This window comes from Oratosquilla oratoria, chromosome 26 (genome assembly GCF_046742065.1).
Source record: "Oratosquilla oratoria isolate Oo_2021 chromosome 26, ASM4674206v1, whole genome shotgun sequence".
NCBI classification, from domain to species: Eukaryota; Metazoa; Arthropoda; class Malacostraca; order Stomatopoda; family Squillidae; genus Oratosquilla; species Oratosquilla oratoria.
In genome coordinates, this window is record NC_134802.1 from 653,669 (window position 1) to 797,847 (window position 144,179).

General features: G+C 40.5%; 1 protein-coding gene across 2 annotated transcripts; it reads left to right on the top strand.

The window, feature by feature from the left end:
- The first annotated feature begins 6,447 nt into the window (after nucleotides 1-6,447).
- Nucleotides 6,448-77,807, top strand: mRpS18A (mitochondrial ribosomal protein S18A). Of its 2 annotated transcripts, XR_012967631.1 has the most exons (5): nucleotides 6,448-6,667; nucleotides 40,188-40,330; nucleotides 47,182-47,305; nucleotides 62,307-66,516; nucleotides 77,640-77,807. XR_012967631.1 is itself a non-coding variant. In XM_076209244.1 (4 exons), exons 1-4 carry the CDS (start codon nucleotides 6,511-6,513, stop codon nucleotides 77,744-77,746), a joined length of 531 nt encoding a protein of 176 aa, XP_076065359.1. In that variant the 5' UTR covers nucleotides 6,449-6,510; the 3' UTR covers nucleotides 77,747-77,807. The 2 variants fall into 2 exon arrangements, 1 of the variants encoding a protein (XP_076065359.1); XM_076209244.1 differs by lacking the exon at nucleotides 62,307-66,516 and having other exon boundaries at nucleotides 6,449-6,667.
- Nucleotides 77,808-144,179: the final 66,372 nt, after the last annotated feature.

Genomic DNA, 144,179 nt, shown 5'->3' on the forward strand with positions numbered 1-144,179 from the left:
TCGTCGGTGTCAGTCAGTGTGATCGGTGCCACCGGAGTGAGTGTGCGTGCAAGTGAAATGAGGAAGAAGCAACCGGGACTGTGCTAGAATTTAGCTGTTAGACTAGTTATGATAGAAAGTGATTAAAACGAGCGGTGTGAAACCAAGGGGAGTGAAGATTGACGCAGAAGCAACCGCAGGAACGGGATTTCTACGGAAATCAGGTAGGTAAGTGATCGACAATTTCCCCACAAGCTATCTAGGCGCCAAACATGACCGAGACAACGAGCACCAAGGAGCCATTCAAGATGAACACTAACACCTTAAGGCGATTTGACGGCAATGGGGACGTCGCCGGGTGGCTCAAAAAGGCGAAACTAATCGCCTAATTAACAGGGGTGACGGATGTAGCCAACTATTAATCTAGAGAACGACGTGTTGGCCATCTATCTGGAAATGGCGACTGGTGATTAAGTCGATGCGGGGAAAGTAAAGAAAATATTACAAGAGGGTTTAGGCGAGAGTCCGTTCGAATCGTTTAGTCGGCTGCAAAGAATGCGCTGGGCGGGCGAACAGGTTGATGTTTTCGCCAATGAGATCAGGAGATTAGCTGGTCTATCTACGTTAGCGGGCAAAGGCTTGGAGCAACTGGTGAGGATGTGTTTGTGAATGGCTTTCCAGATCGCATATCTGCTGGACTACAGGAAAAAAAATAGTGTGGTGATGGTGAGTATGGACGAGTTGATAGCTCGCGCTAGGCTTCTCACGAGGACAAAAAAGGATAGGCTTTTGGCGGTCATAGCAAGAGAGCAGCCGCCGCCGGCGCTTGGGTCGAGACGCCAACCCAGCGACGATGGAGAAGAGGAAACGGGAGAGTCCAGAGGTGACTACAGTGGATGGCGGGGGCCGCCTTGGGTCCGTTGTTACGTGTAACGGCGACAAGGTCACCTCGCGAGGGACTGTAAAGAGACGGAGCTCATCTGTTACGAATGCAATCAGGCGGAATATATGGTTCGAAAATGCAATCAGGGAAACGGGCGACGGGCGGCCGCTACGCAAACAACCGCCGAGGAAATGTAAGGACGCCGCCCATCCATATGCCGATTGTGGATGTCTGGCTGAGAGAAGGACGCGCGAGGGCACTAATAGATTCCGGCTGTTCGACCACGATTGTAATGACCGACGTAGTTCAAGAATTCAGACAGGGAGATTTGGCCTTGGTGACAGTCGACGGAAGGGAGACAAAGTGCGAAGATGACCAGGAAATTGAAAGCGCGACAGGCGTCCTACAAGATGACTGCAGGACTACGAAGCAGGAAATGGAGGAGACGAAACAGACGAAGAATAGGTTGATCTCGAGATCAAGAGTGTGTGTGGTGTGAATGTGGTGAATGCAGTACAAACGGGGACCAGCAGTTGGTACTCCTGGGGCGGGGATGCCCACGCGGCATGCCGCTGGCTCGCCGCGTGTCGGTGACGGTCAGTGTGATCGTTGCCACCGGAGTGAGTGTGCGTGCAAGTGAAATGAGGAAGAAGCAACCGGGACTGTGCTAGAATTTAGCTGTTAGGCTAGTTATGATAGAGAGTGATTAAAATGAGCGGTGTGAATCCAAAGGGGAGTGAAAATTGACGCAGAAGCAACCGCAGGAACGGGATTTCTACGGAAATCAGGTAAATGATCGACAATGTCCCACAAGATGTAGCCTGGAGGAAGTAGATAACTTTAGGTGTTTGGGGCTGCATGTGGCAGGAAAGGGAGGAATGGATGTAGAGGTAAATTGTAGATTTAGAGAAGCAAGTAAATGCCTTGGAGGGATTAAAATTTGTTATGAGAAATAACCAACTGGGAATGTATGCAAAAAGATTAAATGAAGGGGTGATTGTGCCCACGGCATTGTATGGGGCAGAGGCTTGGAATTTAAGAGCAGAGAGGAAAAGTTTAAATGTGTTTGAGATGAAATGTATGAGAAGTATGGTAAGAGTTACTAGGTTGGACAGAGTGAGAAACGAGGTGAGGAGGAAAGCAGGAGTGGAAAAGGAGATGGCAGGTAGGGTTGATGAAAGTTCACCGGAATTCTTTGGACACATGGAAAGAACGAGAGATGAAAGATTAGTAAAAGAGGTATGGAAGACAGAGGATGGAGTGAACTTGAGGGAACGACCGAGGGTGAGATGGATGGATGGGGTGAAGGGGGCGTTGAACAACAGGGGAATATCTGTTAAGTAAGGAAGGGAGAAGCCAGGAGATAGGAATAAGTGGAGAATAAATGTGTATGAATGATACTGTTATGCAAAGAAGAGAGGGATGGGGGATGGGTGTTGGGGGTGCTTTTGTGAGAATGATATTTTGACGCACCCCGAAAGCATTTCTCCACGTCTTCTCTTTTTCTACATGTGGTGACGGAGTGGGGTGGGGTTGCCGATTAAGTGAAGCAGCCTTGATGTGAATGTACTGTGTCTTGCTGCATTGCTTCTGACCAGGGCAGTTGGCGGATGCAGGAATGACCCGTCATACATAAGGAGAGGAAATGGGTGGGAATAGGTACGTGTCTCTGACTAAGCTATTTCCTTTATAAGGGGGGCAAGCTCTTGCCACATCGATAGATAGACTCATAATAATCGATACCTCACGATTTGTATCGATACTTTAGATACCAGGGTAGTATCGAAAGTATCGATACACCGACCGGGGGTCCGAGCAGGGATGCCGTTTTGTGGGAATTTCCCACAAATTTGTGGGAGAACTTTGCTCACATGGGATGTTTTGTGGGAGGACTTTAACACCTCAATATCTGTGGGATTTTGTGTGTGGATATTTTGCATTTTTGTTGGAGGTCTCATGGGAATTTTGATTTTTGTGGAATTTCTATGGGATATCAAGTAAATGTTAAAATATTAGTAATAATAATAGTGCAAAAGTACATACACAGCTAAATAAGGCAAGACACCCCGTCAATTTTCAAATATGTATCAGCCAAGTATCAACAGAAACGGTTATAGCTGGCCCGGGCCTGGCGGTGCGGGGGGGGTGGGGGTGGCATTGGTGTTCTCATAAATTCGTATTTCGTAAGCAGTGTTGCCACTCCTTGTGTTTTCCTTCTAGATCTGGTATTTTTTGCTTTGATCTTGGAGTCTTGTAGTTTTTTTTTTCTTTCTGAAAACACCACAAATCTTGTAATTTTTCATTAACCAAGATAAAAATGTGACAAGTGCCCTAAATTTGTAGATAAATTGGCACTGGTAAAGAAATTAAGACTACCGAATACCGATTATATTCTAGCTAAGTCTACCCTAATACGAAAAACATCATATTTAATCTTTATTGCTTAATGTCCAGTTATATGATGTATGTATACGTAGAGAACCTATAGAGGTAAAGAAGGAGAACGTTTTGCACGTTTCACGGGACCGCAAGTGTGATTTCACATAGAACGTGTGAGAGTGGGACCAACGTACAGAACGAATTACGAAATTTGAATTGAGTGCGCAATAAGACTCGGACGTACCAAACGTAGGCCTTAAGTGACAATATACAGTTTGCATAAAGTAGGTGGACAGGAACATTTAATTGTCAGGACAGTCAGTCTACAGTCCACAGGATTGGTTTTCGTCAACATCCCGGACTCGGAGTTTGCTGAACTGCGTGGTTTCACATTGAACGTGTGAGAGCGGACAGGGGAGAGTAGGACCAACGTACAGAACGAATTACGAAATTTGAATTGAGTGCGCAGTAAGACTGCGGGGAAGAAGCATATAGAAAAAATTAAATCATCAGGAACTAAAATACAGGTGTCAATTGAAAAGAGCTTGCAACCTTTAGTAAAAGACCCTACTAAAATAGCAGAGATAAAATGGACAGTTTATGTTAGAGCATCTAATAAATGTGTTGATCATTTAGGTGAAGTGATACCACAGCTTGACAAGAACTCGGGCATTCTCCAGAAAATCAAGCTTCATCGCTCAAAATGCTCTAGGCTACAGAAGCATGTTATAGCACCTTTCTCAAAGAAATTAAGAAATTATATTTCAGATCATCACTTTAGTTTGCTTGTAGACGAAAGCACAAATGAGGCTAATGTATCCTGTTTAGCATTAACTATTCGTTATTTCAGTGAGTCAAAGAAGAGCATGGTGGACACCTTTTACCGTTTAGTACCTCTAAGGGATGCAAAAGCAGACACCATTTATGTAACTGTCAAAAACTGTTTGATGTAAGATGGATTAGATGTTAACAAACTGATAGGTATAGGCACAGATGGGGCAAATTCACTGGTAGGTCGTCATCACTCACTCATAACATTATTGAAGAATGACAACCCTGAAATAACTCCTATTAGATGTGTGTGTCATTCCCTGCATCTAGCTGCAAGTAAGGCATGTGAAAACCTCCCCACTGTTCTGGATTTTTTTAGTTACAGAGACATAAGAACATAAGAACACAAGAATGAAGGAGACTGCACTAGGCAGCTCCGTATCCATCACCACATGTTATCCCCATCCATAAAGTTGTCTAATCGTTTCTTAAAACAACTGATAGTTTCAGCGCTTACTACATGGTTACTAAGTCTATTTCATTCGTCGACCACCCTATTAGTAAACCAATTTTTGCCTATTTCCTTCTTAAATCTAAATTTGTCCAGTTTAAAACCATTACTGCGAGTCCTGCCCTGTTGTTTTAATATGATGACCTCGTTTGCATCACCCTTGTTAAAGCCTTTGATCTATTTGGAAACCTCTATTAGATCACCCCGCACTCTGCACCGAAGAGGTGGAGCAACCGAAATGGTAAAGGAGGAATGAAAGATGGAGGAATAGCAAAAGTTGAAAATAGCCTTTATTCTTTTTTGACTGAAGACTAGTCTCCAGTCATATAAAAAAGTGACTGACCCATAGAGATATCACTAATTCACTAAAATATCGGCTGCATACAACATGCAGTCCTTATCTCATACGGGGCTCATAACGCCTTATCAAGACAAGTTTCCTCCGCCGTTGTTACTAAGTATCATGGGACTCGTCCCCTTATGCGCAGACACACATGGTTCTCTAATAGTCCAAATAGGATCAACAAATATACAGAGTTTTATCAAGTTCTTAAGGACCGTGTACCCAAGAAAGTGCCTGGGTTAGCTAGCACACGTTGGTCGTTCCGTTTGGAGGCAATCGGTGTTATCCTTGATCAATGGGACTCCCTAAAACTGCATTTTGAAATGTGCGAAACAAGTGAGCGTTGCTACACAGCAAAACAACTAATCCAAGCATACAATGATCCTCATAATAAGTTGTACCTTTTATATGTTCGGAAAGTACTTAAGGAGGTGGTGAGAGTCAACACACTTTTCCAAGGGCAAAATGTTGAGGTAGCTAAACTTACTGAAGACCTGGTCGATATGCATCCTAATATTATGCATATGGTGGTAGAATCAGGTCACTTATCAAAATGTGCCAAAGAAGATCTCCCTTCTTTAAAATTTCAGAATTATATTTTGCCGTTGAATGCTATCAATTTTGGTTATGAATTCAACACATTTGCAGACTCTTGTACTACCGATAAACAGTTGATTAACGTCAAAGAGAAATGTGAAGAGTTTGTACTTGAGTTGATTAATCAAGTGCAGCTGTGCCTGCCAGATAATGTTCACACCCTACTTCTTTTATAGAAATTGCATCCTCGTGTAGCCACTTCTCAAATCAAGGGTTCTATTGCAACTATTGCTTCCAGGTACAGATCTATAGTCAGAGATATAGATGAACTAGAAAATGAATGGGGTGTACTTAACCTTGAGCAATGGCCAAAATCATGTTTGGAAAGCTGTGTTGCATTTTGGGCAGAGGTATATGAAAAACTAGATTCTGCAGGTAACCGGAAGTTCCCTAATATTTCTGCCTTCGCCTTGTCATTATTTTCTTTGCCTTTCTCAAATGCAAATGTGGAAAGGGTATTTTCGGTTATGAACATCGTGCACTCAAAAGTAAGGAACAAATTTAGTGTACGATCTGTTGAGGCTATTTTGCAAATTAGGTATGGCTCGTCTCTTCAGGGTTCATCTGTGTTGACTTTATTCCCACTGAAGACATGTTAAAGAACTTTTTTGCTAAGGCTGAAGAAAAAACACGAGAAAATCAAGACATTGTTTATTAGGAAGTAGACATAAAATGAAATTGTATTTTGAAAACCATTTTTTTTTATAATAATTTCAATGCAGTTTTAGAAGAAATCATTAAAACTTAATTTCAATGTAAAAGACAATACTTTGTTTTTATTCTGAATTATATCTTTCATACAAAAATAATCTTTAGGTTACTGTAACTTCCAACCTATCGTTTAAACTGCTTACCATTATTTTTGTGTAGAATTTTATTAAATATATGTTGCAATGAACTTATTTGTGTTTATAATAATTCCTTTTTTTGTGGGAAAAAAAATGTGGGAATTTTGTGGAAAATATCTCACTCATTTGTGGGAACTGGCATAGATCACAGTGGCAACAGTGGGTTCAAGTCCGACCCAGTGAAATCACAACAAACAAAATGATTGCTGGGAAGAGTTTGTCTCGTCTTATTTTTCAGAGAATTTCTCTGGCACTTTATGAAGATAAGGCCAAGAAAAGTGTATTGCAACAAGTCATACCTCTGTCTTTAATAGCAAGAAATTTTAGTGCATCTCCTTGTCTAGCCGTTAAGGAAAGTAAGTAATAGTGCTGGGCAGTATTAGGATAATTAGCTCGGGGAAGAGCGAGGGTTGCATGGTTGTACTATGTACAATTATTAACAATATGGATTGATGTCCCAAAGGTGTTATGTATATCGAAGCTCTTCAGTGACAACATTTGGTATACATTTCAGCCTACTATACATAGCTGTTTCTGTATTATAAGTAATATGTTGATGGGCTATACATAATACAGTCATCTGATCTGGGCTGCCCATATTGTAGGTTTGCCTTTCGGGTGATAATAATAATTCCTAGTTGAGTAAATGTAAAGTTGTTTGCCAGTCTCACAGATGCACAGGGCCCTTACATGGCGGGGGCGGGGTGCATATACTCTGGGGTGGCACATTTAGGGGGCGGCAAAAGGCTGACAAAATTATAATAAAAAGAGGTCAAATGAGCCCTAAATATTTTACCGTAATATACAAATTTTGCATTAGAATCAACAGAATATGAAATAATTTTCCCTTATCCTTTCTGCAATAGGAAAATGAAATACAATTTTTAAAATCCGTTTAATTATTTTGCAAGCCAATAGCTAAAACAGGCTGTAAGGGATAGTGGTGATGGGGGAGCAGGGGCATCACTGAGAATTTTGAACTGGGGCGGCACTTAAGCATGTAAGGGCTCTGCAGATGCATATCTTATCTATATCATTAAATAGCTTAAGTCATTCTTAGTATTTTGAATGCCCATAAATAAATACCACAAATTAAGAGGAATATCAATAGTGATTTGAAAAAAAAGGTAAAATTCCAGTCCCGCAAGCACATATGTTTGAACATGAAATTTACATAGTCCAATAACTCCCAACATAGTATGTCCTTACCTAACCTAGCCTAACATAACCATTCCATAGATTTTTGAATTGCAAAAATAAATACCAATTAGTGATTATTTGGCAGGCACTGTGGTGGAGAATAGCACAACTGTACCTAACTTACCCTAATCTAATCTAACCCAACCTAACCTGATAATTATAAAGATGTTTCACAGGAAAAGAAGAAATTTTTTAGAAGTGCACACCTATGTGGTATAGTATCAGAAAATTAGATATTCATTTTGTAAATTACAATACATCAGTGTAATAAATATGATAAAATTTTAGTTGTGCACACATATGCGATAGAGCAATAGAAAATTAATTATTAAATTTGTAAATTAGATCAACGTAATATGCAGTTTTCTTGGCAGAAATCAATAACAAAAAAAGTTGCTAAAACCTATTTTCTAATGAATGAAGTCATGGTGGTTGAATGATATGCCATGTGTGTTTCTATAAGTGCTGAGGCCAAAGAAATGAAAGGATATATTAGTCTATTCTAACCTAACCTTACTAACCTACATAACCTAACCAATATTTAGTAATTTGGTACCTCAGAATCTAAAGTTTATCTGGGTTGTCGTCGTCACAGATGCTGACGGTCTGATTATTATTATACATGGGCATTTAACAGACGACGACAGAACCCCGTGTTCTCTCATAAAGTCCAATTAAGCCCTATTGTCTTTGTGACATCGCCTATTAATGTCACCCGGAGTCTAATACTATATTGCATAGGTGTGCACAACTAAGATATGCCATAAGTATTTTTCTTGGCAGAAATTGATATCAGGAAACATTGCTAAAACCTATATAGCAATGAATGAAGTCGTTTCAGCTCCTTTAGACACCATCTTTGTTTTGATAGATTTGGAGGTCAGAGATGACTATCCTGATGACCTCTGAAATTAAAGGTACCTCATTACTAAATGCAGGGTAGGGTAGGGTAGGTTAGAATAGACAAATTTATTGTACTTTAATTTCTTCGGCCTCTACATTTACCAAAACAAAGATGACATCTCAAGCAACCAAAGCAGCTACATTTATTGGTTTATAGCTTTTAGCAACCTTTTCTATTATTAATTTCCATCAAGAATAAAGCATATTACATTGGTGTACTATAATTTACAAAATAATTATTTAATTTTCTATTGCTATGTTGTGTAGGTGTGCACTTTTACAAATTTACTGAAAATACCTGTCCCATCACTTTCTGTCTGTCTCTAGCTTCCTCATTCTTCGAAGCATCAAGTGGAAGTACTGAATGTGGCTGACAACATTGGTTACCCAGTGGGGGATAGAGCCATGCCACCTAGGTGAAGGAAGCATGGACAGGTGTTTCCTCTGTGGGCATTGATGAATAAATATCTGGCCAGATATTGAAAGAGTAATTTGCCTCATATCTTGGGCTACTTCATCTTTCCTCAATGTCTCTTTGATGTGCAGGTATGCTACTCTGCACCACAGCCCCCTGCCCCCCACCCATCAAAAAAGAAAAATATTATAAAATATCATGTATTTTAATGCTCGTAGTATTAGGAACAAATTTCAAGAAATACAGGCGTATGTCAAAAGCGAAAATCCCGATATGATAGGAATAACTGAGACATGGTTAAATGGTACAGAGTTCAAAGCTGAATTCAATATTGCGGGATTTAAACACTTTCATCAGGATAGAAACCACAAGAAAGGTGGGGGTGTTCTATTGCACTTTAAAAACAATGTTCATGCTTGTGTTTTAGAGAAAGTGAAACAGGATGCATATGATAGTTTGTGGGTTGAGTTAACCCAAACAAATGGACAAAAAATGAATATAGGTGTAATATATAGGCCAAAAACATTATCATTAGCAGATCACCAACTGTTATTTCAAGAACTGTCTAGTTTCTGCAACCGGGATTTATTGATAATGGGTGATTTCAATTTTACTGACATTGATTGGATGACCCTTGAACATGGCCATATAGATAGTCGCTTGATTGATTTTCTTGGTGACAATTACTTAATTCAGCATGTAAAAGAGCCCACAAGATATGGAAACTTACTCGATTTATTGATCACTAGCCGTGAAAGCATGGTAAGTGATGTAGAAGTCGGTGAATCTGTTGCAAATAGCGATCACAACCTAGTTAGATTCAAACTCCTAAACAATTTTAGAATAGATACTTGTGTTTCTAAAATACCCGATTTCAGTAAAGCTCAGTTCATAGGACTACGTCAGGAGCTTCAGCTTACAGATTGGGAGGCAAAATTAAACGAAAGACCTGTGGATCAGATGTGGGAAATATTTCAAAATACGCTCACTAAGATGATTCAAACTTACATTCCTTTTAAGGACAGACGTCCCCCAAATCAGGCTCGCCCAAAGTGGCTCGACAAAGAAACTGAAAAAAGTATTGCTAAAAAGAGACAGGCTTATAAGAAATATAAGTGCTCGGGTGCATCTAATGACTATGAAAATTATGTATCAATACAGAGAGATTTAAAAAAGACAATAAGAAAAAGAAAACGACAATACGAAATGAAAATCGCTGATAAATCCAAAGAGAATCCCAAAGAATTCTATAGTTACATTAGAGATAAAAAGGTTGTTAGGAATCACATTGGTCCACTATTATCTGCTGACGGTCAACTTGAATATTCAAATGAAGGAATGTGTAATATCTTAAACAATTATTTTAGCTCGGTATTCGTAAACGAAACACCTCAAAGTGAATTCGAAACTGAAACCTGTGAAAAGTCTGGGGTAAACTTACTCACTACGGTAAATATAACAAAAGAAAAAATTAAAAGGTGTATAGACAAACTCAAAGTTAATAAAACACCAGGGCCTGACGGTTGGCATCCAAGAATCTTAAAGGAAATAAAAAATGAGATTGTTGTTCCATTAGAATATATTTTCAAGAAATCCATCATATCCGGAGATGTCCCAAGAGAATGGAAGCTAGCTAACGTTACTCCCATATTAAAAAAAGGTGACAAAAAGAAACCAAATAACTATAGGCCTATAAGTTTGACTTCAATCGTAGGAAAAATAATGGAAACTATCATCAGAGATGCTATCGAACATCATTTAGAAAGTAACCGTTTGATGATAGCCAGCATGGTTTCAGACGGAAACGTTCTTGCGTGACTAACTTACTAGAATTCTACAACACAGTTATCTCGAATTATGACAAAAGAAACAATATAGATTTAATATATCTAGACTTTACAAAAGCTTTTGATACCGTCCCACACGAAAGACTACTTACTAAATTAGCTTTGCATGGAATAAGTGGTAGCCTATTAGGTTGGACTAGTAATTGGTTGAATGGTCGAAAACAGAGAGTTGTTTTAAATGGAAATACTTCTGGATGGAAAAGTGTTGCAAGTGGAGTTCCTCTGGGTTCCGTTCTTGGGCCACTTCTATTCATAGTATATATAAATGATATAGACCATGGACTAAAATCTACTGTTTCCAAATTTGCTGATGATACAAAACTGTGCGGAGTGGCAAATGATCACTCAAACCAATTAGATATTCAAGAAGATTTAGATCAATTACAGCAATGGTCTGAAAAGTGGCTAATGAAATTTAACACAAGTAAATGCAAGGTAATGCACATAGGTAAAAATAACAGTAAGTACGATTACAAGTTATTTGGTAATTCATTAACAAAAGTGGATAGTGAAAAAGATCTCGGCGTAATTATCAGTAACGACCTCAAATCATCCAAGCAGTGTATTTCAGCCTCTGAGAAAGCAAATAAGATTCTGGGACTGATTGCGCGATCTTTTGATTTCAAAAGTCCATCACTCATTAACAAGCTATATAAATCGTTAGTTCGTCCACATTTGGAATATGCTGTTTCTGTATGGTCACCGAATCTCATTAAAGACATTGACAGACTGGAAAAAGTACAACGGCGAGCCACAAAACTGATTCCAAATATAAAAAATAAATCATACGAAAATCGACTAAAACACATGAATCTGTTTTCCCTAAAAAAGCGTAGACTCAGAGGTGACTTGATACAGGTCTTTAAGATTTTAAAGGGAATTGACAACATCAAAAGTGACAAAATTTTCACATTGAATGAGAATCAGACAAGAAAAAATGGTCTCAAACTATCCGGAAATAGATTCAATTTGGAAATAGGTAGAAACAACTTTGCCAACCGTGTAGTAAATGAATGGAATAAACTTCCTGCACAGGTAGTGCAATGTAGTTCAGTTCGAAGCTTTAAGAATCATTTAGATAAATACCTAAGTAAGATGCTGTAATGATTATAATTTATCTTATATTATTTGCTTTTGTTTTGTCATCATTTGTCTGTCTGATTTTCATTTATTATTAGTTATATGTCAATTTATTATTATTTACTATTTACCTGTTTGTTTATTATTTAACTATACCTATGCATTTATTTGTTATTTACATTATTATAGTTTTTATTTATTGTTTTATTATTAATATGATTTTTTTTTCGCATCCGACCTAGATATGGATCAAAAGGTCTCCTGTCGGCATGCTCCGCCTTTGTAATCCTTTGTAAATTGCCACCTGAGATTTGCAGTATTTATTCAAGGGGTTCAAAATACTGGGAATGGTTAATAATAATAATAATAATATTAATAAGTTTATTTGGCAAAGAATCAATATACATGAAGTGCTGATAATGACAAGAATGCATAGTTCGAAATAATAATTGCAATTGCCGAGGATAACACAAAAAAGTATATAAGCTTATTTCCATTGTGGTCCTCATTAGATTGTTTTTCTACACTAAGTTACACAGACAACATACGTAGGGGGTTAAGGGGACCAGAGATGTCATGAGTAATACCAATCAGTACACATATGACACAAACATTATTATAGTTTTGCTAATATTACTAAAATGTTTGAAGCATGTAGGATATTGAGACCAAAACTTGAGCACCATCACAATAAGGAACATTGCATTATGCAAAGGAACAGTAGGAGTGAGTACCATATCAGAGTAATACCATTAATGATATACTACATTATTCTACAGCCGTATCAACATGGTGTTTTAGTGAATGCTACATTGCAGCTATGGTCACCTATTAACTAATTCTAAATTTTACCTGTACCTCAGGACAGAGTGGGCAATTAGTATGAGCACTAGGAAGTAGTACATTATAACCTGAAGCACCAGAAGTAGGGTACAGGGGACCAGTACTCGTATGAGTAAAACTACAAGGAAATAGAGGGAAAGTCCAATTACCTTGTTGCCTGGTGCCCTGATTCACCAGGCTTGTATTATGCTCAGATCATAACTCTCTTACCAGCTGTCTTACCAGCTCCACCTCAGCACTATTGCTGTTGAGGTAGTCTACCTAGGATTGGGACAGTATGCCTTTGCTGGCTTATGTGGTGTGTCCCCCCCCCCCCAATTTGCCATATTAATGGATCAGTTTTGGCCTTAAATCCATTCTCTGTTTTTTCCGCAACTGCCTGTCTTGGCAGATTTTCCACTTGTTAACAATTCTATTTAAGAAGTACTTCCTTATGTCAAGTCGTGGTCATTGTTTAAAGATTTTCAGTGGATGACCTCTATTTGTTCCCTGATCCATGATGAAAAAGTTCTCAACCCTCAAACCCTCCAGTACCTTCATTATTTTAAATATTTCAATAAGGTCGCCTCTTTATTCATTTCTAGTGCAACAAGCCTGGTTTTCTTCAATCACTCTTTGTAGGGATCAATCTTAATACTGTGCACCATTCTTATCATCTTTCCACCTTTTCAATGTTGTCAATATCACTTTGCATGTAAGGTCTCCATGCTTGATGACATTACTCTAAATGGGGTCTTAGCCTACTAGGGATTTATACAAATTTACTATGTTGATATATATATATATATATATATATATATATATATATATATATATATATATATATATATATATATTCTCTCTCTCTCTCTCTCTCTCTCTCTCTCTCTCTTTCCCATATATATATATATATTTCTCTCTCTCTCTCTCTCTCTCTCTCTCTCTTTCCCTCTCTCCCTCTCTCCCTCCATAAGACTCCCTTTTTTCTGAGGGCCTATTGTTGCTATTGTTTGGTGGGTTTATGTAAGGATTGTTTTAAGTACAATCCATTACTTCTTATTCTCCCTCTATGGTTGCCTCTGTGTCAGAGTTTCAGTGGATTTTGCAATTCCACCTCATTATATTCCTATGGATTTTTTACTATTGTAGTCTTCAAAGTGTGGTGATCTTCATCTTTTCATACCAATGGTTCTAAATCCAATAAAGGAGTGGGTTAGTCAGTTTTTATATCTGATTTGAATTTAACATTATGTTGGGATACTGCCAATGAACATACAGTGTTTGCATCTGAATTATGTGCCATGTATAGTACTTTAAAATGGATATTGAGTGACTACTTGTAATTGATTTAGATGGGTGCATAAAGGGATTAGGGAGAAATGTCAATGTGGTGGTATTGGGAGACCTTAATGCAAGGGTAGGGAATTAACCAATAGACAGAGTGGTTGGGAAGTGTGGAGTTCCAGGAAAGAATCATAGGGGAGAGTTGATGGTGGAGATGTGTCTAGAAAGACTGTTGATGAGAGCAAATACAGTGTTTAGGAAGAAAGTCAAGCATAAGTACACATGGGAGAGGGTGGTGGATGGAAGGGTGGTAGATAGGGCATTAATGGACTATGTAGTGGTAAATAGGAATATAGTAGGAAGAGTTAAGGATGTACATGTTCTAAGGAGAGGGTGGGGGGATATCAGATCATTTTCTGGTGGAAGGTCAGTTGAGAGTGGAGGATAGATGGAGAAAGAGGAAAAGGACAAATGGTGGGGAAGTTCTTAGAGTGAACTGTTTAAATGAGAAAGAGCACAAGAAGAAGCTGAGAGAGGAGTGAGAGGGAGTGAAGGATAAAGTAGAACTAGGAGTGGAGGAGGAATGGGGATGGTTCAAGGAGTGAGTCAAAGTGTGCAAAGATGGTGTGTGGAACAAGGAGGATGAGAGGAAATAGAAGGAAAGGTAGTGAGTGGTGGGATGAGGAAGCAAACAAGGTTGTAGAAGAGAAGCAAGCTTTCACAGATTGGTTATAAAATAGGATGAGGGAATCACATGAGAAGTACAAAGTAAAGAGAAGAGAAGTAAAGCATAAGATAAAGGAGGCAAAGAGGAGATCAGATGTGAAATAGGGTAAGATTATGATAGAAAATTTTGAAAGTAATAAAAAGATGTTTTGGAAAGAAATTAAGAGCGAAAGAGGAGGCGAATCAGGTAGAAAAGAAAAGGTAAAAGGTGCAGATGGAGAGATGATAATGGAAAAGAAGGCAGTGAAAGGAAGGAGGGCAGAGTATTTCTAGTTGCTAGATGTGAAGGAGGATAGGGAGGGAAAGGTAGTTGTAGTGGGAAATGCTAAGGAAATGACCGTGATGAGTGAGGAAAATGGAGGAGAAATAAGGAAAGATGAAGTGAAGGCAGTTGTTAAGATGATGAGAGTAGGTAAGGCACCTGGTCTGGATGGATGTCATGTAGAATGTCTGAAAAAAAGGAGGTACAGTGATGGTGAACTGGCTGGTAAGGTTATTTAATGTTTGCTGGAGAGAGGGTAGAGTGCCGGAGGACTGGAGGAGTGCCTGTATAGTTCCACTCTACAAGGGAAAAGGGGACAAGTGTGAGTGTAGTAGTTTCAGAGGGATTAGCTTGTAAAGTGTAGTTGGGAAGGCTTATGGGAGGGTCTTGATTGAAAGGGTTAGGAGAGGAAGAGAGGGAATAATTGGCGATGAACAGTGTGGGTTTAGGATGGGTAGGGGTTGTGTAGATCAGATTTTTGTGGTAAGATAGATATGTGAGAAAGCTATAGGAATATGTAAGGATGTTTTTTTGGCTTTTATGGATCTGGAAAAGGCTCATGACAGGTTAGACAGGAAGGCACTGTGGGAGGTATTGCAGATATATGGGATAGGAAGAAAGTTTTTAGGAGCTGTCAAGAGTTTTTACAAGAGTAGTAGAGCATATGTCAGGATTGGAAATGGAGAGAGTGAATGGTTTGAAGTAAAGGTGGGACTTTGTCAGGAATATGTTATGTCATCTTGGCTGTTCAATTTATACATGGATGGGGTGGTGCGAGAGGTAAATGCAAGGGTAGTGGGTCAGGGATTGGAGATGGTTAAAGAAAATGGAGAAAAGTGGGAGGTAAACCAGTTGTTTGTGGATGACACTGCGCTTGTAGCAGGATCAGAAGAGGGATTGAGGAAGTTAATGACAGAGGTTGGGAAAGTGTGTGAGAGAAGGAAGCTGAAGATAAATGTGGGTAAAAGTAAGGCGATGAGATGTACAAGGGGAGAAAGTGGCAGCAGACTGGAAGTGAGTATTAAGGGAGAGCGACTGGAGGAAGTGGATAGTTTTAGATATGTGGGTGTGAATGTGGCAGAAAAAGGTGTAGTGGAGGTAGAGGTAGAAAGTAGATTGAGAGAAGCGAGTAAATGCCTTGGTGTAATGAGAAATATACATTTGGGAATGGGTGCTAAGAGATTGTATTTTACCTATTTACCTAGTTGTATTATACGGGAAGGGAGCTATGCTTGTGGTGACCTGTCTTTGTATCTTTCAGCATCAAGTTTTTTCTTAAAATCTTGAATTGTATTTGCACACACTGTTTCTTTATCTAAATTATTCGAGGTATCCATTACTCTTTGTGGGAAAGTTTTTTTTCCGGATCTCTTCTATAGTTATCCTTTTTGAGTTTCTTTTCTTGTTTTTCCATTGTCCCATTTTAGTAAATCATTCCTATCTAAGATTTACATTCCTTTCATGATTCTATAAATAGTCAGCAGATCTCCTGTTTTTCTTCTTTGTTCCAGTTTGGACAATCTTTGTTAATTTGGAAAGAGTTGGTGCCACCTTTGTCATTGCTCTTTGTATTCTTTCTAATTTCTTTATATTATTTTTAGTACCTTGGTGTCCATAATGTTGCTGCATACTTCAGTTTTGGTCTTATTAGTGTAATTAATATTTTTTTTAATAATTTCTTCATCCAAGCAGTCAAATGCCACTTTCATTGACCTTAATAGGTTGAAAGTTTCTCCGACTATTTTATTGAGATGTTTTTCCGGTGTCATGTCTTTGCTGATTATTACTCCAAGGTCTCTTTCCAGGTTTACTTTTTTGACTTCTTTACCAATTTTATAATTTCTTGATATTCTGTTTTTTCTCCATTTCCTTTAAACATCACCAATCCCTGACCCACCACCCTTGCATTTACTTCTCGCACCACCCCATCCATGTGTAAGTTGAACAGCCAGGGTGACATAACACATACCTGACGAACTCCCACCTTTACTTTGAACCACTCACTCTCTCCATTTCTTATCCTAACACACACTCTACTACTCTCGTAAAAACTCTTGACAGCTCCTAAAAGCTTTCCTCCTATCCTGTATATCTGCAAAACCTCCCACAGTGCCTTCCTGTCTACCCTGTCATAAGCCTTTTCCAGATCCATAAAAGCCCAAAATACATCCTTACCTTTTCCTATAGCTTTCTCGCATATCTGTCTTACCACAAAAATCTGATCTACACAACCTCTACCTGCCCTAATTCCACACTGTTCCTCTCCTAATCCTCTCAATCAAGATCCTCCCATAAGCCTTCCCAACAACACTTAAGGGGGTACGCGACACCTGGAGGTCATTTTCTAAAATATTTAGAGCAAAGAGCTGAAACTTCTCAGGTAAATAGGTATCCATATTGCCTACATTTTAGGTGAAGCAGAATGATGTATGTACACATGTACACATGTACGTATACCAGTAGCGACATTTAAAAGTGCACAGCACCATTATTCGTGGACCAATTTGTTTTATTTTTTGGCTATGATTAGTCAGTAGGCACACCTAGGGCCGGTCATTGAGTAATTGAACAATTTCCTTTATACTTTTGCATACAGGCATTTCAATTTTAATGTCTGGCAAAAATCGTGAAAAATACAATTTTTTTGCTCGTTTCCATTATTACTCCAAACTCTTTCATCCTATTCAAAATATTGGAACGATCGGCCCTAGCAGTTACTAAAAGTAATATTCCCTGTAAGTTTCATCTAAATCTGATGTATATTAGATTTTTTATGATTAAAAAAAAGTAGAAAAATATCGAACGGAGATATGGCAACTTGAAATATGAATATATCTGTAACTTGCTTATAGTTTCACCAATTTGACTGATTTTTTCATGGCTTAATTCTTATTATATAATAAGTAAGTACAGTAAAAATTATCAACATATTTTAATTATAAGTACTTTAAATATTGAAAAACTAAAGTATAAGTATGTCACAGTAGTGACGACGCACAGACGACATCATATAATTTGCTTTTTTCCACCTTTGGCGGTTTCTTCATATGAAACCTCTCTGCTGGGGGTCTTCAGGGTATCTAAATCATTGGAAAGAGGTTTATTTTCCAGTAGTGGGCGCCTTCTCTTTCCTCATCAGATTCCCCTCGCCAATCTATGTTGGTAGGGCACCCCCTCCAGCATCATATGATGTCCCTTCTTTCTTCTTCCTGTATAGCCTTGATCTTTTTCCTCTTGCTTTCTTCTTTGGATTTAATCTTCCTCTTTGAATTGTTTAGTCTAATGTTGTCCTTTACCTCTGTCACCGTCACAGAGGTGCAGGTGAGGGCGGTGGTGGAGTGAGAGGTGGTGAGATCTTTAGTCGTCTTTGACTGCTTGCCATCTTTAACTGCTGTTCTTTTGTTCTTTTTGCTACCCATGATGACTGTACTAAAGAGTAATATGTACTAGCTAAAGTAATAGATTGCAATGAGAGCTCATGAGACATGCGTACTTCCCTTTTCAGAGCTAGCCGGGAACTAACGCTTAGTTTCGCACAAAGTTGGCGAAATATTCTCCCTCCACCTTCCTCCCTTCCCCTCCACAATCGTATTGGCCGTTGATACACTGGGCGAGTGTAAATTCAATCAAATTTCAACGTTATTCGCTGCGCCTGAAGGTCCTAAGTGGCACGCCTCCCTCTAGTGTGGGTTGCGCCTTTAAATCTGTCCTTTTAAACCTCACCCAGGACCTTTAAATTGCGTGCGGCTGGAAAATGATTTGTCGGGATTTATTTCTAAGTGGTATACGAACATTTTGAACACAGTTTTGAAAAATGCCATATCTTGACCAAATTCACCCCCCCAAGCTAATCCCTCTGAAACTACTACACTCACACTTGTCTCCTTTTCCCTTGTAGAGTGGAACTATACAGACACTCCTCCAGTCCTCTGGCACTCTACCCTCTCTCCAGCAAACATTAGATAACCTCACCAGCCAGTCCACCATCACTGTACCTCCTTTTTTTTTCAGACATTCTGCATGGCATCCATCCAGACCAGGTGCCTTACCTGCTCTCATCATCTTAACAACTGCCTTCCTTATTTCTCCTCCATTTTCCTCACTCGTCATGGTTATTTTCTTAACACTTCCCACTGCAACTATCTTTCCCTCCCTATCTTCCTTCACATTTAGCAAGTCCCTAAAATACTCTGCCCATCTTCCCCTTACTGCTCTCTCTGCCATTATCATCTCTCCATCTACACCTTTTACCTTTTCTTCTCTACTTGATTTGCCTCCTCTTCCTCTCTGAATTTCTTTCCAAAACATGTTTTAATTACTTTCAAAATTTTCTGTCATACTCTTCCCCCATTTCACATCTGATCTCCTCTTTGCCTCCTTTACCTTGTGCTTTACTTCTCTTCTCTTTCCTTTGTACCTCTCATATGACTCCCTCGTGCTATTTTGTAACCAATCTGTGAAAGCTCGCTTCTTTTCTTCTACAACCTTGTTTGCTTCCTCATCCCACCACTCACTATCCTTCCTTCTATTTCCTCCCGTCCTTCTTGCTCCATACATCATCCTTGCGCACTTTGTGACTTCCTCAGTGAACCATCCCCATTCCTCCTCCACTCATAGCTCTACTCTATCCTTCACTAGTGATGAAAAAAAAAAAAAAAATTAATTGCAAGTTTATTTATTTATTTATTTTTTTTACACATTCAAATTTGTTCAGATATTAAATATCAAGTATATGAAAACAGGTGTAAGTACTTGATTCACCCCTCCACATATGCGCATCTACCTTATCTAAAGAGGCATCAGACACAGTATAAAAATAAACAAGTAATTGACCTTTTTAGTCAGGACTTAGTTGCTGCAACAAGTGTAGATACTGTATGTGGGCCAATATGGCTACCTTACAAAATTTAGTCTTAGTATAATCTTCAAAGATTAAACACTCCAAATTTCCTTGTCATGAATGGTTAAACATACACGTTAAAATAAGATATACAATAAGGTATGCACAAATTAATCGTGGTCTACGGGCCTGGAAAATATAAAAAAAAATATATATATATATCCATGTTTTTTTTCCAAGTTTTTTTTTTTATAAAAACATGTTTTTTTATTATTTTTTATTATTATTATTATTATTATTATTATTATTATAATTATATATATATATATATATTTTTTTTTTATAGTTGCATCTTTATCCTTCACTTTCTTCCACTCCTCTCTCAGCTTCTTGTACTCCTCCTTTTCATTTAAAGAGTTCACTCTAAACACCTCCCTACCTTTTGTCCTTTTCCTCTTTCTCCATCTATCCTCCACTCTCAACTCACCTTCCACCAAAAAATGATCCGATATCACCCCACTCTCTCTCCTTAGCACATGTACATCCTTAATTCTTCCTATTATACTCCTATCTACCACTAAATAGTCCATTAATGCTCTATCTACCACCCTTCCATCCACCACCCTCTCCCATGTGTACTTATGCTTAACTTTCTTCTGAAACACTGTATTTGCTATCATCAACTCTCTTTCGAAACACATCTCCACCATCAACTCTCCACTACAATTCTTTCCTGGAACTCCACATTTTCCAACCACTCCGTGAATTGGTTCATTTCCTACCCTAGTATTAAGGTCTCCCAATACTACTACATTGATGTTCCTCCCTAATCCCTCTATGCACTTAAAGGAAATGAAAAATGAGATTGTTGTTCCATTAGAAATTATTTTCAAGAAATCCATCATATCCGGAGATGTCCCAAGAGAATGGAAGCTAGCTAATGTTACTCCCATATTCAAAAAAGGTGACAAAAAGAAACCAAATAACTATAGGCCTATAAGTTTAACTTCAATCATAGGAAAAATAATGGAAACTATCATCAGAGATACTATCGAACATCATTTAGAAAGTAACTGTTTGATAAATGATAGCCAGCATGCTTTCAGATGGAAACATTCTTGCGTGACTAACTTACTCGAATTCTACCACACAGTTATCTCGAATTATGACAAAAGAAGCAATATAGATTTAATATATCTAGACTTTGCAAAAGCTTTTGATACCGTCCCACACGAAAGACTACTTACTAAATTAGCTTCGCACGGAATAAGTGGTAGCCTATTAAGTTGGACTAGTAATTGGTTGAATGATCGAAAACAGAGAGTTGTTTTAAATGGAAAAATTTCTACATGGAAAAATGTTACAAGTGGAGTTCCTCTGGGTTCCGTTCTTGGGCCACTTCTATTCATAGTATATATAAATTATATAGACCATGGACTAAAATCTACTGTTTCCAAATTTGCTGATGATACAAAACTGTGTGGAATGGCAAATGATCACTTAAATCAATTAGATATTCAAGAAGATTTAGATAAATTACAGCAATGGTCTGAAAAGTGGCTAATGAAATTTAACACAAGTAAATGCAAGGTAATGCACATAGGTAAAAATAACAGTAAGTACAATTACGAGTTATTTGGCAATTCATTAACAAAAGTGGATAGTGAAAAAGATCTCAACGTAATTATCAGGAACGATCTCGAATCAGCCCAGCAGTATATTTCAGCCTCTGAGAAAGCAAATAAGATTCTAAGACTGATTATGCAATCTTTTGATTTCAAAAGTCCATCACTCATTAACAAGCCATATAAATCGTTAGTTCGTCCACATTTGGAATATGCTGTTTTTGTATGGTCACCAAATCTCATTAAAGACATTGACAGACTGGAAAAAGTACAACGGTGAGCCACAAAACTGATTCCAAATATAAAAAATAAATCATACATTGACTAATACATATGAATCTGTTTTCCCTAAAAAAGCGTAGACTCAGAGGTGACTTGATACAGGTCTTTAAAATTCTAAAGGGAATTGACAACATCAAAAGTGACAAAATTTTCACATTAAATGAGAATCAGACAAGAAACAATGGACTCAAACTATCCGGAAATAGATTCAATTTGGAAGTAGGTAGAAACAACTTTGCCAACTGTGTAGTTAATGAATGGAATAAACTTCCTGCACAGGTAGTGCAATGTAGTTCAGTTCGAAGCTTTAAAAATCATTTAGATAAACACCTAAGCAAGATGCTGTAATGATTATAATTTATTTCATATTTGTTTTTGTTTTGTTATCATTTGTCTGTTTTGATTTCAGTTTATTATTAGTTATATGTCAATTAATTATTATTTACTATTTACGTGTTTTTTTATTATCTAACTATACCTGTGCATTTATTTATGTATTTTATTTGTTATTTACATTATTATAGTTTTTATTTATTATTATGATTTTTTCTGCATCCGACCTAGATATGGACCAAAAGGTCTCCTGTCGGCATGCTCCGCCTTTGTAATCCTTTGTAAAAAGCCTCCCTTTCTTCTACACTCTTCTCACTACCAGGCCCATATGCACTTGCAAAAAACCACATCTCCTTTCCCAGTTTCATCTTCATCCACATTATGCTTGAAGAAACCTCCTACTCCACTACACGTTTACCTATCTCTTCACTTACTAGTATAGCCACCCCTTCTCTCCCTTGCCCTCTCTTCACTCCCAAACTCACACTTGCCCTTCCCTTTCAACTTAGTTTCACTCAATGCCAACACATCCATCTTTCGTCTCACAAACATACTGCCTATCTCTTCCCCTTTACTCTCATCTGTACCACATCCATGCACATTAAAAGACCCAAACCTTAGGGTGCTGGTTGGAAAACTCCTAGACCCTCTTATGCCTTCACTTTTTTTTAGGAATGTCCCCTGTGGGACTACAGGGAGAAGGATGCCTGGTCCCAATCCCCTTCCCGTTTTTCTCGCCTCTTATGATCCAAGTGGGAATACTTGGTGGCAGCATTCTTTTCCCCCAACCACAGGGTAGGCAAAACAAGGAAATGAAATTCAGAGAAATGGTACAGGAGAGCAACAAAGGGTTGTGGGACAGCATAACAGAGGGACAGTAGCAGTACAATAAAAGTTTCATAATTTCTCTGTGAGCAGAGTCCTCTATCACAGACAAAATGATGTGTGGCTCTGGTCCATAGGGGCACCCCATATAGACCCTAAAGTATCAACTGCATGCTACTTTGCCATAGCAACATGCGGCCAATACCCCAGGAGTGGAGAAAAGTGGGAGGTGAGCCAGCTGTTGTTTGTGGATGACACTGCACTTGTAGCAGGATCAGAGGAGGAATTGAGGAAGTTGGTGACAGTTTGGAAGAGTGTGTGAAAGAAGAAAGTTGAAGATAAATGTGGGTTAAAGTAAGGTGATGAGATGCACAAGGGGTGAAAGTGGCAGCAGACTGGAAGTGAGCATTAAGGGAGAGCAACTGGAGGAAGTGGATATTTTTAGATACTTGGGTGCGAATGTGGCAGGAAAGGGTGGAGTGGAGGTGGAGGTAGAATGTAGATTGAGAGAAGTGAGTAAATGCCTTGGTGGATTAAAAAGTGTAATGAGGAATAGACATTTGGGAATGGAGGCCAAGAGGAGATTGTATGAAGGAGTGATTGTGCCAGCAGGACTGTATGGGGCAGAAACATGGAACATAAGAGAGGAAGAGAGAAGGAGTTTGAATGTGTTTGAGATGAGGTGTCTGAGAAGTATGATGGGGGTTACTAGGCTAGATAGAGTGAGAAATGAGGAGGTGAGGAGGAGAACAGGGGTGGTAAGGGAGTTGGGAGATAGGGTGAAGGAAAGAGTATTAGGATGGTTTGGACACATAGAAAGAATGAGTGAAGAAAGACTAGTAAAAGAGGTATGGAAGGCAGATGTGGAGGGAGTGAACATGAGGGGGTGACCTAGGATGAGATGAGATGGATTGGGTGAAAGGGGCTTTGGGGAAGAGGGGAATGTCTGTTGAGGAAGGATGGGAGGGGACAAAAGATAGGGGTGAATGGAGAATGGTTGTATAAGGATGATGTTGTGATGCATGAGGTGGAATGGGTGGGGGGATGGGGGGGAAGAGGTAGTATGTGTGAGAAAAATTTTGACACAGCCCAAAGGGATTTCTCTCCATCTTCTCCCTTTCTGCATGGGGGGATGGAGAGGGTGGGTCGCCGATTTAATGAAGTGGTCTTGCTGTGGATGTGCTGTGTCTTGTGACACTGCTTCTGACCCAGGGCAGTGGATAAGATGCAGGGATGATCTGTCATCCAGGAGGTGCCAAAATAAGAGGGAGGGTAGAGGGTGGAGGGGAGTGGAGTGTATTAGGGATGGAATGAGTGGGAATGGTTTTTATGCCTTTGTTTTTTTGGCTATCTCTCTTTGTAAGGGGGAAAAAGCCTTTGGTATATGTATGTGTGTATGTATTCTGTTTTTACTTTTTCAAAAATCCATTATACTGCATTTCTTGATATTGAAGTTGACGTCCCACTTTTGAGTCATTTCCAGATTTTGTCCAGGTCTAACTGTAATGATTCGCAATCCTCCTCTGTTCTTACTTTCTCTAGTATTTCTTCATTATCTACTCCTTCATATATGTCATTTATATATATGATTGGAGCCAGTACCAAACCTTGCAGGACACCACTTATCATTTGTTCCCAATTTGAGTATTTATTTCTAATTACTACCCTCATTTTTCTCCCAGTCAGGAAGTCTTCCATCCATTCCAATAATTTTTCCTCTAATGCCACCTATTGATTCTAGTTTTCTTATTAGTTTCTTGTGTGGTACCTTATCAAATGCTTTTTGTAGGTGTAGAAAGGCACAGTCTGCCCAACCATCCCACTCTTGTATTATTTCTATTAGTCTCGAATAGAAGCAGATCAGGTTTGTTGTACATGATCTTCCTTGTCTAAATCCAAATTGATTTGGATTCGGTATAGTTTTTTCTTCCAGATGTTTAACCCATTTATTTTTGATAACCTTTTCACATATTTTTACTTTTGTGCTTGTTAGGGAGACCAGTCTGTAGTTAGTTGGATTTTCTGTTTCCTCCCTTGTATATTGGTACAATATTTACATTTTTCCAGTCCTGTGATGCCGTTCCTTCTTTGAATGAGTATTTGATTATATTGTATATTTTGTCTTAACTCCTGTATGCATTCTTTCAGTATCCAATTTGCAATTCCATCCGGACCATGTGATTTTCTGACATCAAGGTTTTTTATTTGGTCATTGATTTCCTTCTGTGTTACAGTTATTTCCTTCATTAGGGGGGAGGGGATTTATCTCTCTCTATTCCCTCACAGTTAGGTAGGTCCTCAATTGTGAATACCGATTTGAAATGATTGCTCATAATTTCTGCCATTTCTAGTTCTTCTGTATATTCATAATTTCCCAGGCACAGCTTTTCTATTTCTTGCTTATTCTTCAGTATGAAGGAGTGATTGTGCTGGAGTGCTCTACAGGGCAGAAATATAGAACATAAGAGAGGAAGAGAAAAGGAGTTTGAATGTGTTTGAGATGAGGTGTCTGAGAAGTATGATAGGGGTTACCAAGCTGGATATGTATGTATATGTATATATATACAGACGCTCCTCTGCTTACGTTCATTCGTTTTACGTTTTTTCGATTTTACGTTTGAACTGACTGTAAAAAAAATACTTTTTTTTTTGAGTGAATTTCTTAGTTTAGCGCGCTCTCCGTAATTCAAACGATACTTACGCATGACGCTGCATCCATTGTTTACATGGCACAAACGTTATAAGTATTTCCATGCATATGTTAAGTTTACAGGTACGAATATTGCAGAGGACATTACATCATAAAACTCTACGGGAATGAAACATACAAAATCGGATTAACCGAACATTTCGGTTAATCGGACATTTCTAATCCTCCTTGGAGTTCGTATAAGTGGAAGTTTACTGTATTTTACAATGTTATGTGTATAATTAATGATTTAGGGGTGTTTTATAAGATACGGTAATAGAATTTACGGATGTATAGTACAGTATGAACGGTCATACATTACTAGAACGTACAGTAACAACTTACGTTCATTTTCAACTTACGTTCAGCCGTTCGGAACGTAACTAAAACATAAGTTGAGGAGCGTCTGTATATATATATATATATATATATACAGACGCTCCTCTACTTACGTTCATTCGTTTTACGTTTTTTCGATTTTACGTTTGAACTGACTGTAAAAAAAAAAATTGTAATTTTTTTTTTTTTAGTGAATTTTTTAGTTTAGCGCGCTCTCCGTAGTTCAAATGATACTTACGCATGACGCTGCGTCCATTGTTTACATTGCACAAACGACAGACTGAAAGTGCCTTGCCTCCTCCTCCTCCTCCACCATCTCAATTTATGTTGCTTGAATTTAATTTATTTGAAATTAATGTTATTGTTTTACAATGTTATGTGTATAATTAATGATTTAGGGGTGTTTTGTAAGATACGGTAATAGAATTTACGGATGTATAGTACAGTAACAACTTACATTCATTTTCAACTTACGTTTGACCGTTCGGAACGTAACTAAAACGTAAGTTGAGGAGCGTCTGTATGGGTGTGTGTATATATACGTATGTGTGTGCATATATGTATACATATGTGTGCATGTGTGTGCATATATATGTATATATATATGTGTGCGTATATATACATATATATGTATGCGTGTGTACGTATGTATATGTGTGTGTATGTGTGTATACAGTATATATATATATATATATATATATATATATATATATATGTGTGTGTGTGTGTGTGTGTGTGTGTGTGTGACTTGATACTGGTCTTTAAGATTTTAAAGGGAATTGACAAAATCAAAAGTGACAAAATTTTCACATTGAATGAGAATCAGACAAGAAACAATGGTCTCAAACTGTCCGGAAATAGATTCAATTTGGAAGTAGGTAGAAACAACTTTGCCAACCGTGTAGTTAATGAATGGAATAAACTTCCTGCACAGGTAGTGCAATGTAGTTTAGTTCGAAGCTTTAAGAATCATTTAGATAAACACCTAAGCAAGATGCTGTAATGATTATAATTTATTTTATATTATTTGTTTTTGTTTTGTTATCATTTGTCTGTCTGATTTTAATTTATTATTAGTTATATGTCAATTTATTATTATTTACTATTTACCTGTTTGTTTATTATTTAACTATACCTACACATTATATTATTATTTAACTATACCTACACATTTATTTATGTATTTTATTTGTTATTTACATTATTATAGTTTTTATTTATTATTTTATTATGATTTTTATTTCGCATCCGACCTAGATATGGACCAAAAGGTCTCCTGTCGGCATGCTCCGCCTTTGTAATAATATTGAAATGAGGAGGAGAACAGGGATGGAAAGGGAATTAGGAGATAGGGTGGATGAAAGAGTATTGGGATGGTTTGGACACATGGAAAGAATGAGTGAAGAGAGACTAGTAAAAGAGGTGTGGAAGGCAGAGGTGGGGGGAATGAATATGAGGGGGTGACCTAGGATGAGATGGATGGATGGGGTAAAAGGGCTTTAGGAAAGAGGGGAATGTCTGTTGAGGTAGGACGGGAGAGGACAGAAGATAGGGGTGAATGGAGAATGATTTTATATGGTTGATGCTGTGATTCATGAGGTGGGATGGGTTGGGGATGAGGGGTTAGGGGATATGGGTGAGAAATAATTTGATGCCGCCTGGAAGGATTTCTCCCTGTCTTCTCCTTTTCTGCATGAGGGGACAGAGGGGGGGTCGCCGATTTAATGAAGCACCCTTGCTGTGGATGTGCTGTGTCTTTTGACATTGCTTTTGACCCAGGGCAATGGGCAAGATGCAAGGATGACCTGTCATCCAGGAGGTGCCAAGATAAGAGGGAGGGAAGTGGAGTGTGATAGGGCTGGAATGGGTGGGAGTGGTTTTTATGCCTGTTTTTTGGCTACCTCCCTTATAAGGGGAGAAAAAAACCTTTGGTATATATATGTACTTGTAATTGCATCATTTATTTATTTTATTTATTTATTTTATATATATATATATATATATATATATATATATATATATATTTTCATCTTTTCATAAGCTCCTCGGATTGTAGGGCAAGGGCATGTATTTTTCCAATGGATACTGGATCACTGGGATTCTAGGAAATGAAGTTGTTGATTTGGCAACTAAAGATGCTGCTTCATTGGAGGAGATTTCATTGTTAAACTTTGAACTAGTGGAAGGCTTATGCTTGGCAAGGCACAGATTCATCTTAATATTGTTAAAAATAATACCTCAATTGGTAGTATCATTTATAACTTTCAATTGTACTAGGATTCCCACTAATGTGAGGAGTTGGAATACTATATTGGCTCAACTCGTAGTGTTCACATTGCCTTAAATTCTTATTTGTATAAGATTAAAAAAATTAGTTCCTGGTTTTTCCACATTTTGCTACAGTGGAGAAGACAGTAGCATGTTTCCTGTTAGTGTGTTTTTTATATCTCTTGTTGGTTGCTTTTACAGAACAACTTGCAGTCTGCCTATGTAATTGATTTTAATTTGGAAGTTCTATTATCAGGTTGTGGTTTCAAACCTCATATTCAGCATTTCATCTTCTGCTATGTTGCCCATTTTATTGACTCAACTGGCTGCTTTTCATAAATCTTCCCCAGATGTTTGTATATATTGGTATTCCATACTGTAGAGGTATCTTGTAACCTATAACACCTAACTTTATAATAGATAATTGTACTGTTTCAATCCTTTCCAAGTTCTCCTTTGTCTTCTGTTTCCTTTCTCATCATGGTCCATGACCTTTCCAAGTTCTCTTTGTCTTGTGTTTCCTTTTTCATCCTAGTCCTTGACCTCTTCCAAAATTCTCACAACTACCATCTATTGTACATGTTCTCTGTTTGAGATTGCTATGCATTGTCCTGGCTCCCATGTTTATATGAGACCCAAAGTCATTGTCTGTCTCCTATCTGACTTTTCAAGCATGGATTCTTCAGAATTAACATTGCTACATCCCTGGATACTTCAAGGTCTTCTATTTGAATCCTCTTTTACTTCAACATTGACCTAAAAACCTGAGCAAGATAATACATATATACATATACCAAGGCTTTTTCCCCCTTACAAGGTAAAGGCATAAAATAATCCACCCATTCCATCCCTGAATACACTCCACACCCCTCCACCCTCCCTCTTATCTTAGCACCTCCTGGATGATGGGTCATCCTTGTACCTTGTCCACTGCCCTGGGTCAGAAGCAGTGTCGCAAGACACAGCACATCTGAAGCAAGGCTGCTTCATTAAATCGGCGACCCCCGCTCTCTGTCTCCCCATGCATAAAGGAGAAGACGGGGAGAAATCCCTTCGGGCTGCGTCAAATTTTGATCACACATACTACCTCACCCCCCATCCCCCCTGCCCATTCCACCTCATGCATCACAACATCTTCCATATACAACCATTCTCCATTCACCCTGTCTTCTGTCCTCTCCCGTCCTTCCTCTACAGACATTCCCCTCTTCCCCTCTTCCCCCTTCACCCCATCCATCCACCTCATCCTAGGACGTCCCTTCATGTTCACTCCCTCCACATCTGCCTTCCATACCTCTTTTACTAGTCTTTCTTCACTCATTCTTTCCATGTGTCCAAACCATCCAAATACTCTTTCATCAACCCTATCTCCCAACCCCCTTTCCACCCCTCTTCTCCTCCTCACCTCCTCATTTCTCACTCTATCTAGCCTAGTAACCCACATCATACTTCTTAGACACCTTATCTCAAACACATTCAAACTCCTTCTCTCTTCCTCTCTCATGTTCCATGTTTCTGCCCCATACAGTGCTGTTGGCACAATCACTCCTTCATATAGTCTCCTCTTAGCATCCATTCCCAAATGTCTATTCCTCATGCAGGAAAGGAGAAGACAGGGAGAAATCCCTTCGGGCTGTGGAAAATAAAATAAATGGCTATTATCTTGCTATTCCTCATGAGGAAATGAGGAATAGCAAGATAATAGCCATTTATCTTATTTTCCACAGCCCTAAGTGATTTCTCCCCGTCTTCTCCTTTCCTGCATGAGGGGACGGAGAGGGGGGGGTCACTAAATTAATGAAGCGGCCTTGCTGTGGATGTGCTGTGTCTTGCGACACTGCTTCTGACACAGGGCAATGGACAGGATGCAGGGATGACCAGTCATCCAGGAGGTGCCAAGATAGGAGGGTGGAGGGGAGTGGAATATATTGGAAATGAAATGGGTGGGAGTGATTTCTATGCCTTTTTCTCTTTTGGCTACCCCCCCATGTAAGGGGGAAAAGCCTTTGGTATATGTATGTACCTTCCCACAAGGACCTAAACTTACTCTTTGTGGAAGGCCTTGTAAATTTATTTATTTTTCTTACTGCCTAAAATTCAGTTTACCTCGCAGTATTTATAGTTGTTTTACAATATTTATAGGGTTTTAGATTTCTAAGAAAGCTGTTTTTAGTCACAAATCAGAAACTATAGTTTTATTTAACAGGTCCTACTTTGCCAAAATTACACATACACATTATTGGGTCCCTTAGTTTTCATTACTGGGTCCCTTATTGTTCATTATTGGGTCCTTTATTATTCGTTATTGGGTCCCTTATTGTTTATTATGGGTCCCTTATTGTTCATTATGGGCCCCTTATTGTTCATTATGTAGATAAGCGACTAGGAGAATGGGATTAATAATAATGTTAGTATGTTTGCAGACGACACTAAAATAGGATGCCTAATTAGGTCAGGAGACAAAGCCGAGATTCTGCAGCATGATCTTAACAAATTGTTCACATAGTGAAATGGCAAACAGATTTCAATATCTCAAAGTGCAGCATGTTAAATGTAGGGCTACACAACCCCAAAAACAGATATTGCTTAGATAAGACATTTTTAGAGAAAACAGAGTGCTAGAGACTTAGTTCTAGTGAATCCTGACCTTAACTCCAGGAAACAGTGATTAGTGCCAAGAATAAAGCTAACAGAGCATTAGGTTTCATTGCTAGGATGGTTATGAATAGAAGTGCAGAGGTAATTATTGTCATATTTTGTCATTTAATTTCGAATCGTTTGTTTGTTTGCGCGTCTGTCTGTCTGGCTACGTCGTTTGTTTTGGTTGCGCATCATACTCGGTAAACTGTAGACGAGGCTGACTAGCTACGTCGTTGCATTCTGTCTGGGACTGGTTAGAGAAACAGTCATGACTCTCCTCGTAAGTTGCTTCCCTCCCTTTACTTTTTCAATTATGTGGTCTACTCATATGATGAGTCCTATATGTTCATTATATATATACAGGTACTCCTCGTTTAACGACGACAATTGGGACCAGCGCTCCGTCGTTAACCGAATTGGTCGTTAAGCGAAAGTGTATACATATACGTACATGTACTGCATGTACAATGTCCAGCAATACATGTATCTTTATTTTCGTGTATTTTCCCTCTTTTATACAGTACATTAAAGCTTTATTTACTGTTTATTTACGGTGGTTAGGTTCCTGAAATTACCGTATATGACCAAATCCGCGTATGCTGTCATTCCATATTGAATACCGGGGTATTTTTTTAGTTTCGACCATGGATGCAATATAGCAATAGAAATTTAATTATTAATTTTGTAAATTAAAATGTATCAACGTAATATGCAATTTTGTGGGCGGAAATGAAAGTAAAAAATACCATGCTACAAGAAAATATGCTAATGAACGAAGTCGGTAGCATAGGATTGGGACGCCATCTTGTCGTCTGCCAATGTCTCTCACGAGGACAAGCCGGATGACATTTAATTTGCAGGTAATGATTTATCAAACACAGGTTAGGTTAGTTTAGTTTAGGTTAGACGGATTTATCATCCTTTCATTTCTTCGACATCGGCATCTATCATAACAAACATGGTGTACCATTCGTCCGACATGACTTCGTTACTTACGAAATTTGTTTTAGCACCTTTTTTTTCCGCTCACAAAATTGCATATTACTTTGATACATTATAATTTACAAAATTAATAATTAATTTTCTATTGCTATATTGCGCCCATGGTCGAAACTAAAAATTTACCACTATTGGTATATACTGTACCCCATGTAGTTTTTTCAGCTTGCAGGATGGTAATGTAGACCTAAGCTTCAGAACACTACCTCACAGGTAATATCCACCGTACAAGTTCATTTATAACATCATACAAATTTGCCTCAGCCAACTTAATTATCGTACACGACGTCGTAACTTCGGGAGATTTACGTTAAACGAATGTCATAAAGCCCGTCGTTACTCCGAGTTGTCGTTAACCGAGTAGGTCGTTAAACGAGGAGTACCTGTATATATTGTGTAAACTATATTTTGTAATGTATTTCCAGGTGTTCTAGTTGATTAAAGCTTGGGAGTAGCTACCAAGTCTTATTATCATGACAATGATAACTAGAAATGCACAAAGATCAAGAATACCAAGATCCAGGAGTGGCAGATGGAACTTGCTGCCTTCAGTTATACCGTACATTATCGCCCTGGTAAAGAGAATGTGGTTCCTGATGCCTTCTCTCGAGCCTTCTGTTGTTCTACTGTCTCTGCGTCTTTTACTCTCACTGAACTACATGAGGGTCTATGTCATCCAGGAGTGACTCTTTTATTGCACTTTGTGAGATCTAAAAACCTTCCCTTTTCCACTGAAGATGTCAGGAAGGTTTGTACTTCTTGCAAGATTTGTGCAGAGGTAAAGCCAAGATTCTATAGACCTCAAGAAGGAACACTCATCAAGGCTACTCAGCCTATGAAGAGGTTAACCACTTCACTACGGGACTTAAATCTCGCGGGCAGCAGCCAATGCCAGCCGTACGACGTGTCGTAATAATACTCGCATCATAAAATATAGTCACCGCTTATATCGATTGTTCTCTCTTTCACCTGTGAATTTTGAAAACCACAAAGAATGGGATTAAGAGCAGATTAGGGAGAATGTAAAAAAACAGGGGCGACTACAATAAATATAATCAAGACGCCGATATGGCAGCGTCGCGAATCCACTTGCTCCTCATGACGCCTACGTGTGCATGGTAGGGGTTAAGCATCGACTTCAAAGGACCTCTCCCAACCGCCTCACGTAATCCCTATATACTTACTGTTGTAGATGAATACTCCCGTTTCCCCTTTGCTTTTCCATGTCCCAATATGAATACGACAACTGTGATCAAATGCCTGGAACAGGTATTTAGCCTATGTGGGATGCCTAATTATATTCATTCTGATCTAGGAACATCGTTTATGTCGAAGGATCTTAAAACCTACCTCTTACAAAAAGGAGTTGCTACGAGTTGAACTACCCCATATCACCCTATCGGCAATGGACAAGTGGAACGGCTCAACGGTATTATATGGAAAGCAATCCAGCTGGCCCTGAAGTTGCGGGACCTACCCGATCAACATTGGGAATTGGTACTTACTGATGTACTACACTCTCTTAGATCCCTTCTATCTACATCTACAAATATCACACCCCACGAACGTTTCTTTGGTTTTCCACGTCGTTCTTCCTCTGGAAGCTCTCTATCTTCGTGGCTAATGACACCAGGTCCAGTATTATTGAGAAGATTCGTTAGGGCAAACAAAAATGAACCTTTGGTTGATCAAGTCGAACTTCTGGATGTTAATCCAACTTATGCTAATATTAGACATCAGGATGGACGGGAGTCAACAGTTTCTGTCCGCGACTTGGCTCCTTATCCCAAAAGACAGGTCAACTACTCTCCTGCTGGAAATCTGGAACCATCTTCTACCTCGTCACCAGAGGCTGTACATACTACTACACTCCCTGACGTTCCAGAGAACACTGAACTTCATCAAGAGGCTGACGTAGAGACGAATGCGTCAACACCTCTAGTACGGAGGTCAACCCGTGTGTCTAAGGCTCCGGACAGATACGGATGGGATTGATACCTATAGAATACTTTGTCTTTTTCTTTTTTTAGGAGGGGAGAGCGTCATATTTTGTCATTTAACTTCGAATCGTTTGTTTGTTTGCGCGTCATACTCTGTCTGTCTGTCTGGCTACGTTGTTTGTTTTGGTTGCGCGTCATACTCGGTAAACTGTAGACGAGGCTGACTAGCTACGTCATAGTATTCTGTCTGGGACCGGTTAGAGAAACAGTCGTGACTCTCCTCGTAAGTTGCTTCCCTCCCTTTACTTTTTCAATTATGTGGTCTACTCATATGATGAGTCCTATATGTTCATTATATATATATATATATTGTGTAAACTATATTTTGTAATGTATTTCCAGGTGTTCTAGTTGATTAAAGCTTAGGAGTAGCTACCAAGTCTTATTATCATGACAGTTATCAAACTCTGTCTAGCATTAGTTAGACCCATCCTTGACTATGTAGTACAGTTTTGGTCTCCGTCTTATAGAATATACATCAGTTCACTAGAATCAGTACAGAAAATTACCAAAATAATACATGGGCTCAGAAATTTACATTACAAAGAGAGGCTTAGGCACCTTAATTTACTCTCTCTGGAAAAATGCAGTGTGGGATGATCTTATAGAGGTGCTCAGGTGGATCAAATACTCTAACAAGGGTGATGCAAACAAGGTCATCATGTTAAAACATCAGGGCAGGACTTACAGTAATGGATTTAAACTGGACAAATATAAATTTAAGAAGGAAATAGGAAAGACTTGGTTTACTAATAGGGTGGTCAATGAATGGAATAGACTTAGTAACCACATAGTGAGCTCTGAAACTATCGGTTGTTTTAAGAAATGGTTAGACAACTTTATGGATGGGGATGACAGGTGGTAATGGACATGGAACTGCCTAGTGTAGGCCTTATGGTCTCTTGCAGTTTCCTTCATTCTTATGTTCTTATGTGCAAATCACAGAGTAAATCTCTAATCTCAGTTGTTTTATTTCCAACAGGCTGAATATTTACTTAAACTTAGAATCTCAGCATCCAGGACTTCACAACACCTACAGTTTACTCTGTATACAATATCTGGTCATTTTTGTCTTAGTTGATACACTTAGTAGAAGCTGAAGAGCAACACCTAGTTTCATGATTTCTTAAGTAGATACTACAAAATCTGTGCTGATCCTTAAACTCGTTACTATGTGTCCACATCTTTGACAATAGAAACAAGTTAACACATGATATCTATTATGCATATGACATCCCTTCCCATAGAATCATAATTTTGTCCCCATTATCACATTCCGAACCACCTTCTTGGTATTGCTCCCTGTCTGGGGTATTGGCTGCATGCAGCTGATACTTTAAGGTCTATATGGGGTGGCCCTACAGACTAGAGCCATGCATCATTTTATCTGTGATAGAGGAATTATCCATTCATAAAGAATTTATGCTGCTTTATTGTACTGTGACTGTCCCTCTCTTATACTGTTACCCCACTCTTAATACTGTCCTGTACCAATTCTCTGAAAATATATTTCCATTATTCACCCACCCCTTTCCCTATGGTGGGGGGAAGAAAGAATACTGTCACCGAGTTTTCACACTTGGGTCTTAAAAGGCAGCTAAAATGGGACGGAGTGATGGGACTTGGTGGCCTGCTCCCTGTAACTCAATTGGGTACATTCCTATGAGAAGTCAAGGCTTAACCATTTCTATACGGTGACGCCTACATAGGCGGCATGAGGAGCAAGTGGGTACTCGATGATGCCGATGTCGGCATCTTGATTATATTTATTGTAGTCGTACCTATGTAATTTCCATTCCCTCTAAACTGGCTTCATCAATTTTCTATGGTTATCAAAATACACAGGTGAAAGAGAACGAATGATTGAGCACTGACTTTATTTTTTATAATGCGATTATTATGACGCAACATTGCACGTCGGGCAGCTAATGCTGCCAGACGTGCGATGTGCCCCGGAGTGAAGAGGTGAAGAGGGTCTGTGTGGTACAGATGAGGGTAAAAGGGAATAGGTAGGCAGTATGTTTGTGAGAAGGAAGGTAGATGTGTTGGCATTAAGTGAAGCTAAGTTGAAAGGGAGGAGTGAGTCTGAATTTGGGAGTGTAGTGGAAAGTGTATCAGTAGTGAGAAGACAAGAGAAGGAAGGGGTGGCTATACTAGTAAGTGAAGAGATAGGTAAGCATGTGGTGGAGTGGAAGGAGGTTTCTTACCCTGTCTGTATTTACCTAGTTGTATTTTGCGGGAAGGGGAGCTACACTCATGGTGTCCCGCCTTTGTATCTCACAGTGCCTAGTTTGCTTTTAAACTCATGAATGGTTTTTGCGCACACTATTTCCTTGTGCAGTTTATTCCAAGTGTCTACCACTCTATGTGGAAAACTGTTTTTCTTTAGATCTCTTCTGTAGCATGTTATTGTGAGGTTAAAAGCTGCTCAGTAGCATGCAGTTGATCCTTTAGGGTCTATATGGGGCACCCCTATGGACCTGAGTCACACATCATTTTGTCTGTAATAGAGGAAATCTCTATTCATAGAGAAATTATGCTACTTTATTATACTGCGACTGTCCCTCCATCATACTGTCCTGTACCACTTCTCTGAATATTCATTTCCTTTTTTGCCAAACCCTGTGGTAGGGGAGAAAGAATACTGCCACTGAGTGTTCTCACTCGAGTCATAAAAGGCGACAATAAAGGGACAGGGATAGGACTAGGCATCCTACTCTCTGTAGCTCCAAAGGGAACATTCCTAAAAAAAAAAAAGCAAAGGCATAAGAGGGTGTGGGAGGAGTTTTCCAACCAGAACCCAAGATTTTGGTCTTTTAACCCCTTCCATACGGTGCCGCATACGTAGGCGGCATGAGGAGCAAGTGGATACGCGAGGCTGCCATATTGGCGTCTTGATTATATTTATTGTAGTTGCCCCTGCGTAATGACATACTCTCTAAACTGTCTTAATCACATTTTCTATGGTTATCAAAATTCACGGGTGAAAGAGAGAACGATTGATATAAGCGGTGACTATATTTTATGATGTGAGTATTATTACAACACATCGTACGTCTGGCAGCTAATGCTGCCCGTGAGATTTTGAACCGTACTGAAGAGGTTAATGTGTGTGGATGTGATACAGATGAGAGTAAAAGGGAAGGGATAGGCAGTATGTTCATGAAAAGAAAGATGGTTATGTTGGCATTAGGTGAAACTAAAATGAAGGGGAGAGGCATGTTTGAGCTTAGTAGTGTAGTTGAGAGGATGGAAGGAATAACAAGCTATACCAACATGTTTACAGATGACACAAAATTTATGAGAAGAATGAAAAACAAGGAGAATGGTAGACTTGCAAAAATATCTAGACACTATTTTTGCGTGGAGCCAAGAATGGGAAATGAAGTTCAATACCAAAAAGTGGCAAAAGACCATCCTTAAAATACTCCTTAGAAAGTGAGCCCATTACAAAAGCAAAAGAGGAGAAGGATTTAGGAGTGTTTATAAAAGGCAGCCTGTCACCTGATATATCAGCAGGATTGTGGGAGAGACATATGGACTACTGCATAAGATTAAAGTGGATGAAGAAATTATGAAAAACAAACCCTGATATGTCCAAAACTGGAATATGTGTCAGTTATGTCTCCACACAGAGTGAAGGATATAAGCAAGATTGAGAAAATACAAGGGGCAGCAACCAAACTGATGCCCAGTTTGGCAGAAAAACTATATGAAGAAAACACTGGGTTTGCCATTTTTGAAAGAGTAAAAAGAAAGAGGAGATATGAGTACAGTATTCAGGTCACTAAAGGGGTAGATTGTATTGACAGAAGAGATCTCCTGATTAAAGATGGGTCATGGGGGTAAATAAAGACTACATGTCTAAAAGATGTGAAGAAATATTGTTTTCCATGTAGATTCTTAAATAAGTGGAATAGCAGAGAAGGTGATATAGCCCAAGATCAAACAATACATGAGTTCAAATACTGTATAGATATGATAATTGGAAATTAAGGATATAGATTAAATTGGAACTCTACATGAATTTGAGGCTAGGTGATGAAGAATTAGAGAATAGGAGACAGGACCCAGAAAGTGTTGCTCCTTTCCTGTATATTACAATTAGGGGAGAATCTGGTGTCAACAATAGGTATATTCCTCAATACTTTGGCTTAACATAGACAAAATTATGTGTGTTTCTAGTCCATAGGGGCACCCCATATAGTCCCTGAAGTATTGACTGCATGCTACTGCACAAATTATACAGCACAAGGGATTTTTCCCCCTTACAAGGGGGGGAAATTGATTAATCAGCAATAATAGAATATGGAACACTATAAAAGTAATAAACTGAAAGCAGTAGAGTGAATTTTTTTTTTTTTTAATAGCATTGGAAAATTCAACTGTTGATAATAAAAGTATATCAATAAAGATGATCATTTGGAGTTATGCACTGTTTAGTAGACTAATATCACTATTTTCTTTTCTAGATTTAGAACACTAGTACACACTGCATTTTTAGATGTTTCTTGTTAGTACTCGCTGCATTTTTAGATGTTTCTTGTCTATTACCAACATAAATGGAAACATTATCAAAGATGACACAATAGCAATAACAGAGAACAGATCAGAGTAAGTGTCCACTGAGTAAGGATTGTGGATTGACTGAGTGAGGGCCAAGGTTCACACAGTCAGTCCACCCCCTCTCTCTTGCAGCACATCAGTCATTCTCAAGCAAAATCTTAAAAGGTTTGATACACATGACCTTCCAGATCTGAAGCCAAACTGACTGCTAGAATGTTCACTTCTTCAAGAAATAAGTCTGTTGATCTTTCACAATCCTTTCACATAATTTCACTATTGTGCTAGTCAGTGATACTGGCCTATAATTTAGTGGTGTCTCCTTGTTTCCACTATTGTGAATTGGCACCACATTTGCCCTTTTTCCAATCAAGTGGTACTATGCCTTCTTTTAATGAATGTACAGTAAGACTGTGAATCTTGTCCACCAGTTGTTCCTTACATGCTTAAAGTATCCAGTTTAACTACTTCCATATGGTGACGCCTACGTAGGCGGCATGAGGAGCAAGTGGGTACGAGATGATGCCGATGTCAGCATCTTGATTATATTTATTGTAGTCGCACCTACGTAACCTTCATTCTCTCTAAACTGGCTTCATCATATTTTCTATGGTTATAAAAATTCATGGGTGAAAGAGAACGAACGATTGAGCACTGACTTTATTTTTTATAATGCGATTATTATGACACAACATCGCACGTCGGGCAGCTAATGCTGCCAGATGTGCGATGTGCCCCAGAGTGAAGAGGTTAAGATTATGTCACAACTAGCAATCCCAAAAGATTGAGCACTTCCCTCACTTCTACATTTATGTCTTCCATACCTAAATATTTGCTCACCTCACTTTACTCTAAAAAGATGGTCTCCTTTGAGAAGACAGAAAAGATTTATTTTTAATGTCTGCCATCGATGAAGCATCCTGAAAAACCTCACCACCCACTAGAAACTTGGTGATTTCTTCCCTGTGCCTCAATCTATCACAGATAAACCTATAAAACAGTTTTGGCTTCATCTTTGCATTTATCTATAACCCCTTTCAAAACTACTTTCCTCTTCTCTGTGGATTCTTATAAAGTTGTTTCTAGTTTGAGGTGAAGTGTTTGAGAAGTATGGTAGATGTTACATGGTTGGATAGAGTGAGAAAGGAGGAGAGTAGGGGTAGACATGGAGCTGGCAAATAGGGCTGATGAAAGACTGTTAGGATGGCTTGGGCATAGGGAAAGAATGAGTGAAGAAAGATTAGCACAAAAGGAGTGGAAACCAGAGGTGGATGAAGTGAACTTGAGGGGACAACCAAGGATTAGATAGAAGGATAGGGTGAAAGAGACTGAGCAAATGAAGGATGTCTGTTGAACAGGAAAAGGAGAAGGCAGGGATAGGGAGAAGTGGAGAATGGTTGTGCAGTCCTAAGGGATTTCTCTCCATCTCTATTTTCTGCATGCTGCATGAAGGAGCAAGGAGATGATGTGGCCCTGCTTTGGATGTGCTCTATATTATATTGTTTTTGACCTAGACAATGTGCAGGAGACAGAGATGACCCTTCATCCACAAGAAGCTAAGGCAAGAAGGAAACAATGGGTGGTGGATGGGAGTGGAATAGGTGGGAGCAGGTGCATGCCTTTGATGGCTACCTCCCTTATAAGGGGGAACAAGCCCTTGATGTATGGATAGATTATGTCAATTGCATTTTTCCTTATGTATGAAGGTGACAAAATTAAAGTATGCCTTGACTCCTTGAAGGAGAAAAATGTAGAAAGGGGATTTCCTGACCCCTCATTCCATTCTATTTAGTTGCCATTTATAACACACGTAGAAAAATGGTGGCAGCTTTCATACCTCCACAGGAGTATAGTTTTTAGTACAGTAATATATTTTGACATGATAATGTTCTATCTTGTCAAGTCCTGATACATTTTTTTCTTATTTTCATCAGTACATGTGACTGAAACAGGAAAACAGACTACAATAGAGGGAGTCTATGTGAAATCCCCTCGGAAGGACCTCGTATTACATATCCCACAGAATGATGAAAACTCATGTCCTCTGTCTGCCCTAAACTTGGACTTGAAGCACACAGTAAGTTTTGCAATAGTAATGCATCTTTGTAATGATCTTTTTCTATGATGGTTAATGTGTTTATGTATGTGTATACATTCAACCCTGATAAAGTATCTTCTTGATGTTTTGTGTTATGATAGATTAAAAGGGCAGTTGTAAATCCTATATACTAAGGGCCTCTTTCCCCTTATAAGAGAGACCCCAGCCAAGGCCAGCACCCACTCCCAGCCATTTCACTCCCTTCCACCACCCATCTATTGTTTCCCTCTCCGCTTAACTCCTTGTGGATGAAAAGTCATCCCTGTCTCCTGCCCATTGTCTGGGTCATAAGCAATGGAGCAAGACACATCATATCCACAGTATGACTGCTTCATTTACATGGCAACTTTCCCTACTTAACCCCTTGTATGAAAAATAGAGAAGTCTGGGAGAAATCTCTTTGGGCTGCATCAAAATATCATCCATACACAAATATTCTCCACTCATGCCTATCTCCTTTCACCCTTCACTCCTTGACAGAAATTCCCCACTTACTCAAAGTGCCTTTCACCCCATCCATCTAACTCATCCTTGGTCTTCCTTTTAAGTTCACTCCATCCACCTGTGCTTTCCATGCTCTTAGCTGATATTTCTTCACTCAGTCTTTCCATGTGCCTAAACCATTCCAATAAGCTTTCATCAGCCCTATCTTCCAGCCCCCTGTCTATCCCCACTCTTGTCCTCTCCTCTTGATTTCTCCCTCTATCCAACCTTGTAATGCCCACCATACTTCTCAGACACTTCTCCAAGACATTTATACTCCTTTCTGTCTCTCTTAAATTCTAAGTTTCTGCTCCATACAGTGTCATGGGCACAATCTTCATATAATCTTCTCTTTGCATCCATTTTAGATGCCTATTTCTCATGACACTTTACAGTCCCCCAAGACATTTACTTGCTTCCCTCACTCCACAGTTTACTTCCAATCCCATTCCTCCATTTCTTGCTACATGTGACCCTAAATACTTAAAACTATCCACTCTTCCAGCCTCTTTCCTCTTAGACCCTCTCCCCTTGTACATCTCATCATCTCACTTTTACTCACATATAATTACAATTTCTTCCTATCATATACCATCCCAAACTAGCTGCCTTACACCTTCTTACCCTGTCACAAGTGCAGTGTCATCTGCAAACAACAACTGGCTCATGTTCTACTTTCCTCCACTATCACCAACCATCTCAATCCCCTGTCCATCACTATCACATTTACCTACTGTACCAACCCATTCATGTACACATTGAACAGCCATGGCAGCATGACACAAGGCCCACCTTCACTGTAAACTACTCACTCTCACCATTCCCAATTCTAACACAGGCACCACTACTTTCATAAAACCTCTTGACTGACCGTAACATCTTTCTTCCAATTCCATGTATCACCTCTCATAATGGCCTCCTGTCTACCCTGTCATAATCCTTCTGTAAGGCCTTACCATTTGCCAAACACTTTTTGCAAATATGCCTCATCACAAAAAACTTATCCATGCACCCACTCCCTTTCCTAAACCCACACTGCTCCTCACTACTCATTACCTCTGTTCCACTCCTAATCCTTTCATTTAAAACCCACCCATGTGCCTTTCCTACTTTGCTCAACAAAGTGATCCCTCTAAAACTACTACATTTACATATGTCCCCTTTTCTTTTGTAAAATGGAAATATATGAAGTCTGTTAAAAAAGGGACCTTTGATCATGAAAAATACCTGTATCCAGATACAACAAATTTAGCCTAATCTCCTTCAAAATAGTCCCCTTGGGCAGCCACACACTTCTCCCAATGCTTCTGCCACTGTCAGAAGCAACGCTGGAACATCTCTTTTGGGATGGCATGCAGCGAGTTTGTCACATTCCTCATGATTTCTTCTCTGGACTGAAATCTGGATCCTTTCAGGGCCATTTTCAGCCCAGAGAAAGCCAGAAGTCACATAGTCAAAAGAATAGAGGGCCTGATGAAGCAAAGATGTTTTGTGTTTGGCCAAGAAACTGTATCAAATGTGAAGTGTGGGCAGGTGCATTATCATGATGAAGCTTCCAATTGCTCATCACCCACAGGTCTAGTCATTTGCATCACTCAGTGTCATGAAGGCGACGTAGAACCTCTTGGTAATTCTCCTTGGTGATGGTTGTTGTTGTTCCTTAGACTGTCTGTCCAAGCAGTCCCGTCTCCCCAAGGAATGCCACAGCTGAAACTGGGTTTTCCCACAAATCCTTTATGGAGTGTATGTTGTGTTGTTTGTGTGCATGATTGTGTATAATGCAGTCTTCCATGATGTGTTGAATGGTATGGGGTGAAGTGTTACATCCTGGGCATTTGTCCACAATGCAGTCATCCAGTCTCATCTGGTAGCTTAGAAGGGCTGGGTGGTGGCTTTATCGCAGTCTGGCCAGGTGGATTCTGTCCTTTTGTGGGAGAGAGGATTCAGAGGGATGGATATCAGAGGGTCTGGCATGCAGCAATGTGTTGTCTTTTAGTGTGTTAATGGAACAGTGAATGATGTGATTATGAATATGTTTCTGGAGGCTGGTATTTGATGGTTTTGGAGGAAGAGAAGAAAGTATTTGTGTGTGAGGCGGGTATTTGGGTGTTTTTTTATGTTTCTTGGTGTGTGTGGGTGATGTGCTATGTAGTATAGTGGGTGTGTTGTGTTTGTGGAGGCTGCAGCAAGTGTTTGTGTGCCTCTCATGTCAAGGTGATCCTTGATTTTGATGGTCTGTAGGTGTTGTATATGTGCAGCCTGTAATTGTTTTTAATACTTTGTTTTGTATGGTCTGAAGGGTGTTGAGGTGTGCCTCACTGAGATTAGATGCCCATGCTGGACTCACATAATTCATCACTGAGCATATGCATTGTTTGTATACAGTGAGACCTCTCATTAACGGACGTTAATTAGCTGCGTTTACGGTGTTTTCGCTGTGTTTTCGGGGTTTAGGAGTGTTTTTTGGGTGGCATAGTGATTGCACACATGAAACAACAGCACCAAAAACACAGAAAGCACTGCAAACACAGCTAATTAACGTCTGTTAATGAGAGGTCTCACTGTATCATAGTATTAGTTTCTTTGTTTTGTCCAAATGTTGTTCCAGTGATTGATTTAAGTGTGTTAAGTCTAGGTGTGCATTTATTTTTTATGTTTGTGATGTGTTGTTTGAATGACATGGATGTATCATATGTTAAGCCAAGAATTTTCAGTGTGTGTGTGTGTGTGGTATTAGAGTGTTGTTGATATAGAGATGAGGTATGTATTTGTGTTCTTTTGTTCAGTTGGTGAGAAGTGTTGCTGTAGATTTGGCTGGGGCTATTTTGAGTCTGTAATGAACCATGTGTTGAGTGTATCAAGGTATGGCTGTATTATTTCTGCAGCTTTGTCTGTGTTACAGTGTGTATGTGTGATTGTTATGTCATCTGCGTAGAAAGGGATTTGTATTTCTGAGGTGTCTGGTGTGGGTATATCATGCATGTATAGATTAGAGAGTGTGGGGGAAAGAACAGAACCCTGTGGTACTCCATTCTTAATGTTTCTGGTGTGTGATGATTGGCCATTATATGACACATGAGCATTCCTGCCTGTCAGATAATTGGCTAGCCATCTTTTACCTAGTTTTATTTACCTAGTTGTATTATACGGAAAGAGAGCTGTGCTCGTGGTGACCCGTCTTTGTATCTCTCAGCATCAAGTTTTTTTTTTTTTTTTTTTAATCTTGAATAGTGTTAGCACACACTGTTTCATTGTTTAATTTGTTCCAAGTATCCATCACTCTGTGTGGGAAGCTATTCCTTTTCACATCTCTTCTGTAACTATCCTTTTTAAGTTTCTTTTCATGTCATCTTGTGCATGTCTGTGTTATATATTTTGTTTATTAGATTGTTGCAGGGAATAGCATCAAAACCTTTACTAATGTCTAATGTTATAAGAAGTCCATGATGGGGCCTATCTGAATTGATGCCATCTAATATTCTTTGCATGAGATTTATTAGAAGAGTGTTTGTGGAGTGTAGTGGCATAGAACTGTGTTGTGATTCAGCAAGGGGAATATGTGGTGTGATGAGTTGAAGTGTGAGGCGTTCAATGACTTTGGAGGGGGTGCAGAGAAGTGTGATTGGACGGTGTGATATTGGGATTGTTGGGTCTTTATTGGGTTTTGAGATTATGATTACTTTTCCATACTTCCAGATGTCAGGTGTAGTGTTTTGTGAATAGCTGTAGTTTGCAATGTTTGTGTGTGCAAATATACCTTGTGGTCCAGTGTGTTTTAAGTGGATGTTACTTATATTGTCTGTGCAAAATGATTTATGAGTGTTTGCTTGTTGTCTATTTGAGGGTAAATTATCTGTTGTGGTTATTGCTATGTGAGAGCGTGTTGTGTTACTGTTGGATAGTGTGATGCTGCTGAGTGTTTTGTACAATTTGCTGGTTTTGTGATCAAGTGTATTGACAAACTTTTGCCAATTTTATGTTTTTTGTTCATGTATTTTATTGGTAATCTCTGTGTTTAGTGTTTGTATTTAGTCTGTTGTGTTTTGAGGGATAGGTGTGGGGGTATTGTGTTTACGTGTATCTCATTGTCTGATGAGGCCTTGGATTTCTGGTGTGAAATTGGGGTTGTGTGATTTTCTGTTGCCTCTAGGGATATATCTCTTGTCTGTGTTTTGTAAAAGTGTGTACAGCATTGTTTATGTTTATGATTGGTGTACTGTTAAATGTCTCAAAATGTTGTTCTGTCTCTTCAGTAAAACCCTCCCAGTTTGCTTTCTTGTAATTGGTGTATGTGTCTCTGTGGCTAACTGGGGAGTGCATCTTGTTGTGGTGGTAATGATGATTGGAAGATGGTCAGATCCCTTAGATCTGACCACTCTCCATGAAGTTGTTGGGGTTAGGCAGGGGGAGCAAAAGGTGATATCAGGAGAGGAGGGGGTGTAGAGGGTTTGGTGTGGGATGTGTGTATGATAATGTGTGTTGTTCATGATGGTCAGTGAGTCAAGTTGAGTCTACATATCAAGCCCTCTCTCTGTGACAGGGTTGTCAACATACCAGGCCGACAACTTGGCATTGAAGTCACCACCCATGATGAGGTTAGGGATTGTGGCTATTTGATTAAGTTGAGGCCTGAAGGTGTCTGGAACTGTGGGAGATGATGGGGGCTGGGGGTGTATGTTAAACTATGGTCAGCGTTGATTTGTTGCCAGTATGGATTAGAATAGATTGGATTTCTGTAGTGTTATCTGTGGTAGGGAGGAGGATTTTGGGTGCTTGTGTCCACAAAACAGATGGATTGGTGGACCAGGATGATGAGTCCACTGCCATCACCGTCAGTCCAGTCTTGTCTAATGGTGGTGAAGTTGTGAAATGATGGTGTTATGTGTGAGTATCTTACTTTTGTTTCTTGTATGATGGCAACATGTATGTTGTGTTGTTTGAGGAAGTGTTCGAGTTTGTGTTTTTTTGTGTTGATGCCATCAATGTGATGTTGTGTGTTCTGTATGTGTTGTATGTTGCCGTCTAGGGTTGGGGTGTTGATGGGGAAGGTATAGGATCTGGGTTAGAGGAAGAGGGAGGTGTGATTGGGGATAAAGGAGGGGAAGGATTGATTGAGGACAAAGGTGGGGGAGACTGGGTGTGGGCAAGGGTGCAGGCTGTGGTTGGGAAGATGGGAGTGAGGTTATTGGAGGGCAGGTAGAACATGTCCAAGTGTTTGTGTATTTGTTTGTGTTTGCAAGTGTTGTACAAGTGAAGTGGGCCCAGTTTTTGCATATGTTGCATTGAACTGAGCCCTTTGTCTGTCTGCTCAAGGTGATGGGTTTGGAGCATGTTGGGCATGTGTATTTTGTGGTGGGCCCAGGATTGCTCTCTACATCTCTGGCTAATAGTAGAAGAAGAGGGGTGAGTGCCGGAAAAACACTCCTCAGTGCAGAAAAAATGTGACAGTGCATGTCATGAAAGGATTGTGGTACTTGCCCAGGCAACTGAAGCCCCACCTGGGGATAGGTGCCACCTGCATAGCACCGTGGCCAGGGATATTTGCTGCAGCTTGGCCCCCAACTCTTGAGGTTGGGGGTGGTCCCACAACGAAGATGCTGCTCTAAAGCCCTCCCATTTTAATTGGGAGATCTCTTCTAATCATAGCACCTCTTACTCTTCAATCTTTCAAAGTTGGCAGACCCAGTACTATTATTCTTCCCTTATGGGTTATCTGCCAGGCTGGGGACCAGTTTGATCGCTGCCCTTTGTATTTTCTTGATTTTGCCTATATCCTTCACTCTGTGTGGGGACTACTGATGCACATTCCAGTCTTGGGTGGATCAGGGTTTTGATGAGTCTGTATACATTGTACCTTTCTTTATTGTTATATTGCTGAGAATTTGTATGGGATAAACAACTAAATAATGAGGTTTTGTTTCTGACTTCTCTGCTGCCTGACCTAGATTTTTTTTATCCTTATCGCTGACAGCGATCTTTCCCATCAAGTTATGGACCCAGGCAGGATATAAAAGAGAGTATATAGAAAATGTGATACACACAAAAGAGAAAATGGAACAATATGATACATAAGGCTTTTGGTGGAGTTTCATTAAGGATGAAGTACTTAAACAGTGAGGGGTTTTCTAAGTTATGAACATGAACAGCTTTGTTGTCATCTTGCAAGACCACCACATCCAGGTGCTCATCATTGATCCCTGTTAGCATTGAAATCAGTCATAGTTTAATGGCTTTATATGTATTTTTATTACTGCACTGGTACATGTATGTTCACAAAAGTTGTATTTTTGGGTGGCAGTGAAATGGGAAAAAAAGGCAGTAATCTGATAAGAAATTTTACCTTCCAGGATGTACTAATTCTGTCACAGTTTCTTCGCAAAGATGGTTGTATGCTGCCCCGGAGAATCACAAGCCTTTCAAAAAAGGAACAAAAAAAAGTTCAACAGTTGGTTGCAATGGCTCAGAAAGCAGGTAAGGAAGGACCACAAGTATTACCTAAAAGAGAAATTATTGGTTTCCATAATTAGAGAAATATGCACAAGTTTTTTACATTTTAACATATGAGTCGGTAGATGTAGTAGTAGGGATGTATGATGTATCAGAGAGAAAATGTTGGAGATGTGTATTAAAAGAGAACTGGTAATAGCAAGTAATGCTTGAGAAGAATGTAAATATATATAGGCCAGTGGTAGATGGGAGGGTACTCCACTTATCATTTCTTCCCAGGTTGAGTTTATATCTAACTACCACCCTCATTTTTCTCCCGTTCAAGAAATCTTCCATCCATTTCAATAAATTCCCTTGTACACCTGTTATTTCAAGTTTTCTTAACTTTTTGTGTGGTACTTTATCAAGTGCATTTTGTAAATCCAGGAAAGCACAATCTGCCCATCTGTCCCTTTCTTGCATTATATATATTAACCTTGAATGAAAACAAATCAAGTTTATGGCACATGATCTTCCTTGTCTAAAGCCAAATTGTTTTGGATTCACTATATTGTTTTCCAGATGTTTAATCCATCTACTTTTGATAACTTTTTCACAAATTTTAGCTATTGTGCTTGTAAGGGACACTGGTCTATAGTTTTTTTTTTTTTTTTTTTATCTCCCCCCTTTATATATGGGTACATGTATCCCATTCGTTGTCTGCATTCCACATTCCCCGGCCACATTTTCACTATTTCATCTTTATTTAATTTAACCTTTTCATATCTGTTTAGTCTCCAGCTCATCACACAACATATGTATGAATACAAAGCAGATGGATTGGTGGACTAGGGTGATGAGTCCTTAGTTGTTGTTGTTGTCGTTCCCTAGACTGTCTGTCCGAGCAGTCCCGTCTCCCCAAGGAATGCCACAGCCGAAACTGGGTTTTCCCACAAATCCTTTATAGAGTGTATGTTGTGTTGTTTGTGTGCATGATTGTGTATAATGCAGTCTTCCATTATGTGTTGTATGGTATGGGGTGAAGTGTTACATCCTGGGCAGCTGTTCACAATGCGGTCATCCAGCCTCTTCTGGTAGCTTAGAAGTGCTGGGTGGTGGCCACACCGCAGTCTGGCCAGGTGGACTCTGTCCTTTCGTGGGAGAGAGGATTCAGAAGGGTGGATATCAGGGGGTCTGGCATGCAGCAATGTGTTGTCTTTCAGTGTGTTAATGGAGCGGTGAGTGATATGATTATGAATATGTTTCCGGAGGCTGGTATTTGGTGGTTGTGGAGGAAGAGAAGAGAGTATCTGTGTGTGATACAGGTCTTTGGGTGTTGTTTTAATGTTTCTTGGTGTGTGTGGGTGTTCTGCTATGTAGTGTAGCGGGTGTGATGTGTTTGTGGTGGCTGCAGCAAGTGTTTGTGTGCCTCTGATGTCGAGGTGGTCCTTGACTTTGAGGACTTTTGTTTCATGGTGTAAATGGTCTGTAGGTGTTGTATTTGTGCAGCCTGTAATTGTTTTTAGGGCTTTGTTTTGTATGATTTGAAGGGTGTTGTGGTGTGTCTCACTGAGATTAGGAGCCCATGCAGGACTCGCATAATTCATCACCGAGCGTATGCATTGTATGTAAATTGTTGTATTAGTTTCTTTGTTTTGTCCAAATGTTGTTCCAGTGATTGACTTTAGTGCATTAAGTCTAGGTGTGCATTTGTTTTTTATGTTTGTGATGTGTTGTTTGAAAGACATGGATGTATCGTATGTTACATCAAGAATTTTCTATGTGTTTGTGTGTGGTATTAGAGTGTTGTTGATGTAGAGATGAGGTATGTATTTATGTTCTTTTGTCCAGTTGGTGAAAAGTGTTGCTGTAGATTTGGTTGGTGCTATTTTGAGTCTGTTTGTGATGAACCATATGTTGAGTGTATCAAGGTATGGCTGTATTATTTCTGCAGCTTTGTCTGTGTTACGATGTGTGCATGTAATTGTTATGTCATCTGCGTAGGAAGAGATTTGTATTTCTGAGGTGTCTGGTGTGGGTTAGTCATGCATGTATAGATTAAAGAGCGTGGGGGATAGAACAGAGCCCTGTGGTACTCCATTCTTAATGTTTCTGATGTGCGATGATTGGCCATTATATGACACATAAGCATTCCTACCTGCCAGATAATTGGCCAGCCATCATTTGGTGTTACTGTGCATGTCTGTGTTATATATTTTATTTGTTAGGTTGTGGCGGGGGATAGCATCAAAAGCTTTACTAATGTCTAATGTTATAAGAAGTGTTCTGTGGTGGGGCCTATCTGAATTGATGCCATCTAAAATTCTTTGAGGTTTATCAGAAGAGTGTTTGTGGAGTGTAGTGGCCTAAAACCATGTTGTGAGTCAGCAAGGGGAATATGTGGTGTGACAAGTTTAAGTATTAGGCGTTCAATGACTTTAGAGGGGGTGCAGAGAAGTGTGATTGGGCGGTGCGATGTTGGGATTGTTGGGTCTTTGTTTGGTTTTGGAATGGTGATTATTTTACCATGCTTCCAGATGTCGGGTATAGTGTTGTGTGAATAGCTGTAGTTTGCAATGTTTGTGAGTGAGTGTATACCTTGTGGTCCAATGTGTTTTAGGTGGATGTTACTTATGTTATCAGGACCACAGGCGGATGAGTGCTTGAGATTATGTATTATGTGTTTTGTCTGACTGTCTATGAAGGGTGTATAGTCCGAGTCTGTGGGAAAGTCTTTCTTACGTTGAATAGTGCGTTGGTTGTCAGGGTGAGAAGTGAGATGGCTTGTCTGTGCAAAATGATTTATGAGTGTTTGCTTGTTGTCTGTTTGAGGGTAGATTGTCTGTTGTTGTGATTATTGCTGCGTGAAAGCGTGTTGTGTTACTGTTGGATAGTGTAATGCTGTTGAGTGTTTTGTACAATTTGCTGGTGTTTGTTTTGTGATCAAGTGTAGTGATAAAGTTTTGCCAATTTTGTGTTTTTTGTTCATGTATTTTATTGGCAATCACAGTGTTTAGTGTTTGTATTTGGTCTGCTATGTTTTGAGCGATAGGTGTGGGGGTATTGTGTTTAAGTGTGTCTCGTTGTCTGATGAGGCCTTGGATTTCTGGTGTGAAGTTGGGGTTGTGTGATTTTCTGTTGCCTCTAGGGATTCTCTTGTCTGCATTTTGTATGATTGTATTAAAAGTGTGCACAGCATTGTTTATGTTTGTGATTGGTGTACTGTTAAGTGTTTCAAAATGTTGTTCTGTCTCTTCAGTAAAAGCTTCCCAGTTAGCTCTCTTGTAATTGGTGTATGCGTGTCTGTGGCCAACTGGGGTGCATCTTGTTTTGGTGGTGATGATGATTAGAAGGTGGTCAGAACCAAGGGTTCCGACCACTCTCCATGATGTTTTTGGGATTAGGCAGGGGGAGCAGAAGGTGATATCAGGAGAGGAGGGGGTGTAGAGGGCTTGGTGTGGGATATGTGTATGATTATGTGTGTTGTGCATGATAGTCAATGAGTCAAACTGAGTCTGTATATCAAGCCCTCTGTCTGTGTCAGGGTTGTCGACATACCAGGCAGACGACTTGGCGTTGAAGTCACCACCCATGATCAGGTTGGGGATTGAGGCTAGTTGGCTAAATTGAGGTCTGAAGGTGTTTGGAACTGTGGGGGATGATTGGGGGGGAATGTACATGTTAACTATTGTCAGTGTTGATTTGTTGCCTTTGCGGATTTGAATGGATTGGATTTCTGTAGTGTTATCTGTGGTAGGGAGGAGAATTTTGGTTGTGGCACTTGTGTCCACAAAACAGATGGAGTGGTGGATCAGGGTGATGAGGCCACCGCCATTGCCGTCGGTCCGGTCTTGTCTGATGGTGGTGTAATTATGAAATGATGGTGTTTTGTGTGAGTGTCTTATTTTTGTTTCTTGTATAATTGCAATGTGTATATTGTGTTGTTTAAGAAAGTGTTCGAGTTCATGTTTTTTCGTGTTAATACCGTAAATGTTGTGATGTAATATGTTGATGTTGTGTGTTCTGTATGTGTTGTATGTTGCCGTTTGGGGTTGAGGTTGGGGTGGTAGTGGGAAAGGTGTAGGATCTGGGTCAGAGGGGGGGAAAGGAGAGATCAGGGACGAAGGAAGGGGAGTAAGAGAAGGTGGAAGGAGTGAATATGAGGGGGCGTCCTAGGATGAGATGGATGGATGGGGTGAAAGGGGCTTTACAAAAGAGAGGAATGTCTGTGGAGGAAGGACAGGAGAGGACAGAAGATAGGGGTGAATGGAGAAGGGTTGTGTATAGATGAGGCTGTGATGCATGAGGGGGAGTGGGTGGGGGATAGGGAGTGAGGAAGTATGTATGAAAAAAAAAATTTGACTCAGCCCGAAGGGATTTCTCCCCATCGTCTCCTTTTCTGCATGAGGGGACGGAGAGGGGGGTTGCCGAATTTATGAAACGGCCTTGCTGTGGATGTGCTGTGTCTTGCGACACTGCTTCTGACCCAGGGCAGTGGACAGGATGCAGGGATGACCCGTCATCCAGGAGGTGCCAAGATAGGAGGGAGGGAGGAGGGTGGAGGGGAGTGGAATATATGGGAAATGAAATGGGTGGGAGTGATTTCTATGCCTTTTTCTTTTTCGCTACCCCACATGTAAGTGGGAAAAAGCCTTTGGTATATGTATGTATGTATGTATTTTATTTTCCTCCAAGTGTTTGGTCCATTTATTTCTGATTACTTTTTCACATATTTTTGCTGCTCTGCTTGTAAGGGATACCTGTCTGAAGTTTGTAGGATCTTCCCTATTTCCTCCTTTATATATTGGTACTATGTTTGCTATGTACTATGTACTATGTTTTTTGGGCCTTTATGGACCTGTAAAAAGCTTACGACAGGGTAGACAGAAAGGCACTGTGGGAAGTTTTGCGGATATACGGGAAAGCTTCTAGGAGCTGTCAAGAGTTTTTATGAGAGTAGTAGAGCTTGTGTCAGGATTAGAAATGAAGAGAGTGAGTGGTTCAAGGTAAAGGTGGGACTTCGTCAAAGATGCATTATGTCGCCCTGGCTGTTCAACTTATACATGGATGGGGTAGTGCGAGAGGTAAATGCAAGGGTAGTGGGTCAGGGATTGGAGATGGTTAAAGAAAATGGAGAAAAGTGGGAGGTGAGCCAGCTGTTGTTTGCGGACGACACTGCACTTGTAGCAGGATCGGAGGAGGGATTGAGGAAGTTGGTGACAGAGTTTGGGAGAGTGTGTGATAGAAGAAAGCTGAAGATAAATGTGGGTAAAAGTAAGGTGATGAGATGTACAAGGGATGAAAGTGGCAGTAGTCTGTAAGTGAGCATTAAGGGAGAGCAACTGGAGGAAGTGGACAGTTTTAGATACTTGGGTGCAAATGTGGCAGGAAAAGGTGGAGTGAAGGTGGAGGTAGAATGTAGATTGAGAGAAGCGAGTAAATGCCTTGGTGAATTAAAAAGTGTAATTAGGAATAGACATTTGGGAATGGATGCTAAGAGGAGCCTATATGAAGGAGTGATTGTGCCAACAGCACTGTATGGAGCAGAAACATGGAACATAAGAGAGGAAGAGAGGAGGAGTTTGAATGTGTTTGAGATGAGGTGTCTGAGAAGTATGATGGGGGCTACTAGGCTAGATAGAGTGAGAAATGAGGAGATGAGGAGGAGAACAGGGGTGGAAAGGGAGCTGGGAGATAGGGTTGATGAAAGTATTAGGATGGTTTGGACACATGGTAAGAATGAGTGAAGAAAGAATAGTAAAAGAGGTATGGAAGGCAGATGTGGAGGGAGTGAACATGAAGGGACGTCCTAGGATGAGATGGATGGATGGGGTGAAGGGGGCTTTGGGGAAGAGAGGAGTGTCTGTTGAGGAAGGACGGGAGAGGACAGAAGACAGGGGTGAATGGAGAATGGTTGTATATGGATGATGTTGTGATGCATGAGGTGGAATGGGCGGATGGGGGTTGAGGTAGTATGTGTGAGCAAAATTTGACGCAGCCCGAAGGGATTTCTCCCCGTCTTCTCCTTTATGCATGGTGGGATGGAGAGGGTGGGTCGCCGATTTAATGAAGCGGCCTTGCTTCAGATGTGCTGTGTCTTGCGACACTGCTTCTGACCCAGGGCAGTGGACAAGGTGCAGGGATGACCCGTCATCCAGGAGGTGCTAAGATGAGAGGGAGGGTGGAGGGGTGTGGAGTGTATTCAGGGATGGAATGGGTGGGAATGATTTTATGGCTTTTCCTTTTTGGCTACCTCCCTTGTAAGGGTAAAAAAGCCTTGGTATACTATGTTTGTATCTTTCCAATCTTGCAGTACCTTTCCTTCTTTGAGTGAGAAGTCTATTATCTTGTATAGTTTGTCTGTCAGTTCATCTATACACTTTCAGTATCCAATTTGCAATTCCATCTGGTCCATGCGATTTTCTGACATTAAGTTTTTTATTTGATCTCTTATTTCTTTTTGTGTTACCTTTATTTCTTTCATTTTGGGTGATCTTTCTTGTTTTCCATCTTCCCAGAATTGTGAACTCTCAATTGTAAAAACAGACCTGAAATGCCTGATCATAACTTCTGCCATTTCTGTGTCATCCATTTATTGTTTATCTCCTTCACGCAATTTCACCATTTTGTGCTTATCCTTTAGTTTTTCATTTATATATCTGTAAAAGAGTTTAGGTTGATCCTTACATTTGTCTATATCTTTTTCATAATCTCTTTTTTCTTTCCTGCATATATTCACATTCATTCCTAATTTTTATATATGTTTGCCATTTGGATGTTTTTTTTCTCCTTTTTCCATTTTTTCCAGGCTTTGTCTCTTCTGTCTCTAGCCTCACTACACCTTTTGTTATACCAACACTTTATATAAATCTCTTTTTGTTTCTTTTTTGGTACATATTTGTCAATTCCTTCCTTGTACTTTTCTTTGAATATGTTCCATTTGTCTTCCATCTTTGTTTCCTCCTTAGAGAATTTATCCCAGTTTGTGTTTTAGAAAAATGTTCTTACATACATATACCAAAGGCTTTTTTCCCCTTACATGGGGGGTAGCCAAAAAGAAAAAGACATAGAAACCACTCCCACCCATTTCATTCCCTACATATTCCACTCCCCTCCACCCTCCTCCCTCCCTCTTATCTTAGCACCTCCTGGATGACGGGTCATCCCTGCATCCTGACCACTGCCCTGGGTCAGAAGCAGTGTCGCAAGACATTAGTCTTCCTTCTCTATGCTTATCATTCCTACCTACATTGTTCTGTTCTTTTAATGCAAACTATTAACCTCTTCAGTACGGGCCTTAAATCTCGTGGGCTGCAGCCGATGCCAGCCGTACGACGTGTCGTAATAATACTCGCATCATAAAATATAGTCACCGCTTATATCTTATCATTCTCTCTTTCACCCGTGAATTTTGATAACCATAGAAAATGTGATTACAGACAGTTTAGAGAGTATGTCATTACAGAGGGGCAACTACAATAAATATAATCAAGACGCCGATATGGCAGCCTCGCGTATCCACTTGCTCCTCATGACGCCTACGTATGCAGCACCGTATGGAAGGGGTTAATACCATCTGGGGTATTGGCTGCTTGTTATTGTGGCAAAGTAGCATGCAGTTGATACTTTAGGGTCTATATGGGACACCCCTACGGACCAGAGCCACACATCATTTTGTCTATGATAGAGGAAAACTCTGTTCATAGAGAAATGATGACACTTTTATACTACGACTGTCCCTCCATTATGCTGTCCCCCAACCCCTTGTTGCTGTCCTGTACCATTTCTCTGAGTATTCTTTTTCTGTGGTGGGGGAAAAGAATACTGCCACCAAGCATTCCCACTTGGATCATAAGAGGCGAGAAGAAAGGGATGGGGATTGGGACTAGGCATCCTTCTCCTTGTAGCCCCACAGTGGATATTCCTAAACGAAAAAGTAAAGGCATAAGAGGGTCTGGGAGTTTTCGGGAGGGTCTTTTAATGTGCGTGGATGTGGTACAGATGAGAGTAAAAGGGAAGAGATAGGTAGTATGTTTGTGAGAAGAAAGATGGATGTGTTGGCTTTGAGTGAAACTAAGTTGAAAGGGAAGGGTGAGTGTAAGTTTGGGAGTGTAAGTGGGAGGGTTATCAGGAGTGAAGAGAGGGCGAGGGAGGGAAGGGGTGGCTATTCTAGTATGTGAAGAGATAGGTAAACGTGTAGTTTGAGTGGAAGGAGGTTTCCTCAAGGATAATGTGGATGAAGGTGAAACTGGGAAAGGAGATGTGGGTCTTTGTAAGTGCATATGGGCCTGGCAGTGAGAAGAGTGTAGAAGAAAGGGAGGCCTTTTGGATAGATTTAAATGAGTGCATAGAGGATTTAGGAAGAAATGTCAATGTAATATTACTGGGAGACCTTAATGCTAGGGTAGGAAATGTTCCAATCGATGGAGTGGTTGGGAAATGTGGAGTTTCAGGAAAGAATCGTAGTGGAGAGTTGATGGTGGAAATGTGTCTAGAAAGAGAGTTGATGATAGCAAATACAGTGTTTTGGAAGAAAGTCAAGCATAAGTACACATGGGAGAGGGTGGTGGATGGAAGGGTGGTAGATAGAGCGTTAATGGATTATGTAGTGGTAAATAGGATTATGATAGGAAGAGTTAAGGATGTACATGTGCTAAGGGGAGAAGGTGGAGGAATATCAGATCATTTTTTGGTGGAAGGTAAGCTGAGAGTGGAGGATAGATGGAGAAAAAGGAAAGGGACAAAAGGTAGGGAGGTGGTTAGAGTGAACTCTTTAAATGAAAAAGAGAAAGAGTACGAAAAGAAGCTGAAGGAGGAGTGGGAGGGAGTGAAGGATAGAGTAGAGCTAGGTGTGGAGGAGGAATGGGGATGGTTCAAGGAGGGAGTCATAAAATGTGCAAGGATGGTGTGTGGAACAAGAAGGACAGGAGGAAATAGAAGGAAGGGTAGTGGATGGTGGGATGAGGAAACAAAGAAGGTTGTAGAAGAGAAGAAGCGAGCTTTCACAGATTGGTTACAAAATAGGACGAGGGAGTCATATGACAGGTACAAAGAAAAGAAAAGAGAAGTAAAAGAAAAGGTAAAGGAGGCAAAGAGGAGAGCAGATGTGAAATGGGGTAAGAGTATGACAGAAAATTTTGAAAGTAATAAAAAGATGTTTTGGAAAGAATTTAAGAGAGGAAGAGGAGGTGAATCAAGTAGAGAAGAAAAGGTAAAAGGTGCAGATGGAGAGATGATAATGGAAGAAAAGACAGTAAGGGGAAGATGGGCAGAATATTTTAGGGAGTTCCTGAATGTGAAGGAGGATAGGGAGGGAAAGATAGCTGCAGTGGGAAATGCTAAGAAAATGAGTGATGAGTGAGGAGAATGGAGGAGAAATAAGGAAGGATGAGGTGAAGGCAGTTGTTAAGAATATGAAAGCAGGTAAGGCACCTGGTCTGGATGGATGCCATGCAGAATGTCTGAAAAAGGGAGGTACAGTGATTGTGGACTGGCTGGTGAGGTTATTTAATGTTTGCTGGAGAGAGGGTAGAGTGCCAGAGGACTGGAGGAGTGCCTGTATAGTTCCTCTTTACAAGGGAAAAGGGGACAAGTGTGAATGTAGTAGTTTCAGAGGAATTAGCTTAAGTGTAGTTGGGAAGGCTTATGGGAGGATCTTGATTGAGATGATTAGGAGAGGAAGAGAGGGAGTAATTGGTGAGGAACAGTGTGGATTTAGGACAGGTAGAGGTTGTGTAGATCAGATCTTTGTGGTAAGACAGATATGTGAGAAAGCTATAGGAAAGGGTAAGGTTGTTTTTTGGGCTTTTATGGATCTGGAAAAGGCTTATGATAGGGTAGACAGAAAGGCACTGTGGGAGGTTATGCAGATATATGGGATAGGAGGAAAGCTTCTGGGAGCTGTCAAGAGTTTTTATGAGAGTAGTACAGCTTGTGTCAGGATTAGAAATGGAGAAAGTGAGTGGTTCGAGGTAAAGGTGGGACTTCGTCAAGGATGCATTATGTCGCTCTGGCTGTTCAACTTATACATGGATGGGGTAGTGCGAGAGGTAAATGCAAGGGTAGTGGGTCAGGGATTGGAGATGGTTAAAGAAAATGGAGAAAAGTGGGAGGATAGCCAGCTGTTGTTTGCGGACGACACTGCGCTTGTAGCAGAATCAGAGGAGGGATTGAGGAAGTTGGTGGCAGAGTTTAGGAGAGTATGTGATAGAAGAAAGCTGAAGATAAATGTCGGTAAAAGTAAGGTGATGAGATGTACAAGGGGTGAAAGTGGCAGTAGACTGGAAGTGAGCATTAAGGGAGAGCGACTGGAGGAAGTGGATAGTTTTAGATACTTGGGTGCAAATGTGGCAGGAAAAGGTGGAGTGAAGGTGGAGGTAGAATGTAGATTGAGAGAAGCGAGTAAATGCCTTGGTGGATTAAAGAGTGTAATGAGGAATAGACATTTGGGAATGGATGCTAAGAGGAGACTGTATGAAGGAGTGATTGTGCCAACAGCACTGTATGGGACAGAAACATGGAACATAAGAGAGGAAGAGAGAAGGAGTTTGAATGTGTTTGAGATGAGGTGTCTGAGAAGTATGATGGGGGTTACTAGGCTGGATAGAGTGAGAAATGAGGAGGTGAGGAGGAGAAGAGGGGTGGAAACGGAGCTGGGAGATAGGGTTGATGAAAGAATATTAGGATGGTTTGGACACATGGAAAGAATGAGTGATGAAAGACTAGTAAAAGAGGTATGGAAGGCAGTTGGCACAATCACTCCTTCATATAACCTCCTCTTAGCATCCATTCCCAGATGTCTATTTCTCATTACACTTTTTAATCCACCAATGCATTTACTCGCTTCTCTCAATCTACATTCTACCTCCACCCCCACTCCTCCCTTTCCTGTCACATTTGCACCCAAGTATCTGAAACTATCCACTTCCTCCAGTTTCTCACCCTTAATGCTCACTTCCAGCCTACTGTCACTCTTTCGCCTTGTACATCTCATCACCTTACTTTTACCCACATTTATCTTCAGCTTCCTTCTTTCACACACCTCAAACTCTGTCACTAACTTCCTCAATCCCTCCTCTGATCCTGCTACAAGCGCAGTGTCGTCAGCAAACAATAGCTGGCTCACCTCCCACTTTTCTCCATTTTCTTTAATCATCTTCAACCCCTGACCCACTACCCTTGCATTCACCTCTCACACCACCCCATCCATGTAAAGATTGAACAGCCAGGGCGACATAACACACCCCTGACGAAGTCCCACCTATACGTCAAACCATTCACTCTCTCCATTTCTAATCCTAACGCAAGCTCTACTACTCTCGTAAAAACTCTTGACGGCTCTTAACAGCTTTCCTCCTATCCCATATATCTGTAGTACCTCCCACAGTGCCTTCCTGTCTACCCTGTCATAAGCCTTTTCCAGATCCATAAAAGCCAAAAAAACATCCTTACCTTTTCATATAGCTTTCTCACATATCTGTCTTACCACAAAAATCTGTTCTACAAATCCCCTACCTGTCCTAAAACCACACTGTTCCTCACCAATTACTCCCTCTCTTCCTCTCCTAATCCTCTCAATCAAGACCCTCCCATAAGCCTTCCCAACTACACTCAACAAGCTGATCCTTCTGTAACTACTACACTCACACTTGTCCCCCTTTCCTTTGTTAAGCAGAACTATACAGGCAGTCCTCCAGCACTCTACCCTCTCTTAAACAAACATTAAATAATCTCACCAGCCAGTCCACCATAACTGTACCTCCTTTCTTCAGACATTCTGCATGGCATCCATCCAACCCTGGTGCCTTACCTGCTCTCATTATTTTAATAGCTGCTTTCACTTCATCCATTCCCTATTTCTCCTCCATTTTCCTCACTCATCAAATAAAAAATTGAAATAAATAGATAAAAAAAATAATGATAAAAAATAGAAAAAAAAAATGGAGGAAATTACAAGGATACTAAGAAGTGAGTCTGGTAGAGAAGAAGATAAAGGGAGCAGATGGATATTTGTTGAAGGAAGAGAAGACTGTGAGAAAATGGATGGAGTATTTCAAGCTGTTAACCTCTTCAGTACGGACCAAAATCTCGCGGGCAGCATTAGCTGCCAGACATACGATGTGTCGTAATAATACTCGCATCATAAAATATAGTCACCGCTTATATCGATCGTTCTCTCTTTCACCCATGAATTTTGATAACCATAGAAAATGTGATGAAGACAGTTTAGAGAGTATGTCATTACAGAGGGGCAACTACAATAAATATAATCAAGACGCCGATATGGCAGCCTCGCGTATCCACTTGCTCCTCATGCCGCCTACGTATGCGGCACCGTATGGAAGGGGTTAAGGACATCAGTATGCTCATAGCAAAATAATTGAATGAGACGGCTATATATATATTTTTTTTATCTCCAATTATCATATTTAGATTTAAACTCGTGTATTGTTTGAACTTGTGCTGTATTACCCAAGCTATTCCACATTACATCTATATGGAAAATTGTATTTCTTCTCATTCAACATGTAGTCTTTCTTAATTTACATCCATGAGCTCTGAAAGCCCTCCAATTTTTAATCAGGAGATCTTCTATTAATTAATTCTATCCCGTTTAATGATTTGAACACTTTATGTCACCTCTTTTCGATCTTTCAAAGTTGGTAGAACCAGTATTTTTAGTCTTTCCTCATATGGTTTATCTGCCAGGCTGGGAACCAGTTTGGTTGCTGCCCTTGGTATTCTCTCAATCTTGCCTGTATTTACTTAGTTGTATTATATGGGAAGGGGAGCTATGCTCATGTTGACCCATTTTTGTATCTCGCAAGATCAAGTTTGTTCTTAAATTCTTGTATTGTGTTTGCACATACTATTTTTTCATCCAGTTTGTTCCATATATCTATCACTCTGTGTGGGAAGCTGTTCTTTTTCAGGTGTCTTCTGTAATTATCCTTTTTGAGTTTCATTGCATGTCCCCTTGTTTTTCCTGTCCCACTTTAATAAGTCCTCTCTATCAAGGCATTCTTTCCTTTCATAATAATGTAGATGGTTAGTAGGTCCTCTCATTCCCTTCTTTGTTCCAGGGTTGACAATTCCAGTTCAGCAAGTCTTTGTTCATATGTCATGTTTGAAAGTGTTGGGGCCATCTTTGTTGTTGCTCTTTGTATTCTTTCTAATTTTCTTGTATTCTTTTTTGTACTGGGTGAACATATCATGACCATGTCCTCCATTCTGTGTGGGGACTATGATACTGACACATACTCCTATCTTGGACGTATCAGTGTTTCAGTAAGTTTTTTCATTATCTTCATCCGTATAATGCAACACTTTAGTCTTCTGCAGTAGTCCATATGTCTCTCCCACAAACCTGCTGATATGTCTGTCAGATGACAGGTTGTCTTTTATCAATACCCCCAAGTCTGTCTCCTCTTTTGCTTTTGTAATGGGTTTGTTTCTCAATTAATAGTTTAAGGATGGCCTTTTGCCACTATTGCCCATTTCTAGTACTTTGCATTTTTTTGTATTGAACTTCATTTCCCATTCTTGGCTCCATGAAAAAATAGTGTCTAGATCTTTTTGTAATATTCTACCATCCTACTCATCTTTCACTCTTATGATTTTTGTATTATCTGCAAACATGTTGGCATAGCTTGTTGTTCCTTCCATCATGTCATTAACATAGACAAGAAACATTATTGTTAGAAGCACTGAACCTTGTGGAAATGTCCATTATTTCTCTCCATCTCTCCATCTTGTCCCGTACTACTGTCCTCATATATCTTTCCTTCAAAAAGTTTTTCATCCATTCTAGTAGTTTGCCTCTCAGTCTCCAACATGCTCCAATTTCCACATAAGCAGACTATGAGGTACTTTATTAAATGCCTTCTCTAGGTCCAGGTACACGCAACACATCAATCACTCTCAAGTAAAAATTAAAAAGTTTTACACATGACCTTCCAGATCTGAAGCCAAAGTGACTTTTGTCAGAATGTTCATCTTTTCAAGATATTTGGTCCACCAATCTTTTACAATCCTTTCACATAATTTCACTATTGTGCTGGTTAGTGATACTGGCCTATGATTTTGTGGTGTTTCTTTGTTTCCACTTTTGTGAATTGGCACTATATTTGCTCTTTTCCAATCAAGTGTCACAATGGCTTCTTTCAATGAACATGTAATAAGACTGTGAATCTTGTCTGTTAGTTGTTCCCTATATTCTTTAAGTATCCAGTTTAAGAGCCTGTCAGGTCCTGAAGTTTTTGTCACATCCAAAGATCCCAGGAGATTGAGCACTTCTCTCACTCATACATTTATACCTGCTAAACCTGGTTTTACAAAGCATTACAAAGGTGGAGCATGCCGACAGGATACCTTTTGGTCCATAACTAGGTCGGATATGAAAGAAAAAGATAATGATAACAAAAATAAAATGAAAATCATAATAATATGAATAATGATAAATAAGATAAATAAATGCATAGGTTTTTTGCTCCCTTCACTTTTCTCCTAAAATTTGCACTCTTTTGTGAAGACCAATTGAAAACCTTCATTTTTTCTGCCTGAGCTGAGGCCTCTTCAAAGACCTCATCATCTACACATGGTGATTTTTTCCATCTCAATTTACCATTTATGACCTGTAAAACAGTTTTGTTTTGTCTTTGCATTTTTCTAATGCACCTCTTTCAAATTTGCTTTCTTCCTCCCTGCGAATTCTGATATAGTCATTCCTAGCTTTTTTTTTTTTTTTTCTTCTCCATTTCTTTCTCCATTTTCCCAACCCATATTCCTGGCCTTTTTTGCAATCTCACACTTTTTATTAAACCAATCCTATTTTTGCTTCTTTCTCTAATCTTTGGCACATGTTTATTCACTCCTAGGTTGTCAATATCAAGAAAGATTTCCCATTTCCACCTTATTCCTGTGGTATTCATGAATTCCTCCATTTGTTTCTCCAAAGAATTTTTTCAACTCTAAGTAATCTGTTTTCCAAAAAGTTAGTCTCCCTTGCCTGTGTGATTAATTCCTTGCCTCTTTCTTTATCCTTCAGGTGAAATTCAACTCTAACATGGTCACTTTTTCCTATTGGGCAAAAGTAGTTCAAGGAGCTGATGAGGTCTGGCTCTTTAGTTAGTAACATCTGATCTTGTGGGAATGTAATATTTTACCTGGGTCACTTCCTTTAACCACTGGGATGTTATGTTCTCCATTGCTATACTCAATAGAATATTTCCCCAAGAATCTGCTCTGCCATTTGCTTTCCATTCCTTCCAATTGACCTCACTTTAATTAAAATATATATCCAGTAAGGACTATGTTACTACTTTTTTTTAAGCTCTTGTCTTGGGGGGAACATATATCACCATCAAGTCTATTATTGTGCCCTCTAGTACTGATCATTAGGTGAATTGCTTCAGCCCTGCCATCACTCAGATTTTTGCCTTTTCCATATTTATGTCTTCCACCTTTATGGAAGAAAGGAAAAGGAGGAGTACAAGAAGAAGCTGAGAGAGAAGTAGAACTAGTTGTTGAGGAGGAATGGGAATGGTTCACAAGGTGTGCAAAGATGGTGTGTGGAACAAGGAGGATGAGAGGAAATAGAAGGAAGGGTAGTGAGTGATGGGATGGGGAAACAAAGAAGGTTGTAGAAGAGAAGAAGTGAGCTTTCACAGGTTAGTTACAAAATAGGATGAGGGAATCATATGAGAGGTACAAAGGAATCGAAAAGTAAAGCATAAAATAAAGGAGGCAAAGAGGAGAGCAGATGTAAAATGGGGTAAGAGTATAATGGAAAATTTTGAAAGTACATACATACATATACCAAGGCTTTTTCGCCCTTACAAGGGAGGTAGCCAAAAAGGAAAAGGCATACAATCACTCCCACCCATTCCATCCCTGAATACACTCCACACCCCTCCACCCTCCCTCTCATCTTAGCACCTCCTGGATGACGGGTCATCCCTGCACCTTGTCCACTGCCCTGGGTCAGAAGCAGTGTCGCAAGACACAGCACATCCACAGCAAGGCAGCTTCATTAAATTGGCGACCCCCCTCTCCGTCCCCCCATGCATAAAGAAGACGGGGAGAAATCCCTTCGGGCTGCGTCAAAAATTGCTCACACATACTACCTCACCCCCCATCCCCCTGCCCATTCCACCTCATGCATCACAACATCATCCATATACAACCATTCTCCATTCACCCCTGTCTTCTGTCCTCTCCTGTCCTTCCTCAACAGACATTCCCCTCTTCCCCAAAGCCCCCTTCACCCCATCCATCCACCTCATCCTAGGACATCCCTTCATGTTCACTCCCTCCACATTTGCTTTCCATGCCTCTTTTACTAGTCTTTCTTCACTCATTCTTTCCATGTGTCCAAACCATCCTAATATTCTTTCATCAACCCTACCTCCCAACCCCCTTTCCACCCCTGTTCTCCTCCTCACCTCCTCATTTCTCACTCTATCCAGCCTAGTAACCCCCATCATACTTCTCAAACACCTCATCTCAAACACATTCAAACTCCTTCTCTCTTCCTCTCTTATGTTCCATGTTTCTGCCCCATACAGTGCTGTTGGCACAATCACTCCTTCATATAGGCTCCTCTTAGCATCCATTCCCAAATGTCTATTCCTCATTACATTTTTTTATCCACCAAGGCATTTACTCACTTCTCTCAATCTACATTCTACCTCCACCTTCACTCCACATCCTGCCACATTTGCACCCAAGTACCGTATTTTCTGGCTTAAAATGCGCATCGGGTTATAATGCGCACCTATACACTTCGTTATCTCAGTACACAGATAGCGCGCACCGACGTATAACGTGCATGCCCGATCGCATTTGTCTATAACGCAGTTTTACCTCGGTATTTATATCATGTGAACGAGGTTACATGGAGAAGTATTTTTCATTGGCTAGAGCCACCACTGGGAAATCTGTTGATTTGTCACTAAATTAACCCCTTCCATACGGTGCCGCACACGTAGGCGTCATGGACTTAGATCTCGGTGGCAGCAGCCAATGCTAGCCGTACGACGTGTCGTAATAATACTCGCATCATAAAATATAGTCACCGCTTATATCGATCGTTCTCTCTTCACCCGTGAATTTTGATAACCATAGAAAATGCGATTACAAAAGAATTAGAAAGAATGTCATTATGGAGGGGCGACTACAATAAATATAATCAAGACGCCGATATGGCAGCCTCGCGAATACACTCGCTCCCCATGATGCCTACGTGTGCGGCACCGTATGGAAGGGGTTAAGTGTCAGTTTAGGCATCAATCAGGACACAACTAAGAAAAAGTCGGAACTACATGTACTGGTATATGACTCATGTTGTGCGTTGGTCCCTTATTACTTTGTAGCTTAAATAGTTTGTAGGAAATATGATCTAAAAAAAAGTTTATTGAAAGTAAAATATACAGAAAAATTTCGGGATTTTTACAGAAAATGTTCATTTTATATCTTGAGGAAATAATTCGTCTTTACCATTTTTTATTTAATACTGAAACAAACTACAGACTGTTTCGTTTTAGCTTTGAACCTGCAATGACAATGGTGAAATAGGACAGTCTCTCATTGAGGTGACGGTTAGTTAATATAACTCCCGAAAGAGGGTGTTGTAGTCAGGTGTTTGACACGAGTTTATGAACGGCCGCAACGGAATTTGTACCATACCTAAAGTGAAGCAACAAAGCCAACATAAAAATTAAAAGTAGGATGCTGTGAACATGGGCAAATATCATGAATATTGATCATGTTTCATGGTGTTTAGGCCTATTTAAACATGAAAAATAAGATTCGATAGATACCTACCTATACCAAATATTTATATACGGTAGCCCATGCTGTCGTATTCTTTCATGTCACCATGGCTGTTCTTCTTGTTCTCACGGAACGTCACGGAGAAGTGTGCCTCCCGACTTTGTGACGGCCAACATCGTCACGTTGTTGTGAAAAAAATTACACACACAGCCGCAGAATTTTTATCGTAGGTCGTAGATAATGCGCACCACCGGATAACGCGCACCCCCCATTTTTAGGCCCTTCCAATGGAAAAAAGTCGCGCACTATACGCCGGAAAATACGGTATCTAAAACTATCCACTTCCTCCAGTTGCTCTCCCTTAATGCTTACTTCCAGTCTACTGCCACTTTCACCCCTTGTATATCTCATCACCTTACTTTTACCCACATTTATCTTCAGCTTTCTTCTATCACACACTCTCCCAAACTCTGTCACCAACTTCCTCAATCCCTCCTCCGATCCTGCCACAAGTGCAGTGTTGTCCGCAAACAACAGCTGACTCACCTCCCATTTTTCTCCATTTTCTTTAACCATCTCCAATCCCTGACCCACTACCCTTGCATTTACCTCTCGCACTACCCCATCCATGTATAAGTTGAACAGCCAGGGCAACATAACGCATCCTTGATGAAGTCCCACCTTTACCTCGAACCACTCACTCTCTCCATTTCTAATCCTGACACAAGCTCTACTACTCTCATAAAAACTCTTGACAGCTCCCAGAAGCTTTCCTCCTATCCTGTATATCTGCAAAACCTCCCACACTGCCTTTCTGTCTACCCAGTCATAAGCCTTTTTCAGGTCCATAAAGGCCCCAAAAAAAATCCTTCCCCTTTCCTATAGCTTTATCACATATGAGGAGCCGCGTGCTGTAGGGGCTCAAGCGCCAAATTAGGAATTCCGAGTAATTAAGCATTAAAGTATGGGTACATATTACGGACATTATTTACGCGTAAAAATCAAACTGTAATATATCATTTGAAAGCTTTCGATCAGATCTTTTTTGCTATGTGTTTTTCATTATTTTTTTGTTGCATATTATTATTGAAATATGCAAATTTATGCACACCTATGTACGATTCCCAATATTCCCAATATGTGTGGCATGTAAATAAACATTCAAAATGGAAGGTAAATACATGTATAAAATATGTAATATAGTATGAATTTCATTATCCATTGTAATTATTTTAATGATTTTTTTAAATTACGTTTTTTTTTTTCTTTTTACTTTTTTTTTTACCAGACAGAGAGAAATCGCAATAAATACATGAAATTCACACAATATTAGTCACACTCACCATTCCAGGGAAGATGTGCCCACGTAACTTGAATAAGGGAGGGGGGATTAGTAATCGAGGATGTCGTCCGGCCCCTCATGCACGTCTACCTCACTCTCCCTTCAGTATGCAACTCTAACCCCTCGATACAGTGGGAATAAGGTAGAGAATCCTATCCCAGTCTATTGCCCCATGATCTAGAAGAGATGGAGCACCCAGAACATGCAAAAACCTGAAATCGCGGGAACTGGCGCTTGAGCCCCTACAGCATGCGGCTCCTCATATCTGTCTTACCACAAAAATCTGATCTACACAACCTCTACCTGTCCTAAATCCACACTGTTCCTCACCAATTACTCCCTCTGTTTCTTTCCTAATCCTCTTAGTCAAGATCCTCCCATAAGCCTTCCCAACTACACTTAACAATCTAATCCCTCTGAAACTACTGCATTCACACTTGTCCCTTTTTCCCTTGTAAAGAGGAACTATACAGGCACTCCTCCAGTCCTCCGGCACTCTACCCTCTCTCCAGCAAACATTAAATAACCTCACCAGCCAGTCCACCATCAATGTACCTCCATTTTTTAGACATTCTGCATGGCATCCATCCAGACCAGGTGCCTTACCTGGTTTCATCATCTTAACCTCCTCAGTACGGGCCTTAAATCTCACGGGCAGCAGCCGATGCCAGCCGTACGATGTGTCGTAATAATACTCGCATCATAAAAAATAGTCACCGCTTATATCGATCGTTCTCTCTTTCACCCGTGATTTTTGAAAACCACAGAGAAATGGGATTAAGAGCAGATTAGGGAGAATGTAAAAACACAGGGGCGACTACAATAAATATAATCAAGACGCCGATATAGTCGCGAATCCACTTGCTCCTCATGACGCCTACATGTGCGGCACCGTATGGAAGGGGTTAACAACTGCCTTCACTTCATCCTTCCTTATTTCTCCTCCATTTTCCTCACTCATCACGGTCATTTTCTTAGCATTTCCCACTGCAGCTATCTTTCCCTCCCTATCCTCCTTCACATTTAGCAACTCCCTAAAATATTCTGCCCATCTTCCCCTTACTGCCTTTTCTTCCATTATCATCTCTCCATCTGCACCTTTTACCTTTTCTTCTCTACTTGATTCGCCTCCTCTTCCTCTCTTAATTTCTTTCCAAAACATCTTTTTGTTACTTTCAAAATTTTCTGTCATACTCTTACCCCATTTCACGTCTGCTCTTCTCTTTGCCTCCTTTACCTTTTGCTTTACTTCTCTCTTCTTTTCTTTGTACCTCTCATATGACTCCCTCGTGCTATTTTGTAACCAATCTGTGAAAGCTCACTTCTCTTCTACAACCTTCTTTGTTTCCTCATCCCACCATTCACTACCCTTCCTTCTATTTCCTCCTGTCCTTCTTGTTCCACACACCATCCTTGCACACTTTGTGACACCCTCCTTGAACTATCCCCATTCCTCCACACCTAGCTCTACTCTATCCTTCACTCCCTCCCACTCCTCCTTCAGCTTCTTCTTGTACTCCTTCTCCTTTTCCTTTTCATTTAAAGAGTTCACTCTAAGCACCTCCCTACCTTTTGTCCCTTTCCTCTTTCTCCATCTATCCTCCACTCTCAACTTACCTTCCACCAAAAAATGATCTGATATTCCTCCACCCTCTCCCCTTAGCACATGTACATCCTTAACTCTTCCTATCATAATCCTCTTTACCACTACATAATCCATTAGCGCTCTATCTACCACCCTTCCCTCCACCCCCCTCTCCCATGTGTACTTATGCTTGACTTTCTTCCAAAACACTGTATTTGCTATCATCAACTCTTTTTCTAAACACATTTCCACCATCAACTCTCCACTACGATTCTTTCCTGGAACTCCACATTTCCCAACCACTCCATCAATTGGACCATTTCCTACCCTAGCATTAAGGTCTCCCAGTGCTATTACATTGACATTTCTCCCTAAATCTTCTATGCACTGATTTAAATCTATCCAAAAGGCCTCCCTTTCTTCTACACTCTTCTCACTGCCAGGCCCATATGCACTTACAAAGACCCACATCTCCTTTCCCAGTTTCACCTTCATCCACATGAGATGTACAAAAGGAAAAAGTGGCAGCAGACTGGAAGTGAGTATCAAAGGAGAGAGACTGGAGGAAGTGGAGAGTTTAGGATACTTGGGTGTGAATATAGCAGGAAAGGGAGGAGTGGAGGTGGAGGTAGAGGTAGAATGTAGATTGAGAGAAGCAAGTAAATGCCTTAATGGATTAAAAAGTGTAATGAGAAATAGACATTTGGGAATGGATGCTAAGAGGAGATTGTATGAAGGAGTGATTGTGCTGACAGCACTGTATGGGGCAGAAACATGGAACATAAGAGAGGAGGAGTTTGAATGTATTTACCTAGTTGTATTTTACGGGACGAGAGCTATGCTCATAGTGACCTGTTTTCATATCTCTCTGCATCCAGTTTATTCTTAAAATCTTGTATAGTTTTGGCACTCACTGTTTCTCCATTTAGTTTGTTCCAGACATCAATCACTCCATGTGGGAAGCTATTCTTTTTCAAATCTCTTCTGTAACTGTCCTTCTTTAGCTTCTTTTCATGTCCTCTTGTTTCTCTTCTGTCCCATTTTAAAAAGTCACCTCTATCAAGAATTTCCATCCCTTTCATAATTCTGTAAATGGTCAACAAATCACCTCTTTCTCTTCTCTGTTCCAGTGTTGATAGATGTAATTTCTCCAATCTTTGTTTGTATGTCAAATTTGATAGTGTAGGTGCCATTTTTGTCACTGCTCTTTGAATTCTTTCTATTTTTTTTTTTTTTTTTTTGGCTAGGTGCCCATAGTGTAGCAGCATATTTTAGTTTACGTCTTATTAGTGCAACCACTATTTTCTTTACCATTTTTTCATCCATGTAATTGAAGGCCACTTTCATTGATCTTTATAAGTTAAAAGTCTCTCCAACTAATTTATTGACATGTTTATCAGTTGTCAAGTCACTTGAGATAATCACTACTAGATCCTTTTCTAAGTCGACTTTTTTGACTTGTTACCAATTTTATATTGACCCAATATTCTATTTTTGCTTTTTCCAAGTTCCATTATACTACATTTCTTGATGTTAAAGCTCATTTCACACCCCTGACTTTATTCCCATATTTTGTCCAGGTCTTCTTGTAGCAATCTGCAATCTTCTTCTGTGCTTACTCTCTTGAGTAATTTGGCATTGTCAGCAAAGAAGTTCATGTAACACTTCACTCCCTCATCCATATCATTTATATATATATATACATACATATACCAAAGGCTTTTTCCCCCTTATATGGGGGGTTAGCCAAAAAGAAAAAGGCATAGAAATCACTCCCATCCACTTCATATCCCATATATTCCACTCCCCTCCACCCTCCCTCCTATCCTGGCACCTCCTGGATGACGGGTCATCCCTGCATCCTGTCCACTGCCCTGGGTCAGAAGCAGTGTCGCAAGACACAGCACATCCACAGCAAGGCCGGTTCATAAATTCGGTGACCCCCCCCTCCGTCCCCTTATGCAGGGAAGGAGAAGACAGGGAGAAATCCCTTCGGGCTGCATCATATTTTTCTCATACATACTTCCTCACCCCCCATCCCCCACCCACTCCGCCTCACACATCACAGCCTCATCTAAACACAACCCTTCTCCATTCACCCCTATCTTCTGTCCTCTCCCATCCTTCCTCTACAGACATTCCTCTCTTTTGTAATGCCCCTTCCACCCCATCCATCCATCTCATCCTAGGACGCCCCCTCATATTCACTCCTTCCACCTCCGCCTTCCACCTTCTCTTACTAATCTTTCTTCACTCATTCTTTCCATGTGTCCAAACCATCCTAATACCCTTTCATCAACCCTATCTCCCAGCTCCTTTTCCACCCCTGTTCTCCTCCTCACCTCCTCATTTCTCACTATCTAGCCTAGTAACCCCTATCATACTTCTCAGACATTTCATCTCAAACACATTTAAACTCCTCTCTTCCTCTCTCATGTTCCATGTTTCTGCCCCGTACATTGCTGTTGGCACAATCACTCCTTCATATAACCTCCTCTTAGCATCCATTCCCAGATGTCTATTTCTCATTACACTTTAATCCACCAAGGCATTTACTTCTCTCAATCTACATTCCACCTCCACCCCCCACTCCTTCCTTTCCTGTCACATTCACACCCAGGTATCTGAAACTATCCACTTCCTCCAGTTTCTCACCATTAATGCTCACTTCCAGCCTACTGTCACTCTCTCCCCTTTTACCCATATTTATCTTCAGTTTCCTTCTTTCACACACCTTCTCAAACTCTGTCACTAACTTCCTCAATCCCTCCTCTGATCCTGCTTCAAGCGCAGTGTCGTCGGCAAACAACAGCTGGCTCACCTCCCACTTCTCTCCATTTTCTTTAATCATCTCCAACCCCTGACCCACTACCCTTGCATTCACCTCTCACACCACCCCATCCATGTAAAGATTGAACAGCCAGGGCGACATAACACATCCCTGACGAAATCCCACCTTTACCTCAAACCATTCACTCTCTCCATTTCTAATCCTAACGCAAGCTCTACTACTCTCATAAAAACTCTTGACTGCTCTTAACAGCTTTCCTCCTATCCCATATATCTGTAGTACCTCCCACAGTGCCTTCCTGTCTACCCTGTCATAAGCCTTTTCCAGATCCATAAAAGCCCCAAAAAATCCTTACCTTTTCCTATAGCTCTCTCACATATCTGTCTTACCACAAAAATCTGATCTACACATCCCCTACCCATCCTAAAACCACACTGTTCCTCACTAATTACTCCCTCTCTTCCTCTCCTAATCCTCTCAGTCAAGACCCTCCCATAAGCCTTCCCAACTACACTCAACAAGCTGATCCCCCTGGAACTACTACACTCACACTTGTCCCCCTTATGGCAAACATTAAAGAAGCCAATACAGAGCCTTGCAGGAGCCACTTATCATATCTTCCCAGTTCGAATTTTTGTCTCTAAGTACCACTCTAATTTTTCTCCCACTTAGGAAATCCTTCATCCATTCCAGTAGCTTACCTTGTATTCCTCCTATTATTTTAATTTTTCTTATTAACTTTTTATGTGGTACTTTGTCAAAAGCCTTCTGCAAGTCCAAGAATGCAGAATCTGCCCAGCCATCTCTTTCTTGTATTATCTCAATTAATCTCGAGTAAAAACATATCAAGTTTGTGGTACATGATCTTCCACTTCTAAAGCCAAATTGTTTAGGGCTTAATATTTTATTCTCTTCAAAGGGTTTGATCCATCTTCGCATATTTTTGCTACTGTGCTTGTAAGGGATACCTGTCTGAAGTTTGTAGGATCTTCTTTGTTTCCTCTTTTATATATTGGTACTATGTTTGCATCTTTCCAATCTTGCGGTACCTTTCCTTCTTTGAGTGAAAATGTATTATCTTGTATAATTTGTCCATCAGTTCGTCTATACACTCTTTCAGTATCCAATTTGCATTTCCATCTGATCCATGCAATTTCCTAACATCTTGGTTTTTTATTTGGTCTCTTATTTCTTTCTGTGTTATCTTTATTTCTTTCATTTTAGGGGGTCTTTCTCGTTGTCCATCTTCCCAAGTTTGTGAGCTCTCAATTGTAAAAACAGACCTGAAATGTCAGATCATAACTTCTGCCATTTCTGTGTCATCTATATATTCTTTATCTCCTTCACACAGTTTTACAATTTTGTGTTTGTGTTTTAATTTATCATTTACATATCTGTAAAAGAGTTTAGGTTGATCCTTACATTTGTCTACAATATCTTTTTCATAGTTTCTTTTTTCTCTCCTTCGTATATTCACATATTCGTTCCTAAGTTTTATACAGACGCTCCTCAACTTACGTTTTAGTTACGTTCTGAACGGCCGAACGTAAGTTGAAAATGAACGTAAGTTGTTACTGTACTATACATCCGTAAATTCTATTACCGTATCTTATAAAACACCCCTAAATAATTAATTATACACATAACATTGTAAAATAATAACATTAATTTCAAATAAATTAAATTCAAGCAACATAAATTGAGATGGTGGAGGAGGAGGGGGAGGAGGAGGCAAGGCACGTTCAGTCTGTCGTTTGTGCCATGTAAACAATGGACGCAGCGTCATGCGTAAGTATCGTTTGAACTACGGAGCGCGCGCTAAACTAAAAAATTCACTTTTTTTTTTTTTTTTTTTTTTTTTTACAGTCAGTTCAAACGTAAAATTAAAAAAACGTAAAACGAATGAACGTAAGTAGAGGAGCGTCTGTATATGTTTGCCATTTGGAGTTTTTTTGTCGCTTTTCCATCTTTTCCAGGCTTTGTCTCATCTGTCTTTATCCTCACTGCACCTTTTGTAATACCAATACTTTATATAAATATCTTTTTGCTTTTTCTTTGGTACATATTTATCAATTCCTTGTACTTTTCTTTGAATATGTTCCATTTGTCTTCCATCTTTGTTTCCTGTTTGGAGAATTTATCCCAATTTGTGTTTTGGAATTTTTTTCTTAGTTTTACTAAATCCATTTTGTTGTACATTAATCTTCCTTCTCTATGTTTATCATTCCTTCCTACATTGTTTTGTTCTTTTAATTCAAACTCTATTAGTATATGCTCACTCTTTCCAATTGGTGTTTTATACTCCATTTTGTTCATGATATCTGGTTCAGAAGTTAATATTAAGTCTAGTTTCAACGGTTCCTCATTGTTTCTATATCTATGAGGTGCCTGAGAAGTATGATAGGGGTTACTAGGCTGGATAGAGTGAGAAATGAGGAGGTGAGGAGGAGAACAGGGGTGGAAAGGTAGTTGGGAGATAGGGTTGATGAAAGAGTATTGGGATGGTTTGGACACATGGAAAGAATGAGTGAAGAAAGACTAGTAAAAGAGATGTGGAAGGCAGAGTGAACATTATGAGTCAACCTAGGATGAGATGGATGGATGGGGTAAAAAGGGGTATAGGGAAAGAGGGGAATGTCTGTTGAGGAAGGACAGGAGAGGGCAGAAGATAGGGGTGAATGGAGAATAGTAATTTATGTATGATGCTGTGATGCATGAGGTGGAGTGGGTAGGGAGTATGAGTGAGAAATAAATTGATGTATCGTGAAGGAATTTCTCTGTCGTTTCCTTTCCTACATGAGGGGAAAGAGTGGAGGAGTGTCGCTGATTTGATGAAGCTGCCTTGCTGTGGATGTACTGTGTCTTGCGACACTACTTCTGACCCAGGGCAGTGGGCAAGATGCAGGGATGACCCGTCATCCAGGAGGTGCCAAGATAAGAGGGAGGGAAGAGGGTGGATGATGGTGGATTATGTTAAGGATGGAATGGATGGGAATGGTTTTTATGCCTTTGTTTTTTGGCCACCTCCCTTGTAAGGAGGAAAAAGCCTTTGGTATGTGTGTCTTGTGACACTGCTTCTGACCCAGGGCAGTGGACAGGATGCAGGGATGACCCATCATCCAGGAGGTGCCGAGATTGGAGGGAGGGATGAGGGTGGAGGGGAGTGGAATGTATGGGAATAGGTGGGAGTGGGTTCTATGCCTTTTTTTTGGGGGGGGCTACCCCCCCGTGTAGGGGGAAAAAGCCTTTGGTATATGTATGTATGTATGTGTGTAAGTTGAGAGTGGAGGATAGATGAAGAAAGAGGAAAAGGACAGAAGGTAGGGAGGTGTTTAGAGTAAACTGCTTAAATGAGAAAGAAAACAAGTACAGTCGAACCTTGAAAGCCCGTACCCCAAATGCCCGGGCCCTCGTATGACCGGTTGAAATGAACAAAGGGCGGACATTTCAAGCAAAGTTCCCTATTTGTCCGGTAGGTGGCAGCGACGGCTGTACACATGTACTCAAACCCAGCCCAGTCAAGCCGCCACCAGGGCTGCCGTTTCGTAGAATTTTGTACCAAAACGTAGTAAATTAGTGGCATGTGGCAACTGCAAAAGGACATGAGGAAATTTTTTCTACATATCAGTGGGCTGTTAAAAACATTCAAAAAATCAAATATTTGTTTAAAAATCATAGAACTAGTTATCAAATAATAAATGGTATATCAAAATATGACTTTTATTGGTAATTGTGTTACTTCTAAAATATTATACCCCAAAAGATACGTTTTTACCGTGTAGAAAAAAATTCTACGCTAAAGTTTCAGCTTTCTATTAGCGATGATAATATAAAAAAATAGTTTTTATATCTTACTGAATATGTTAGGGCATGGGGGCCTTATATACATTCAAGAACAAAAAAACTAGAACCAACATTTTCTCAAAGTTTGACAAGTGTATCTTGCTATGAAAGTCTGCACACGCCTGAGAAAAATGTATGCCCTGGTATGGCAACACTCCCATTCTACACAGCAGTGTAGAAAACACGGCAACCCTGGCCGCCACCACTGTCCCGCGTGCATACCTTCTGATATTTACAGTGTACGTAATAAAAAATACAATACAGTACACTGTATATACAGTACATTTACATGCCTGTATTAGTTATTATTACAGAATTATTAGTATTATAGCATTATTATTACAGTATTGTTATTATTACAGTGTTAGAGTATTATTCTTATGTGTTTCTATGCCATAACATACATTACCTATACGTATACCTCTATGAAAATCTACGGGTGTTAGGGCGATATTTTCGATGATCGGACGTTTGGCATGACCGGACCACCCTTCCCCCCAATTAGTCCGGGCTTTCGAGGTTCGACTGTAGAAGAAGCTGAGAAAGGAGTGGGAGGGAGTGAAGGAAAGTAGATCTAGGAGTGGAGGAGGAATGGGGATGTTTCAAGGAGGGAGTCACAAGGTGTGCAAAAATGTTGTGTGGATCAAGGAGGATGGGGGAAATAGAAGGAAGGGTAGTGAGTGGTGGGATGAGGAAGCAAAAAAGGTTGTTGAAGAGAAAAACCAAACATTCACAGATTGGTTACAAAATAGGAAGAAAGAATCATATGAGAGGTACAAAGAAAAGAGAAGTAAAGCATAAGATAAAGGAGGTAAAGAGGAGAGCAAGTGTGAAATGGGGTAAGAGTATGACAGAAAATTTTGAAAGTAATATAAAGGTAATTTGAAAGGAAATTAAGAGAAGAATGGGAGGTAAATCTAGTAGAGAAGAAAAGACAAATGGTGCAGATACAGAAAGGATAATAGAAGAGACAGCAGTAAGAGGAAGATGGGCACAGTATTTTAGGGAGTTGCTAAATGTGAAGGAGGATAGGGACAGAAAGGTAGTTGCAGTGGGAAGTGCTAAGAAAATGACAGTGATGAATGAGGAGAAGTAAGGAAAGATGAGGTGAAAGCAGTTATTAAAACAATGAGAGTAGGTTAGATGGGTGTCATGCAGTGTCTAAATAAATGGAGGTACAGAGATAGTGGACTGGCTGATGAGATTTAATGTTTCTCTAAAAGAGGGTAGAGCACCGATGGACAGGAGGAAAGTTCCACTTTACAAGGGGAAAGGTACAATTGTGAGTGCAGTAGCTTGTTGAGAGTAGTTGGGAAGGTTTATGGGAGGGTTTTAATTGAGAGGATTAGGAGAAGAACAGAGGTAGTGATTGGTGAAGAACAGTGTTGGTTTAGGACATGTAGGGGTTTTGTGGATCAGATTTTTGTGGTAAGGCAGATATATGAGAAAGCCGTAGGAAAAGGTGAGGATGTTTTTTAGCCTTTATGGATTTGGAAAAGGCTTATAACAGGGTAGACAGGAAGGCACTGTGAGAGGTATTACAGACATATGGGATAGGAGGAAAATTGTTAAGAGCAGGAAAGAGTTTTTTATGAGAGTATTAGAGCTTGTGTTACAAATGGAGAGTGAGTGGTTTGAGGTAAAGGTGGGATTTCACCAGGGATGTGTTATATTCCCTTGGCTGATCAATTTATACGTGGGTGGTGTGAGAGATAAATGCAAGTGTAAAGGGCCAGGGACTGGAGATGGTTAAAGAAAATGGAGAAAAGTGGGAGATAAGCCAGTTGTTTTTTGCTGACAACACTGCACTTGTACCAGGATTAGAGGAGGGATTGAGGAAGTTAGTGACAGTTTGGGAAGGCGTACAAAAGAAGATAAATGTGGGTAAAAGTAAGGTGATGAGATGTACAAGGGGAGAGGATGGCAGCATATTGATTGGAAGCAAGTATTAAGGGAGACTGTAGAAAATGGATAGCTTTAGGTACATGGGGGCAAATGTGGTGGGAAAGGAAGGAGTGGAGGTGGAGGTAAAATGTAGATTGAGAGAAGCAAGTAAATGCCTTGAGGGATTAAAAAGTGTAATGAGAAATAAACATTTGGGAATGGGTGCTAAGAGGAGATTGTATGAATTGGAAATCAAAGGTATAGATTAAGTTGGAACTGTACATGAATTCGAGTCTTGGTATGTTAGAAAATTAGGAAATAGGGGATGGGACCCAGTGAGTATTGTTTCTTTCCTGTATACTACAATTAGGTAAATACACCACAACACCCTACAAATCATACATAACAAATCCCTAAAGACAATTACAGGCTGCACAAATACAAGACTTACTGACTACTCCAAGAAATGAAAGCCCTCAAAGTCAAGAATTACCTTGACATGAGAGGCATACAAACACTTGCCACAGCCCCCACAAACACAGCACACACACTATAATTCATAGTAGAATGCCCACACATGCCAAGAAACTTCAAAACAACACCCAAATACCTATATCACACGCAAGTACTCTTTTCTCTTCCTCGACAACCACCAGACACCAGCCTCCAGTAGCATATCCATAATCATATTGCTTACTACTTTATCAACACATTGGAAGACAATAATTTGCTGCATCCCAGACCCCCTGATATCTCTCTCTCTAAATCCTTCTTCACCTAAAAGAACAGTCCACCATCCAGCCCGTCTAAGCTACCAGAAGAGGCTGGATGACTGCATCATAGATAACTGTCCAAGGTGCAACACTTGACCCCATGCTATACAACACAATATTGCATTGTACACAATCACACACACCAACAACACAATATACACACTGTAAGGGATTTGTGGTAAAACCCCATTTCAGCCATGACATTCCTCAGGGAGTTGGGACTGTTCAGTCAAACAGTCTAGGGAATGACAATGACAACAACTGTATGGTCCTCTATATTTCCTTAAATTCACTTTTGTATTGTATGGGAGGACCAAAAAATAAATGAATAAGATAATTGCCACTAGAATTTGCAGTTAGTCTAATATGATTTAAATTTCCTCTTACAGGTCTAATGTCAAATTTGACACCCGAGAACAGCAAAAAGGATCCAAAGAAACGTCGAGGATCAAAGAAGTTCAACTGTTATTTTGATGAAAATACAATTATTTGTTGAGCTACAGGAAATTGTAGTATGTAAAACATGAATTATTGTACATAAAATATATTTATACATGTTGAAATGTTTTATTTGTAAAAATATACTGCAAAATTACTTGGGACAATTATTTTATAAGGAAAGAAAAATGTATGTGCCAAAGGCAGACTTGGCTTCCTGGAGGCATTTTAACTTCTGCCTCACTACCATGTGTTACCCTCAGCAATTGGCTCCTACCAGGGAAGTCTGCTAAATGTGCTGTAGCAACTGGGACTGATTCTATATTCAGTCACTATCTAAACTTACCCTCAACTATCTAACAATAACTTTATTCTTCCTATTAATTACCCAATTTTTGGGTAATTGTATAGGACAGTGGGGCCAGGAAATGGTGATCTATGGAAACCATAGTCCAGTGGTTCTGGACATAGTCCCTGGTTCATGACCCAAATTTGAGTCACCAAGGATTTGTGGATTTGTTATTCTCCAACTATTCTTTTTAGAAATATTATTATAAGCACTAATACTGTATTAGACTACTTAAATTATTAACATATAAGCACAACTGTTGTCGTAATTAATTGATCACAAAAGCGAACGTTAGAGAACTTACCTGTTTGAGTTCTCTAACAAATCGTTAGAATTGAATACAAGCTTGAGGCTTCGATGGTTGTAGATCCTTGCTGAGGTTTTATTGTCCTGGTGACAGGGTTAAAGCTTGTCACTGATACCAGGGTTGAAGCTAGTCTGGCGTTCAGGGACTAAAACTTAGTCTCGTACGGCTGGAGTTGTAATGAGCCTTCAAAAATGGTTTTGAAGCCATGGGACAACTGATACTTCAAGTACAAAGGATTACAAAGGTGGAGCATGCCGACAGGAGACCTTTTGATCCATATCTAGGTCGGATGAAAAAAAAAAAAAAATCATATTAGTAATACAATAATAAATAAAAACTATAATAATGTAAATACCAAATAAAATACATAAATAAATGTTCCCGATTTGTTAATCAAATTACAACATAGGCTTAAATAAATAATAAAGAAGGAGGGGAGTTTAATAATATATTAATTAAAATTACGATAGTGTGGTATGAAGTTACAGGAAAGATTCCCCAAATTGAAAATTAAACAAGCTTTCGGGAAATTGCTGTAGCTCAAGGTAAACAATGCCATTCCCGTAACAACAATTACCACACTGTAAAGACATAGTCAAATTGTTTCAGAAGCTCAATTATTTTAAAATCTAAATGAAACAAATGTTCATGAGGGTATGGGTTGCCATGGTTGATCTGGACAGGATTTTGAGTCACTGTAAAAAAGGTTAAGAACCACTGCCCTAATCACAACCCATATGGTGAGCAGTGCAGGCTCAATGGCTGCCCTGTATTAGGACCAAGGAGGCAGTACAACACAGGAGCCTTATCCATTCTAAGAGATGAAGTTTTCTTTAGTTGTTGTTGTTGTTGTCGTTCCCTAGACTGTCTGTCCGAGCAGTCCCATCTCCCCAAGGAATGCCATAGCCGAAACTGGGTTTTCCCACAAATCCTTTATAGAGCGTATGTTGTGTTGTTTGCGTGCATGATTGTGTATAATGCAGTCTTCCATTATGTGTTGTATGGTATGGGGTGAAGTGTTACATCCTGGGCAGCTGTTCACAACGCGGTCATCCAGCCTCTTCTGGTAGCTTAGAAGTGCTGGGTGGTGACCGCACCGCAGTCTGGCCAAGTGGACTCTGTCCTTTCGTGGGAGAGAGGATTCAGAAGGGTGGATATCAGGGGGTCTGGCATGCAGCAGTGTGTTAATGGAGCAGTGAGTGATATGATTATGAATATGTTTCCGGAGGCTGGTATTTGGTGGTTGTGGAGGAAGAGAAGAGAGTATCTGTGCGTGATAAAGGTCTTTGGGTGTTGTTTTAATGTTTCTTGGTGTGTGTGGGTGTTCTGCTATGTAGTGTAGTGGGTGTAATGTGTTTGTGGTGCTACCTTGGGGAGTACCACAGTTTTCTTTAGTTGATATAAGTCCTGTTTTGAGATCTTGCCACCCTCTCCATCATGCCCAAAAAGAGATGAGAAAGATCTTAAAGTGGGATTAAGAAGCATGCTGGAGGAAAACTAAGTGTTGTATCACCACCTCTAATGGTGCACTTGGGTTTGACTCTCATCCGGGAGTTGATGCCAAGAGTGAAGCTGTAACTGAGATTGACAGTATGTTGTTGCTGTCAAACATTTCTCCTAACAACAAATTCATTCTTCCAATTAACACCAAAATTTCTCTGGTTATAATGTATAATAGGGAGGACAAGACAAAGTGATCTGTGGAGATTCTAAGTCACAACCCACACAGTTGGTAGTGCAAACTCAGTGATCACTGTAGTGGGATAAGGTCACTACATTTTTGCAGCATCCTGTATGACTGCAAAAACATGAAACATGAGAGAGGAAGAGAGAAGGAGTCTGAATGTGTTTGAGATGAAATGTCTGAGAAGTATGATGGGGGTTACTAGGCTAGTGTGAGAACCTGACTCTCACAATCTCGCCATACCCCTACCTGACCTCACCATGACCTTGCCTAAAAGTTTTATCAGAAAAATAAATGTTTGGGCATCCCATGACGGCCCTTATCGAGGAAGATATATATATCAAGTGAATGAAAAGACCTGGTGTATTCGGCTAGGACAGCCCACTTTGTGTAGTGACTGTAGCTATTGGCCAAAAGTTTGTAAGGGCTACAGCTTAAGCCAATCATAGAAAAATCAAGATGAACTGTACGGCCTTAGAGGGAGGTGCTTAACAGTAACCGAGGTTTCCTTAAATTAGAAAGACAGAAGAAAGTCAGTCGTTAGACAGCTGCTCCGAGTATCAGGTCAAGGCAAGTAGTCTGATTTTCCACTCCCACACATACACACACTCTAGCACTCGAAATAAACACAGAAACTTAGACCACTGGTTTTGTTCTCTCACCTAGCAATTACTCTAGTTCGCTTCTTCCAGTGGACATAGTCCTTGGTCTTCGGAGGAGCGTAACAGTGGTGGCTAGCGGTGGGATGCCTGCCCCTTACGCAAGCACGAATTACCCAGATACATAACACTACACGGGAGAGAACGATATTGTTGATGTTGATAGCATGCACATTCAGTGGTAGATGATAAGAGTTACAAGTGAAGTGATAACATACTGATTCAGTGGTAGAAAATAAGACATTTACAAGTGAAGTAACATACAGGTGATGTGTGAAGAGTGGTGATATTGAAGAAAGTCTAGTTGCGAGAAAAAAAAAATCACAGCTGGTAAACAGCTACAGTGGGTGATAACTCAACTAAAAAAGAGAAAAGAATGGCTGACCTGGGAAACACTGTAGAAAGGGGGGAACAAATCACCCTTGATTCTAATATGGAGCAAATCAGTGATGGAGTGGCTATGCACCTTTCGTTAAACGAGTCACCTGTGCCAGAGGATCATAAAGGATTGGGGCAAATGGAGGGGGATCTAGATATTATCTGCAAAACGTTATCCGAACAGCTGGATAAGCGAGACAAAGATAAAATTGGAAGGGTTGATGATCTTCCGTACTTTATTGCGCCGGGAATGGATCAACATCCAAAATACACTGTCTGCCCAGATGCACATGCGTGGATACGCATGATTGACAATCAGTGCCAATCAGCCGATTGGACCGATGTAGGACGCATAAGGGTCGTTATTTCGAGAACCCTACCTGGGTCAACTACAGCAAAGGCGGTCCATATGTGTAAAAGCAGTTTTCCTAATGATTGGAATGGATTCAAGACTATGTTTTTGAGTTTCTATCCGCAGTCAACCTCAAGTGATGAGCTATTCGGTGAATTGGAAAGCGCAAGGCGATTCAAGGGCGAACTTCTAGAAAATTTCAACATCCGATTACAATCTCTAGTTTCCCAAATCATAGATCGTGACCCCATGAAGGAGGCACCTGCCCGTTATGTGGCCCAAAGGAGGTTCCTTAGCATATTTCCAGCAGGGTTTGCAGAGTCTGCATCCTTAATATCTCCTGAGAACTACACTGAATTGATGACAAGGGCACTTAGTTATGTTACAAGTCACCCAGAACTCAAACTAAGTAGGAGAGAGATTTTGCAAGAAACGTCAGAACAAGAAGTGAACATGATGACAGCTGCTCATACCAGATCTCGACTGGAGGTGCCAGGGAAAAGAAGGTCTGAAAGGAGGTATGATGGAGGAAGCAGGACCAACAGAGCACATGGGTTTGGCTCTGATAAGAGTACGAAGAGAGAATTAGAATATAGTGCCGGTGAGAGGGAACCTAAAAGGAGGCGTTTCATACCACACTGCGAAGTTTGCCGTCGTACAGGCCATTCTAAGGAGAGATGTTGGTTTCGGGATGACGCATACCAAACAGGAATGAGCACCTCTAACACCTCCAGGTGGCAGGGGTAACACCGCCCTGACTCTCAGTGCCTGAAGTGTTGGGGGTGGGGACATGACAGAGTTAACTGCCCTTCGATAGGCCAGGCAGGCAAACGAAACTGGGCGTTGATACAAGGAAGGACAACCCAGAAGTATAATATTTCAAAAAACGAGGGAGGCCACAGGAAGTTCCGAAAGATGGGACGACGAGATTATTAACAAGAAAAATAGAGAAGTCAGTAGCAACAGAGAAAGGACACAGAGGGAGCTCAACCCTGCTGGTGCAAGTTGCACAAACAAAACAAGCAAAAGGGAAAGGCCTGATTATACTAAATGCACGAGTTGATGGTGAGACATGGAAGATTATGTTAGATACAGGTGCGGAAGTGTCCCTAGTACAAGAGGGGGCGGTGGCCCCCAGTAAGAGGAACCACTATGAAAGAAACGGAGTCGAGTTAAGAACAGTGAATGGATCTCCACTACGTCATACAGGATCCGTACTACTCACATTAACCTTTCCATCCTTGGAAGTTGAGCATGACTTTCTTGTTGTGAGTGAAACGAAACTTCCGGTGGACTTAATCCTAGGCATGGATTTTGCGCTAGAGAACCAAGTGAGGCTGAAAATAGCACCACTAGAGATATACATACGAGGCGAAAGGGTCCCGGCGGAACTCATTCCCTCTAGACAGGGAAATATTGAGTGCCTTGCGGATAAGAAGCATGTTTTGATGAACTGGTGTGAGTACGGGCATGCGGGGGCCTCAGACAAGAGATGCAATGAGACAAAATTGCAACATGAGGAATTTAGTGGGAGTACGTCATCAACACCCGGTCTTCACAAGAACAACATCGTTACATCACCTCCTGACCCATGTGAACCAAGCACAAAGGAGAGAGCAGGACCACACAAGTATGCATTCCCTGTCCGTTTTATCGAAGCCCAGAGTTTAGCTGGATTCTCTTGTGGGACGGTCGGTTTGGTAGTTAAAAGCAAAGGTTTAGGAATTATACCTCCAAACGTCAGGGCAGAGTTCGTGCCCCGCGAGAGAGCAGAAAGTAGCCAGATTTTAACCGGCGGAATTGTAGAGCTTCAACAAAACAACAAAGGAGATTTTTGGTTCAAGGCACCGTACCTCCATTTACAACCGGAGGAAATAGAAATAATGCCTGATTCCCCAGTAGGTGAGGTAAATCTACTGGGGGAAGTGCAAATTGACCAAACTCAAGAGGAGAAATGTAAACAAATTGGAAGATTGAATTCAAAGGAACAAGTTATAGGATTGATATCAAGGGATTCACGTATCAGAAAATTGCTTGAAATTGTTAATTCAAAATTTCCAGAACAAAATAGCAAGGAGAACAAGGAGCTAAGGGCGCTAGTGACAAAGTATGAACAAGTGTTCTCACTAGAAGATGAGCCTCTGACAGTTACCCCGTACTTCTTCCATGAGATACGGTGTGCCGGACCACCTGTTTTCAAGCATCCATACCCTATTCCTATGAAACACCAGGAGGAAGTGAAAACTCAGATAAGGGAGATGTGTAGGAAGGGCATCATACAACCATCTAGATCGCCTTACAACAGCCCCCTAGTACCAGTTGTAAAGAGAGACGGATCCTTAAGATTGTGTTTAGACTTTCGAGGATTGAATAAAGTAATTGAAGATGACAGATTCCCGCTGCCCAACATCAATTCACTCTTAAGGAGTTTAGGAAAGAGCACAATATTCTCATGTGTAGATCTTCGACAGGGATATCATCAAATTCCCCTGACACCAGATAGTAGAGAGAAAACAGCCTTTAGTACACCAGACGGGCATTACGAATACCGTACCTTGCCATTTGGATTGAAGGATGCCCCCTCATGTTTTCAGAGAGTGATGAACATGGCATTAACGGGGCTAATTGGCAGAGCAGCGTTTGTTTATATGGACGATGTGGTTGTTTTTGGGTCCTCTTGGGACGGACATCTAAAAAACTTGGAGGATGTGTTGGCAAGGCTAAAATCGGTAAACCTCTCCCTCAAACTGGAAAAGTGTGATTTCTTTAAGGATGAGATTAACTATCTGGGGCACGTGATATCAAAGGAAGGCATACGACCCCAAGCAGAAAAGATCGCAGCCATCAGAGACTTCCCGAGACCAGTTAAGTTAAATGAACTACAACAGTTCATGGGACTCACAAACTATTACAGAAAATTTATTCGAAATTTCGCACATATTGCAAAACCTCTCACGGGTATGATGAAGGGGCCACGTCACAAAAGTAATGCAAAAATCACACTAAGTTGGACACAGGAAGCAGATGAGGCTTTTCAAACACTAAAGAATACCCTCACGCAGGATGTGACCCTTTCATACCCAGATTTCACAAAGGACTTCGTGCTCAACACAGACGCAAGTGATTTTGCGATCGGGGGCGTGCTACAACAGCCTGACGAGAACGGTCATAGACGACCTATCTCGTTTTTCAGTCGCACGATAAATGACAGTGAGAGGAAATACTCAGCGGTGGAGAGGGAGGCACTCGCGGTGTACTATGGATGGACAGTGAACAGACCACTTATATTAGGATTTCCGGTAACGGTAGTAAGCGATCACAGACCACTACAATGGCTTTTCGGATACTCAGGATCGAGTACGCGCGTGTTACGATGGCAGATGGCAGTGGCAGACTTTGATTTGGCAATTCAATACATACCCGGAAGATCGAACCTGGTGGCGGATGCCTTGTCTAGAATAAGGGAGGCAAACCACCCCATTGACTCTTGCATAGTATCGTCAACAACAAAGGACAAGGAGAGAAGTGCGCGAGCTAGGTCAACAACAAAGGAAATAGATAGGAGTGTGCAAGCTCCGGATGAAATTGTCCAATGGGACCCAAATGAGGTTAGAAGTAAACAGGATGAACACCCATTTTGGGGCAAAATAAAACAGTACCTACGCGGAGAAACAGCGGAGCCACCGCCATCAAAACTTCCTTTATCAGATTTTTCTATAATGCCAGATGGCATATTATACCACACCGTCACTAATGTCTATGACAGGAAACAATACAGAGTAGTTGTACCCGACCACTTCATTGAGACCGCGTTACACCTCGCGCATTGTCTTCCCCTTTCCGGTCATGGGGGTCATCGAGTAACATTAGAACGACTACGGAAGTTCGCGTTCTGGTTGAAGATGGATCGCGACGTTAAGGCATTTGTGAAGCGCTGCAGTGTATGTGCAAAGTGCAAGCCCTCAAGGGATGCACCGGCTCCTTTGCAACGGTTTCCCGATGTATTAGAAAAATTTGAAAGGGCTCATTTAGACGTGGTCGGACCATTTCCTACCACGTCTGAAGGTTACAAGTACATACTTACGATTATTGATGTGCTCACAAGGTTTCTCGTCGCGGTGCCAGTGAGGAACAAGGAAGCCAAGGAAATAGCTCAAGCCTTCATCACCCACCTTATCAGTATTCACGGTGCTCCACAACAAATCATCACTGATGGTGGAGGTGAATTTGTGAACGAGGTTTTGGAAGAAGTATGTACACTGCTGAAAGTTGACAAAAGGACGACAACACCGTATCATCCATCAAGTAACGGCCTCGTCGAGCGAGTAAATGGGACAATAGTACAAATACTCAGAAGCCTAAGTATGGAAAGCCCTTTACACTGGGATGTCATGCTCCCTTTGGCAGTCTTTGCTTACAATTCGGCTTACCACCGAACGGTGCGTGATTCACCTCACTTCTTAATGTTCAACAAGGACCCCTCCATCCCATACTTGACATTTTTTAGTGATCAAAGGCCATGGTACAATATTGACAACCTAAACGCGCGAACTTGCCAAATTGCAAACAAGGTTTTTAACCGCTGTCAGTCATTCTTAGAAAAGGGATCCGCGGACCGTGAGAAATATCGCCCTAAGTCAAAGTACAAAGCAATAGCTTTGGGTCAGCGTGTCTACATCCCCGCCGTACCAAAGCAGGGCGTGCGGAGGAAGCTGCAACCTCTTTATGACGGTCCGTACCGCGTGGTGAGAAAAATCAGTGAGGTTGTGTACAGACTTAAAAATATTAAAACAGGCAGAGAGGTTTCTAGCCACACCGATCGGATCAAAGTTGAGGAATGCCTGTCACCACTGGAGAACAGTAATGTGGGACGAGTGTACCCGGTGCATGAACATGATTTAGCAGAACGACATGTTAATGAGGAAACAAAGAGTGATACAGTAAATAAAGACGATGGTCCAACTAGAACTCTTCGTTCGCGGAAGGTGTATAAGTGACTTTTTGACACCCTTTCTGCAAAAGGGATGAACTGGGAAAAAAAAAAAACACGAGTGCTTAAAGTGTATTTTAGAGTAATTCATACCTACCTTACGGTTAATGGACATACAATTTTAAGTTCTTAACATCCCCTTCTACCACTGGATACCTATTCATCATTACTAGCATATCTTTACTTACATAATTTTTATTAACTTTATGGTTAATAAGATTTAGTGCCCTTAATGGCGCCTAGTAACTTGACCTTGTGCTCATTTGAGACAATGGAGTAACTAAGAGGACTAATTGATAGTTTTAGTGCTTTCTGATACTAAATGAGAGTCCTACCTCATAGTCAAAAGAAATAATAGGTGCTAGAGTGTGGGAGGGACAGGCTACAGCGTCGCGGTGACCTGTTGGACGCAAGGAGCAGTCGCCCATTTCCTAGTCCCATGACACATTTCAAGGGACCACCTGCTGTTCTCGAGTCTTATTACAGATCCTTGGCGGGACAACCCTTCGGTGGATTTCGGAGGTGGATGCCACACTATTCCAACCGCCTCTGGGCCCTGGGACCACCTGCTCGGGTACCAACACCTGTTCACCTCGAGATCCTCTATCAGCCGCCGCCGCCGCGGATACGGGCATTATGGCACGTGGCTGGTCTATCCTGCCTCACGGTTGGGCTCGCGGTCATGTCCAGCTGGCGTGGCTGGCCCCGCCCCGCCCTGCGCGTCCGACGCGGGGCTGACGCCGCAGCATAGGCTCTGTGCTGCTCAGGGATACACTACCTCAAATCAGCTCGCTAGAGGCCTCCTTCGCACCCCGCAGCGACAGGACTTTATCATCGGAACTAGTGGGGCTCCGGCCCTTGCTCGGCTATACATTTTTATGTTCTTGTTTATTTTAGGTACCTATTCTTTTCTGTATTTTTGTATGCTGATTCTTTGTTTTTTTTTTTACGCTCTGGGACCATTCGTTCGAGGAGTTGATAGCGGGCCCCTATTAACTTTTTCTCGGCCGGGTCCCCCAGAGTTTTTTCTCCCCCTTTGCTGTGATTGTGTGTTTGTGTTTTGGGAGTTGGTTTATCGCAGGCTACTTTTCGTGTGTACACGATTCTCGGAAAGGGGGGTCTGTGAGAACCTGACTCTCACAATCTCGCCATACCCCTACCTGACCTCACCATGACCTTGCCTAAAAGTTTTATCAGAAAAATAAATGTTTGGGCATCCCATGACGGCCCTTATCGAGGAAGATATATATATCAAGTGAATGAAAAGACCTGGTGTATTCGGCTAGGACAGCCCACTTTGTGTAGTGACTGTAGCTATTGGCCAAAAGTTTGTAAGGGCTACAGCTTAAGCCAATCATAGAAAAATCAAGATGAACTGTACGGCCTTAGAGGGAGGTGCTTAACAGTAACCGAGGTTTCCTTAAATTAGAAAGACAGAAGAAAGTCAGTCGTTAGACAGCTGCTCCGAGTATCAGGTCAAGGCAAGTAGTCTGATTTTCCACTCCCACACATACACACACTCTAGCACTCGAAATAAACACAGAAACTTAGACCACTGGTTTTGTTCTCTCACCTAGCAATTACTCTAGTTCGCTTCTTCCAGTGGACATAGTCCTTGGTCTTCGGAGGAGCGTAACACTAGTAGATAGAGTGAGAAATGAGGAGGTGAGGAGGAGAACAGGGGTAGAAAGGGAACTGGGAGATAGGGTTGTTGAAAGAGTATTAGGATGGTTTGGACACATGGAAAGAATGAGTGAAGAAAGATTAGTAAAAGAAGTGTGGAAGGAGTGAATATGAGGGGGTGTCCTAGGATGAGATGGATGGATGGGGTGAAAGGGTCATTACAAAAGAGAGAAATGTCTGTGGAGGAAGGACGGGAGAGGACAGAAGATAGGGATGAATGGAGAGGGGTTGTGTATAGATGATGCTGTGATGCATGAGGGGGGGTGAAGAAGTATGTATGAGAAAAAAAAAAAAAGAATTGACGCAGCCCGAAGGGATTTCTCCCCGTCTTCTCCTTTTCTGCATAAGGGGACAGAGGGGGGGGGGTTCGCCGAATTTATGAAGCGGCCTTGCTGTGGATGTGCTGTGTCTTGTGACACTGCTTCTGACCCAGGGCAGTGGACAGGATGCAGGGATGACCCGTCATCCAGGAGGTGCCAAGATAAGAGGGAGGGAGGAGGGTGGGGGGGAGTGGAATATATAGGAAATGGAATGGGTAGGAGTGGTTTCTATGCCTTTTTCTTTTTGGCTACCCCCCATGTAGGGGGAAAAAGCCTTTGGTATATGTATGTATGTATGACTGAGCAATCCATTTTAGGATTCACCTTGCTTGCTCCACATAGGGAAGAGGCAAGAAAGGGTGCCTGAATCATGGCCTCTGTACCCCAACCTGGCTTGAGAGCTGCCCCTAGCAAGGTCACCCAAATCCCACTTGAATCAAGAGTAACATAAACAGTAACAGGATGCAGGGATGACCCGTCATCAAGGAGGTGCCAAGATAAGAGGGAGGGAGGAGGGTGGGGGGGAGTGGAATATATAGGAAATGGAATGGGTAGGAGTGGTTTCTATGCCTTTTTCTTTTTGGCTACCCCCCATGTAGGGGGAAAAAGCCTTTGGTATATGTATGTATGTATGACTGAGCAATCCATTTTAGGATTCACCTTGCTTGCTCCACATAGGGTAGAGGCAAGAAAGGGTGCCTGAATCATGGCCTCTGTACCCCAACCTGGCTTGAGAGCTGCCCCTAGCAAGGTCACCCAAATCCCACTTGAATCAAGAGTAACATAAACAGTAACAAACTACGAAATCCCCGTGTCCAGACAAAATTTTCCCAAGGATGCTTAAAGAGTGTAAGTTTGAAATTGTGAGCAATTAATAGAAATATTCAATAAGTTGGTTGATAGTGGATTTATGCCTATGTCTTAGAGCAGGCAAATGTTGCTCTTGTACTTAAAAAGGTTGATCAATATTCTGTGCGCAACTTCAGACCAATCAGTTTGATGTCAGTGATAGGTAAAATGGTAGACTCCTTTATAGCAAATGTTATTAGGGACTATATCAAAAAGCATAATCTGATTCATGACTCACAGCAGATAACAATGATATTTACAATGTTATATACCTTGACTTTAGCAAAGAGCTAGACAAAGTGCCCCACCAGAGACTACTAATCAAAATCAAAGCCCATGGCATAAGAGGAAAAGTGTTTGAATGGATTAGTGACAGAAAACAGCTGGCCAGCATTAATGGTGTAAAATCCAAATGGAGTGATAGTAGTGGACTTCCCCAGGGTTTGGTTTTGGGTCCCTTATTGTTTATTATGTATATAAACTCAAAATAAATAAATGAACAAATAGAAATAAATAAAACCCCAACAAAGTGAAATGTAAGAAACTGGTAGGATTTTTGAGAGGACAAGGGAACAACCAAGGATGAGATGGAGTGAAGGGGGTGTTGAGAAAGAGGAGAATGTTGAGCAAGGAAGGGAGATAGGGATGGGTGGAGAGTGGCTGTGTATAGATTATACTGTTATGCAGGGGATTAAGGGGTAGGGGATACTTATGTGTGCATGATATTTTGATATAGCCCAAAAGGATTTCTCCCCTTCTCTTTTTCTGCATGAGGGGATGGAGAGGGAGGGTTACCAATTAAGGGAAGCAGCCTTGCTGTGGCTGTTTTGTGTCTTGCTGCATTGCTTCTGATCCAGGGCAGTGGGCAGATTACAGGAATGACCCATCATCCATGAGGAGCTAAGGTAAGCTGGAGGAAAGGGTGGTGGAGGGGAGTGGAATGGGTGGAAGTGAGTACATGCCTTGACTTGGCTACCTCCCTTATAAGGGAAAAAAAGCTCTAGGTGTATAGATACACCAAACGCTTTTTCCTCCACACCAGGGAGGTAGCCAAGTCAAAAGCCATATACCCACTCCCAACCACCACCCTTTCTTCTATCTTATCTTAGCTCCTCATGGATGATGTGTCACCCCTGTATCCTGCCTGCCACCCTGGGTCAGAAGCATTGCAATAAGACACTACATCCACAGCAAGGCCACTTCATTTCATCAGTGACCCTCCCTTTTCTCTGTCCCCTTTGGACTGCATCAAAATATCATTCACAAACTACTCCTTACCCCCTCTCCCCTGCACCCTCCCATCCTTTCATCACTGTATCATCTATACACAACCATTCTCCTCTTACCCCTATCTAGTCTGGGCTCTAAAACGTTTCCGGGAACTCATTCTGGATCACAAAATCACAGTCATGACAGAGCACCAACCTTTAACAGAATTTTTCAAAGGAAAAACCTTACAAGGTAAGATAGCAAGATGGCATATAATCATTTTAGAATTCAACCCAAAAATTACCTACATAAAAGGAAAGGCAAACGTCGTAGCAGATGCACTTAGCCAAAACACCCTATTTGCAATAATCCCAACCACCAATTGTATCTCCCCCCCCCAAGAACTCCGAGAAGAACAGAGAAAAGACCCAAACTGATCACAGGTAATCCTCCACCTTGAAACAGGAGCCAACCTACAAACCCCTCCCCCTGTACCCCTCCAAGAATTACATCTAAAGGATGGAATTCTTAAAAGAGGCACCACTACCCCAACCCAAACAGTAATCCCAAACTCACTGATTCCAAGAATCCTCCAAATGGTACCCAATAGCCCCACTGCAGGCCACCAGGGTAAAGAAAAATGCCTTGCAAACACCAGACGGACGTACTAATGGCCCAAGATGGCCACCGACATCAATCGTCCCGTTGAAAACTGCATCACATGTAACCAGCTTGGACCAGACCCAAAACCACTCCAAATTGGAGATGTACCCATTCCATCAGAACCATGGGTTGCTATGGGCATTTTTTTTTTTTTTTTTTTTTTTTTTTTTTTTTTTTAAATACTCCCAAGCCACCAAGGTTCCCAATACATCCTTACCGCAGTAGATTCTTCCCAAAGTATACGATACTTATCCCCCTACCAGACAAATCGGCGGAAACAGTAGCCCAAGCCTTAGTCGACCATGTGTTCTGTGAGTATAACATTCCTTGTCAAATCCTTTCGGATAACGGATCTGAGTTCAAGAAAAAAGTCCTCCAAAACATAGCCAAATTATACCACATCAACATACTATACACCACAGCGTACCACCCACAAGGAAACAGACTAGTAGAGAGAACAAACAGAAAAATACTCAAAGTCCTCCGCCCCCTGCAAGAATGCCTTTGCGACACATGGGAAGATTGGCTCCCACAAGTACAAGCCTGCATAAATGGCTCTATAAACTCAGCAACGAAGAACTCCCCCACTTCGTACTCTTCGGCCAACCTCTCTATATGCCTTATGACATACTCGAAAAAAAAACCTCCCCCCCCTCTACACCATAGAAGATTACACAAAACACGTAGAACTTGCCATGCACTTGATACACAAAAGTCAAAAAGAACCTAGAACAAGAAAAAAAAACATAAATACTCTCGATCCTTGTCTCTCACCCCAGGTGATGTTGTCATGCTTAAACAACACAACAGATCTAACAAACTTAAACCAAAGTTCTTCGGCCCCCTGGTAGTAGCAGAAACGCACCTACGCACTTTTTTGTTGCGACGTGGGGTCGTGCCACCTCGTGGCGGAAACACCCCCAAAATGTGCCAACATGTTGCGACGTGAGTGCGAGGTCTTGCGGCATGGCACGAGGTTGTATTGCGATGTCTTGCGCAGTGCCGCGACGTGGACGCGGTGTTTCCTTGCGAGGTGTCACGGGATGAGGCGAGGCGTTTACGCACCCTTGCGACGTAATTACGCAGTGTTGCGAGGTACCTGCGTAGTGTCACGAAGTGTCACATAAAAAGTGCCCAAGCTACCAGGGGTATATATAGTGCTCGAAGCCTGGGGAAGTCACTCACACTACTGACCACCATAGAGGATGGATCAAGAGTACTACACAAGACGGGAGGCAGCCAGCATGATTGCCAGTATTCTTTTGGTAACTGCTGCCTATATCATCGAGAAGTATTGGACAAGAAGACCCGAAGAACGACAAGAGGAACCACCTGTGGCACCGATGGTACAAGCAGAAGCAAGAAGAAGAAGAAGAGCTAGAAGAACGACGTGGTGCCGGGAATGGCTGACGAGGAGATCCATATATGGAGATTATGACCAGCTGCTACAAGAACTACACCGAGAAGACCATAAGGGGTACAAGAACTTCGTCCGGATCGAACCAGAGATGGTTGACCGCATTTCTCCAATGCTCACCAAGAAACAGACGAGAATGAGAGATCCTCTAACTGTGGGATTGAAATTGGCTGTCACCCTCCGCTTCCTGGCAAGTGGGAACTCCTATACAAGTCTGCAATATAGTTTCCGAGTCTCCGAGAGTACGATTTGCAGATTTTTGCCTAAAGTGTGCAAAGCCATCATCGACACCTACAAACATGAAGTCCTGAAGTGCCCCAAAACTCCCGAGGAGTGGGATACGGTCGCCGAAATATTCGCGAAGAAGTGGAACTACCATAATTGTGGAGGGGCACTTGATGGAAAGCATGTCCCTATAAAGAAGCCCAAGAAAGGAGGATCACTATATTATAACTACAAGAAGTTCCACAGCAGATGTAAAGTATAAGTTCCTGTACGTCGACGTAGGTGCCGAAGGAGGTGCTGATGCTGGTGATGGAGGAGCCTGGATCAAGTGTAGCCTTCATCATGCCATCGAGCAGAACCGAGTGCGATTTCCTGAGGACAGCACTCTGCCGAATGATGACACTCCAATCCCCTTCCACATAATAGCAGATGATGCCTTCGCCCTCAAGACAACGCTGATGAAACCCTACTCCCATACATCTCAGGTTCACCATGAGAAGATCTACAGCTATAGGTTGTCTCGCGCTCGTCGTGTGGTGGAGAATACATTCGGTATCCTGCAAATGAGATTGCGATTCTTCGGCACCACCATACAACAGGAACCTAAAGTAGTGAAGCTGCTCACCATGTGTGGATGTGTCTTGCACAATCTCATACTCGACCACTATCCCTTTGCTCCCACCGACGTTGACCGCGAAGATGCTCAGCACAACATGCTACCTGGAGCTTGGGGGGAGGAACCGAATCTCATGGAACAACTCATGCTTCGAAAGGGATCAAACTACACAAGACAATGAAAGAATGCCCGAGATTACCTGGCCTACTACTACGCTCCAGAAGCAGGGCCAGTACCTTGGCAAGAAAGACTTGTCTATCGCAGAGGACGACCAACACAAGTGTAGATGCCTCAAATGTATATAAAATGAAAATGTATGTCTCACCACAAAACCTGTTCTTTTCATGAATAAAAATGTCTCGAGTCAAAATTTGATATAATTAGACAGACGTAGTGAGAGACAGACAGAGAGAACACCAATGTTGCGAGGTGGCACGAGGTCGTCACCTCGCACCACTCCGCGGCAAAATATAAAACTGTTTTAAAAACCTGGCGACGTCGTGCCATTTTACACGTTTCTTGCGAGGTCATGTCACGAGCTGGCACGATGTGTAGTACGCGTTCTTGCGAGGTGGCACGACTCCACGTCGCAACACGTCGCAACAAAAACGTGCGTAGGTGTCAACTTACCCTAAGCAATAACAACTACCACCTTATTGACCCGTCAGATGACACCCTCATCACAGCACATGGAGAAAAACTAAAACAAATAAAATCAAAACACTACGTAAACTCAATCCTAGACAGACATAGATTCCTACCAAACCAACCTCCACCCACAACCACGAATCATCAACCCCCTGCCTTTCACATGACACTACGCTCCAAGCGCTAACTCACTATACCAATCCAGATTCTCCCCCCTTAGAGGGCAGGACATCATGCTCACCTGAGTGGGAAGTGATCACGATCCCTATCCATCAAACCTTTCCCAAACTATATAGTCTCTCTTCACATCCTTCAGGATCGTGTTCACCTGGCAGAATCATACCCAAATCATACTCATAATGAGAAAAAAAAAAAAAAAAAAAAAAATCGGAGATAAGATACCCAACCCCACTCCCCAACTTCCAGGACACTCCTACCTCTATCCTCGTAGTATGCCTCATCGCAGCCCTTTCCGGCACTAAACAACCGAGGATGATTCCAAGAGCAATAGATTACAAAGGCGGAGCATACCAACAGGAGACCTTTTGGTCCATATCTAGGTCGGAGGAAAAAAAAAAAAAATGATAATAAATGAATAAATAAAAACTATGATAATGTAAATAACAAAATACATAAATAAATGCATAGGTATAATTAAATAATAAAGAAACAGATAAATAGAAAATACTGTAATAATAAATTGACATACAGTATAACTGATAATGAGAATCAAACAGACAAATTATAAAACAAAAACAAATAATATAGAATAAATAATAATCATTACAACATCTTGCTTAGGTGTATGATTCTTAAAGCTTCGAACTGAAATACATTGCACTGCCTCTGCAGGAAGTTTATTCCATTCATTAACTACACGGTTGGCAAAGTTGTTTCTACTCACTTCCAAATTGAATCTATTTCCGGACAGTTTGAGACCATTGTTCCTTGTCGGATTCTCATTCAGTGTGAAAATTTTGTCACTTTTGATATCAATTCCCTTTAGAATTTTAAAGACCTGTATCAAGTTCACCTCTGAGTCTACGCTTTTTTAGGGAAAACAGATTAATATGTTTTAGTCGATTTTCGTATGATTTATTTTTGATATTTGGAATCAGTTTTGTGGCTCGCCGTTGTACTTTTTCCAATCTGTCAATGCCTTTAATGAGGTTCGGTGACCATACGGAAATAGCATATTCCAAATGTCGATGAACTAACGATTTAAATAACTTGTGGGTAAAATTAAGGTGATGAGATGTACAAGGGGTGAAAGTGGCAGTAGACTGGAAGTGAGCATAAAGGGAGGGCGACTGGAGGAAGTGGATAGTTTTAGATACTTGGGTGTAAATGTGGCAGGAAAAGGTGGAGGTAGAATGTAGATTGAAAGAGTCAAGTAAATGCCTTGGTGGATTGAAAAGTGTAATGAGGAATAGAAATTTGGGAATGGATGCTAAGAGGAGACTATATGAAGGAGTGATTGTGCCAACAACACTGTATGGGACAGAAACATGGAACATAAGAGAGGAAGAGAGAAGGAGTTTGAATGTGTTTGAGATGAGGTGTCTGAGAAGTATGATGGGGGTTACTAGGCTAGATAGAGTGAGAAATGAGGAGGAGAACAGGGGTGGAAAGGGAGTTGGGAGATAGGGTTGATGGAAGAGTATTAGGATGGTTTGGACACATGGAAAGAATGAGTGAAGAAAGACTAGTAAAAGAGGTATGGAAGGCAGATGTGGAGGGAGTGAACATGAGGGGACGTCCTAGGATGAGGTGGATGGATGGGGGTGAAGGGGGCTTTGGGGAAGAGGGGAATGTCTGTTGAGGAAGGATGGGAGAGGACAGAAGACGGGTGAATGGAGAATGGTTGTATATGGATGATGTTGTGATGCATGAGGTGGAATGGGCTGGGGGATGAGATAGTATGTGTGAGCAAAATTTGACGCAGCCCGAAGGGATTTCTCCCCGTCTTCTCCTTTTATGCATGGGGGGACGGAGAGGGGAGGGTCGCCTATTTAATGAAGCGGCCTTGCTGTGGATGTGCTGTGCCTTGCGACACTGCTTCTGACCCAGGGCAGTGGACAAGGTGCAGGGGTGACCCGTCATCCAGGAGGTGCTAAGATAAGAGGGAGGGTGGAGGGGGTGTGGAGTGTATTTAGGGATGGAATGGGTGGGAATGATTTTATGCCTTTTCCTTTTTGGCTACCTCCCTTGTAAGGGGGAAAAAGCCTTGGTATATGCATGTATGTTAATGAGTGATGGACTTTTGAAGTCAAAAGATCGCGCAATCAGTCCTAGAATCTTGTTTGCTTTCTTAGAGGCTGAAATACACTGCTTGGATGATTTGAGATCGTTACTGATAATTACGTCGAGATCTTTTTCATTATTCATTTTTGTTAACGAATTTCCAAATAACTTGTAATGGTACTTACTGTTATTTTTACCTATGTGCATTACCTTGCATTTACTTGTGTTAAATTTCATTAACCACTTTTCAGACCATTGCTGTAATTTATCTAAATCTTCTTGAATATCCAATTGGTTTAAGTGATCATTTGCCACTCTGCACAGTTTTGTATCATCAGCAAATTTGGAAACAGTAGATTTTAGTCCATGGTCTATATCATTTATATATACTATGAATAGAAGTGGCCCAAGAACAGAACCCTGAGGAACTCCACTTGTAACATTTTTCCATTTAGAAGTTTTTCCATTTAAAACAACTGTCTGTTTTTGATCATTCAACCAATTACTAGTCCAACTTAATAGGCTACCACTTATTCCGTGTGAAGCTAAATTAGTAAGTAGTCTTTCGTGGGGGACGATATCAAAAGCTTTTGCAAAGTCTAAATATATTAAGTCTATATTGTTTCTTTTGTCATAATTCGCGATAACTGTGTTGTAGAATTTGAGTAAGTCACGCAAGAATGTTTCCGTTTGAAACCATGCTGGCTATCATTTATCAAACGGTTACTGTCTAAATGATGTTTGATAGCATCTCTGATGATAGTTTCCATTATTTTTCCTACGATTGAAGTCAAACTTAGAGGCCTATATTTATTTGGTTTCTTTTTGTCACATTTTTTGAATATGGGAGTAACGTTAGCTAGCTTCCATTCTCTTGGGACAGCTCCAGATATGATGGATTTCTTGAAAATAATTTCTAATGGAACAACAATCTCATTTTTCATTTCCTTTAAGATTCTTGGATGCCATCCGTCAGGCCCTGGTGTTTTATTAACTTTGAGTTTCTCTATACACCTTTTAATTTTTTCCTTTGTTATATTTACCGTAGTAAGGTAAACCTAGACTTTTCACAGGTTTCAGTTTGGAGTTCACTTTGAGGTGTTTCGTTTAAGAATACAGAGCTAAAATAATTGTTTAAAATATTACACATTCCTTCATTTGAATATTCAAGTTGACCGTCAGCAGATAATAATGGACCAATGTGATTCCTAACAACTTTTTTATCTCTAATGTAACTATTGAATTCTTTTGTATTCTCTTTGGATTTATCAGCGATATTCATTTCGTATTGTCGCTTTTTTTTTAATGTATTTTTTAAATCTCTCTGAATTGATACATAACTTTCATAGTCATTAGATGTACCCGAGCACTTATATTTCATATAAGCTCTATTTAGCAATACTTTTTTTCAGTGTCTTTGTTGAGCCTGATTTGGGGGACGTCTGTCCTTAAAAGGAATGTAAGTATGAATCATCTTAGTGAGCGTATTTTGAAATATTTCCCACATCTGATCTACAGGTCTTTCACTTAATTTTGCCTCCCAATCTGTAAGCTGAAGCTCCTGACGTAGTCCTATGAACTGAGCTTTACTGAAATCGGGTATTTTAGAAACACAAGTATCTATTCTAAAAGTTTTTGGGGGTTTGAATTTAAGTTGTGATCGCTATTTGTAACAGATTCACCGACTTCTACATCAGTTACCATGCTTTCGCCCCTGCAGGCCAGGTAATGGTCATCAGAGACACAATCACAGTAAAAATGGAGTTCGACATTGCGAGAACACACTCGGATCTAGAGTCAATACATAAACTTACGAATACAATATAAAATTACCTCCATACTACCTTCAAACACCCCAATCCCAAGACTAACTCCTCAAAATCAAGAGACAACATGTTCTACTTAATCTCCGACAAACTAAACACACTACTGTACCAACTCCACAATTGAACGGAGTGACATGACATCAACTTGTAACTCAGAACTCCACCATGCCTCCTTCAGACATAAAAGAGGACTCATGAACTTCATGGGCTCCCTTTCTAAATCCCTATTTGGCATTGCCACTGAAGAGGACATAACCAATGTTCACTTCACTATAGACAAAATGGCCTCCAAACTAAACGAGATGGGAAAACTTGTTCTACTAAACTCCCCAAACTCACAACACTTAGGGTTGATTCACACTATCGGTCCGGTCGCGCTCCGCTCTCGGTTCTGAGGTATTCAGGGTTGATTCACACTATCGGTCCAGTCGCGCTCCGCTCTCGGTTCTGAGGTATTCACACTATCGGTCCGCTCTCGTTCCCGTCATCCCCCCTCCCTCGACACCAGTAGAAGTATTACCATCAGTTACGAAGGATGTGTGACTTTTCTGACGAAGAGTTGGCAATAATCGCTATTGCACTTGATGAAGAAGAAGAAGGAAAACAAAATAGAAAAAGAAAGAAATTGTGGGTTCATCCTATGTTGCAAGATAGGAAGACTGAAGGAGAATTTCATACTCTGTATCCTCGTCTTATTGAGTATGAGAGTAAATTCCACAGCTATTTCAGAATGAACAAAGGAACATTTGAGAAAATACTATCCAAAATTGAGGATGACCTGAAATGTACAAGAAGATGCTGCACTTCCTGGCACTGATGTACTTGCACCATACGTTATAGTGGGAGATGAGGCTTTCCCGCTGAAGAGAAATTTGATGAGGCCCTACCCAGTTTCACAGACTGAACATAAGGTAGAGAAGAGGATTTTTAATTATAGATTATCTAGAGCCAGGAGGATAGTTGAGTGCACATTTGGTATTCTAGTGCAAACCTTCAGAATATATTTAAGGAAACTTAAAGCTATGCCTTCTAACGCTAATGCAATCATTACAACAACATGCATACTTCACAATCTGATACACCCAAATGCTGTTGCATTACCAGATACTGTTGTCATGCCTCCATCAAACACAGTACGTCCAATGAGAGGAAGAGTGGGAAATGCTACAAAGGAGGCTTTTGGCGTGAAAGAAACACTGAAAGATTATTTCAGCTCCCCAGCTGGTTCAATGCCTTGGCAAAATGATAAAATATAAGTAGACAAACAAACTTGTGTAGGAATATTTGTTGAGTGAGCTAAGGAGATGCATTTCCGCAGTGGATAATAGGTTGTTATTATACATATGGAATTTCTTTCTTCGGTTAATAATGTGTATTTTTTTTCTCTCAGTACCTTGGCAATATGATAAGTATGCAAACATTATTGTATAGGAAAATTGTTTAATGAGGATAGGAAATGCATTTCCACAGTGGACATTAGGCTATTGTATGGAATTTCTTACCTTCACAACCCAGCTGCCTGCTTATTTCAACACAGCTTCTTCTTTTCGCCACGTTATCACTGTAGTGCAGCGAAGTCAGGTCATACAGCTCTGGTTTACCTTTTGACTAATTCTATTAGCATTTCATCTGAATCCACAAAATTAAAGTAAGTTTTGTAGGTTATATTTTATTCAGTTGGTGCTTATGTATATCCTCGCTGTACGCATTGTCATTGTATCAGTGATAAATAAAAAGAAAACGTATTTTTATCATTTTTCTAACTTTCTCATGATCCCATTGTGGTGTTTCCTTTGGATTATCCATGGTTTGGTTAGACAGAAGGTAACACTACTTGCTTATATGAAGGCTGAATCTCGACTGGAGTGGAGCAGGAGGAGCAGGACCGTGGCAACTGAGTTCACACTGGCGCTCAGGGTCCGGTCACGCTCCAGTAAAAATATCTTTTGACGGAACCGTGACCGGAGCGAAACCGGAGCGAGAGCGGAGCGAGAGCGCCAGTGTGAATGCTTCCATTGAAATTAATGAGACAATATTGGACCGGACCGAGAGCGGAGCGGGAGCGGACCGCGACCGGACCGATAGTGTGAATCAAGCCTTAAGCAGGATCCATAAACTTACAACTGGACCATTTTTCCAGACTCCACGAATATTCCCTTAATCAATCCAACCATCTCCATAAACTAGAAATTTTCATATACTACATGGAGCAAATAAACACCTTAAGCGACCACATAGATATAGTCAGACACTACTACCATATACTTATACTCGACATCGTCGACGCAGCCACCAACAAGGCCACTTAAAACCTCCTCCTCAAAGGCAAACTAAAAACTGCACTCTCCATCGCCTTAAGAAACCTCCACTTAAAAAGCATCTTCCCCTCCGAACTACTAGACTTATATCACCCTCTCATCGAAACAATGCTAGGCACAAATGCAATCTACGCACACATCCCCCTTGACCCACAAAAAAGATTCACAGGTTGGAATATAATCCCATTCCCATACACCTACAATAACTCAACTATCACTCTCGATGTAGAACCCACAACAGTTATCAAACCTGAAGACGGCCAATGGTACTCATATACCTCCTCTTCCGACCTCTCTAAATTCCATGTTTGCCCGGCCTACCTTTTCAGTTTCTACCGCACCACAGAATTAACCTGTATGAATCAAATTGTAACATTGAACTCCAGCACCCTAGACAGTTGCACATAAAGAAAAGCCAACCCCAACAAAACCCTTCATGTACACATTGATACAGAATACTTCCTATTCTTCCCAGGAACCACACTCATTTCAGTAATCTGCAAGGAAAACCCCTCATCCTGGCAGAAACAAATCTGTGGACCTGTCTCAATTCCCGACTCATGCGAAATATTCTTTGAAGACACAAGATTTCACCCCAAGCACCACCATAACATCCTTCGATACAACCTCACCTCCGTCCTCAACCCCATCGAACCCCTTCCAATATCCCTAACACCCCCCTAACATTTTTTCATTTCCTTAAACCCACAAGATTATGTAGCCTTGCTAAACGCCACCCAATCAAATATAATAGACACACTGCAATTCTCCACCCCCACACTCCCATCAATCGCTATATCCCTCAGTTCTTTCGCCCTCCTAGTCCTGCTCCTACTCATTTGTAGATTAGTATATGTTTGTGCATTGAAACGTACTGGCTACAAGATTTGAACCCCAAATATACACTGTAGTATCATATCTTAACCATAAAATTATACTCCATATGTAACCTTATGGCAATAACTCACCAAAGGATGTTAGAACCCTTCATACATTTAACCTTATTACCACTCCAACTATCCAACTCTCAGAAACAAGTCATAAACCAGAAAACTATTTGAAAAAAATAACTAAAGGGGAAGAACCCCTTTACACCTTGATGACACCAAAGTGCAACTCACAGAAATGACCCCTTTTTTTCACCAGCGACAATAGACAAAATACAATCACAGAACTGACACAATATAAAAATCTCCCAGAAAAGAGAGAAGTGAAAATAGGTGAAACTGAGTGTGTAATGAATTAAAAACAAAAAACGGGGTTGGTTACCCCAATCTATTAACTAACACTCTTTGATAAGCAATGAGTATGCCATGATACCTATTAAACCACACCCAACAATGACAATTTACCCCCTCAACACCTACTAAGATTCAAAACAGATATTGCGTCATACTATATATATATATATGTATATATATATATATATATATATACATACACACACACGCACACACACACACACACACACACACACACACACACACAACAGAATAACAGGATCATATAATTTGGGAGAAGAAGGAATAAAAAAAGTAGAAAATGAGAAGGACCTGGGAGTCATTGTTATGAATAATATGTCACCTGAGAAACATATAAATAAGATTTTTGGAGAAACTTATAATTTAATAAGAACAATCAAAGTGGCATTTACATACCTGGATGAAGAAATGGTGAGGAAAATCCTAATCACCCTGATAAGACCAAGATTGGAATATGCAGCAACGATATGGTCACCATGTACAAAAAAATGTATAAAAAAACTTGAAAGAATACAAAGAGCAATTACAAAATTGGCACCAACACTCTCAAAACTATCATATGAAGAGAGACTACAAAAACTTAAACTACAGACACAAGAGCAAAGAAGAGAGAGAGGAGATTTGATAGCTATTTACAGAATCATGAAAGGCATAGAAATTACTGATAGAGAGAATCTGATAAAATGGGATGACAGAAATACAAGAGGACACGGAAAGAAAATAAAAAAAAGACAGCTACAGAAGAGATTTGAAAAAGAACAGCTTTCCTCACAGAGTAATAGACAGTTGGAACAAGTTAGATGAGAAAGTGGTGTGTGCAAAAACAATACATGAATTTAAAAATAGTTTAGATAAAATGAGATATGAAGACGGGACCCCACGAGCATAGCTCCCCTTCCCGTAAAATACAACTAGGTAAATACAACTAGGTAAATACACACACACACACACACACACACACACACACACACACACACACACACACACACACACACACACACACACACACACACACACACACATATATATATATATATATATATATATATATATATATACATATATATATATATATATATATATATATATATATATATATATATATATATATATGTATGTATGTATGAGAATTTAACAACCCTCTCGCTACTCTCCATTCCAGGTGACAGGATGGAAAACTACACTGCAACATACATACAAACATACACACACACACACACACACACCTAACCTCTTCTTTCGAGTGACCAAACCGTGAAATACCCCTGATTCCTAGGAACACCTTTTACTCATACACACTATATTATGTAATTTAGATTAATAAACATAATAATTGAATAACCAGAAATAACTATACATTCTTCTAATGACAGTTATTGTAAAATAAAATAATATCCAAAACTTGTATCACCAAAATAAAATGTAAACTATAACCTGCAAACTCCCCAAAATGCCCCTGTCAGCATTTAAGAGGTCTTGTGGTCTTTTGATTTATCCACCTAAGGAGGATACAACACCATGTAACTAGTTCTCCAACAAGGACTGGTTTAATTACACCCAATCTTACGTCTCTATCAAGAACGGCTTTCACTTTATCTTGCCAATGAAGAAAAACCTATATTGGAGTGTGGTATGCTACAGGCTTTACATGGAAACCAACCATCAGGCTTAAGGGTGTGTAGTCCATCTGAGGAAGTAGCTGTATCACCAAAATAAAATGTAAACTATAACCTGCAAACTCCCCAAAATGCCCCTGTCAGCATTTAAGAGGTCTTGTGGTCTTTTGATTTATCCACCTAAGGAGGATACAACACCATGTAACTAGTTCTCCAACAAGGACTGGTTTAATTACACCCAATCTTACGTCTTTATCAAGAACGGCTTTCACTTTATCTTGCCAATGAAGAAAAACCTATATTGGAGTGTGGTATGCTACAGGCTTTACATGGGAATCAACCATCAGGCTTAAGGGTGTGTAGTCCATCTGAGGAAGTAGCTGATGCTCCCAAATGCTGAACGTGCTAGAATTATAGAAATCAAGGAGGTAACACTCGGAATATCCCTGTTGTCTTCTATAGTTTCACATGGTAGCTTCTTTAGAACAGGTGGTGGCATCTGGCGCTTTGGGTAGGCACATTCTTCTAGGATATTAACTATGTATTTACCTAGTTGTATTTTGCGGGAAGGGGAGCTATGCTCGTGAATTCCCGCCATTGTATCTCGCAGTGTCTAGTTTGCTTTTAAACTCGTGAATGGTTTTTGCGCATACTATTTCATTATCCAGTTTGTTCCAAGTGTCCAAAACTCTATGTGGAAAACTGTTTTTCTTCAGTTCTCTTCTATAGCTATGTTTTTTTATTTTCTTTCCATGTCCTCTTGTGTTTCTCTTGTCCCAGTAAAGTAAGTCCTCTCTATCAAGTATCTCTGTGCCTTTCATGATTCTGTAGATGGTCAATAGGTCACCTCTCTCTCTTCTTTGCTCCAGTGTCGGTAGCTCCAGTTTAGCCAATCTCTCCTCGTATGATAGGTTTGCAAGTGCAGATGCCATTTTTGTAGCTGCTCTTTGGATTCTTTCTATTTTCTTTATATTCTTTTTGGTACTGGGGGACCACAATGCCGCCGCATACTCTAGTCTAGGCCTTATCAATGTAACCAATATTTTTTTTATCATGTCTTCGTCCAAGTATGCAAAAGCCACTTTTATTGATCTTAGCAAGTTGTAAGTCTCCCCGACAATTTTGTTAATCTGTTTATCATAGGACAAGTCATTTGTGATAATTACTCCCAAGTCTTTTTCGGATCCTACTTTCTTTACTTCCTTGGTTCCAATTGTATATTTTCCTGATGTTCTGTTTTTGCTTTTTCCAAACTCCATTATGCTACACTTCTTAGTATTAAAGTCCACTTCCCATTTCTGACTCCAGTTCCATACCCCATTCAGGTCTTCTTGCAGTGCTTCACAGTCCTTATCAGTTTCTACTTTCCTTAACAGTTTGGCGTCGTCAGCAAAGAAGCTCATGTAACAGTTCACGTCATCGTCCATGTCATTCATATAGATAGCAAACATTATTGGTGCCAGTACAGATCCTTGCGGTACTCCACTGATCACCTCTTTCCAATCAGAATATTTTTCTCTGAGCACTACTCTTATCTTTCTACCAGTCAGGAAGTCCTCCATCCATTTTAGTAGGTTCCCTTGTATTCCTTCTATGTGTTCCAGTTTTTTTTAGTAATTTTCTGTGTGGTACTTTGTCAAAGGCTTTTTGCAAGTCTAGGAAGGCACAATCAGCCCATCCATTTCTTTCTTGCACTATATCTATTAGCCTTGAGTAGAAGCATATTAAGTTTGTGGTGCATGATCTTCCTTGTCTGAACCCGAATTGTCTTGGGTTTAATATGTTGTTGTCTTCCAGATGTTTTACCCATCTATTCTTGATTATTTTCTCACAAATTTTGGCTATAGTGCTTGTTAGTGATACTGGCCTATAGTTGGTGGGTTCCTCCTTGTTTCCTCCTTTATATATTGGTACAATGTTAGAATTTTTCCAGTCATTAGGTATCTTTCCTTCTTTGAGTGAGCTATTTATTATGATGTGTATTTTGTCTGTTAGTTCTTCTTTGCATTCCTTTAGAATTCAATTTGCAATACCATCCGGGCCATGTGATTTTCTGACGTCCAGTTTTGATAGATGTTCTGATATTTCTTTTTGTGATGTTGTAAACTCACTCATGTGGGGAGATTGCTTGTTATTATCTACGTCCCAATTTTGTATTTTCTCTCTGGTGAAGACAGATTTAAAGTGGTTGTTCATGACTTCGGCCATCTCTAATTCTTCTGTGTATTCTATATTTCCTTGGCGTAGTTTCACCATTTCCTGTTTGGTTTTAAGTTTACCATTCACATACCGATAGAATAGCTTGGGTTGATCTTTGCATTTATCTATAATATCCTTCTCATGGATCCTTTTTTCCTCTCTTCTCACATTAACATACTCATTTCTATAGTTTATATGAATTTGCCATTTGCTTTTTTTTTTTTTTTTGTCTTTTCTCCACTTTTTCCAAGCTTTGTCCCTTCTGTCTTTTGCCTCACTGCATCTTTTGTTGAACCAACATTTAATGTACTCTCTCGCTTTTGTCTTGGTACATGCCTGTTTACCCCTTCATTGTAATTATCCATCAATATATTCCATTTCTCTTCCACTGTTGTCTCTTCCATATTTAATTTTTCCCAGATTGCATTCCTGAAGAATGTCTTTGGTTTTGCAAAGTCTGTTTTGTTGTACATCAATCTTCCTTTCCTATGCTTTTCGTTCCTCTCCATGTCTATTTCTTCCTTTAGTACAGTTTCGATGAGTACATGGTCACTCTTTCCAATTGGTGTCTTGTACTGGACCTTGTCCACTATTTCAGGTTCTGTTGTAGATATTAAATCTAGTTTCGATGGCTCTTCATTGTTTCTGTACCTTGTGTTTTCACTGACTCATTGGGTCATTGTGTACTCCATGGTCATGTCTAGCAGTACGTTGCCCCACAAGTCACCTCCTCCTTTCACTGTCATGTTGTCCCATGTGTGGCTGTAATATTGTAGTTGAATCATGGATGTCTTCCAATCCGTGAGCCTCACTGATAGTTGGAAATTTATCAAAGATAATACCAAGCGCAATACATGTTTCTCTGCTTAGAAAAACCTTGTCAGAGTTATCAGTAACATATACTATCTGACGGGATTCTGAGGTATTACCTGTTTGATCCTTTCCAGAGAAACGGGCAATTATTGCATCAAGAATAGTGATGCCTTTGTTATTCACTGCATGCATTTTTATTGAAACTGTAATGAGGTCATGCCTGCTGAGCTGAAGACAATAGACTGCTCTAATACCTGCAAGACAGCTTTGACAGCCTGTATCTGCCATGCATGATAGAGTAGCTGAATTTGGTGTAGAGGTGAGGAAGGAGCCATACTTGAGACTGTTGTTATTAATATTTGCGTGTAACTTTGACAGTTAAATCTATCATGGACTGCAGAAGGGAGACTCACTTTTTCCAGGTGTCTGAGAGTCCATCATGTAAGTAGTGATCAAGGAAGATTCCATTTTGTTGATGAGATAATGTGACTTCACATAGGTTATCAGAAATGGTACATTCAGATTTCTCTTTATTCTGTTTATATTTCTTGTTATCTCTGCTGGGACAAGCACTTCCGAAATCATTTTGCTTTTAACAGGAAGCAAATGTGTGGCCATAAGCAGTGAATGCTTTCTTCCATACTTTGGGGGGAGGATATTTCCCATGTCCTCTCTTGCCACAGTAGGAACAAGGGTCATTGTTGGGTATCTTGAGGCCTGCTCTCTTAGTCCTACAGTATGCGCTGCCTGTTAAAAGCAAAATGATTTCGAAAGTGCTTGTCCCAGACTACAGGAGAGGTAACAAATTAATGCAAATGTAAGCATAAGCATAAACATAAAGATAAAAGTGTTCATCACTATTCTTATCCTCTAGTATCTATAGGTTGTACTTTTCCTTGGCCAACTTTATAGCCCAAATAATCTACATAAGCTTTCCCAAAATCACATTTCACCAAATTTATTGTAAGGTTTGCTTCGTTCAACTTCTCAAATACTCTCCCCAAAAGTACAAGGTGCTCTTCCCAAGTCTCTATGAACAGCACAATATCATCAATGTATACAGCACAGTTTTGAATATCTTTCAGTACTTCATTAACAAGTCTCTGGAAACACCCACTGCTATTTTTCATCCCAAATGGTAGAACTTTATATTGGATCAATCCATCCATTGTCACAAAGGCAGTGATCTCTTTAGCTCTTTTCGTTAACCCTACTTGCCAGAAATCCTTCAATAAATCAATCTTCTTAAGAAATCTATCATTACCCAAGTGGTCTATACAGTCATCAATCCTAGAATGGGATAAGAATCTCCCTTAATTACTGAATTTATCTCCTATAATCCGTGCAAAATATAAATCCATTTCCGTCTGATTTAGGAACAAACACACAGGGTGATCCATAGGGACTATTGCTCTTTTCTATCAAATTATTCTTTAATATGTATTCCATTTCCCTTTTTATGATATCTCTTCTCTGGGGTTCACTCTATATGGATATTGCTTGATTGGTGGTATATTCTCTACTTCAATATCATAAGTCATTACATTTTCTCTCCTAGGGAAATCAGGACAGTTCCTTGTACTGTACTCAAGAATAATATCAGTTACATTGTTCTTCTGTTTAACATCCAAGTGCATTAGTTTACAATCTAGGTTACACAATACTGTACAGTTGAATTCTGAAGAGTATGTCCATCACAGTTAGGCCCTGATCATCCCCAGCAATTTCATCTTTCACGATACCACCACATACTAATTCTTGTTCATATACATTACTCTCATCATTCCTTTTAAAATATGGTTTAATCAAGTTCACATGACACAGCTGAGTCTCTTTGCGTCTTCCTGAGGTTTCCACCACACAGTTTACATCACCCATCCTCCTTTATATTTTCCATGGACCACTGAATTTAGCTTTCAAAGGGTTTCCTTGCACAGGGAATAGAACTAGAACCTTATCTCCCGGCTTTAGTACCCTTTCTTTGGGTTTTACATCAAACCATTTCTTCATGTCCCTTTGGGACTTCTCCAAATTGTCCTTAGCTATCTCTCTGGCCTTCATTTAACCTCTCCTTGAACTCACTCACATACTTTATAACGTTTGTTGCCTCTTCATTTCCTAACCATTCCTCCTTTAACTTACTCAAATATCCAGGAATATCGAAAGGACTGAACCTCGTTGATTGCTAAACAGCATCTCTCGAGGCAAACAACACAAGAGGTACAGCCTCATCCCAGGCTCTTCCCATCTCTTCACAATACCTTCACAAAGACCTATTTAAAATTTGGTGGAATATTTCTACACAACCCTGTGACTGCTGATGGGATGCTGTAAAGAGCTGCTGTTGAATCCCCGACTCCTTTAATATCTCAATGAACATACCTGAAGTGAAGTTACTTCCTTAGTCAGATTGAACTACTTGAGGCATTCCCACCTAAGACAAATATTTCACTAGTTGCTTGGCAATATTCTTAGTATTTATGCTTTTGAGTGGAATGGCCTCAGGAAACCTGGTTGCTATGCACATAATGGTCAAAAAGTACTGATTACCTCTTTTAGTTGGCAACAATGACCCTACACAGTCGACTACTATCCTTGAGAAAAGCTCAGACACGATTGGTATGGGGTGAAGCTGAGCTGGAGGAACTGTTTGATTTGGCTTCCCCACCAACTGGCAAATATGGCATGTCTTACAATAATGAGCAACATCTTTTCTCATTACTAGCCAATAAAAATGTATAGTCACCCTATTCATGATCTTGTTCACTCCCAGGTACCCTGACCAAATACAATCATGAGCCAATTCCAAGACCTTAGTCCTGTACTTCTTGGAAACTTATTTGCTTCCTAAGCATCCAATGTTCGTATAGAGTACTTTTGGAGGCATCTAGTTTCTCATCAAAAGTTTGTTTTGTATAGTCGTGATCAATGGTTTCCTCTGTCTCTGCTTTTCTCCATATATGTTTCAAATTTGCATACTTTATTTGCTCATTCACCAGCTCTTCCTTATCAATGGGACCTTTCGCAGTGAGCGATTTGATACCAGACACCGCCAGATTTTGTAATTCTTGCCGGAAAATGAATACTTTTTTGGGCAATTTTTATAAGCTTACAGAGGTGTATCGTTGTACATTATTGTCTGAAATTTAAGTCAATTGATTTCATGATTGCAAACGGCATATATCATTGTTTGAGCCTCTATTTATAATTACAGATGATATTCGTAAAACTGCCTATAACTGTATCAAACCAAGCAATTTGTCACTTTCTACCGACTTCAATGGACGTATACTGACATATACTTTCATTTGAATGCACCAAGCAATAGGCAGATCCATGTAATGTATAGAAAATATAATTTTGCATCGAAGACTTAATTTTTCCGGTACGATTACGGTTTGTCTTTCTCTTACTTTTTCTTGAATCTGACGTGCAGTCTACTAAGGCACACGTAAAATTAGTCACATTTGTTTGAAAATAGCTCCCAGCAGATCTAAGAGGCTATTGTTTACACAAACGTCGCTCACTTCGTACGTCCGCCACCACTGTTGTTATCTTTTATCTCACTGATTATCTTCATATACAGGACGTGACAGTGATATCCATTATTTTTCAACACTCAGATAAAATGCACAAACCGAAATCAACATCCTCTTATCTTTACTGCTCATACTTCAGTAAAAATAATTACCTATTTTTAGTTTTATCTTATAATCAAATTAACAAAGCCTTATCACACACCAGTAAGTAAAAATTATAACATTAAGAGTCATGTTTTTAATTTTGAATACATTTATGCAGCAATTTATGTCGTATTCTTTTTTTTTTAATGTCGGTTTCCAAATTAGCTAAGTCACCCCTTTGCCTCGTGAAATCCGAGACAATTGAAAATTCTAGCACTAATAGGAATCTACGAGCCTGACTGCGAAAGGTCCCATTACAGAATCAGGTCCAAGCCCAACCTCACATTCTTCATTTTCTTTCATTTTATTAGTCTCCACTTGCTCATATCATGAATCCAAACTTATATCTATCTTATCATTTGAACCTCTACATTTGCTCATTGCTTTGGCCTTTACTCTAGTAATAACACAAGCAGGATATATAACTTCCTTGGCGACTTCGTTCACTTTCGGCTCGTGTTCTAATGCACCATCCTTATTTTCATTACCAAGCATGTGATTTTTCACAAGTTCAATTTTAGGAACCACTTTATCACCTGCAATGTCATTCCCCAATAACATATCTACTCCTGAGACTGGCAATCTCTCACACACTCCTACTTTCACTTCGCCTTTGACAAAACCACTGTCAAGCCAGACTCTGTGCACTGGGACTGCGAGTGCAAATCCTAAATCCCTAACATTGATATTGTCTCCTGTGAATGTCTCCTTACCCAACTTCAAAATTCCCTCTAACAAATGGCTCAAGTTTGCCCTCGTGTCACGCAAAAATTTTATTTCTTTTTCATGAGACCCATCAACTTTTACCCTACCATTGGTAATAATCGGTTGGAACTCTTTTGCTGAACAAATATTCGAGGTAACTCCACTTCCAATTTTTCATGTGGTCCATTCTCTAACATAGACAAACCTGCTTCTTTAAACTTTATGTCCTTACCAGGACATTGTTCTCTTCTGTGCCCCCATTTTACCACAAATGTAACATTGCACATTTCTAATACCATTAATTTTACACTCCATACTCAAGTGTCCTATTTCTCCACATTGATAACAACTTGTAAAGGGTTTACTTCGCTCTGAATAATAATTTCCAAATTTGGAAGTAGGACGCAGTGAATGGTCTACCATGGGTTTAGTTAAACTTAAATGACTATCTAAAGTCTTAGAGTTACTAAACTGCTTCGGGTTTTTAATACTATACACCTTAGTTCTGTCATGACTCCAGTTATCATTAACCCTGATCTTATTCATATCTGGTTTGCAGAACTTGCACGCTACTTCCATCTGATCAGCCTACCTCCATATTTTTCTCACATTGCTTCTAAACAATTCATATTTAATCCTAGAGTGGATCTGGTTCATAAAGTGTCCCATCATCATGAGCTGTTTAGGATCATCTAAAGTTTCTACTCCCTTGGAATTCAATCGCCTCTCAAACTTCAATATACATTCACGAGCCATCTGCAGGTGAGTATTATTAGGCCCTTTCTTCACAGCTCGAAACTTTTGTCGCTAGATCTCCGGATTCACTATATTTGTAACACCGCCTCTTTGACGATTTTATAACCCCTACATTCCTCTACTGTGAGTCCCGCATAGGCTTCTCTTGCCTTTCCCCGTATTCTAATTTGTGCGAATAATGCACAATTTTTCTTTTGGACAATTCATTATCTCTGCTACTTTCTCGAACTAGGAGAAGAAATGTTCTGCTTCCTCATCATCATATAGTGGCACTAGACCCACTCTCCTGTCCAGTGAGTGTGTGTATCCCTATAATTTTTGCTCTCACTTTCAGTTTTCTTCATTTCCACCTCTGTTCCAGGCGCGGATCCAGGAATGTTATGGGGGGGGGGGGGGGCGAACCGATAACCGATCCTTGACACACGCCGATATTTTAACCCCAAGAATAATGCTGTTGGCTTGGAGATTGGTCCAGAAACCTAAGTCTGTTTTGCTCGTAATTGTATGTAAAATAATATATAATTCACAAATACAATTCAAATCATAAGCGCGCACTAAAAAGTTGTTGCACTCTTGTATTCATCTCATGCTTACTCTCTTGAGTAATTTGGTATCATCAGCAAAGAAGTTCATATAACACTTCACTCCCTCCATATCATTTATATATGTGGCAAAAATTAAAGGAGCCAATACAGAGCCTTGCGAGACGCCACTTATCACATCTTCCCAGTTCGAATTTTTGTTTCTAAGTACCACTCTCGTTTTTCTCCCACTTGGGAAATCCTTCTTCCATTCTAGTAGCTTACCTTGTATAGTTGTATTCCTCCTACTATTTAGATTTTTCTTATTAACTTTTTATGTGGTACTTTGTCAAAAGCCCTCTGTAAGTCCAAGAAGGCGGAATCTGCCCAGCCATCTCTTTCTTGTATCATCTCAATTAATCTCGAGTAAAAAATATATTAAGTTTGTGGTACACGATCTTCCACTTCTACAGCCAAATTGTTTAGGGTTTGATAATTTATTCTCTTCCAAGTGTTTGATCCATTTGTTTCTGATAACCTTTTCGCATTTTTTTGTTACTTTGTAAGAGATACCGGTCTGAAGTTTGTAGGATCTTCTTTATTTCCTCCTTTATATATTGGTACTATGTTTTCATCTTTCCAATCTTGCGGTACCTTTCCTTCTTTGAGTGAAAAGCCTATTATCTTGTATAATTTGTCCGTTAGTTCGTCTATACACTCTTTCAGTATCCAATTTGCAATTCCATCCGGTCCATGCGATTTCCTAACATCTAGGTTTTTATTTGGCCTCATTTCTTTCTGTGTTACCTTATTTCTTTCATTTTAGGGGATCTCTCTCGTTGTCCATCTTTCCAAATTTGTGAGCTCTCAATTGTAAAAACAGACCTGAAATGTCTGATCATAACTTCTGCCATTTCTGTATCGTCTATATATTCTTTATCTCCTTCACGCAGTTTTACAATTTCGTGTTCGTCTTTTGATTTATCATTTACATATTTGTAATAGTTTACGTTGATCCTTACATTTGTCTATAATAATTATTTCATGGTTTCTTTTTTCTTTCCTGCGTATAAAACGTGCGGAAGCCGACTTCAGCCGTGTCATTAACAGACAAAATTACCGAAAGTATACCGAAAGTAAGTATATTCGCATATTCGTTCCTAAGGTTTATATATTTTTGCCATTTGGATGTTTTTTTTTTTCATCTTTTCCAGGCTTTGTCTCTTCTGTCTTTAGCCTCATTGCACCTCTTGTTATACATATACTTTATATAAATCTCTTTTTGCTTCTTCTTCGGTACATATTTATCAATTACTTTCTTGTAATTTTCTTTGAATATGTTCCATTTGTCTCCCACCTTTGTTTCCTGTTTGGAAAATTTATCCCAGTTTGTGTATTGGAAAAATTGTCTAAGTTTTACAAAATTCGTTTTGTTGTACATTAATCTTCCTTCTCTATGTTTATCATTCCTTCATACATTGTTTTGTTCTTTTAATTCATACTAATAGTATATAGTCACTCTTTCCAATTGGTGTTTTATACTCCATTTTGTTCACGATATCCGGTTCAGAAGTTAATATCAAGTCTAGTTTCGACGGTTCCTCATTGTATCTATATCTAGAATTTTCCTTAACCCATTGTGTTAAGGTGTGGTAAGTGCCAAACACACTGTACTTTCCGGTAGGAGTTTATTGCGTAGGTCTACACACAAGTATGGCAGGAAGTAATCTGTTACCAGCGAATGCTAGGGGGCCTAGCCTTGGCATCATGACGCGCCCGTGCCCTACTTCCTGATACATTGTTGCCAGGCGGGAAAAAGATAAGGCAAAACAATACATACAAACATCTCTAGGTATATATAATTGTGTATAGGGCACTTATATAATGTAATGACTACATAGGCTTATACAATACATATACAAGAAGTGTTACATAAACAATAAAGGAAATACATATACAATAAATATATATAATAATTAAGTAAGGAAGGGCTTGCCACAGTACTCCCCCTTTGAGAGAGGTGCGTCAGTGAAGAAAGTCTTTAGTAGTAGTAAAAATCAGATTTATCGTGAAACCTAACGGTCCTGCCTGCACGAGTTGTGTATGGAAGAGCGGAAGTATGAGGGTGGGAGGGAGGGGAAGAGGTGATAGGGTGGCCAAGGTCATTGGCATCAGCTGTGGGTGGTATGGGACTCGGTGGGATGACACTGGAAGTGTCCGAAGTGTCCGAAGTAGGAACAGGAGTGGAAGGTGTTGAGGGTATGTCTGGGGTTACATGAAGACGGATCTTAGGGCGAGGAGAAACAGGGAGGAAAGCTGGTTTCAAACGATCAATGGAAACTGAGGTTTCGCCTTGAGGTAGGTTAAGGATGAAGTACTTAGGTTCACGTCGAATGACATCATAAGGACCAGAGTACGGAACCTCCAAACTCTTACGAATTCTGTCGACTCGTATCCAAACTTTAGAGCAATAGTGAAGGTCGTGAGGGAGATAGGGTTGAGGTGGTGTATGGCAGTCACCGGATGCGAGGTCTTGGAAATTGACAGACTGCATTTCCTTGATAAGACGAAGGATGGTTGTGTCGTCCGAGGAGGGTGTGTGTTCCTGAGTAATGGCAACATAAGGGCATAACATATGAGCGCCAGTAACGGCGGTAAATGGGGAAAATGTTGTGACGTGAGGTGTCATGCGATATCCAAGAAGGACGATAGGTAAGGAATAAAACCAGTTATCTTGCCTAGCACGAAGAGCTGATTTCAGAGAACGGTGGAAACGTTCAATCATGCCGTTAGCTTGGGGGTGATAACTAGTAGTATGCATATGGTGGAAACCAATGATAGATGAAAGCTTAGAGAAAAGTTCACTCTCGAACTGGGAACCTCTATCCGTGATGACATGAAGTGGAACACCGAAACGGCATATCCAACCATTCATAAAAAAGATTGCTACCGAAGTGGCAGTAGTGTCAATGAGGGGGATTGCTTCAGTCCAACGAGTAGCTCGGTCAATGGAAGTGAACAAGTATTTGTATGGGAGAGGATAAGGATAGTTCGGGAGAGTAGCAGGGGCCAGCGGTCCTACAATATCGATGTGTACTGATTGGAAGCGGTCAGTATGAGTAGATATAGGGGAAACAGGAGAGGAAGTGTGGCGGGTAGTCTTAGATTGTTGACACCTAAGGTATTGTCTTACAAATGTCTTTACATCTCTGTCAATGTATGGCCAGAAGTAACGTTGTTTTACCAACTTAGAGGTGGACTGAACACCAGGATGAGAAAGGTTATGCAAAGAAGAGACTACGTCATTACGTAAGGGTAATGGAATAAAAGGTCGAGGAGTGTTATTAGAGGTATCACACCAGAGTGTCAAATCAGAGGGTAAAGTGAATTTAGAGAGTCTAGGCTTGAAAGTTTCCAGTTCGTCATCTGTTATCTGACTTTGAGCGATGCCACTTAAGTCAAAAGCGTCGAGTGTAACAGCGCACGACGTGCGAGATAAGCAATCAGCGACGACATTGTTGTCGCCGCGGATATACTCGACTGTGGAAACGTATTCAGAAAGAACAGAGAGTTGTCGTTGTTGTTTGTCAGGTTTAGCAAGAGACTTAGAATAAAAGGCAGCGACGAGGGGTTTGTGGTCAAGAAATAGGGTAACTGTATGTCCATCAATGAGAGTCCTGAAATGCAAAACTGCGAGGTAAGCAGCTAATAACTCGCGGTCGTAGGTGGAATAGGTACGTTGTGTGTCCGAGAGTTTCTTCGAGTAAAAACCTAGGGGCGTTGGCTCGCCGTCTATAACTTGATAGAGAGCCGCGCCAACGGCTAGGCTTGAACTGTCAGTCACGAGTTGGTAGTTTGTCGGTATTAGGGAAGGGTAAGCTAAGGTTAGACAGTCCAGTAAGGCTTGCTTCAAATTATTGAAGGAGTCCTTTGCTGCGTCAGTCCAAGCGAGACACTTTGAAGAAGGATATTGTTTAAGAAGCTCAGTAAGGGAATAGGCTACGGTTGCAAAATTAGGAATCATGGGCCGAAAAAAAATTGATCATACCCATGAAACGGTGCAAAGCCTGTGAAGACTGATGTAGCAGTGTGTCGGTGAGGAAAGTTGAAAAACGGGGTCTTGCCTTTTGAGTTTATTTGCAAGCGGATGTAAACAAAACAAGCGACGTCTAGAACGTCTTCGTATCAATAACTTGACATAAACAAAAGATGTCTACATAGGATTCAATTAGATACACACGACTAAAGGTGCTGTATAGGATCTAAACCTATTACAAAGTATAAAACATATGAGAATCACATATATAAGGAATCTACAGCACCAGTATATAATTCTTTAACACCATTTACATGTATATAAAAATAATAATAAGACAATTAATCTCAATTTACCACATCCCTTTTCCCTTATTGAAAAAGGAGTATCCATAAGAACATAACTGAAACATTTATCTTTATAACACCACAATTATAGATTCAATCTATCAGGTGGTTTCACAACTCTGCTAGATCTTCTAACTGGTTGTGGACTTGGTACATTCACAGCATTATCATCATTATCAACATTTACAGAGGAATTTTCATCAGCCTTATCCATTACTTCTGAACTATCAGGACAGTGTCCTTGACCTGAAGAATACATAGGCACAAAAGGTTTACTGCTACCCGAGTTATCTTTACGTACAGTGTCATTACTGGGAACAGTTGGTGTATATCTAGGCATAAGTTGATCAGAATGTCTTTTCCAAACAATGTTCCCAAAATCTCTTAACATCACTTTGTAGTTTCTCACACCTAGAACTTCAGTTACTTTCCCTTCCAACCATGAATGACCTTTGCCAAAATTCTTTACAAAAACAGCATCATCAATCTTATATTCAGACTTCTCAAACTTACACTCTTTTTCCAAAACCTTTTCCTTCTTATTTTGTGGTTTAATTTTCTCAATTATACCTCTGAAGTTTCTGTTAAACATTAGCTCAGCTGGAGCTTTACCTGTGGAACAATGAATTGAACGTCTGTAGTTATACAAAAATCTACAAATTCTGGTTATGATATCACCTTCCTTAAATTTACTTAATCCTTCCTTGAAAGTTTTTACAGCTCTCTCAGCTAAACCATTAGATGATGGGTTATATGGGGCTGGTGTCATATGTTTTATTCCATTCTTTTCAAAGAAAGTCTCCATTTCCTCAGATACAAATGATGAGGCATTATCTGAAACTACAATGTCAGGTAACCCAAAATTACAAAAAGTTTTTCTCAGCATAGAAATTGTTACTGTAGATGTTGTTGACTTTGTTACATGAACATCCATAAATTTTGAGTGTGAATCCACAATCACTAAGAAATAACTTTCATTGATTGGACCTGCATAGTCCATATGGAGTCTACACCAAGACTTACCCGTCTCAGGCCATGATAAGGTAACTTCCTGAGAACCTTGAAATTTTTTAAAACAAATTGAACAAGCTTTAGTAACCTCAGATATATCTTGATCTAACTTAGGCCACCATATCCAATTCCTGGCTTCAACCTTCATGGCACTGATACCATTATGACCTACATGCAGCTGTGAAAGTACACTACTTCTTAATTCAGCTGGTATAACTACTCTATTCCTAAATAGCAACACATCTTCATATATACTTAAATCTGCTTTAACTGCTACATATTCAGAAATAACAGGATTATCAATCCACCCAAATTTAACACATCGGAAAACTTTCCTCAAAACAGGATCACTCTTTGTCATAACCTTAACCCTTTCATAGGAAATATTTTGATCTTCCAAATTTTCAACTAAATTCACATATTCAACAGGTGTATGCGAGTCTAAAACAGAATCTGATACAGGCAAACGGCTCAGGGTATCTGCTACAATGTTTTGTTTGCCTGATTTAAAACACAATTGGTAATCATACTGGGATAACAATAATGCCCAACGCTGTACTCTTGCGTTTGCATTGACAGGAATCTGTTTCTCACTACCAAATAAACCAAGTAGAGGTTTGTGATCTGTACGGAGCACAAAGTTACGTCCAAGCAAAAAATATTTAAACTTAGTTACAGCGTACACTAACGCTAGAGCTTCTTTGTCCAACTGAGAATAATTTAGCTCAGCAGCAGACAGCTTTTTACTTGCAAAGTAAACTGGTCTTGGACTACCATTCATTTCTTGAATTAACACACATCCTACTCCTACTGGTGAAGCATCTACTTCAACAATAACATCATGTTCACCATCAAAATTGGCTAGTAAATCAGAGTTGGCTAACTCTTCCTTAACAGTCATAAATGCTTTTGCTTCAACAGAAGACCACTTAAATTTTGCATTTTTCTTCAGTAAATCATACAGAGGTGCTAATACACTTGAATTTTTTCTTACAAACCTACAATAATAAGTTACTAGACCCAAAAATGATTGAACTTCACCTACTGACTTTGGTATAGGTGCATCTAAAATAGCAGCAAGTTTCCTTGGTGAAGGTTTTATGCCATCACCTGAAATGACATATCCTAAGTATTCTAAGGAATTGGCAAAGGGAAATCGGAAATGGCCGTGGTATGGTCTTTAGGTGGCTTAATCCCTTGTGAGCTAATCTCGTAACCGAGAAAGGTAAGGTTTGACTTGAAGAATTGACATTTGTCGAGAGAAAGTCGCATGTTATGCTGAGCCAAAATAGAAAGAACAGTTTGAACATCAGAAATATGTTCTTCAAGGGTCTCACTAGCAATCAGTACATCATCAAGGTACGTAAACGTGTTGTTTACGTTAGCTAAGAGAGTATCTATAAAGTGCTGAAATGTGGCACCGGCATTTTTCAATCCAAAGGGTATGTACAAGAATTCAAATAAACCAAAGGGCGTGCATATCGCAGTCTTAGGAATGTCTTGTTCAGCTACAGGAATCTGCAGATATGCACGTTGTAAGTCTAACTTAGTGAATATAACCTTATTCTAGTGACATGGTGAGAGAGCGCAAGTGTGGTATGGGATATTTGTCATTTACAGTTACATTGTTTAGACCTCGGTAATCTCCGCAAGGTCTCCAGGAATGTGGTTCTTTCTTGGGAACCAAATGAAGTGGGGACGCCCAAGGTGAGTTGGAGCGTCGTATGATCCCTGCAGCAAAAATTGAAATTCATCCTTTGCCGCTTTGAGCTTCTCACCTGTCAATGGCCTTAATCTACAGGATATAGGGGAAGAATCACCTGTATCAATATGATGATAGGTTGTAGTTTCTACTGGTGGAGGATCAGACAGTTGTCGGGGCGCGGTAAGTACGGGGAATTTTGAAAGAAGAGCAATGGCTCTTGAATCGATATCCCCATAATGTACCGCGTGTGAAGAGATAGTGAGAGGAGAAGCCTTAAGGAGAATGGTGCATGCAGTGGAGGGATCAGAGAGGAGGCGATTTCTACAATCAACTACCAGTGAGTTATGGATTAAGAAGTCGGTACCGAGAATTGGGCGGACGACATCAGCCACGACGAAGGACCATGGATACGTCTGATACGTTGAATCCCAAGTTCCACGTCGACTTCGCCGTACGTACGAATTCGGGTACCGGAAGCAGTAGTAAGTTGTACTACCGTAGAACGGAGCAGTGGAGTTAAACTTGGGTCGTAGGGAATGAGAGAGACTTGAAAACCGGTATCTATAAGGAATTCATAGTTCTTGCAACCTATAGTGGCACTAATGACGAGAGGCAGTCCTGCGGTTGCAAGGGATACTTCTACAGACTGCCCATCGAGTTTCCCGACATGTTAAGCCGAGGGCTTGGGGATGAAGAACGTGAGTTAGGGCGTAAATTGGGGCGCGAGCTAGGCAACACGTTAGCACTAGTGTGGGACAATATACACCACTGTTTGCAAGTTCTAGCACTGTTGCCGTAGAAGAGGTGGTAACGGCACATTCGTGGCCTTTGGCCACTGTAGAATGGAGTTAATCCGAGAGGAAAAGTAATGGATGCCGAAATACGTGTAGTGGGGTTACCACTACGAAACACTGGCACACTATCACTCCGCGAAGCCCTTGGCACAGGCTTGTTCACCGATGACGCACTTATCCCTTTGTTTCCGTGGCCGTGGGCCATGAGAGTATCGGCGACGCGGGCCAATTCATCTAGGGAACCGGCGTGTGTCACAAGTAGTGGTCGGATGTCACTTGGCACTGCACGTAAAAACTTTAGACGGATGAAGTCATCGTCGACACCGAGTTGCTTCCCTATGGTGCGAAGTTCTCGTAGGAAGGTCGTTGGCTTGTTATATATGTTGTTATTCTGGTGGACTATGGCATCGAAGAGTTCCGGCGGAGACCTGGTAAGGACGTCGATTAGCGGTCGTAGTCACCGGAAGTAAAAACATCGTCGTCGAGCTGGTTGAGCACTGGGATGGTTAAGTTCGCTAGTGCATGGTTGAACTTCGTTTGGGGGACGGTTATGGTGGCTAGTGCAAATTGCGCCTCTAGCAACGAAAACCATCTTGCCGGCGATGCTTCATAGAATGGTGGAGGTCGAACAGCGACGGCGGCTGAAGTCGTGGAATGCGTAGAGGAAGAAGTGCTTCCTGCTGCTGCTATGGTAAAGTGTCCGAATGGTTAGGCTCAATGACTAAAACACGTAGAAATGTGTTGGCTCTCTATTTGTAGCACAGAATATGAAATGTGTATCGGAGGCTGATGGGGGAGAGAACTAATCGGCACTGTGAATAGAATATCACACTTACTCTTTGTGTCCTGTAACCAGCACTTGCTTGACCACGACCGCCTGGTAGCGTAGTCAGAGATAATCTGAGTATTGTCCGGACGCGGGCTAGTCGCCCTGCTGGTTCAGCCTAGCGCGTCATCCAATCAGATGCTAGCATCTGGGTCACGTGATGACGCGCATCTGGGTCACGTGACGACGCGCCGCAGAGAACAATGGTCACGCTAGGTCGCGTCCCCCGCCAACTTAACGCGGGAGCACGTGACCCAACGCGAGACGCTTACCATAGAAATAGTCACGCGTTATACTCATGCCACACTGCTGCTGTCGTTGAAGTGGCTACAGTGGTTGTAGGCGGAGAAGGGGGATTCATGGTGTTGTCGGATGTTCCCCAGTATACGTGTTGTGTGTCGTATACGTGTTGCGTGTAGATCTAAAGGCTGTTAACAATGCCGCACACTCCGATTATTTCTAGCGCACTTTGAAGTTCGTAAATGCGTAGTTACATACGCGTGACGAGTCACAGTTTATGAATACGCATAGGCACTTAACCACGTAATCTGTATGACCCTAAATCACTTAGGTACAGAGCACTGGGTATTAGGGTTACTTGGGCACTGTCACTCCGGGGTCACCACTGTGGTAAGTGCCAAACACACAGTACTTTCCGGTAGAAGTTTATTGCGTAGGTCTACACACAAGTATGGTAGGCAGTGATCTGTCACCAGCGAATGCTAGGGGGCCTAGGCTTGACATCATGACGCGCCCATGCCCTACTTCCTGATACATTGTTGCCAGGCGGGAAAAAGATTAGGCAAAACAATACATACAAACATCTCTAGGTATATACATAAGAATATACAGAAACAAGAGAACAATTACACATAATGAGGAATATGCATGCAAAATTGTTAAGGGTAACATTATGCTAAATACCTTAACGCTATGGCACATAAAATTGGCATAGACGCATACACCTGTTGCGTACGCCTAATGACGTATATATAATCGGTTATATAATTGTGTATAGGGCACTTATATCATGTAATGACTACATAGGTTTATACAATACATTTACAATAAATATATCTTGATATTAAGTACTCATGTATAATAAAGAAGTGTTACATATACAATAAATGAGATACATATACAATAAATATATACAATAATTAAGTAAGGAAGGGCTTACCACAAAGGTATATTCGATGGTCATATCCTGCAGGATGTTGCTCCAAAGTTCTTCCCAGATTATATTATTTGCATTAAAATCACCCATAATTACTATGTTACCATCCTTTTTCAGTAACTCATTTAGCACATTCATTGTGTCTCTCAGTAATTTAGAATGATCACTATCAGACCAAGCCTGTTTTTGGTGGCACATTTACTGCCACAAATTTTCTACTTTTCATATTTTTATTTATAACTTTAATCATAATTCATTCCACATTATATTTGCCTTCATTTATCTTTGTCACATTTAAACCCTTTTTAGTCAATATCATAACACCTCCCTGTTTGTCTGTTCTATTTTTCGCCCATTGGTTGTATAGACCTTGTCCCACCATACTTGTTGATAGAGGGCCTTTCAGTTTTGTTTCCACAATTCCCATGTCAGGTTTCTCTATTTCCAAATAGTCATTTAGTTTATTAATTCCAGAGATCATACCGTCGCTATTTGTGTATGCCACTTTTAGTTACATATGTTCTTCTCTTCTTTGGTTTAAGTTTCCATATTTCTGATGTACCATTTTTTTCAGTCTCAGGTCCAATACACTCTCTCAAAAATAAAATAAAATAAAATAAAGTAAAATATAATAAGATAAATCCGTCTCTGTTCTTTTCTCGTTTCTATCGTTGGCTTCAATGGGACCTTTCGCAGTCAGGCGCGTAGATTCCTATTAGCGCTAGAATTTTCAATTGTCTCGGATTTAACGAGGCAAAGGGGTGACTTAGCTAATTTGGAAACCGATATTTAAAAAAAATATATGACATAAATTGCTGCATAAATTTTACTTACTGGTGTGTGATAAGGCTTAGTTAATTTAGTTATAAGGTAAAACTAAAAATAGGTAATTATTTTTACTGAAGTAAGTATGAGCAGTAAAAATAAGAGGATGTTGATTTCGGTTTGTGCATTTTATCTGAGAGTGTTGAAAAATAATGGATATCACTGTCACGTCCTGTATATGAAGATAATCAGTGAGATAAAAGATAACAACAGTGGTGGCGGACGTACGAAGTGAGCGACGTTTGTGTAAACAATAACCGCTTAGATCTGCTGGGAGCTATTTTCAAACAAATATGACTAATTTTACGTGTGCCGTGGCAGACTCCACGTCAGATTTAAGAAAAAGTGGGAGAAAGACAAATGTTAATCGTACCGGAAAAATTAAGTCTTCGATGCAAAATTATATTATCTATACATTACATGGATTTGCCTATTGCTTGGTGCATTCAAATGAAAGTATATATCAGTATACGTCCATTGAAGTCGGTAGAAAGTGACAAATTGCTTGGCTTGATACAATTATAGGCAATTTTACGAATATCATCTGTAATTATAAATAGAGGCTCAAACAATGCTATATGCCGTTTGCAATCATGAAATTAATTGACTTAAATTTCAGACACAATAATGTACAACGATACACCTCTGTAAGCTTATAAAACTTGCCCAAAAAAGTATTCATTTTCCGGCAAGAATTACAAAATCTGGCGGTGTCTGGTATCAAATCGCTCACTGCGAAAGGTCCTATTCTGAAAGCCTTGTCTTTTTCTTTTTCCTCATTACTCATTTCCTTTTTTTTTATTCATATATGTTTGAATTTCTCGCTGTTTGCTAATTTAACCGCTGTGTGTGTGTGTGTGTGTGTGTGTATTCACTTGGTCTTTGGATCACGTGTTGGACTCGTGATCGACAGCTATTTCCCTCCTGGAAGAGAGCTCAGAGCTCATAGGTCCGATCTATGGGTAATGCTATGACCTTACACACACACACACACACCCAACTCCCCGCCCACGAGAGTCAGAGTAACGACCCGAAGCGCAGCGGTACCGAAATAATTTCGGCCCTGGGCAGGATTCGAACCAAGAACTACGGGCCACTATAGTAGCAGTTCAGCGCTCTACCAACTGCGTGTGTGTGTGTGTGTGTGTGTGTGTGTGTGTGTGTGTGTGTGTATTTACCTAGTTGTATTTTACGAGAAGGGGAGCTATGCTCGTGAGTCCCGTCTTCATATCTCATTTTATCTAAACTGTTTTTAAATTCATGTATTGTTTTTGCACACACTACTTTCTCATCTAACTTGTTCCAACTGTCTATTACTCTGTGAGGAAAGCTGTTCTTTTTCAGATTTCTTCTACAGCTGTCTTTCTTGATTTTCTTTCCATGCCCTCTTGTATTTCTATCATTCCATTTTATTAGATCCTCTCTATCAATAATTTCTATGCCTTTCATGATTCTGTAAATAGCTATCAAATCTCCCCTCTCTCTTCTTTGCTCTAGTGTCTGTAGCTCAAGGTTTGCTAGTCTCTCTTCCTATGATAGTTTTGAGAGTGTTGGTGCCAATTTTGTAATTGCTTTTTGTATTCTTTCAAGTTTTTTTTATACATTTTTTTTGTACGTGGTGACCACATCGTTGCTGCATATTCCAATCTTGGTCTTATCAGAGTGATTAGAATTTTCTTCACCATTTCTTCATCCAGGTATGTAAATGCCACTTTGATTGTTCTTATTAAATTATAAGTTTCACCAAAACTCATATTTATTTGTTTCTCAGGGCACATATTATTCATAACAATTACTCCCAGATCCTTCTCATTTTCAACTTTTTTTTATTCCTTCTCCCAATTTATATGATCCTGTTATTCTGTTTTTGCTTTTTCCAAATTCCATTATACTACACTTTTTAGTGTTGAACTCCATCTCCCACTTCCTTCTCCATTCCCATACTTTATTCTTCCGTGTTCACTTTTTTTAATAGTTTTGCATCATCTGCAAAGAAGCTCATATAACTTTCAATTTCTTCATCCATATCATTAATATATATAGCAAACATTATTGGGGCCAAAACTGTTCCTTGTGGAACACCACTTATTACTTCATCCCAATTTGAGTGTTCGTCTCTTATCACTACTCTCATTTTTCTTTCTTGCAAAAAGTCTTCCATCCATTTCAGCAGTTTGCCCTGTATTCCTCCTTCATTTTCTAATTTCTTAAGCAACTTCTTATGTGGTACTTTGTCAAAAGCTTTTTTTAGGTCTAGAAATGCACAATCAGCCCATCCATCTCTTTCTTGTATTATATCTATTAGCCTTGAATAGAAACATATTAAATTAGTGACGCATGATCGTCCTTGTCTGAATCCATATTGCCTCGGATTTAGCACTTTTTTTTCTAAATATTTTATCCATCTACTTTTGACAATTCTTTCACAAATTTTTGCTATTGTACTTGTTAGAGAGACTGGTCTATAGTTGGTAGGGTCTTTATTTCCCCCTTTATATATAGGTGCTATATTTGCTCTTTTCCAATCTTCTGGAAATTTTCCTTCTTTCAAGGAACTGTTTAGTATGCTATGTATTTTGTCTGCCAGTTCATTCCTGCATTCTTTCAGAATCCAGTTTGCTATTTCATCTGGTCCATGCGATTTTCTAACATTAAGATTACTCAAGTGTTTCATTATTTCATTCTTTGTTACTTGTATTTCTTTCATAGGGGGGACTTTCTCTTTCCATTCGATCTCTTCAGGTTGTATGTTCTCCCTTGTAAACATTGATTTAAAATGCTTGCTCATAATTTCCGCCATTTATATTTCCTCTGTGTATTCAACTCCTCCTTGTCTTAATTTCTCCAAATCTTGTTTGTCTTTCAGTTTGTTGTTTACAAATCTGTAGAATAGTTTTGGTTGATCTTTACATTTTTCTATGACATCTTTTTCATATTTTCTCTTTTCCTCTCTGCACGCTTGTACATATTCATTTCTATAACAGGTATATATTTTCCATTTTTCTGGTCTTCTGTCTTTCTTCAATTTGGTCCAAGCTTTATCTCTTTTGTCTTGTAACTCCCTACAACTTTTGTTGTACCAGCACTTTACATATTCTTTTTCTTGTTTTTGTCTTGGGACATACTTTTCCACTCCTTTTTTATAATTTTTTTTGTCAAAACATTCCATTTCTCTTCCACTGTTGTTCTTTCTTTGTATATTCCTTCCCAGTTTTCTTTTTGAAAGAATTCTCTTATTTTATCAAAGTTTGTTTTTTCATACATCATTCTTCCTTTTCTATATTGTTCATTTCTTTTCATGTATTTTTCCTCATTTAGTTCCAGTTCAATCAATATGTGGTCACTTTTACTTATTGGTGTTTTATATTCAATCTTTTCCACTATTCTAGGTTCAGATGTGATTATTAGGTCTAGTCTCGATGGTTCTTCTTCATTTCTATACCTAGTGTTCTCCTGTATCCACTGTGTCATTGTATGGTCAATAATCATCTCGAGTAGAACATTTCCCCATAAGCCGTCTCCACCCTTTACTGTCATCTCTTCCCAGCAGACTTCTTTGCAATTATAGTCGCCCATCATAACTATTCTTCCTCCATCTTCCATTATCTTATTTAATGTTATCCTTGTGTCCTCTAACATACTTTTATGTTCACTCTCTTCCCACGAGGCTGTTTTTGGAGGCACATAATTTATCACAAACTTTCTGCTCCTCTTATCTCTGTCTTCCACTTCGATCATAATCATCTCTACTGTATTCTTTCCATATGTGACACACCTCACGTTTATATTCTTCTTAGTCAGGAACATAAATCCACCCCCTTGTTTTGTCTCTCTGTTTCTAATCCAACAATTATATGCACCATGTCCTACACTGTTGGGTGGTAGTGGACCTTTTAATTTCGTTTCTACAATTCCCATTATGTCCGGTCCTTTTTCCTTCAGATAATCATTCAGCTCATTCAATCCTGTTATTAATCCATCTATATTTGTGTAAGACACTCTTAATTTTCTGCCACTTCCATTGTATTCTCTGTTTCCTTTTTTTTCTCTCTAGTATGTCGTATTTCCTTACTTCCATATTCACTACTCTCCAATAGAATTTCTCTTTCTCTGACTCCGTTCTCTTCTCGTTTTTTTCCATAGCTTTATGTCTTTTCATTTTTCCCTCCTCTCTTTCCTCTTTATTAATTTGTGTGTGTGTGTGTGTGTGTGTGTGTGTGTGTGTGTGTGTGTGTGTGTGTGTGTGTGTGTGTGTGTGTGTGTGTGTGTATTTACCTAGTTGTATTTTACGGGAAGGGGAGCTATGCTCGTGGTGTCCCGTCTTCATATCTCATTTTATCTAAACTGTTTTTAAATTCATGTATTGTTTTTGCACACACCACTTTCTCATCTAACTTGTTCCAACTGTCTATTACTCTGTGGGGAAAGCTGTTCTTTTTCAGATCTCTTCTATAACTGTCTTTCTTGATTTTCTTTCCGTGTCCTCTTGTATTTCTATCATCCCATTTTATTAGATCCTCTCTATCAATAGTTTCTATGCCTTTCGTGATTCTATGAATAGTTATCAAATCTCCTCTCTCTCTTCTTTGCTCTAATGTCTGTAGTTCAAGTTTTGCTAGTCTCTTCATATGATAGTTTTGAGAGTGTTGGTGCTAATTTTGTAATTGCTCTTTGTACACTTTCAAGTTTTGTTTTACATTTCTTGTACTTGGTGACCACATCGTTGCTGCATATTCCAATCTTGGTCTTATCAAAGTGATAAGTATTTTCTTCACCATTTCTTCATCCGTCACGAAGGCAGCCCCCGCACTACGGGGCCTGTTGGGGTCTACAGAGCCATCCGTATAATAGACCGCCATTCCAGATTCCGACAGTGCGCGGATGCCTTGTAGGGCCTGCGCTCGTACTCTTTCGTGGTCACATAACTTCTTCTTACTGAGAAGCTTTGCGACAACGAAGGTAGCAGGTATCGACAGCCATGGTGTTGGGTGCTTGAACTCTGGGTGTGGAGAGTCCCAACCCTTCTCAAGGAGAGCACTGGTGAGCCTGAATGAGTCCAGAAGTCCAGCCGCCTGTGATAGCCAGGTATCGGAGTGGATATGAGTACCCACCCGTACCAGAGCTATCACAAGGCTCTGGCTTAGCTCAGTTATCCTGAGGCTCTGGACTATCTTGGCAAGAAAGTCGACCTCCAGCCTTCTGACCCGTGACGTTAATGAAGGCAATGAAGCCTCCATCTGGAGGTTAACAATCTTGGTCCAAGGTTGAGCTCCCAGGATAATCCTTGCTGCGGCATTTTGGCAAGGCTCCAGGTCTTCAAGCTTGGCAGTCGCCACATTTATGAGAGCTGGGGCAACGTAGTCCACCAAGCTGCGGACTGCGTGCACGTAGAATGTGTGAAGGACCCGATGCGTGGCACCAAGTGCCTTCCCCGTCATTGCTCTCATAACTGTGGTTCTTGCCTTGAGTCTCTCCTTGAGATAGGCTAGTTCCTTCTTCAAGGTGAGCCTCTCATCAATCCAGACCACCAGGTACTGATATTGGTGAACCCAGTCCAGCCTAAGGTCCTGGATGGTGAGGTGCTTCCCTTCTTTCCAGAGTCTCAATGCCATGGCCTTCAATTTTGTGGGGGAGATCTTTAACCCTAACCTGCAACATTCGGTCGCTACAGCGCTTAAACAGCGTTGAGCCCTGTTGAAGCACTGCCGTTTCCCAGTGATTTTGAGCGCAATGTCATCTACATAGCAGATGACCTTGCACCCATGTGGTAGAGGTAGTTCCAGAATGTTGGAGACGAGCACATTGAACAGAGTGGGACTGAGGACCCCCCCCCCCCCTGTGGAGTGCCATTCTCCAGCATTCTGGTCTCTGATATATGACCCTGAAAACGTACTTTCGCAGACCGGTGACTGAGATAGTCAGCAATCCAAGAAAGCAGCTTGCCTTTTACGCCCTTGCGATCAAGGGTGTCTAATATCACAAGTGGACTGGCCAGCTCAAACGCCTTTTCCAAATCCAAAAAGACCACGATGGACGGTGTGCCACTGACAACATTGACGAGTATTGCTATACTGTTTGCTGTGCCAGTGCCCTTGCAGTATGCATGGATATGCTCATGCATTGGGCCCAGTTTCCACAGCAGCCTGTTTAGCACCATCCTCTCCGCTGTCTTCCCCATGCAGCTTGTCAGGCTGATGGGGCGGTAAGCACTAGGTTCCTTTGGCTTTGGAATTGGCGTTATGATTGCCGTCTTCCAGGCTGTTGGTAGCTTGCCAGTTCTCCAAGACGCGTTTATCACCCTTAGAAGTGCCTCGTCACCCGCTGGCCCAAGGTGGGTCAGCATGGAATAAGTGACGAGGTCCTCTCCAGGTGCCGTGTCTGAGCTGGTTTTGTGTGTGACCCGTAGCTCCTGAAGCGTTTAGCTAGCGTCAGTATCATCCGACCGACTCATCATGTCCTCAACACTATGGCGCCTCACTTCTTGGAGGTCCTGCAGTGTGTCTTGAACACACTGCGGGAGTGAGGTGCTGCTGGAGCGAGAGACAAACTCCTGCACCAGCCGCTGTGCCTCAGCATCAGGGGCATGATGAGTGCGTCGTGGTTGAGTCCTGCCAGTAGCCTTACGGAGCTTAGACCACAGCTCTGCTAGGGAGGTGTAAGCGTTAAAGCCCTCACACCATTCAAGAAATTTAGCTCTTCTGGCATCTGCAGCTATGACGTGAGCGTCATGAACTGCAGCGCGCAAGTTGGCCAAATTGGTCTGAGTTCGGCGCCGTCGGAAAACAAGCCTAAGCATGTTCACCCGATGGTTGGCCTCTCTCACCTCAGTCTATAGTACCAGCTGTTCTTATGTTCTCTGGGGGACTGGCGAGTCTTTGGGATGGCTCTGTTGGCAGCCACCTGAATGGCTGCAGAAAAGTCAGCCTCTAACGTTTCCACGTCCTGTGGTGGAACGTAGGATGCTGCCCATTCTTCAACAGACCTCTCAAACACTGGCCAGTTTGCCAAAGCTGTCTTCCACCTGGGAACAGGTAATGCAGCTGGTATGGGTGGTGCATCCCGTATGTGCACAGAGACACCGAAGTGATCGCTAGTGACAATAGGATGCACCTCCCAGGTTACCCTAGGGAGGAGAGTGGCCGTCGCCAAGGTCAGATCAAGTCGTCCACCTTGCACGTGCGTCGGATTACCATCATTCAACAACGCAATGTCAGGGCATTCATCTAGTACGTAACTTAAGTGGCGCCCAGCGACTTTGGGCCCATGGGGCGACATCAAAATATCATGGTGGGCGTTGAAGTCCCCTACTATGATGAGGAGCCTGTCCGCAGCAAGAGCACACACTTCTCCAAGGTCCAGTTCCGCTCTCTGGCCCCTGTATATGTTGTAGATGGTGTACGTTTCGTGAGCCCGATGAAGTCGAACCGCAAGAACTTCTACACCATCCCCACATGATACAGGGTCCATGATCTCACTACAGGGGATGGATGATTTGACTAAGATCATGCACCCCCTAGTAGTGGGTAAGCGAGGGAGGGAGAAGATGCGATATCCCGGAAATCGCACCTCATCGCTCACCAATGTCTCCTGGAGAAGTATGATATCGTAATCCTGCTCTTGCGCAAGCGCAAGGAGATACGAGCTTTTGCTGCGGAACCCGTTTACGTTCCACTGTAGTAACCTTAAGTGATTATTGAACAGGGCGATGTTCTTCCCTGTCAGTTTCCATTACAGTCTCATCTTGTCCTCCCCGGTCAGACGACAAGATGGGTTGCGACTATATAACAGTAGGAGCGTTTCCCTCCTCATCAGAAGAGGAGTCTTCAAGCCTCAATGCAAAATGACGTTGGGGCTTAGCAGAAGACACTCTCTTAGTCTTTGAAGATGTGGGTGTAGCTTTTCCAATGGTAAAAGTGAGTGTGGCAGGTTTGGGGGAAGTGGAAGGGGAGGAAGAGGAGGTTGAGGAAGAGGAAGAGGTAGTGGAAGAGGCGGGGAAGGAGGCAGGAGAGGAGGAGGTAGAGGGGGAGGGAGTCCTCTCCTTTCGCCTAGGGTTCCTCTTCTCTTTTAGGAGTTTGAGCACGTTCTTGACGGCCCTATCCACCATGACTAGCATCTTGTCTGGGTCGCTCTCCCCGAGGGTAGTAGCGACTGCAGAGACGACGCCAGTCACAATCAGGTCGATATCATCCTCCCTAAGGGGGATGACATCAGACGGATATTGAGGTGGAGGGGACCGTCGGTCCTGTGCTCGTGGGGTTGGTACTGGGGGCGTGGGTTTGGCTTTAGGTTTAGGGGTGGGATTGGAGGCAGGAGTGGATTTGGAGGTGGGCGCAGGTTTAGAGGCGGGCACGGGTTTAGAGGTGGGCGTGACTTTTTTGGGAGCTGGTTGTGTCTTTGTGTTAGTCTGTGTAGGAGCTGGGTTCAGTGATGGAAAGTGCTCCTGATTGTTCAGATCAGGAGCACTGTGTGTAGGTGGTGGTGGTGCTGTGGTAGGAGAGTGTTTCCTGCTGCCCCATACAAATGTTCCGGGGGGGGGGCAGGTATGAAGTCCTGTCGCTTCTCTGTCCTCTCCTTACAGGCAATGGCCTGAACTTTACGCACTGCGCAAGAGGTATTCCAGGCGTGGTGCTTCTTACTACAGTTGAGGCACTTGGCAACAGTCTCAGTGCCAGCCTTGAACTTGTTAAGACAAGTCTCAGTGGCATGAGGCTTGCTGCAAATGAGCACTTGGGCTGTTTCGAAGTGCACCTCGCCTGGTGATGACCATAGCGCTGACACCTGAAACAACGGAGAGGATCAGGGATGTACGTTCGTACATCATACCTGCCATACCATCCCAGGTCAATCGAGTCAAAAGGTTCGCCTTTGATCGTGATTAGCACTTGGCGTGTGGGCGTCTTGTCCCATCGGCGCATCCTCGTGGCCGCAATTACCTGACTGTGATCTTCGATGGCCTCAGTCAAGTAGCCGGTCGGGTAATTGTGTACCACGAGTCGATGCGTTTTGTCCTCCGGGTTAAGCCGCTCCAGGATCACAGGCTTGCCATCAAGCGACTTGATCCCATCCAGCTCCTCGACAAGGTCATAGGTGCTTGGTAACAATAGCACGTTACCATCGCCAAGGGGCCGGAGGGACAGAAGCTTACCACGTAGGGGGCCCTTCTCCAGAGCTCTGACCACCTCGAAGGCCGTGTCATACCCCGCCGAGGGTACGACCTTAAAGGTGGGGAGCTTGCCACCCTTGCCACTAACAGGGGCCACCACGACAGCAGCTTCATCATCTGATGGAGGCGCTGATCCTGGAGCGCATCGACGCCGTTTCGACACGCCAGTGACACTATCAGTGGCCGCCATGGCGGCACTGAGTACTAAAGGTAACGGAGTAACGTAAAATCAGTGTTCGTGAAAAAAAGGCGGAAATCTAAGGGGCAGGGGGGCGCGGGCGTTTACTAACGGGTTGGTGCTGATTCGATTTACGAGACCTGTCTACCTAGTAGCAATCGATCGAATACGAGGCCCGAGTGCACCTAGAGCGTGCGAGACCGGGCTTTTCTTGAAGAAGGGTTCCCTCTTCTACGCCGATCGTGCAGGGAGAGTTATGCAGGGCATTATCCTGCCAGAGCGAGATTCCACAGAGAAGGGGGAATTGTCTCGGGTAGCAGTACAATTTCGATGGTAAAATGGTCGTAGCACGTCAATCAGAGCTAGCGACTAGGGTGAAAGACGGCTATAAGGCGTAATTTCGGTGGCGAAGCAATCCAGCGTGGACGTCCTCTCAGTACAGAATCTATCTTATCTCTGTAACTCGAGCTAGGCCTATGTACCCGCTATAGTTGGCAAGCGTAGTTAGCAAAGACGTCCATGCTCAAACTAGACCGGCCAATCAGGAGCTCGTAAAGTTCGCCTTTAAAAGGAGGGGAACCTAGCCGAGATGGGCAGTTCACTCCAAGACACTCCAAGCAGTACTCCTCCAAGCAGCACTCTTCTTCAAGCAGTACTCCCCTCCAAGCAGCACTCCTCTTCAAGCAGCAGTCCTCTCCAAGCTTCAAGTTCCCCTGTGCTCTTAGATTACGAGCTTAGTGTTCATTAAAAACCCGAGTGTCGTAGTGCTATTGTCAGTTTCATTTCCCTGGCTTGTTCGAACCATATCACAACAACCTTACACACACACACACACACACACACACACACACACACACACACACACACACACACACACACACACACACACACACACACACACACACACACACACACACACACACACACACACACACACACACACACACACACACACACAACTCCCCGCCCACGAGAATTGGAGTAACGACTCGAAGTGCAGCGATACTGGAATTATTTCAGCCCTGGGCAGGATTCTAACCCGGACCGCCGTAGTGACAGTCGAGGACTCTACCAACCGTGCCACCGAGTCGTGTGTACGCGCGCGCGTGTGTGTGTGTGTGTTTACCTAGTTGTATTTTACGGGAAAGGGAGCTATGCTCGTAGTGTCCCGTCTTCATATCTCATTTTATCTGAACTGTTTTTAAATTCATGAATTGTTTTTGCACACCACATTTTCGTCCAACTTGTTCCAGATGTCTATTACTCTGTGTGGAAAGCTGTTCTTCTTCAGGTCCCTTCTATAACTGTCTTTCTTGATTTTCTTTCCGCGTCCTCTTGTATTTCTACTATCCTATTTCATTAAATCCTCTCTATCAATAGTTTCTATGCCTTTCATGATTCTATAAATAGTTATCAAATCTCCTCTCTCTCTCTTCTTTGTTCTAATGTCTGTAGTTCAAGTTTTGTTAGTCTCTCTTCATATGATAGTTCTGAGAGTGTTGGCGCTAGTTTTGTAATTGCTCTTCGTATTCTTTCAAGTTTTGTTATACATTTTTTTGTACTTGGTGACCACATCGTCGCTACATATTCCAATCTTTGTCTTATCAAGGTAATTAGTATTTTCTTCACCATTTCTTCGTCCAGATATGTAAATGCCACTTTGATTGTTCTTATTAAACTATAAGTTTCTCCAATTCTTTTATATATTTCTCAGGGGACATTTTATTCATAATAATGACTCCCAAGTCCTTCTCATTTTCTACTTTTTTTTTTATTTCTTCTTGTCCCAATTTATATGATCTCACTATTCTTTTTTTTTTTTTTTTTGCTTCTTCCAAATTCCATTATACTACACTTCTTGATATTGAACTCCATCTCCCACTTCCTACTACATTCCCATACTTTATTGAGATCACTCTGTAGCGACTCACAATCTTCTTCAGTGTTCACTTTTTTCAACAATTTTGTATCATCCGCAAAAAGGCTCATATAACTTTCAATTCCTTCATCCATATCATTAATATATATAGCAAACATTATTAGGGCCAAAACTGTTCCTTGTGGAACACCACTTATCACTTCATCCCAATTAGAGTGTTTGTCTCATATCACCACTCTCATTTTTCTTTCATGCAAGATGTCTTCCATCCACTTCAGTAGTTTGTCCTATATTCCTCCTGCAGTTTCTAATTTCTTTAGCAACTTCTTATGTGGGACCTTATCAAAAGCTTTTTTTGAGATCTAGAAATGCACAATCAGCCTATCCATCTCTTTCTTGTATTACATCTATTAACCTTGAATAGAAACACGTTAAGTTTGTGACGCATGATCGTCCTTGTCTAAATCCAAATTCTCTTGGATTTAATACGTTTTTTTTCCAAATGCTTTACCCATCTACTTTTGATCAATCTTTCACAAATTTTAGCTATCGTACTTGTAAGAGAGACCGGTCTATAGTTAGTAGGGTCTTCTTTGTTCCCCCTTTATATATAGGTACTATATTTGCTTTTTTCCAATCTTCTGGAACTTTTCCCTCTTTCAGTTAACTATTTATTAGGCTAAGTATTTTGTCTGTTAGTTCATTTCTGCATTCTTTCAAAATCCAGTTTGCCATTTTATCCGGTCCCTGCGATTTTCTGGCATCGAGATTACTCAAGTGTTTCATTATTTCATTTCTTGATACTTCTATCTCTTTCATAGAGGGAACTCTCTCCTCCCATTCGATATCACTAGGTTGTATGTTTTCCATTATCAACACCGATTTAAAATGCTTGTTCATAATTTCAGCCATTTCTATTTCCTCTGTGTATTCGACTCCTCCTTGTCGTAGTTTCTGTAATTCTTGTTTGCTTTTCAGTTTATTGTTTACAAATCTGTAAAATTATTTTGGTTGGTCTTTACATTTTTCTATGACATCTTTTTCGTATTTTATCTTTTCTTCTCTGCGCACTTGTACATATTCATTTCTATAACTAGTATACATTATCCATTTTTCAGATTTTTTGTCTTTTTTCCATTTATCCAAGCTTTATCCCTTTTGTCTTTTAACTCCCTACATCTTTTGTTGTACCAGCACTTTACATATCTTTTTTCTTGATTTTGTCTTGGCACATACTTTTCCACTGCTTCTTTATATTTTTTTGTCAAAATACTCCATTTCTCTTCTACTGTTGTTTCCTCCTTGTGTATTCTTTCCCAGTCAGCTTTTTGAAATAATTCTTTCATTTTGTCAAAGTTTGTTTTTTCATAGATCAATCTTCCCTTTCTATATTGTTGTTTTTTAATGTATTTTTCCTCATTTAGTTCCAGTTCAACCAATATGTGGTCACTTTAATTTATTGGTGTTTTATATTCGATCTTGTCCACTATTTCGGGTTCTGATGTGATTATTAGGTCCAGTCTCGATGGTTCTTCCTCATTTCTATACCTAGTATTCTCCTGTATCCATTGCGTCATTGTATGTTCAATAATTATATCAAGTAATTCATTTCCCCATAGGTCATCTCCACCCTTCACTGTCATCTCTTCCCAGCAGATTTCTTTACAATTAAAGTTGTGGTGGACAAGTCCCCCACATGTGCTTCGACGCGGTATTTTGGCTTATAGCATCGCCGCCGCTGAAATGGGATGGACCAGGAATGGATATAGTGTGTAGAAGTAGCTGGCCTTCGGCCTTATATTAATTGTGTGTAGGTTAAGTCTATAGTACGCCTGTACTACATGCATTTGTATCCTCTTGAAAGCACAACCTAAGCCCTGCCGAGCCATGTTTCGGTCAGGATGGGTCGTGTGCTACTTTAACGTATGCATGAGGCCTATATAAAGATGCCAGGTTTTGGTGTCCCCATCCAGTTCCTTTCCGTACTGTACCCAGCAGTGCCCGACCCGAGGCTCGCGGTCACTTGTGGTTTAGGGCAGGGCTCCACGCCCTGCCCGCCGACCCAGCCTAGGTCGACACTCGCGCTAACCAGAATAAAGTCCAACAACCCACTCGAGTCTCCTTCACTCCCTTGGCACCAAAGCACAAGTAACATTCACGTAATGTTACAAAGTCACCCATTATAATTATTCGTCCTCCATCTTCCATTATCTTACTTAATGATATCCTGCTGTCTTCTGACATATTTTTGTGTTCTCCCTCTCTTCCCACGAAGCCGTTTTAGGAGGCACATAATTTACTACAAACTTCCTGGTGCCAATTTCGTAATTGCCCTTTGTATTCTTTCAAGTTTTGTTATACATTTTTTGTACTTGGTGACCACGTCGTCGCTGTATACTCCAATTTTGGTCTTATCAAAGTGATTAGTACTTTCTTCACCATTTCTTCGTCGAGGTATGTAAAGGCCACTTTGATTGATCTTATTAATGTATAAGTTTCTCAAAAAAAAAAATTATATGCTTCTCAGAGGACATTTTATTCATAATAATGACTCCTAGGTCCTTCTCTTTTTCCACTTTTTTAAATTCTTCCTCTCCCAATGTATATGATCCCACTTTTTTATTTCTTCTTCCAATTTCCATTATACTATACTTCTTAATGTTGAATTCCATCTCCCACTTCCTACTCCATTCCTATACTTTATTGAGATCGATTTGCAGTGATTCACAATCTTCTTCGGTGTTCATTTTTTTCAACATTTTTGCATCGTCTGTTAAGAAGCTATGGAGTTCGAGGCAAAAATCGTAGTGGAGAATTGATGGTGGAGATGTGTCTTGAAAGAGAGTTGAGGATAGCAAATACAGTGTTTAAGAAGAAAGTCAAGCATAAGTACACATGGGAGAGGGTGGTGGATGGAAGGGTGGAAGATAGAGCGTTAATGGACTATATAGTGGTGACCAGGAGTATGGTAGGAAGAGTTAAGGATGTACATGTTCTAAGGGGAGAGAGTGGGGGAATATCAGATCATTTTTTGGTGGAAGGTAAATTGAGAGTGGAGAATAGGTGGAGAAAGAGGAAAAGGGCAGAAGGTAGGGAGGTGCTTAGAGTGAACTGCTTAAATGAGAAAAAAAGGAGAATGAGTATAAGAAGAAGTTGAGAGATGAGTAGGAGAGAGTAAAGGATAGAGTAGAACTAGGAGTGGAGGAGGAATGGGGATGGTTCAAGGAGGGAGTCATAAGGTGTGCAAAGATGGTGTGTGGAACAAGGAGGGCGGGAGGAAATAGAAGGAAGGGTAGTGAGTGGTGGGATGAGGACGCAAAGAAGGGTGTAGAAGAGAAGAACAGGCATTCATAGATTGGTATGAGATGTATAAAGTAAAGAGAAAGGAAGTTAAGCATAGATTGGTATGAGATGTATAAAGTAAAGACAAAGGAATTTAAGCATAAGATAAAGCAAGCAAATAGGAGAGCAGATGTGAAATGGGGTAAGAGTATGACAGAAAATTTTGAAAATAATAAAAAGATGTTTTGGAAGGAAGTTAAAAGAGGAAGAGGAGGCGAATCAAGTAGAGAAGAAAAGGTAAAAGGTGCAGATGGAGAGATGATAATGGAAGAGAAGGCAATGAGAGGAAGGTGGGCAGAGTATTTTAGGGAGTTGCTAAATGTGAAGGAGGATAGGGAGGGAAAGGTAGTTGCAGTGGGAAGCGCTAAGAAAATGAGAGTGATGAATGAGGAAAATGGAGGAGAAATAGGGAAGGATGAAGTGAAAGCAGCCTTTAAGATGATGAAAGCAGGCAAGGCACCTGGGTTGGATGGATGCCATGCAGAATGTCTGAAGAAAGGAGGTACAGTAATGGTGGACTGGCTGGTGAGGTTAGTTAATGTTTGTTTAAGAGAGGGTAGAGTGCCAGAGGACTGGAGGAGTACCTATATAGTTCCGCTTTACAAAGGAAAGGGGGACAAGTGTGAGTGTAGTAGTTACAAAGGGATCACCTTGTTGAGTGTAGTTGGGAAGGCTTATGAGAGGGTCTTGATTGAGAGGATTAGGAGAGGAACAGAGGGAGTAATTGGTGAGGAACAGTGTGGTTTTAGGACAGGTAGGGGATGTGTAGATCAGATTTTTGTGGTAAGACAGATATGTGAGAAAGCTATAGGAAAAGTTAAGGATTTTTTTTTTGGGGGGGGGGTGTCTTTCTGTTATAGAGTAGTTTCTCTACGCACTATTACAAAGTTTTGATGTGTAAGCTATGGGTTTCAAAGTTCCATTTCTCTCTTGCATCAGTATGCCTCCTAATCCTATGTCAGATGCATCAGTACAAAGAATGAATTCTTTTTCATAATCAGGGAAAATTAGAATGGGTGAACTCGTGAGCTTATCTTTCAACTTGTCAAAAGCTTCTTGCTGTGCAAATCCCCATATGAACTTTGAGTCCTTTCTCAACAAAGAACTTAGTGAATTAGCAATGTCAGCATATCGTTGAATGAATTTTCTATAATAACCTGCCAATCCTAAAAAGCTCCTAACCTTGTCTACATTGGTCGGAACCGGAAAATTCTTGACAGCGTCAACCTTTGAATTCACTTTACTAAGTCCATGTCTGTCTATCTTATGTCCTAAATAAACGACACTGTCTTGCAAGAACTTACATTTTTCAAGTTTTACTTTTAACCCTGCTTCTCCTAGTCTTGAGAATATCAAATCTAATTTCTTAAAGTGCTCCACTGCAGTCTGAGAAACTATTAAAATGTCATCTAGAAATACACTGGCAGTGTTTCCCAACAATCCATCTAGAATAGTATTCATTAATCTCATGTAAGTTAATGGACTATTACATAACCCAAATGGCATTCTCTTGAACTCATAATGTCCTGTTGAAGTAGAAAATGCTGTGAACTCTCTTGAGTCTTCATGCAACTCTATTTGCCAAAAAGCTGATTTGATATCTATTGTGCTAAAATATCTATTATCAGTTCCCAAACTTCTCAAAATGTCACCGATTTCTGGTAATGGTAACCTATCACGAATGGTGTGCTTATTTAATTCCCTATAATCTATCACTGGGCGCATAGTACCATCTGACTTTGGCACTAAAATCAAGGGAAAGTTCCACTCACTTTTACTATGTTCAATAATATCCTGTGATAACATTTCAGTGATCAGTTTATCTACTATTGCTAATTTAGAGTGAGGAACTCTGTAGGCGGGTATGTAGATAGGTTGCGTTCCTGGTTTTAACTTAATATGATGTTTTAAAACAGTCGTTTTGCCTAGGCTGTCCCTTGGCAAAGCAATTGCTTTATTGTGCTTCACAAGCAAAGCAAGTAAACTTTCATCCAACTCAGGGCAATTAGTTGATTGTAATAATTCTTTATATCATTTCTTAAGTCTATTCTTTCTTGAACTGAACAGATTGATGAAGTTGGTAATTCTATCTCCTCACTACTCTCATTTAAAATCTTAATGGGTTTAGTACACACCTGAAAACATCCTATTTGTGTACCTTTCCTTAAAACTATCTCCTTATTCATAGTATTAATTACTAGTACTTCTACTCTGTTCATATTTGACTTATAAATCCCTGAGTCCCACTTCAATCCTTTAATTTTAATTGATTCTGGGACTGTAATTTTTTCAGAGTCTACATTGACTCCTTTCAAACACACTTCAACCTCATTAATTGACATGGGATGCAACAATGTCGACCTTGTTACGCCACCATCTACAATTAGCAAGGCTTCAGTCGTTGATAACTGAACATCTGAGTTGGGTTCACAAGTTGCTTTACTTTCTGTTGGTCTGGACCGCTCGGCCTCGTTATCTAAGATAGAAATGTTATCAAGGGATTCATTGATTCCTGTCACTGGTCTTAAGTCTGGTTGATTAAAAAATGGGATTAACTGTGACTTCACTAAAATTCCTAAGTCAGCAGGACAAATTACCATGTTTTCTTTTCTCATAGATGCAAATCCTATCAATAAATCTCCTGGAAAAACAGATTCTTCTACCACTATCACTGGAATATACAAATGTTCATTTGTATATAAGATAACTTCTAGTTCAACCTTACCTAATGTTTTTAACTGATTTCCAGTTACTCCTTGCAATGAGTAACGGACTGGTTCCAACATTTTCACTTCTGGGTTCAACTGGTTTAAAACTTTACTAGTAATTACATTAACTACAGACTCTGTATCAATAAATATTTGAATAGGCTTATTGAATACTCTACCCGCAATGAGAGGTCCTACAGAAGTTTTACCAACAGTAATTATAAGTTTATCAGTTTCTTTCATCTCTCTTGCATTCCCATATTTAACACAATACTGCCTATCGGTATATATATGGGGAGTTCTGAAATTGTTTATTCTGTGTCTGGGGGTTTTCCTCTTAGCCCTGGATGTACCCGAAAATTTCGGCATTCATGAGTCCTATAACCTATCTTGTTATGATAAATACAGAATGGTGGGTTCCTACATTGATACTCTGTATGACCCTCGTATTTGCAATTTCTGCAAATGGTTCCATAAAAACATTCATCTGCTTTGTGTCCCCAGGTATTACAATTAAAACATAGGATTCTAGCATCCCTGGATGGACTTCTAACATGCCGTCTATGTCCTACTTCTGTTTTCTTAAACTCTCTAGAGTTCCTATGTTGGCTTACGGGCATTACATATGTGTTTATGGTTCTGGTCTCACTGTATCCTTGAAGAAGATAATCTACTTCTCCTAAACTTATGTTTGACTTTAAGTCTTTGTACAGCTTTTCGGCTGTTAAGTAATCAGAATTTTTGAGTAGTAAGCCAAAGTTAATCAATTTGATTACCTGAGAAATTTTCATTTTGTCACTAGATCTTTCTATCCAGTCTGAATCTTTTAAGATAGAATTCATGTCTTTTGACCATCCATCTAATCTAGCTTGTTCTAACATAATTTATAATTTTTGCTAAAGACCTAATAGGATCCTGGTCACATTTGGACATAAAATGTTTAATGAAGGCTTTCTTACAAGCTTTATATTGGTTGATCTCTTCCATTTGCTGGAAATTAATGATAAGCCTAGCCCTTCCATTTTCAGGGTCGATATTCTCCTTCAGAACCTCTATTTTTCTTTTTTCGTCCGTTATGTTTTTACTTACAATAAGAGTGTCTATCAAATTAAGATATTTGTTGACCCCATAGGTATTTGCTTCCCCCGTGAATTTGGGGATATTGATATTTGAAGTATGGACCTCATGCCTCAACACGTTCGAATTCGGGGTGGTCATAACTTACTTTAACCTGGCTGCCTCCACGTATTTGCTTGCGATGTCACTTCGCGATGTCAACTTCTATCTTGACGTCCTCCTTCCTCAGCCTTGTCATTCGCCAGCGACGTTGTTCCTCAGTTGAAGACCGTCTTGTAGATGGATCACCTTGAAGATTTGCTGGTTCCACTCGTATCCACTCGTAATAGTAGTTGCTCGTAGTTTGTAGATCCCCCTCGTTCCTCGTCTCTTGAAACCAACACAATCTTGGTTGTGGTTGCCGTATTCCCGTAGACTTTCTCGTACCACTTCGCACCAGTCGATCTTGCTTGCACCACTTCACGCACCAGTCTGTCCTGCACCCGTTTTATAATATCTTCGGAGATGTGTTTAACACCCAGTTCATCCCACCGCTGCCACAACTGTCACCCTCTGTCACCACTGTTCCACCACGACTAATAACACTTCTAATTCCTTCTTAATGTTAGTCTCGTAATTCACTCGTCACAAGGCCCCATGCCTTCGTTACGTCAGTTTCACTAACTTCCAAGTTCATCTTATTCAGTAGGCCCCCTGCCTAAGTTCTGATTGAGGGTGAATGAAAGTGAGATTATACTTTCAGTGAACGTACTGGTCTCAATCAGTACACACTCGAGAAGTCCCCAGAGGAATTCTCAAAGTCGCGTCTAGCCACCTTCGTTCTGACGTCACTTTTTTCCATCCAATAGTCTTTTACTTCTCAAACAAGTGCCACACCTTAAGGTCGTGCCTTTTCCTTTTTGTCCAATAATATTTTCTCCTCGTACACATTTTTCTCCAATCCGAGAAGCTGTTACAGCCCTTCTAGTAACATTGCTACATAAGCATTATGTCGAAACGGAGCTGGCTAATCGCTTACATCAGCATTATTACAACCTCGTCGGTCGTCTGTCGTTTGTTTACCTAGATAGGACGGCGACTAAACAAATCCGCGACTCAGCACTTCAGAGTCGGCCGTTGTTTCATAACAACTGATATTGAATTAGCATTCGTTCTCCATCTACCTAATTGTCTACCTCCATCTACCGGCCTCTTACATATGTCCTTTCTATTTTTTGTTGTGGTACGTATTAATTCACTCCATCATTATAAATTTGTTTTGGTATATTCCATTTTTCTTCCATCCCTAGGCTATTTCTTCATTTAGGAATTTTTCCCAGTTGACACTGCGAAAGAATTTTTTGAGTTTCTCAAATTTTGTTTTGTTGTAGATTAGTCTTCCTATTCTATGTTTATCATTTCTGCTTTGATCCATTTGCTCTTTCAACTCAAATTCTATTAGTGCACGGTCACTCTTTCCTATCGGAGTTTTGTAATAAATTTTATCGACAATTTCAGGCTCTGTCGTAAGTATCAAATCCAGCCTTGATAGTTCTTCACTACCTCTGTATCTAGTATATTCCCTTATCCACTGAGACATTGTGTATTCGATGGTCATGTCGAGCAGGACGTTGTCCCAGAGTTCCTCTCCACCCTTCACTGTCATTTCCTCCCAACATATTTCTTTTGAATTAAAGTCACCCATAATTACTGTATTTCCTCTGTCCTTCAGTATATTAATTAATTCATATTTTGTATCCTATGATATTTTGGAATGATCATTTTCTGCCCAGGACTGTGTTTTGGGGGACACATACACCACTACAAATTTTCTACTCTTCATATGTTTGCTTTCAACTTCTATCGTAATTGATTCTACATTATTTTTCCTTCAGCTATTTTTGTTACATTTAAATCATTATTAGTCAAAATTGATACTCCGCCACCCTGTTTATCCTTTCTATTCTTTGTCCATTAGTTGTATAAACCTTGTCCCACAATGTTGGGTGGTAGAATACACTTTAATTTAGTTTCCACTATTCCCGTTATGTCTGTTTTTTCCAAGGCCAGATAATCATTTAATTCATTCATTCCTGAAGTTATTTCATCTATATTGGTATAAGCTTTTTTTAATTTCCTTTCTCCTCGTCATTCTGTCTTCTTTGTTCCCTTTTTCCTTATAGGCTATACCATTTTCTCAGCCTCAGGTCCATCACTCAAAAAAAAAAAAAAAAAAAATCAGTTCTTTTTTTCGCTTCGTTTCTAAGTTCTTTTTCTTTTTCTTCTTCACTCATTTCTTTTTTATCCATATATTTTTGTATTGTTCACTATTTTCAAGTTTCATTGTTCTGGATAGTACTTCCTCTGCAATTGTTTGAGATCTAAGCTTTACTATCAGTGGCCTGTATTGTTTTTCTTTAGAGTATCTGCCCATCCTATAGGTCTCCTCGAATTCTCTATCCAAACCTTGCCCTCCCGCTTGTAATTCTTTTAAATTTCCTTAGCGATCTCTTTCTCCTTTTCCCTCTGATATTTAGGTACATCACGCTTCTCTTGACCTGTTGCTCCATTATTTCTTTAAGGGATACTTTTTGACATTCCTGTTCAACTTTCCACTGTTTCTTTATTTCCTGTAAGTCATTTTCTTTTATTTTTTCTTCCACCTTTTCAGTCACTGCTTGCATTTGATCTTTTATCTCCCTTTTTAACGTCTCATTCCTATTTATATCTTCACTTTTCAACCTTTCATTTTCTGCCTTTAATTTATTTAATTCCTTTTTAAGTCATTTATCTCCCTATTATTCTCCTCATTGGCTTTCCTTAGCATAGCTACTTCTTCGTACATTATTTCATACTTTTGAGCTCTATTAATTCATCCAAAACGCCATTAATATTTCTATTTCTCATTATATTTCTATACCTAGGGTCTCTATCCATTTCTAATCCTCTATGCATAATATTTCCTTCCCCTTTAACCCCCCCCCCCAAAAAAAAAAAAAAAACTCTTTCAAACCTTTGGTAATCCCTTGGTGTTTGAGAAAGACACGTCTTCTTTCGAATGACACCAAGTGGAGTCTCTATTCTGCTTTCTTCTAAGCATCTTTCGGAGTTTCTTTGCTTCTTTCTGTTTTTATATGAAGAAAGAACAATGG

Bases quoted from the DNA above. Each gene is read 5' to 3' on its own strand.
- mRpS18A (XM_076209244.1), top strand. From the start codon at position 6,511: ATGATTGCTGGGAAGAGTTTGTCTCGTCTTATTTTTCAGAGAATTTCT. The intron at 40,331-47,181 runs GTAAGTTTTGCA...TTTACCTTCCAG, and splicing joins ACTTGGACTTGAAGCACACA to GATGTACTAATTCTGTCACA. The intron at 47,306-77,639 runs GTAAGGAAGGAC...TTCCTCTTACAG, and splicing joins TGCAATGGCTCAGAAAGCAG to GTCTAATGTCAAATTTGACA.